The 144,179-nt window shown below is 36.2% G+C and overlaps 1 protein-coding gene and 1 pseudogene across 1 annotated transcript; one reads left to right on the top strand and one right to left on the bottom strand.

The window, feature by feature from the left end:
- Nucleotides 1–26,041: 26,041 nt before the first annotated feature.
- On the bottom strand, nucleotides 26,042–95,037 carry LOC149241554 (pathogenesis-related protein PR-1 pseudogene; annotated as a pseudogene).
- Nucleotides 95,038–141,834: 46,797 nt separating this feature from the next.
- LOC149241553 (uncharacterized) lies at nucleotides 141,835–143,346 on the top strand. The gene has a single exon (XM_089370587.1). It carries the CDS (start codon nucleotides 141,835–141,837, stop codon nucleotides 143,344–143,346), a length of 1,512 nt encoding a protein of 503 aa, XP_089226713.1.
- The last annotated feature ends 833 nt before the right edge of the window (nucleotides 143,347–144,179 follow it).

The following is a 144,179-nucleotide window of genomic DNA, read 5'->3' as shown; positions in this document are numbered from 1 at the left end:
ACTCCATTTCCAAATCCTAAGTATTCCGAAATACCTTTCCCTCATGATATTGATCATGTATTAATGATTCGTGAGCTTCCATCTTTGGAAAATGAAGAACCCTACCTCAAAGACATGTTTAGCAAAATGCGTCCTGATCGTATGCCTCGTTATGGTCTAGGATATTTGGAACAACTTGATGAGGTAATCCCTCGATCCATATTTGACAACTTTGTGCCTTCTGATTGTAAGTGTTAGGTCCCTATAATACTAGTGATTACCCCATTACTATTGTAGTTGTATCCCTTATTAATATTGTTGTGCCCCTATTATCCCCATATTGTTATTATTGTGCCCCATAGAATACCTCTATTGTTATTTTTGTGCCTTTATATTATTATTGTTAGGTTGGCTTGGTTATATTGTAACCCCTTAGACTCCTATATATAGAAAGCAGGTTTTGTCATTTGAAACATCCAAGAATTTTTCATTTGTGTAATGTAAAGGAGATTGCCCCCTCAAAGAGGCTGAATTGTAAGGCATTCATCTATCTTTTCTATCTTTTTGTGAGTTGGTTTCATAACATTAAGAAGATGTCAAAGCCAGAAATGCACAAGTTCTTTTTGGTTATGGAAGGATGTAGGAAGCATACAATTGATCATCAATGGATGAAAAATATGCTTAATTTGGATTTATACACTCATACTGAGGCTGAATGTTTTGACCTTACCACTCCATACCCAGAAAAAATCAGATTATCCCATGAATGGAAAACAAACATGCAAAAGAAATACATCTGGTTGTCTTTTTATGAATGGAAGAGGAAGCAAGAAATTACAGATGTACAAATGGTAGATGCTAAATCATCCTCAGGAAAACATTCTTGGACTGCCATAGATGGCAGTAAAATTGAAACTCTTACCACCTTCCCTCCTTACAAAGGCATTGTATTAGGAGAAGAATAGAACAATGTTAAAGCCATTCTGTTGGTCATAAAATATGACAATGCCCTTGGCATTGATAATAGGATAGAAAAATCTAGTGAATAGATAAACTGGACAAATATAGTAGGAAAAGGGCTAGAAATGAATTGTGCAAAGTCTATTGAAGTTAAAAAATATTTTGACAGTATACAAGTCTTTGTAAATAGTATTAACAGAACTCTGAATGATGTGAATTATTCCACTACCGTATTTCAAGGTTTTGTTAAAGAATCCTTAACAAGGATAGAAGATGTTGAAAGGAAAGTAGATATGGGAAAAAAATCTACTCAGAAATCTATTGAAGAACTCTCTGAAAAAATTGATAAACTTCATATAGCCCCTAAAGAAAAACCGATTCTTGTTTTTTCTCTATTTAAGAGATCTGTAAATATTCACTATCTTGTTAAGCATGTTGATAGATTTCCTTCTCTCTTCCCTAAAGAAATGGTCGAAGAAAAATCTAAGCCAATGACTATCTCCTCACTGTTTAAAGAAGTAGAGCAACCTGAAAGCTCAGAACCACATCTGGTCCCTATCTATGAGCCTCTCCAAAGTAAATATACCAGGTATCTAGCACCTGATCTAAGTGGAAAAGAGAAACTTCCAGAGACACATAACTTACATCTTGAATCACACAGAAAATGGAATATTGACAATCTGAGTGTTTCTTAGATTCGACAAATGATAGATCTTCTGTTTACAGAATACAATCTCACATTCCTAAGGGGAAAAAATGAAATAGAAGCTTGTGAAGGATGCTAGAGTGTGAAAGTCTAGAGGTTCATGTACGGGTTCGTGTAAAGGTTCATGTATTGATCACAGAGAAGAGACTCAATGAGAGCAAGCTTCGTGTCTAAAGCCCCTACAACAAATTTGTATTAGAGCCAGTAACATCTGGTTCATTACGGTTAGTAATCAAAATCTATAAGTCTCTAAAATGGATAATTCTTGAAGATTAGTCTCTTTCAGAGAGCTTGAAGCTAAAGAACAAGCTGAAGAAAACCCATTAAGAGATATGTTTGCTTCATCATCTAAAAGGGTTATAAATTCTGCAGAACATGAATATTTTGAATGTCAGCCTACACCTAAGTGGTGTCTGCCCAATATCTCCTCATTAGAAGTATATGCTGACTTATCTATGTTCCATCTTAAAGTTATAACTAGAATATCTATCAAAGAAAGTATTAGTCAAATACAAGAGAACTCAGATTTTGTACAAACACTTGCTCTTCCTAACACTAAGAATCTTCAAGTTGAAGCCAAAAGAACGGGAACCAAGTATTTGCATCTAGGGTGCATAAGGGTAGGGATCAATCCCTTAGTCCATAGAGGACTGAATACTTTTGTTCTAGTCAGAGTCAGAGATATGACACATAACAAGTATTCAGATTCATTGATAGGAGGGATGGTTTCTCCATTATAAAATGGACTAGTATACTTTGATTGCTATCCCAACTTTTCTATATATACATTTGATGAGAACATCAAGGATATTTTACAACTACAGATCCAAACAACAAGGTTTGATATGAAGAAAAAGAGAAATAATATTGCCATTCAAACTCATGGTTTTTTTATACACACAAATACCCTCTATCCTGCAGTTCTCCATGCTCCCATCAATGAATCCAAATCTAGTGTGGTTGTTCTAACAGATACCCAGAATGGAAAGTTATAACATTAGATTATTAAATGGGAGGACCTAAGTTTCCCAGAACATTGGGTTGTTGATAACCCAAAACCTGCAACAATGCAAAAGATTAATTCTGTTGATATACTAGAAGGACCATTGTTGGGTGTAGGAATTGTGCTAGGGAAAACTCCTCAACACTTAATTGTCATCCCAGGGGTTTCGTAAACTTAGAGACGAGGCAGAATGCTAGAAATGGTATGAACCTTTCCTATTTCTAATCCTACTTCTTAAGGGAAATGCTTTGCAGAATCAAATAGAAAACAATTGAAAAGGAAATTAACACCAAGGCAACTGGAGTGCTAGAATGCAAAAGACAATTTGCAATTAAATCAAGTAAAGAAATCCCACATGAAAAAAACAATCTTAAATGCTGGAATGGAATGATATATTCATCTTCAGATGGATGGTAAAACAGACTGACAAGTGGGCCCTTACAGAATCCTGTCTTCCTTCTTATCTTCCTCTCACACAAATAACATGTCCTTGCACTGTTGCAATCTACTTGCACTAGTGCAGGTATAGTATTTTTGTGTAAGAGTATATTTTACCTTCCCTACTGAAGACTTATGTCTGATTGAAGGTGCTCTAAGATTCAAGGCTTATATCACTCTGTTTCTATGTGAAGAGACTTGATCTTGCACTGAAACATAGTTCCCTTTACTCAGTTCCCAAATTACTTTTGAAAGCTGAAAGATGTGCTGGAAAAGAATTGCAACTCTAAATGAAATTCTGAATTAAATTATTTGTGAAAAAGGAAATGATTCAACACATTGACCTTTGTAGAGGAAATAAACATCATGAAATAAAAACTCTTTAAAAGAATCGAATAGTAGCCTAATTACTTTGCATGTGTTAATCAACATTAGTACTTTTCCCACCATGATGATATTCTTTGCAAGTATAATGTGGTAACTGCTTCCAAATATTTTAGAGATGAAATTTTAATACCAAAAGTAGTTACTCATTAATGATTCATTCGCTTGCGAAATAACTGAAAGTAAAATGCAGGTAAGTGATTAAATATTCACTGCAACGAATGACTAAACCAAGGTGCATGTAACAGTTTGCACTGGTGCAGGAAGGAGTTCCTTGCAAAATCCATTTGAAAATGAATTAAAACAGAATACAAGACTAAAGGAAATGCAAGAAAGATATTTCATAAGTAAAACAAGCACAACTACTCTTCAAACCACAGATCCATTTCACAAATAGGCTATAGAAGATATTTTAATTCAGAACTTAAATATTAACTATTAAACTATTACATCACACAACTGCAAAAGAAATAATGACACAGTCTTTCTGAATAATGAAGGCAAGGGTTAAACCAGTTGGGTTGGCTGGGCCCTAGCCAACCATCTTGTTCCCCTTCTAAGTAATGAAAGAGATCAACACTTCAAAGATACATCAAATATGAATTTAAATGGTGTGCATTCAAATCATAATCATTCCTTGTATTAATCGATTTGGAAAATTACATTATAGAGTAGTCCAACCCCAACATGAGGTGATAACCAGATTACATAAACCAAAATCATAGTCAATGGTTCGCTAGTTTCCTATCTATGGTCTACATCATAGATATCCTTTTTGTTCTAGGTTGTTTACACTAATTACAGGTAATTCTCATTCAGGCGTGTCGGCCGAACAGACTTAGAAAACCGAAATTACAACTTTGGCCAGTGGTTATAAATGTTCTTGGCCGTAACCTAACATTGGAGAAAAATCCTTGAATGTGTGCTACCTATTATCCTACTTCATTTCATCAGTAGTTAGACTCGGAGTTCAAGATTGAGATCTGTCCTCGTGGAAGATAGCTTCTCGAAAATCTCAGACAGTGGCGATGCAGGAATCTACCTGCACTAGTCAACTCATTCATCATTAATACTAAGTTCCATGATTACTCTAGGAAATCAATATGTGTAACAAGAAATATGTAAATAGGCACGAAATCTATATAAAAAGATTAATAAAGTGTTGTAATAAATCTTAATATAAAATATGAGCATGTGTAGGAAAAGGGTAACCGTCTTGTACTAGTGCAAGAAAGAAGGGTCTTTTATTAAGATAAAACAGAGGTTGATATCGATGGAAATGGGATAGAAAATAGGGCAATCTAGGATACCAACAACCATCATCTGTTGTAGTATCCTTTCCTAGAATATCTACAATAGATCATAAAAGAATCGATTTAGCTTGCAAAGCATAATCCATGTATATTGATCCACAAGTAGTAGATATTGCTAGTTCTTTTACACCATCTGTAAATTGCCCTCATATAGATCTATTTGAATACGCCCAGATGGTAAATTTTTCATCCCTACATGTCATTTTCCCAACCCACAATCAAAAGATAAATCTTAGTAGCCTTGCTAATTATGTCATACATCAGAACCACCATCCAAGGACAGGAGTATCTCCTCCTATAACTTCTTTCACTTCGTGTCTAAATCCTAAGTGTTCTGAAATACCTTTCCCTCATGATACTGATCATGTATTAGTGATTCATGAGCTTCCATCTTTGGAAAATGAAGGCCCTCGCCTCAAAGACATGTTTAGCAAAATGCGTCCTGTTGGTATGCCTCGCTATGGTCTAGGATATCTGGAACAAATTGATGAGATAATCCCTCAATCCAGATTTGACAACTTTGTCCCTTCTGATTGTAAGAAACCGTCAAAACCAGAAATGCACAAGTTATTTTCAGTTATGGAAGGATGTAGGAAGCATAAAATTTATCATCAATGGATAAAAAATATGCTTAATTGGGATTTATACACTCATCCTGAGGTTGAAAGTTTTGACCTTACCACTCCATACCCAGAAAAAATTAGATTATCCCATGAATGGAAAACATACATGCAAAAGAAAAATGTCTGGTTGTTTTATTATGAATGGAAGAGGAAGCAAGAAAATAAAAATGTACAAATGGCAGATGCTGAATCATTCTGAGCAAAACATTATTGGAATTTGATAGATGGTAGTAAAATTGAAACTCTCACCACCTTCCATCCTTACAAAGCCATTGTATTAGGAGAAGCAGAGAACAGTGCTAAAGCCATTACATTGGTCATAAAAGATGGCAGTGCCCTTGGCATTGATGGTAGGGTACAGAAAGCCAGTGAATAGATAAACGTGATGAATATAGAAGTTAAAGGGCTAGAAATGAATTTTGCAAAGTCTACTGAAGTTAAAAAAAAATTTGACAGTGTACAAGTGTCTGTAAATAGTATTAACAGAACTTTGAATGATGTGAACTATTCCACTACTATATTGAAAGGTTTTGTTAAATAATCCATAACAAGGATAGAAGATGTTGAAGGGAAATTAGACATGGGAAAACAATCTACTCAGAAATCTATTGAAGAACTGTCTGAAAATTTTGATAAACTTCATATAGCCCCTAAAGACAAACCGATTCCTGTTTTTCCTCTATTCAAGAGATTTGTAAATATTCAGCATCCTGTTAAGCCTGTTGACAGATTTCCTTCTCTCTTCCCTAAAGAAATGGTCGAAGAAAAATCTGAGCCAATGACTCTCTCCTCACTGTTTAAAGAAGTAGAGCAACTTGAAAGCTCAGAACCAAATCTGCTTCCTATCTATGAGCCTCTCCAAAGTCAATATACTAGCTATCCAGCACCTGATCTCAGTGGAAAAGGGAAACTTCCAGAAACACATAACTTCCATCCTGAATCACACAGAGAATGGAATATTTACAATCTGAGTGTTGCTTAGATTCGACAAATGATAGATCCTATGTTTACAGAATACAAGCTCATGTGCCTAAGGGGAAAAAATGAAATAGAAGCTTGTAAATCTATTTTTTAGTGCTTTACTGGAACTTTTTTGAGATGGTGGGAAATAGAGTCATCACCAACAATAGTGGAAAAAATGGAAAATGAGATATTAAAAGATGAAGCGGGAGATATCATTCATAATTTTGATGGAGATCCACAAAGAAATATGATTGCGGCACTAACTTCATTTGTTTTAGAACATTGGTGTGGAGGAGAAGTTGAACTTTCCAATAAGAATGAGATAATTATTATGAATATTAAATGTAATAAAATGTCTCATTATGAAGATTTTCATAGAGACTTGATTCAAAGAATATATGAGGTTAAAGATAGCAAAAATCTCTTGTGGAAAAAAATCTACTTAGCAACATTTCCTTCAAAATTTGTCGATTATCTAAGAAAACAAGATGCTTTTTAGTTGCCTTTTGAATCCTTTACTTGGGGGGAAATATATAGCATCATAACAAAAGTTCTGGTAAATTTATGCACTAGTATGAAAGTTAATAAATCTCCACAAAAGATGTCAAGATTACCAGACAACAAATCCATCTGTAACAAGTATGGTGTTACTATAGATGACTCCGTAGTAAAAAGAAGAAAAGCTAAAAAGAAGGCCAAGAAAGAAAAAAGACAAGAGTACAAAAAATATCACAGAGGAAAAGAAAAGGGACCAGGAAAGGATACTATAGATATGTGCCAAAAACACATTACTATGAACCCAAGGATATCCTTCTACAGACACATAAGAAAGATTAGTGGAATAAATTGATTTGTTCGCTCTGTAGCCAACTTGGACATACCTCCAATCGTTCTCCTTTATTAGAAGAATCAAAGAGAAACAGAGGAAAGAAATCCTTTGAAGATGCAAAGAAGAAAAGGACAGTAAAAACAGAAGGCATGGTGCCAACCCTGTGTTATAAATGTGTTTCTAAGATTCACAAATCTGAAAACTATCCAAACATCTAATTTAGAGAATAGATAAAAAAAGGACTACTCTGTTCAACATCTGAGTCCTATAAAAGTTCTTCTTCAGAATGTGTTGATGAAGAATTAAACATGTACATGAATTAATGTTACTGCACTGATTCAGACAATTGTCAGTGTGAATCAAGCATTGAATTAGAAATCTCATCCGATGAAGACCATGTTTCTCAGCCAAAGGAGAAAGTTCTCATGGCACAAACCATGGATGACGCAGAAACAAAGCTGCATGACCAGATCATAACATTGGGAGAAGGAGAGATCAAGGAAAAGTTTCTAGAAATGTTTCTAAGCACAATGCACAAAAATTAGAGGAGCAATAGCAAGACTGCCACTAAAACTGAACCAAAGTCATTATTCATCAATGCCTTATTTGAAAGAAATACAAGATCTTTCCAAAGAAGCCAACATAAATCTAAGACCAGATCCCTCACATTAGGAGAAGTCAGCCAAGAGATTCATCATCTCAAAAAAGAGATTGTCTCTGTAAAAGCACAGGTCTCTGAGTTAGAAAAAGGGAAGAAAATTGAGGATGCATATTATGAATACTACACTAACCCAAATATTGAAATATTTGGAGGAGAAAAGGATGATACTATAGCATTCATGGACATGAGAGTAATGACTATCCAGTCTCAACAACATCATGTTATGTTATCTATATAAATGGTGGAATGTTTTCCCTAAGAACAATTATTGACTCTAGGGCAGATGTCAATATTCTAAAATCAAAAATAGTACTTGCAAAGTACTGGGTAAAATCCTTTAGACAAGTGATTGGCTTAGAAAACAAAGATCTATTGTATGAAGTCCCTTAGGCCTCTATTTGATTTAAAGAGCATCGCATCAAAATAAATTTTTTTGTTGCAGACATTCCAGTTGACTGTATTTTGGGGAATGTATTTTTAGCAATTGTGGAGCCACATGGATCAACCATATTGAAATATTGCAAGGTTGGTTATTTTATATTTGTACCAAGCTAAGATGGAAAATTACAAACAGTCAAGTTACCCTTTGTCTCTACTCCCAAAGTGTCTACTATGGTACAAGCAATGCAGTCGATTGAAAAAGAGAAAAAATAAAATTGAAGAGCTCAAGGAGCTGAAGATCACCATAAACATAGGAGATTATCCTCAGACTCCTATAATTAAACAAAGGATCTCAACTCTAAGATCACATATAGAAAAATAATGTTGTGCTAAAGAACCAAATATGTTTTGGCATAGAAAACAACACTGTGTAGAATTGAGCTGCAAAGATAAGTATGAAGGGAAACCTTGCAAGAGTAGAGAAATACCTATGAACAAAGAATATAGAGATCTCTGTCAAAAAGAGATAGAAAGCCTCTTGGAAAGAAGATTGATTAAAGAATCCATCAGTCCTTGTAATTGCTATGCTTTTTATGTTAACAAACATTCAGAATAGTTAAGAGGTATCCCAAGGCTATTCGTAAACTATAAACCTCTGAATATTGTCCTCTCAGATGATACTTGCCCCATTCCTCACAAAGGAAATCTTTTATCAAGAATAGCAGAGGCTAAAGAATTTTCTAAACTTGATATGAAATCAAGATTTTGGTAGGAGGAAATTAAGGAAGAGGATAAGTTTAAGACTGCTTTCACTATCCCAGCAGACACTATGAATGGAACATCATGCCTTTCGGACTAAAGCATGCCCCCTCAAAATTCCAGAAGGTTATGGATAATATTTTCAAGCCATATTTTGATTGGTTACTAGTATACATTGATGATATAGTTATGTTTTCTAGAGACGTCCATGATCACTTTAAACATATCCAGAAATTTGTACAACTTGTCAAGACCAATGGATTGGTTCTTAGCAAGGAAAATATTGAATTATTTCAGACAAGTATCAAGTTTCTTGGCCATACAATTAAAGATGGGTAGATCACTCTACAAAAACATGCTCTCGAATTTGCTAATAAATTTCTAGATATTATCACTGACAAAACTCAATTACAGAGATTCTTGGGATGTTTAAACTATGTAAGAAGATTTTACAAATATTGCACCAAAGATAGATTATTACTCCACAGAAGATTGTAAAAACATCCAGAACCTTGGTCTCAGTCCCATACTGAAGCTGTCAGAAGAATTAAAATGAAGGTAAAAACTCTTCCTATTCTTCATATCGTTGATGAAGATTCTTTCAAAATTGTTGAAACATATGCCAACAATGAAGGGTGGGGTGGAATTTTGAAGCAAAAGAAAGAAGGAGAAGAACAAATAGTTCATTTTGTCTCAGGGACTTGGAGCCCACCTAAGAAAAACTATTATACAATAGAAAATGAGGTCAAAGTAGCATGGAACTGCATTGATAAATTTGATATCCACTTGATACACAAAAAGTTTCTCTTAAGAATATATGCCTCTGCACTAAAGAAAGTCCTTAGTAAAGCTATAGACGAAGCATGAGAAGCTAATTTTGCAAGGTGGCAAGCTTTATTTGCAAATTTTGACTTTGAAGTGGAACACATCAAAGGCGAATTGAATTGTCTGCTTGACTTCCTAAGCAGAGAATATTTAAATTAGAAAGACACTGGCATGGTGATAGTAATAGAGTGGGATGCTTCCCAACATACAAAGACTCTGAGAAGTATTTCTAGAACATAGAACTGGGAAGAATATTGTTCCTGATGGAAACCAACATGGAAGTTAAGAAACACAAAAGTGCTCGATGCAAATTTGTAACCTCCTTCAGATATTCAACACTTACTACTTGAAAGGAAAGTCTACCCCAAAGGTATAAAATGGATGCACGACATGGTGTATGACAGATGCATGATGGTCGAACATTTGGTTGAAGAATCCCTAAGCCAAAAATTTAGAGATGTCACTATGATCTCGGTAGAAGGAAGCAACCAGAGGAGAATCTTCAGCAAATATATTGCCATAAATCAGACCAGATGGTTGGGATGGTATGACATGCAAGAAATATGGCCATAGGGTAATCCAAGCACTATCTTCCCAGATAGCATTTATAACTTTTTAGACTACAAAACGTTGTGGTGGGACATCATGAATGTAGATGGAAAAAACGAAACTCACTACACAAGAGTAAAATTTGGGGCCACGGGGACCACACAAAGACAACGGCAAGGTGAATGGCTTCAACAATGGTGGAACAATTTCGGCCTCAACAAGACTACTATGAATCCTGTTTTCTTCCAGTGTGACTTTCAATATGAATGTGACACTTGTGGATTTTTAACTAAATGTTGGGATTCACCATGTAAAACATATTGAGGGTATATATCATAGCATGTAAGCATTAATGTGTGCATTACGGTAATTTATTTAATGTTTAAAACCTCATGTCCATACGATTTTATGTTAATACACTGTACCAAACCCATTAATAAACATCGACATTTACAATGGTTTTTCCATTTAATACTTATGTACATTTTATCACATTTTTCGAGGAGGTGACCTCTCTCCGCCTTATGGCATGTACGAGTCTGCATTATATTTGACATTTGTTTAAGCACCTAGCTAGCATGCAACCTCATGGCACCAGCTGTCAGGCCTTCCATTTTCTGGCTACCAAGCGGTATTACTCTATTTCATTGATGGAAGGGTTAAGATCTAGTGGTCGTCCTTGTTCTGATAGCTAAGACTATCCACCAGGAAGTTCGCTCTTCTTGCTTGGTCCGTTGTTCGTAGACCGCCCTTGAAACTTCACTCTGCAAACCCTAACCTGTTGAGGGTACATTCTAGTGAAAGGATCTTGTATCTATAGCTTCACTCCATAGTGAGTTCAACCAAAACATTCGACCCAATCATTGGAGCAGTCATACTCTACCAGATAACACCTGAAATTCGTCTTCCATCTGTAGGCATGGATTTCTCTTGTTTTAAGTTTATTCTCTTAAATAATATTTTTTTTCATGCTTCTATCCACAGGTAATTCGACTGTTATGCCCTCAGAATGCCTCTGGCACCGATGGAAATGGAACTCAGTCCCTCCATACAGGTAATGGATTTAACCTTTTTAATTTTTTACAATTACTTTGAATTGTTCTTTCGACACTGAGTTATCCCAACATTTGTGTGTAGGTTAGTCTGGAACCAATGGGCTTGGATGGCTTCTTCCAACTCCAACATCCCAGCATCAAGCAGAACCAGAATTCCCTTGTGGCTGAATGAAATGGTATGGAAACCTTTCTTAGGGATGGCATGCCCCTTGAATGAAATGCTAAATCAGATGATTTTCTTTTGCTTTTTATTTTACAGAAACCAATGTGGTTGTAATTAAGTATGGGTAAAACCCTTGTTACTGAAGGTCATTGTGTGTTTGTTTTGGAACGATTCTCGAAATAGTTCTTTCGAAATTGACACTAACCGAGGCTTGATTATCCACTAGGTTGTTTATTCCATAATACGAAATGTGTAAATTACTCTTTTACTATTAAATGATTTAGTTTGTCTCGTAATACCATTAATGCAGTGCTTACACTCAAAGAATATATTTACTTGTTCTACCTATATTGATTATAGAATTAGCAGGTGCTTATTTATCACTTGTATTGGAATTTGTTTAGAATCTGTTTTCCTGTGGACTACATAACAAAATTTATTATCTTACTTAGACTCTCTAGTGCAATAGGTCAAGGATGTATAATTGTTCTTAACCTTTCTATTAAGTATAAAAATTGTTTAGTATCTGTTTTCTTGTGGCCTACATAATAGAATTTATCGTCTTACTTAGACTCTAGTGCAGTACGTCAAGGATGTATAATTGTTCTTAACCTTTCTATTAAGTATAAAAATTATTAATCATTCAAAACTTCTTCCTGAGTGTCCCATTGGGACTGGCTGAGGAACAAATCTAGAATAGCACAGTCATTTTTTTATTCCTATCCTTTAACAATATTAAATCCTTAATCTAGTTTTGTTGTAATTTTGGAACGGAACGACTTCCCTTTACTTGATTGACTGAGTTGTTTTACCACTTCAATCTTTCATTTTTCTTTTCCTACTAGTCCGTAATGTATTAATCACTGCTACTCGATTTTTGGGTTGTATTTTAATTACAAACTCTACTCTTAGTAAATAGTGGAAATGATTCCTCTACCATAATATTGAGGAGACTATAGAGATAGTTGTTTAAACAACCATTCATTTTCCCTATTCACACATTTCTTCCCGTAGGACAATCTTTCTTACACCTTCAAGAAATCTTAATTTACATAGAATAATTTCTCCTATAATGTCCGATTTTATACAATCTTTTCTTGCTGCAATGTGGACTTTTTCAAGTAATTGTTTATTTACAAAGAAATATTTTCATTTACAGGGTAAAATTATTACATAGTTATTTATTTCTATTATACGAACATTTCGAAGAAATCTTTATTTACACAAAAGTAATTTCTTTTACAATGCAACGAGGTTATACATTCATTTACTTTTTGCAATATAAATTTATCTAGAAAGAATTTCCAGTAAATTGTAGTTTCACATGCTCAAGATGATCTTGTTTTCCTGTTAGAAAGTAGTTTTGGTAGCAGCAGGTTTCTTTTAAAAATTTCTAAGTGTGGTTTTAAGATAAACATCCTTTCTATTAGGAAACAATTTCAGTAGCACAACAGGTCTATATAGTTTCATTTTATCATATAAAAATCACGTCTTTCTACTGTTTTCCGTAACTGCATTTACTTCATCGTATCCCTAAAAGGTAATTATCTAATTGAAATGGAAATATTTAACAAACATAACTATAGGAATAATTTCTCATAACATATTTAATACAATAATCACTTAATTATAGACTATGCATTTGTTACTTATCTGTTGTTGGAAGATTGATTCTTTATAGATGAAACATCTCCACCCTTCCAATGAGAAATTAGCGATTATGTTCAATATTCTCCCCCCAAGCTCATTAATTCCTTCATAACAGTTTCTCAAGGCAGCAGTGAATTTTTTTTGGCCTCAGGATCCCATGTCCATCCTACAAACACTTCCTTCCAGTAGGGAAGCTAATCTCAAGAGGTTTTCCCACTGAACTCTCATTGAACTCCTGGAATCCCTTCCTCTTTTTCCAACCCCCTTCTCCTTCCCCTTTGCTCCCTTTTCTTGGAGGAAGAAGAGATGAGGGAATAACTATCTTTAACTGATAACTGTCTGGTGAAATGAGAGTTACCGAGTTTCATCCGTAATTCCTCAGATATTTCGTAAATATAGTGTAAATTTTCATAAACAACTTAATTACTAAATGTTACTAAAAATAACACAATAACTAATTGTCACTAGTTTACTTATCCATAATAGTAGAAATGTACAAAAAGTAAATCACAAGCCCGTGGATGTCACATCCCCCCTAGTAGAACACCATCTCTAGTGTTCATTCTTCCATCTGCTCTTGAAATAGTTTGGGATATGCCTCCTACATAAAATCTTTATCTTCCCAAGTGGCTTCTTCTTGGCTGAAGTGCTTCCATTGCACTTTAACGTGGATGATAGCTCACCTCCACAACTTTACTTATCTCTGATCGAGTATTCGTAGGGTCTTGACCATAAATTCTCCTTCTGGCTCAGCCTACCACAAGTACAATTGTCATATAATTGATACACTTATAAACTATTGTAACATATACATAGATGGCAAGAGTTTTTATTCATATATTTTTTTTATACCTGAAGATCTTGCCAATTCTTGATGTGCCTGAGATCATATACATACTTCTTTAAAAGAGAAGCATGAAATACCTTGTGAACTTGAATGTGACTGGGTAGGGCGAGTTGATATGAAACTGGTCCTACTCTGTCTAGAATTTGAAAAGGGCCACAGAACCGTGGAGCCAACTTGGCACATTTTCCCCATCTAAGAGTAATTCTCATTGGTTTAATTTGCATGTACACATGATCCCCTACTTGAAACTCTCAGTAGGTTCTTCTCCTATCGGCATAAGCTTTATGTTTATCCTATGCGACTTTCATATTTTGTTGAACCTTATTCACTATTCTCTCCATTTCTTCCAACATGTTCGGTCTTAATATCATTTTATTTTCGGGATTGTTCTAGTTTGTAGGGATGGTACACTTTCTCCCATAAAGTAATTCAAAAGGACTCATTTTCAGTGACTCGTGATAACCATTGTCGTAAGCAAACTCTACCAAGTGTAGGTACTCTTCCCATTTTTCGGGTTGTTGCATCACATACATACGTAACATGTCTTCTACCACTTGATTAACTCTTTGAGTTTGTCCATCGGTATGAGGGTGATAGGAAGTGTTGAAATGAATTTGTGTGCCTAACCTAGTAAATAATTTTTTCCAAAAAACATAGGTAAATTTAACATCCCGATCAGAGATTATGACTTGAGGGATTCAATGTAGCCTAAAAATCTCTTTCATAAATATATATGCTATTTGATATGTTTGGTATGTGGACTTGACCGATATAAAATGGGCGGTCTTGCTTAGTTTGTTTACCACAACCATAATTGAGTAATTTTGTCTTTTTGATCAAGGTAAACCTGTTATGAAATTTAAGGTTATGGTATCCCATTTCCATTCAAAAATGGGTAAGGGATGTAGTAACCCAAAAGGCTGTTGATGCTCAGCTTTAACTTGCTAGAATTCTAAGCATCTAGCCAAATATTCTGCAATATCTTTCCTCATACCAGGCCAGTAATAGTTTCTATTGATGGCAGAGAAAATATTTTGATAGTCTGGGTGGGCAGCATAGGGACTTCTTTGAAATTCATCTACTATAATTTACTTTATGGACAATAGATTAGGAACATATATACGATTTCTAAACATCAACAAATTTTCAAGGTTAATATTGCACCCTTTTTGCTCCACAAAACTCTGTGCATATTTTGCTTGTTGCCAAAGATAACCATATTTTGGGTCCTTCTGAGTTGCTTCCTTTATTTTCTCAGCAAAATTGAATTCTTCTTGACTAAATGAAATTTCATAGATATAATGCAATTTTCTACTTAACGTATCTACCACTCGATTCTCTTTTTCCTTTAAATGTTTGATTTCAAAATCAAATTCACTTAAGAATTCAGTCCATCGAGGTTGGCACGCATTCAAGGTAGGTTGATTGAAGAAACTCATTCGGCTGTTGTGGCCTGTTCTGAGTAAGAGTCTTTTTCCCAGCACATAGTGCCACCACACTTTTAAGGTGTGGACTATAGCAGTGAACTCTAAATCGTAAGCACAATATTTCTGCTCATGATCTTTTAAATTACGAGATTCATAAGAAATTACTTTATTGTTGTGCATTGAAACTCTGTCCACACCTTCTTTACATGCATTTGTACATACTACATAATCTTCCTCAGGGTATGCAATCTTCAACACTGGCGCGATGGTGAGAAAATGCTTCAATTTTTCAAAACTTTCTTGACAATCCCTAGTCCACTTAAAACTTGTTCCTTTTCTTTGCAAGGAAGTAATTGTATAAGAAACCTTAGAAAACCCCGTTATAAATCATGTATAGTAACCAGCAAGGCCCATAAAGGAGTGTATATCTACCACATTTATTGGAACAAGCCAATCCATGATGGTCTTGATTTTCTTTCGATCCATCGCTATGCTTTCAGAGGAAATAATATGTCTTAGATAGTCGATTTGATACTTGAAGAAATTACATTTGCTAAATTTTGCATATAGTTGGTTTTCTCTTAAGGTTTATAACACCACTTCAAGGTGTTCCTTATCCTCCTCCAAATTCCTAGAATACAACAGAATGTCATCAATAAAAATCAGAATGAATTTACCAAAGAAGGTGGGAAAATTCCATTTATCATACTCATAAATGTTGTTGGAGTGTTAGTGAGTCCAAATGGTAAAACTACGAACTCATAATGACCATAGTGTGTCTTGAACGTAGTTTTATATATGTATTCATCTTTAATTTAGATTTGATGATATCCTAATTGTAAATCAATTTTTGGAAATACCATCGCACCCTTAACTTGATCAAATAGGTCATCAATTCGAGGTAAGGGGTACTTATTCTTGATTGTTTAATTGTCTGAAATCTATGCATAACTACAAAGTACCATATTTATTCTTACGAATAAAATTGGGGCTCCCCAAGGGGATACACTGGGTCGAATATGACCCTTATCCAACAGCTCTTGAAGCTACATTTTTAATTATGTTAACTCAGGGACAATCATTCTATAATGGGATTTGGAAGCTAGGGCAGCTACAGGGACCAATTCTATTGTAAAATCAAGTTTTCTCTTGGGTGGTAACCAAGGAATATCTTCCAGGAATATTGTACCGCTGGTATTTTCTCCAAAGGTAACAGTTTATCTTTGGAGCTTGTGTACCCAACATGAACCACATAGATTTGACAGCCTTTATGCATGCAATGTGCTAGCTTATGTGATGTAATGGGACGTAACTTCTCTTCTTACACCCTAAATTTCTATTCTGTTGCCATCGTTGGACATTATCTTTATAATTTACTAAGGTCCATTGTCGTTCCAACCGGTGCATGGCTATTATTATATCATAGGAACCTAATGGTAGTACATTTAGATTTTTCCTAATCTGTTGTCGTGCCAATTCAATTCCACAGTCTTCTATTTTTGCATTAACTCTTCTTTTAGCTCTCGTGGCTAGTTGGACCAGCCACTGGTTTCTAAAATCTATACTTTTTAAATGGAAGAAAGAAATTATTCTTCAGCTAACATAGTTGAGTCTTGCACCCAGATCTATTAAAATGGAAACAAGGTGATTAGATATTTTACCTTCGAATTCCACCATCGACGATTGATATCCTTCCTAGCGATCTTCCAATTCCTCTTTAATCCGGGGTATGTTCCGCACCATATCACTAACAATAGAAGCATCTTGAACATTTTCAACTAGTTTTGCTCTCACTCTATGGGGGGAAGTTTTTATAGTAATGGGGTTCCCCACAACCCCACCACTGCAAAGGAGGTTCAGGAACCTGACCATATTTTAATTTTCTTGATCCTTTACTCTGTTTCACTTCATTCTGAGACCTATACCTCTGATGATTTCTATTAGCAGATCCATTTGGTCCCTTCTATCCTCAATATTTGGTACCAAAATTTTTCACATTTTTATTGACTGTAAATTTTTTTTGTCCTTTATTACTTATCCTTTTTTTATTACCTTTCATCCTTGTGCTTCATTTGATGATAACAAATCTGAGCCTTTTATACTACTTCATCCATCATTTTAGGGTTATCAAACTCCAATTTCTCTTTCATGTAAAAGGGTAAGTTGCTAATAAAGCGTTGGAATTTAGCTTTCTCTACACGGATATAGGGAACATATCTCAATAGTGAAGTGAAATTGGCTATGAACTCATCCATAGTTTGTGTTCCTAGTCTTATGTCATGAAAATCTTTTGCTTTATCGTCATAACACAGCTGAGTGAAATACCTGTCCTTAAAATACTTCTGGAATTGGTCCCATGTGACCTCATGCTCATTATTTTTTTTAACTATTTTGATTTCCTTCCACCACAGGGTGGCCTTGCCCTGTAATTGATAAATTGCTAACCTTGCTCTCAAATTGTCATCATATTCATATATCTGGAAGTATTTATTCATATTTATTAGCTAGACCTCTGCCATTTCTTCAGCCTCTCCATTATATACTGGTAGTTTGATCTTTGTGAAATCCCCTTAGAGCTCAGTTTTCTATATTTTTGTACCCTTCTTACCAAAAACATTATCATATTCTCCTTCATTACTAGTTTGTCCTCCCTCAGACTTTATAACGCCCTCCTCCCACATATACCCAAGAAAATGGCCATCCGGGGTAAACATGTGATGAGAGGCCACTATGATAAGATTCAAACTCCTTGGTGACTAAGGAAATGGAATCTATGGAACATCACACACAATCATCCAACATCATCCACATAACCTTCAAAAGATAGGTCAACCACTTAGAGTGCTTGTCCTTGGGTCCTACTACAGTTTGAGAAAACGTAGGGTAGGGTAACACTCCCTAGACACTGCCCAGGCAAGTTAGCTTCATGACTAACACTCCCCAGACACTTCCTAGACTAGTTAGTCTTAGAACTAATGCTAGCATTTAGGGATTTGAGTCACCCTTTTTGACCCAAAGCCCGAGACACTGCCCAGAATGCAATGATCATTTAGAATTGGTAAGGATACAAGGAAAGAAGGATGCAAAAGCAATAAGATGAACAAGATCATAACTAGACCCCTACTAGCCATGATAGGAATTTTTTCAAACATATGATCAACATGTAACCAATAGGTGTAAATAACATAATTAAGAGTGGGGGTCTCATACTTATCTGAGAATCACTATGAACCATTGTTTCCTCATGTCTTTTGCTTCCTTATCACTTATTTGGTCATAAATACAATATTCATTCAAACACAAGTAAAAACAAGTTGAGAGCCAAACATAACTGCTGCCATAAAATGCACATATAACCAACATAATAGGAACAAAAATACAATGGAAATAATCAACCATCAAAATCCATATATATATCACTACATTTGCACATGAAAATAAAAGGAATGAATTTCTAATTAATAAATCAAATGGACCAATTGGTGATGGGACTACCATGTTCCACCCGACCATAGATTGGCAGAGCCAAGTTTCTCTTCAGCCAATCATCCCCGTGCCATATTCCAAGCATGAATGTGGGACTCATAGAACACATTAAAAACACCAATCAATGTGGATGCCACCTGAGTTATCTGCCTACACTGTGAGGAATTTGAGTGTCTCTCAGTCTCTCAGGCTTTACCATGCATCCACAGTTTGATCCAGGGATCACTCAACCCTACATAGAGACATACTCTCCAGGATTTACCATGCATTCCATCCTGGAATCACTAGACTCAATAGAGAGAAAATTCACCTCTTAGCTTTGCCGTATATCCCACCATTTACCGACAAGGATTCCTAGGACCATTAAGGAACACAATTTTGCTTTACCGCAACCCAAAGTCTAGTTAAGGGGTTACTAGGTCACTGCCTTCATGCATCTGTAGTCTAGTTCAGGGACCACTACCACCATGTGTTTTTCAATTCGGAGATCCACCCCACTCAGCTTCATATCCTATCGGGCCATCCACCACAAAATGCATGAGATATCCCGTCTCATTAAATCTATCAGGAAATGGCAAGGCTAGGCTAAAAATACTATCACACCTAGAAAAATGCATGCCATGGTAGAAAAGTAACACATGCAATCCCATGCATGCCAAATATCGCAAGGAAAATAAAAATGCAAGTTGATACCTATAATGAAGCCAGTTGTAGCTGCTAGATCCTTCCTTTCCTTGCTTGACCTTTGCTTCCTCTTACCTTCTCTGCCTTTCTTGATCCAATGCCAAAGTGCTCCAAGGAAACTCTAAGTATTCAAGAGTATGAGAGACAAGGAGAATAATGAGAGAGCTCCAAAGTTAAATTGACCATGTCTTTCTCACTGATCCTCAGAAGCCTTTTTATTATTGAGGACTCTATTTTATTCATTTTCCATTATTTTCCTTCAATTTCCTCCTCATATGCAACCTATGGCCTTTCAGCTTCTGTTTCTCCCAATTTCCATTATTTTCATAAATAAATGTGCCAAAATACCTCTTTTGCCTCTTTAATGCCTTAGCCATTTCCCTTGCCAAATTCCTTAGCCATAAACAACCAAATGAACACACACTAGGATGTCTTGCCGACCATTGAGCTTTAATACATGTCCCATCATGCGTGGTATTTATATATTTTTACAAGGAATTTTTACCGGGGCTATTACAGAACCCTCCCCCTTAGGGGAACACTGTCCTCGGTGTTCAATGACACCTATAACCAACAAGACTGTTGAAAGCAAAACATCATGACAACATGACTAGATAAAAACCATATCACATATTGGAGCTTTATAACACAAATGATTATGGTATTTACAATAACCACATATACATATACACATATGCACATTTTCTCAACCAACAAATAAAATAATATGATGCCTACATCAGTAATAAGAGAATCCAAAGGCTCAAACCTCCACCCTCAAATTAATACCAGGATTCACCTCCTTCCCAGGAAGTCCAGAATCCACTGCAAAGTCAAATCTGCATCCAATGTCTAGCGCTATAATCCTGCACTACTTTTCCTCTCAGTGAATAGTTACCAACCCATTGTTCCAGGGCGCACTCGCAATGTGAATTTGACTCCATTTGGCAATGCTTATGATCAACACAAATCCATCTATGACCTTCCCTTCTCTGCTACACATTCCTTTGGGAAATCCTGTCACCCATTCCATACAGCCACTCACCTTTCAAGTTCCACTGGCACCCCCATCTCAGGCACTCCATCCCTTGGCAAGGCTTCCTCACATTAGAAGATTCAAAAACCAAGGCATGTACCTCCCTCAACACATCATACTAGTCGTAACATGCTCATGGCAATCAATAGACAATATTGGGTACCAGTGTTGCACAATGGTCCTATTCCTCAAGTGCTTTACCAGCATACTTCTACCTATTTCAATTCCTTTGTTGTTGTTGCTAATTCTTGCAGTCAATTTCAATTACCCAACTAGTCATTTCATGCATTCCTGTACCAAGCACATAACTTCCATTAGATTTTAAATAAATCAAAATTAATTCGCATCATACCTCATTGCTAGCTCATCAATAACGTATATTTTCAATCTTGTTCCCTTCCTATCATAATAAGTCAAACTAGCATATTTGACCAAATTAACATGTATAAAAAGATCACATCAGGTCAGCTCAAAACATAACCATGAAAATCATAAATGACATGTAACCATCATAAAACAGAATCATAGATCACATATAGTCATCATATATCATTATCATAAATCACATGCATAGTAAAACTGAAATAATCTATAGATACTTATCCTTTAATCAATCCTTAGGTTCTTCCTTTGTCTGTATCCCATATGCACTCTAGATCGGTTGCGACACCACACAAACACCCAGTGCCCTCTCCTCAACTGTAAGCTCATACTCATAGTGTGCATCATATGCATACAACCGCACCTGACACACGACACCATGCAATACATGCACCTACACCTAATGCAAAACCCATACAGCTACAATCAGTGTACAACATAGTGCATCCATATATACCTGATGTGCAATACCACCCAATAAATGTACATGTTATCTTTGCTACAGGTTGCTGATGTTCAAAGAGTAGCAGTGGGCTTAGTCCTTGCTTTTGCTAAAAGAAGGCTTCAGCTGGTCATTTTTTACCTTCCTCTCACTGTTTACACTCTCAACGCCCCGCTAACACCATTTCACCTCCAAAGCCCTATATAAGCCTATATTCCCTCCAGCCCTCGAGCGCGCAACTCAAACCATAACGTGATCTTGTCCATACGACCCTGCGCTTCCGCTGTCGATCGTCATCCTTTGTTCGCAGCCATTGATTGTCCTGATCCAATGGTCTCCGCCTTTCCCCCCGCACGATAAACCACGTTCAGTTCCCTGCCATCCGATCGTCTGTCATGTGATCTAATGGCATTTTCTCGTTCCACACCCACGAACCACCTATGAGTTAACCTGCGGGGAAAGCAGTTTCCTACCTGTCGCACCCGCCACACGTCGTAGTTCTACTAGATCACAAGCCCATGTACCAATACCACCTCACCTCCTAAGCAGTGTGGGGAATACCATTTACCGACTGCTCATACCTTCCCCTGCTTGCTATTTCCCGTGCACCTTTGCCGTCCAATTTTCATCGGATCTGTCTGCCCACGATCCAATGGCTCACGATTGTCTCCCCCTGCTTCCTCCTGATAGCCCCTATCGTGCTGTCTCCGTCGTTGATCTATGCAATCCGACAGTCTGCCTCGTTCCTCCGTTCACTCTGTCCCTCTGCCATTCTGTCCACGCCCACAGCCTGTCTCGTGCATCCAAAGGATGAAGGTGGCTAGCTACCTGTACAAGCACAGTCACTCTTCAATCACCACATTCAAGGGACAATATGGCCGAGGAAGGAAAGTACAAACCTCGAGCAGTTACAGGCATTTATTAGTTATGGAGCTTCTTTCATTCAACACTCCACCTGCTTGAGAAGGATAGAAGAATATCTCAAAAGGCCAATTTTATTCATTAAAGCTTGCAGTTTGTAGCAGAGACTCCATCAGAGAGTTAAGGTGGTTGGTGGTCCATTATGGTTCCTCCACGCATAACACAGCAGCAGATCTTTGTAATAAAACTCTATATATACCTAGAAGACAAATGTAATGAGAGTTGATGGTTGTAGTTTTGATGTAAGGTTCAACTTCTGGAGACTATAACTACTGTGATACTTGCAGCGTCTGGTCTTCATTTTCAGTGAATACAAGCTTCTTTTGCTATTAATTGCTCACTTTCCATTTCTACTCTATTCTAGGTTGTGCCTATTATGTATTTTCCATGTGCTCTTGATGTTTAGCATTTGAGGGGCTATCATTCCACCTCTGTGTTAGAATCTAGTATGCATCATTGAATATGCTATGCAGGTTTCTGTTTTCTTAGTGCCAGAGAGCTATCATCATGTATGTGCATTAGGAAATAGATTTGCAGACCTCTTTACTGGTTGCAGCTGGCCATCACATGGTCTTGTGCATCTATTGGTGTGGTTGGTATTCTCCATGTTTCACTTAATCCTCAAACTGTGAGTAATTGGTGGTCTAAAGCCTTATAGTCTGGGGGTGTTCGCCCATGTCTGGGGTTAAGAATAGTAGAAGTGGTTATCTGGCTTGAATATGCATCATTCCTTCCATTGATCCATTTCCAACATTTTGTTGAGTTTGTAATGTTCCTAAGCATCTCTGAGATACAACCTAGGAGAGTTTCTTGGGGTGATAACATTAATTCGTGCCATTGCCGGGGAGAGGAGATTGAAGCTCAGCCTCCCTGGGAGATGACACAGTTCTAGATTTTGATGATAGACAAGGTTTGAGCACATTTCTGGTTGTAATCATCTATCTGGAAACTCCACTGGAGGAAGACCAACCTTTGTCGACTCCACATTACAGCTCCGGCTAAGTTTGTGAGGCCTACACGAAGAAATCCTCAAGAATCACCATCTGAACTAGTGCCTAACCCTGAGAAGATTGTCAAATCGAAGAAGACATCACAAAAAGGAGCATCAGGATTAGGTAAGCTTTAAAAATCCCATGTATCTCTGCTAGTGAAGAAATCACCTTTCGAGATTCATAAAGCTCTTGTCCAGTCATTCCCCTTTTGGATCTCAGTCTAAAGAAGCATCCATGTTGTCCATCATTTTCCTCTATCTCTTTCATCCTTTTCATTGATCCACACCACTCAGTCTACCAATGTCATTTCATATACTCTAGTCATGGCAAGTCAGCAAGCTCTTGCAAAGATAGAAAGAATCGTTGCTGCTAGGTATGGATCCTTGGTCTTGCCTATTCCTTTAAATGCTATGCCTGTAGGAGATTATCAAGAATATATGCCTAAGTTTACTGGTACAGAAGGAGTAACAGATGAAGAGCATCTAGAGTCTTTTTATTGTTATGCTGATAACCTGGATATCTATGAAGAGGATGTGTGGATGAGGTTTTTTGTCCAAAGCCTAGAGGGAGAAGCTAGAAAATGGTTAAATGATTTAGCCCCTAGGTCCATAGCAGACATTGAGGCCTTAGGATGACATGTTCCTAAAACACTGGGGGGATAAGGAAGTTCTGCTCTATGATCATACTTAGTTTGGGAACTTACAGAGGGATGGGCTCTCATCATCCTTAGATCATAAGATCAACAAAATGGCCAGAACGATTGAGTCATTGGACTTTGAAGTTTCCAAGTTAAGAGTTGAGCAACATTCAGGAGAGGAGAAGTTGCAGATTCTACAAAAAAACAGAGATACAAATGAGCAAGGAGGGTGAAAACCTTTTTTCAGAATATAGTCATGGAAGAAGAGCAGCATAAAGAAGAGGAGGAGGTCCATGGTTTGGAAGACAAGGGTAGTGCCCCTTTCCTAACAAGAGCTACCTATGAGAGGTCATTATCTATAGGCACTACTCACTAGTTTGTTGTACCTGCAGAACAACAAGCTGATCAGCAGAAGTAGCTAGCGGCAGGTCCTACCATCCTCCAAGAATTCGAGCCTTAAACTAGCACAACTTCTAATGACTATGAAAATCTGCAAATTAGCCAACCTGCTTTTGTCCCCTGCCCAGTGATCAATAAGGGAGAGGAAAGCTCCCCATCATCTTTTGTCCCTTTGTCTGCTCAAGTGACAATCCCTCACAGTTGCCCACTAGGCACTGAGGCAGACCATAACTCAATGCCCAAGGCTGATATCGATCACCTCAGTCTTGATTTTCTGATTCCTGCCCAGGTGGCCTCCACACAGATTGAAAGGGTAGCTTGCTTGATGATAGAGGAAGAGGGTGCACAGTTTTGGGACTCCTTGGATGTGGGCTGTTCTAAGAAAAATGAAGGAGTAGATGATGTCTCTATGTCCCCCGCACAAAAATACAATGGTTCATCATTCATATTAGTTGTGCAGGCCACAGATGATAAAGACAAGTACACAACAACCATGGTTATTTAGCAGGTGTACAAAATCTCCCATGAAGAACATCCAAGGATGAGAATACACAGAGAGGGAATGAAATTTGATCCATATCTACCAGATAAGGTCAAATTCCCTAAACTCTTTGAGGTAGAGGATCAAATCAATCCAATTTTGCAGATCTATGATGAACGGGTTGAGAGGCAAAGAAACAGTTTTGATGGCCCATCAGATGGCCATTTTTTGAGGATTTATGTTTAAAGTTTTCAAGTCTTAATGACTGTAAGCATTTTCTTTATAGATTTTAGCGTAGACTTAACTTGACTCCATGCCCAATGGATACTAGGCAATGTTTTTAAGCTTATTTTGTATGAAGGCATTGGTCTGCAGTTCTTGAGACCTCACAGGGAGGATCTCATCCCCAGAAGGAGCTAGTGTTAGCTCTGCTATAGGTTGCTGATGTTCGAAGAGAAGCAGTGGGTTTAGTCCTTGGTTTTGCTAAAAGAAGGCTTCAGCTAGTCATTTTTTACCTTCTTCTCGCTGTTTACACTCTCAATGCCCCGCTATCTCCATTCACCTCCAAATACCTATATAAGCCTATATTCCCTCCAGCCCCCGAGTGCGTAACTCAAACCATAAAGTGATCTTGTCCATACAACCAATCGCTTCCGTTTCCGATCGTCCTCCTTTGTTTGTAGCCGTTGATCATCTCGATCCAACGATCTCCTCCTTCCCCCCCCACATGTTAAACCATGTTTAGTTCCCTGCCATCCGATCATCCGTCGCGTGATCCGACGACATTCGCTCGTTCCACACCCGCGAACTGCCCGTGCGTTAACCCGCGGGGAAAGCGGTTTCCCACCTATCACATTCGCCATGTGTCGCAGTTCTACAGGATCACAAGCCCATGTACGAATACCGCCCAACCCCGTAAGTGGTGTGAGGAATACCATTTATCGCCCACTCTTACCTTCCCCCGCTCGCTATTGCCTGTGCACCTTTGCTATCTGATTGTCATCAGATCTTCCCGCCTGCGATTCGATGACTCACGATTGTCTCTCCCTGCTTCCTTCCGCTAGCCCCTATCGCACTGTCTCCACTGTTGATCTGTGCAATCCGAAGGTCTGCCTCGTTCTTCCATTCACTCTATCCCTCCGCCATTCTATCCATGCCCACAGCCTATCCCGTGCATCCAAAGGACAAAGGTGGCCAGCTACCTGTACACGACACAGTCACTTTTCAACCACCACATTCAAGGGACAGTATCGCCAAGGAAGGAAAGTACAAACCTCGAGCAGTTACAGGCATTTATCAGTTATGGAGCTTCTTTCAGTCAACACTTCACGTGCTCGAGAAGGACAACAAAATATCTCAAAAGGCCAATTTTATTCATTAAAGCATGCAGTTTGTAGTAGAGACTCCATCGGAGAGTTAAGGTGGTTGGTGGTCCATTATGGCCCCTCTACGCATAACACAACAGCAAATCTTTGTAATCAAACTCTATATATACCCAGAAGATAGATGTAATGAGAGTTGATGGTTGTAGTTTTGATGTAAGGTTCAACTTCTGGAGACAGTAACTATTGTGATACTTGCAGCGTTTGGTCTTCATTTTTAGCTAATACAAGCTTCTTTTGTTGTTAATTGCTCACTTTCAATTTCTACTCTATTCTAGGTTGTGCTTGTTATGTATTTTTCATGTGCTCTTGATGTTTAGCATTAGAGGGGCTGTCATCCCACCTCTGTGTTAGAATCTAGTATGTATCATTGAGTATGCTATGTAGGTTTTTGTTTTCTTAGTGCCAGAGAGCTGTCATCCTGTCTGTGCATTAGGAAATAGATTTGCATACCTCTTTACTAGTTGCAGCTAGCCATCACATGGTCTTGTGCATCTGCTAGTGTGGTCAATATTCCCCATGTTTCACTTAATCATCAAACTGTGAGTAATTGGTGGTCTAAAGCCTTGTAGTCAGGGGGTGTTCACCCATGTCTGGGGTTAAGCATAGTAGAAGTGGTTATCTGGCTTGAATATGCATCATTCCTTCCATTAATCCATTTCCAACATTTTGTTGAGTTTGTAATGTTCCTGAGCATCTCTGAGATACAACCTAGGAGAGTTTCTTAGGGTGATAATAGTACCTACATAGAGTAAAACGCAAGGATACACATGCCACAATACCATGACTACATGATGCACATACATAATACTGCATGCCCATAACACAACATCAACGAGATGCAAAAAATACCACATGTACACTAGTACCATATGTATAACATGTACACAGTACCACCTATACACTGCACCACCTGCACAACATGTTCTCAACATCACATGTACTCGACATAGCCTACACAACGTGTACACAATGCTACATGTACAATACACCACTATACAACGTGTGCACAATAGCACATGTACACAGTACCACACGCACAATGTGTATGTGACACCATATGTACATAGCATCACATATGTGACATGTACACAACACCGCATGCTCATAGCACCCTATGTAAAACATGTACACGGAACCACATGCTCACAACACCACTTGTACAATCATCCACACAACACCATATGTACATAACACCATATGTACAACATGAATGTGGCACCACGTGTACATAGCACTACATATCCAGCATGTACATAGCATCATCTGTACTCAACACTGCATATTCAACATGCACAGAGCACCATATGCACACACGCCGCATATACATCATGAAGACAATACGATATGCATACAACACTCCATACGCAATATTCATACAACCCTATTTGTACCATCCTATACATAACATTGCATAAATAACATGTACAGATGCTATGTATACACAACACCACAAGTGAACACATCATAGATACAACATCTACAACATATACAACATATGCTCAACAATAGTACCACACATCCAAAAACACATTGTTGTTACTAAGAAACCTTACTTCTAGTGTCTTATCCATGCTCATCCTAGCATGCTGCAGACTATACTTCTTTCATATCCTAGGCATAATACAAGTATACAATACCTAATCATATCCACATGATACTGACCTCGTATATTTGTCATGACCACTCTTCCCAATTGATTCCTCGTAAGACCAAGAACCTCTTCATGTCATTCTCGTGCATAAGCAATCATTCCTCCACAAGAATGATCCCTGACAACCCCTATCAAACAATGACATACATACATACATACATACATACATACATACATACATACATATATAATCATTAGCATAAAACAATCATTACCTTGTTAGACAACGACATACATACATTCATGTATACATATATAAACATCATCATAATCATGATCATACCATAATTACCAAATAACATAAGGTCTAGGTTGAGAGACTTTCCTTTATTCATGCAACACATGCACAACATTGACAACAATAGTTCCCAACATAACCAAGGTATATGAAGCCTCAAAACCATTTACTTTACGTTTTCCTGTTACCTTTCTCATGACTACAGTACCACCATCCATTTATCGCAATGGACCCACCCATTCCAACCGACTGTCATAGCCTTACCTTCCATTGCACTTACTCATGCACCTAACTTCATATGAATCTTACATTTCCTTTTGGGTACTACACATCTCTCCCTGAGATCCATCAACTTTCCTCTTTCCCAACCAATTCCTGAGACTCCAAACACAAAAGACAATTCAAGAAACAAACAAGAAAAAGATCATGAAAACCAATGAAAAAAATACAACACCACAACCAAAGTGGCAAGGCCTTGCACCAAACAAGAACAAAAAATCAAGCTCAAAAGACCAAAAGCACAAGACTGACACCATGACTCAATCCCCATGGTTTTGAAGGAAAGCTCAACCTGAGCCATCTTCAAGATTTCATGGAAACCTGTCTTTCCATGCAACTTCCTGCATCATGCTACCATAAACACATATTTTCAAATGTATAATTAAGCATAATAATACACCAGTTACCTCATCTTATTATGCCAAGCATGCCTCTTGCAACTGAACACATTGACGCCATCTCTCAAGGCACTCCCATCCTTTAACAAATCCACCTGTAGCTAAAGACTAGCTAATATACTTGTCACTCACATGTTCATGAATATAGCACATGTCCACATAATATCAGACAAAACCAAGGTTAAGAAGACTTCCTATGTGAAAAGAACTCCTTTGTTTGAAATTAGGGTTTCCAAACATAACCAAAGGAATTCTTGCCCAGTTCCTTTCCTTTACCTTGTTACCTTTTTGGAATTGAGGCTTACTATGTGTTGTCACACCACCCAACTGTTAGTTATATAGACACATTAACTATTACCTTGTCATGCTAATACCAAGCATGTTACCGTACAACTGCTCACACATGTCAACCGCAGGTTCAAAATATCAAGACAATCATATCTATTAATTTGAAATCAACTTTACAAATAATCATATCATAATCCATAGTCATTAGACATAATGCTACAACTATCAACTACATTCAACTACATATCAACTATCTCAACACATATATGTTATTACAATCATCTTAAAACAAAATCTCCTTAACACATACTCATATTAGGAAATTCATTAATCATTCAACCACTTTCAAACATACAATGTTATATAAATCAATTTGGCACCAGATATGCGACATAAGAAAACCCATACCTTAATGTATATCAGGTAAGGCTATATTGCCTACACCATAAAGCTAGGTTAGCACATACAACTTCACAACCTATCAACTCAAACATAAATTATGATATCCATAATAGTGGCTAACTAACATGTTCACATCATAAGATCATAAGCATTTGTCGTTCATGCATAACAATCACATATGTATAATCAATCTAGACTAGTACAACACCATACCACAAATATGTCGGCTCATACCTAAATATTGCAACCATAACCATCTTAATAGGCCAAACCAGGTTAACACAATACATATAACATCAAGATATTGAATTCAATAAACATAACCATCACGCATATGACCAATCCAAATTACAACATCAAGATTTCAATGAAGTAGCCCTAATCATCAAGTTAATATCATATAATAATAATAATCTATATATCACGCTCATCAACAACATATAACCTAATCATCAGGTTAACTAATATAAAACAACAATAGAAATGCATGCAACTATAGGTTATTATCATTCTTGACTATCTTACTCATTTGCATATAACTACACTGATCAACTAACATCTATCATGAATGTAACCATAACATCAAAAGGCATGTACACAACCTAATGTATATGACCCTAATGCATATAGCAATCCTTAACCTACATACCTACATGCCAAACACACAAACTTGTATGACGACATGTCCTCGCGTCGAGGTCCAATGTTGCAACTTCACTTGATGATCTGCATCTCCTACTCTATCTTATCCAACATATTAGCATCATAACATCTAATAGCACTATGATGACCTAAATTTCTTATATTGACCCCACAAGGCATTTTTGACCTACTATGCATGCATAACTATAACCATGACCATACATGCATAACAACTACATATATGCACATAACACATGAGTACAAAACCATGTATACACCATTCTATCTAGAGTCCAGTCATCAATGCATGACCATATCAACTACACAAATCATGACCTCATGCATGACTACAACCATTACTCCATTGTACACATTTCCACATGCAACTAACAATATGCATAAGCAATGTCAAATCAACTACACCTACACATAAACACATGTAGTCAAACATAAGCAATCAAATCTTGTAATCGGCCTGCAAGATTGATACATGTAATCCAAAATATTCAAGAATTTAACCTAACATACAAGGATGTAAGTAGGTATCATGAAATCAACATGTAAGTGACATTTAATCCATACATAGTTAGTCACATACTCATGACCAATACATTTCACGAAATCAACATCAAATTCTCTATAACAACCATACTACAACCCTAGTAAATCATCAAGCCAACGCAACAAGCACATGAAATGCAAGTATAAGAGACACACATGCAACTGACATGCATGCATGATAACACGTTCAATCCATTCAGTCCAAGAGTTGAACCATGCTCTGTTACCACTTTATAACACCCTCCTCCCACATTTGCCCAAGCAAATGACCATCTAGGGTAAACATGCGACAAGAGGACACTATGATAAGATTCAACCTTATTGGTAACTTTAAGGAAATGGAATCTACGAAACATCACACACGGTCATCCAACATCATCCACATAACCTTCAGAAGATAGGTCAGCCACTCAGACTGTTTGTCCCTCGGTCCTACTGTTGTTTGAAAAAATTTAGAGTGGGGTAATGCTCCTTAGACACTACCCAGGTGAGTTAGTTTCATGTTTAACACTCCCCAGACACTGGCAAGGTGTTTTATAACACTCCCCAAACACTGCCCAGGCGAGTTAGTCTTAGAACTTATGCTAGCATTCGAGGATTTGAGCCACCTTTTTCTGCTCAGAGCTCGGGACACTGCCCAGAATGGAATGATCATTTAGAATTGGTAAGGATGCAAGAAAAGAAGGATGCTCAAGAAATAAGATGAACAAGATCATAACCATAGCTGTGCTACCCATGACAAGAATTTTGTTAAACATATCATCAACATGTAAGCTACAGGTGTAAACAAGAGAATTAAGAGTAGGGATCTCATACTAATTTGAGAATCACTATGAACCATTGTTTCCTCATGTCTTTTGCTACCTTATCACTTATTAGGTCATAAATACAATATCCATTCAAAAACACATAAAAACATGTTGAGAGCCAAACATAACTGCTGCCATAAAATGTACATATAACCAGCATAATAGGAACATAAATACAATGAACATATCAACAATCAAAATCCATATATATATATATATATATATATATATATATATATATCAGTACATTTGCACATGAAAATAAAGGTAATGAATTTCTAATTATTAAATGCAATGAACCAACCAGTGATGGGACTACCATGTTCCACTCGACCATAGATTGGGTGAGCCAAGCTTCTCTTTAGCCAATAATCCCCATGCCATATTCCAAGCATGAATGTGGGACTCATATAACACATCAAAAAAACCAATCATTTTGGATTCCACCTGAGTTATCCGCCTACACGTGAGGAATTTCAGTGCCTCCTAGTCTCTCAGGATTTACCATTCATCTGCAGTCTAATCTAGGGATCAGTCGGCCCTACACCGAGACATAATATCCAAGATTTAATGTGCATTCCATCCTGGAATCACTAGGCCCAATGGAGAGAATATCTAGATCTTGGCTTTAACATATATCCCACCATTCAATGGCAAGGATTTTTAGGCCCACCGAGGCACACAATCTAGCTGTACCACAACCCATAGTCCAGTTCAGGGGTTACTAGGCCAGTGCTTTCATGAATCCATCATCTAGTTCATGGATGACTTCCACCATGTGTTTTTCAATTCAGAGATCCACCCCACTCATCCTCGAACCCTATCCAGCCATCCCCCACAAAACGCATGAGAGGACCCATCTCATCAAAGCTATCAGGAAATGGCAAGGCTAGGCTGAAAATACTGTCACACTTGGAAAAAACATGCCATGGTAGAAATGAAATGCATGAAATCCCATGCATGCCAAATCTAGAAAGAAAAATACACATGCAAGTTGATACCTACAATGAGGCATGTTGTAGTTGCTTGATCTTGCATTTCCCTACTTGATCTTTGCTTCCTCTTGCCTTGTTTTCCTTTATTGCTCCAATGCCAAAGTGCTCCAAGAAAACTCTAAGTATCTAAGAGTATGAGAGAGAGAGAATAATGAGAGAGCTCTAAAGCTAAACTAACCATGTCTGTTGGAAATAATACTGAGAGGGGGGGGGGTGAATCAGTATTATCACATCAATAAAACTTTTTCATTTCCATATTCAGATTCATATATGCTACTTCCACAACTTCTTATGATTCAGTTAGTTGATCCTTAATGAGTGCATTAGAACATTATCAACCATATTAACAGTAAACAGGTGCAGTAAAATAGAACAGATCATCACACATAAGCCACACACATGAACACCATGATATAAGGTGGAAACCCAATGTGGGAGAAAACCACCTACTGCAAGTCATCTCAATCTTCTTCTTAATAAGAAAATCCTTTTACAATATTTTTGTACTGGTGCAGTCTTATACCGGTACGCAGGCTTCTACCTACAGAGAACTACAACCCTCTCTCGTTCTCCAGTCTTTCCTAGAAGGGAGCTACAACCCCCTTAGCTCTTGTACTAGCTAAGATAATAGTACGTAGGCACCGGCCTACAATCTTCTCTCCTCCAGGTACCACGTTTCATACATTTTCATACTGGATACTCCTGAAGCACAACACATAATCTGAAAGGCCATGTTTCATCCAATTTTCATACTAGACCCATTAATATCATTGAAGCACATAATCAATCAATCTTCTGAATCACCCAAACACTAGATCAATACATATACAAGGATAATATATGTGTTAGCACCCATATCTACTCCATCAGATCACATAAATATGAGCCATTATGATCCTGATCCAATATTAGTTCTCATCCATCAATACTGAAGCAAAACACAATCAACCAAACAAGATATGCAGAATATTCACACCTTTAAACTGTCATCAGAACCCATCAACAACCAGAACCACCTGTGACTTCAAATATCATAGCTCAAATTGTATACGCTACTACAATGAACCAAACCTACATACATACGCGCTTACACCAAAGCCAACTTGTGTACAGATCTATAAATATTCAAACATGACTTGCAGCGATTTCAAACTCAAGTTATACCCAGTTCATATCATTACAAGCATCAGTATATAGATCTAGAATAAGCATAATCAAATATATAGAGATAGTTCATTTCAAACCATTTGATCCCGATCTATCCTTGGATCTTGTTTTCCATCAACCGGTGAGATCCCTCTTTAGCTCAGATCCAGATCTGCACCATAACCCAATCACAGTATTCCAGATCTAGCACTTTATTAGATATTCAAATGATTCAGATGATGCTTTGCCAAATGATCTCCTTCCTCTTTTATAGCCTTAGTCCTTTCTCAATACCACAATCCAAAACCATAGGATCAAAAAAACTGTTGGACTAATACCATGAACCAACCATGAAAGCACGTGAGATCAACACTTTTGGATGCAATACCACGGACCAAAACCATAGGATCAAAAACTGTCAGACTAATACCATGAACCAACCATGAAAGTGCGTGAGATCAACACTTTTGGATGCAATACCACGGGCCAAAACCATAGGATCAAAAACTGTCGAACTAATACCATGAACCAACCATGAAAGTGCGTGAACTTTTCTCTTGCATGAAGGGAACTTTTCTCTGCATGAAAGTGCGTAAAATTTTCTCTACATGAAATAAACTTTTCTCTGCATAAAAGTGCGTGAACATTTCTCTACATGAAATAAACTCTTCTCTGCATAAAAGTGCGTGAACATTTCTCTACATGAAATAAACTTTTCTCTGCATAAAAGTGCGTGAAATTTTCTCTACATGGAATAAACTTTTCTCTGCATAAAAGTGTGTGAACTTTTCTCTACATGGAATAAACTTTTCTCTTCATAAAAGTGCGTGAACTTTTCTCTACATGGAATAAACTTTTCTCTGCATAAAAGTGCGTGAACTTTTCTCTACATGAAGGAAACTTTGTTGCACTATAATTTATCAATTAAATTTGCTGCACTATAATTTATCATTTGTGTGATTTGCCGTCAAGGACAACACTTGTCTCATAATGCCAACAATCTTCCCCTTTGGACTTGTCATAATGAGAATTGTCATCTGATATCTCTTCCGTGGATTCATCTAGATATATATAAGTGAGTTGATCTTCTATGAGTTGTTTGCCATCAAGTACAACACATGCATCATAATGCCAACAATCTCCCCCTTTGGACTTGATGGCAACAATACCAAATCACTCTCCCCCTTTGACATCAAGGGCAAAGGGCGAACCAAGATATTCTCTTTCCTAGAAAGGCATTCCGCTATTCATACTCCCCCTGAGTACCTGTTGAAATCTCTGAATGAGCTCCCCCTTTGTATATGGAAAGGTGTACCAATCTGTTCATGCTACATGCTGAAAGCTCTGCTCTTTCTGAATTGTGTTGTTCATGCTCCCCCTGACTGTAGGAAAGATCTGCAAAAGATGTTCTTCAAGACGAACCAAGACTTATACATCATGAAAGAGATAGAGACGTATTGCAACAATATTCAGACCAGCATCCATGATCTCCTTCATAATGCCAACAATGCATGATATGCTCCCCCTGTATGTAAGCAAGGTCTGCAAAAAGGTGTTCTACAAGAACATGACTCTATACATAATACGTGACCTTCCTAGCACCAAATACTCATACATACATCCATCTCCCAACCAAGTGGGGATATACCAGAAAATGACAACCAAGTACATTACATCATTCATCCCAAGCATAGTGGGGAAACCAACATAGGCTGTTACATGACCTTGATATGACTGAAATATTTCATCAAATGACTACAATAGATAGAGACACACTATTACATCATGAGTCTTGATATGACCTTTACATTGAATCATATACATGACATTTATAACAGAGACCAAACACCTAAATAAGATCATGATAAACATCAGCAACGACACTGAATGATCTACTCCATATCATTTGTCACCAGCAACTTGTATTAGTGCATGAATCATCAAGGTATGTCCGTATCAACTCATCCTTTTGAACAGAATTCTGTATATACAGAATCATTCTATCATATGTGAGAAACACCATAGCCATCCAGATCTGCATGGACCATGTATCATCAATTGGGAATATCAATCAACATATGTAACCCCAAGAATCATCTGAACAACTCATAACCATATCATAGCAAGATGAATCATTTATCCATATAAGCATCATCACCAAGGACTATTAACCATAATGCCAGCAATGCATTAAAAGCATATGCTCCCCCTAAACCTGTGCCATCTTGGTTACTGTCAGATCTGACCATTCCTATCAGCAAGAAGTATCAATACATCATCATTATCAAGTTAGAAACAAAACACTTCTAACCATCAAGTCATTTCCACACATCATCAACAAATTGTAACCATTATCAAACAACGCAAATAATAAACCGAATCATGATTGATCCTTTTCCTGAACCTGTCCCTACTGCCTTTCCTTAAACAATCATATACGTGACTATGCCATAACCAACTCGCGTATATACGTGACTTCTCTTTAAGAAACTTGCGTATGAGATTTAGGACACTGAAGTTTTACACTTCCAGCTCCCTCTAATTCTATTATGTCTGTATGTTGTGCTGTGCCGCCTCTTTTTGACTGTACTTCTTTCTTCTTCCACATCTTCAAGTGTGATGATGATGTTTTCTCCTTTTGGTATGGTGCCCATACTTTGTTCCTGCATTCCTTAGCTATATGTCTAAGCTTGTTACATGTGTAACATCTTACATGTCTCATATTTCTTTTATAGCAATCAACATCTCTATGACCAAACATATTCCAAGCAAAGCAATATCCATTAAAGTACCTTGAATGTGATGAGCTTTCTGCATGATGGTCTTGAACCCTTCTTCTTCTACATCTGGCTGCAACATGTCCAAGATTATGACATACATAACATTCAACATTATTCATAGGAGGAGTAAAAGATTTTCTTTGAAGAATTCCTTTCCTTGGTTGATGATGAGATTGACCTTTCATATCCTTATTGAGCATTTCAGATTTTGCAGTAGAGTCCCTTGTTTTACTTTGTGAACTAGATTCACCTTCAATAGATTCATGAAATCCAAGACCAGTTTTGATAGCAGGAGACCTTTGACTATTAAGAATATCATCCAAGACTTTAGTACTATCTTGAAATCGTAACAGTTTATCCTTTTCTTCTAATTTATCTTTTAGAATATTTACCTCAACTTGATGTTTCTCTTCCTTTTCAAGATACTGCTTCTTCACGTTTTCTTGAGCATTTCTTTCTTCTTCCAACTGACGTCTTAGTTCAAGAACTTCATTTTCATGAGCTTGGAGTAGTTCTTTATTCTGCTTCTTTGATTCTTCAAGATCTTCTTTTAGTGAGCGGATCGTGGCTTCAAGACTTTCATAGTAACTGGATCTATCTCTGAGTTTCTTGATGGTTGTGCTTCTTTCATTGACTTCATCTCTTAGTGATGTTACTTCATCCTGCAACTTTTGATATTTGTCCTTGAATAAATTCCTTACCTTGTTTCCTTCCTCTAGTTGAGCTTTTAGTTTGGCAGCTTCTTCTTTGAAGACACATTCCCTTTTGTTCAATAGATCTTTGTTGATCTCTGATTTTGTCTGAAAGACTTTTAAATTCTGCCTCTATTTGATATCTTTCTTGTTCACCCATAAGAGCATATTCAGTTGTTTCACTATCACTTTCATCTTTTCCAAATGGATAGATAGCTGGAACATCAGAGGATAGCAAATTCATACCTGATAGTTCATCTTCATTCTGAAATGATTCTGAATCTGATTCTGAATCTGAAGAGCTTCTTACACCTAATCCCCAATTGATTCTCCCACTGCCATAGTTCTTTTGAGATGTCTTCTTCTGCTTATGTGCTTTCTTCTTAAGCTTCTTTCCCATTGTTCCACGGATCTCCTTTAAGCGATCAAGCCTCTACCAAAGGACCTGCTCTGATACAAATTGTTGGAAATAATACTGAGAGGGGGGGGGGTGAATCAGTATTATCACATCAATAAAACTTTTTCATTTCCATATTCAGATTCATATATGCTACTTCCACAACTTCTTATGATTCAGTTAGTTGATCCTTAATGAGTGCATTAGAACATTATCAACCATATTAATAGTAAAGAGGTGCAGTAAAATAGAACAGATCATCACACATAAGCCACACACATGAACACCATGATATAAGGTGGAAACCCAATGTGGGAGAAAACCACCTGCTGCAAGTCATCTCAATCTTCTTCTTAATAAGAAAATCCTTTTACAATATTTCTGTACTGGTGCAGTCTTATACCAGTACGCAGGTTTCTACCTACAGAGAGCTACATCCCTCTCTCGTTCTCCAGTCTTTCCTGGAAGGGAGCTACAACCCCCTTAGCTCTTGTACTAGCTAAGATACTAGTACGTAGGCACCGGCCTACAATCTTCTCTCCTCCAGGTACCACGTTTCATACATTTTCATACTGGATACTCCTGAAGCACAACACATAATTTGAAAGGCCACGTTTCATGAAATTTTCATACTGGACCCATTAATATCATTGAAGCACATAATCAATCAATCTTCTGAATCACCCAAACACTAGATCAATACATATACAAGGATAATATATGTGTTAGGACCCAGATCTAGTCCATCAGATCACATAAATATGAGCCATTATGATCCTGATCCAATATTAGTTCTCATCCATCAATACTGAAGCAAAACACAATCAACCAAACAGGATATGCAGAATACTGACACCTTTAAACTGTCATCAGAACCCATCAACAACCAGAACCACCTGTGACTTCAAATATCATAGCTCAAATTGTATACACTACTACAATGAACCAAACCTGCATACATATGTGCTTACACCAAAGCCAACCCGTGTACAGATCTATAAATATTCAAACATGACTTACAACGATTTCAAACTCAAGTTATACCCAGTTCAGATCATTACAAACGTCAGTATACAGATCTAGAATAAGCATAATCAAATATATAGAGATAGTTCATTTCAAACCATTTGATCCCAATCTATCCTTAGATCTTGTTTTCCATCAACCGGTGAGATTCGTCTTTAGCTCAGATTCAGATCTACACCATAACCCAATCACAGTATTCCAGATCTAGCACTTTATTAGATATTCAAATGATTCAGATGATGCTTTGCCAAATGATCTCCTTCCTCTTTTATAGCCTTAGTCCTTTCTCAATACCACGGTCCAAAACCATAGGATCAAAAAACTGTTGGACTAATACCATGAACCAACCATGAAAGTGCGTGAGATCAACGCTTTTGGATGCAATACCACGGACCAAAACCATAGGATCAAAAACTGTCGGACTAATACCATGAACCAACCATGAAAGTGCGTGAGATCAACACTCTTGGATGCAATACCACGGGCCAAAACCATTGGATCAAAAACTGTCGAACTAATACCATGAACCAACCATGAAAGTGCGTGAACTTTTCTCTTACATGAAGGGAACTTTTCTCTGCATGAAAGTGCGTAAACTTTTCTCTACATGAAATAAACTTTTATCTGCATAAAAGTGCGTGAACATTTCTCTACATGAAATAAACTCTTCTCTGCATAAAAGTGCGTGAACTTTTCTCTACATGAAATAAACTCTTCTTTGCATAAAAGTGCGTGAACTTTTCTCTACATGAAATAAACTTTTCTCTGCATAAAAGTGCGCGAACTTTTCTCTACATGGAATAAACTTTTCTCTGCATAAAAGTGCGTGAACTTTTCTCTACATGGAATAAACTTTTCTCTGCATAAAAGTGCGTGAACGTTTCTCTACATGAAGGAAACTTTGTTGCACTATAATTTATCAATTAAATTTGCTGCACTATAATTTATCATTTGTGTGATTTGCTGTCAAGGACAACACTTGTCTCATAATGCCAACAATCTCCCCCTTTGGACTTGTCATACTGAGAATTGTCATCTGATATCTCTTCCGTAGATTCATCTTGATATATATAAGTGAGTTGATCTTCTATGAGTTGTTTGCCATCAAGTACAACACGTGCATCATAATGCCAACAATGTCTTGCCCACTGATCCTGATAAGCCTTTTAATTAATGAGGCCTCTATTTTCTTAATTTTTCATTATTTTCCTTCAATTTTCTCCTCACATGCAACATATGACCTTTCACCTTCCTTTTCTCAAAATTTCCATTATTTTCATAAATAAATGTGCCAAAATACATTTTATTGCCTCTTTAATACCTTAGCCATTACCTTTGCTAATTTCCTTAGCCATAAAAAACCAAATGAAGACACACTAGGATATCTTGCCCACCATTCAGCTTGGAATACGTGTCCCATCATCCATGGTATTTATATATTTTGAGAAGGAATTTTCACCAGGGTTATTACAAACTCCATGTGTTCTCCTGCTGTCTATGTCACTCAGTTCTATTTTCTTCATCCTGGTTGGGATTTTGATTTCTCTAATTCTACCTATCCGAAAGGATTTTCATAATCTTCTCTTGCTCCAAACGTAGTCTTTCATTATGAGCTTGCAAACTCTACATATTTGCTTGAAGCTATTGGACTGTTTTTAATAACACAGCATTTGTATTATGATTCACTTCACCCAACTATACACACAGCTCTGGGTTTTGGCCGGCAGTACCTCTAGAGAGGGTGGATCCTACTCCTTGACTCATCTTGCACTCGCTTCCTCTCTGTGTACCATATATTTTGTTATTCAATACTTAACCACCCAGGCCTCAGTGTAGTAACCTGAGGGCTTTGATACCAATTGTAACACATACAATAATTCACAAAAAAAAAAAAATTCTCATGGATCATATGATAATACAATATGATAACACTTCATCTATGCGATATTCGGAGTATATCGAATAACATGCAACCATTAATGTTTGTGCATTATGGTAATTTATTTAATGGTTAAAACCTCATGTCCATTACATTTTATGTTAATATGATGTACTAAATCCATTAATAAACGTCTAAATTTACAATGAATTTTCCATTTAATACTTATGTACATCCTATTCGGTTTTCCTAGGCGCTGACCTCCTTCCACGTTATGGCTTGTATGAGCTTGCATTGTATTTGACATTTGTTTAGGCACCTAGCTGGTCTCCAACCTAACGCTTCCAGCTACCAGTCCTTCCATTTTCCGGCTGCCAAGTGGTATTGCTCCATGCTGTTGATGAAAGGGTCAAGATTCGGTGGTCGTCCTTGCTCCGATAGCAAAGACTATCCCCCAAAAAAATTGTTCTTCGTGCTTGTTCAGTTGTGCATAAACCACCCTTGAAACTTTGCTCTACAAACCCTAACCTGCTGATGGTGCATTCTGGCAAATGGATCTCTTCTCTACAACTTCACTCCATAGTGAATTCAACCAAAACATTCGATGCAACCAGTGGAGCAGTCATACTCTGCCAGCTAATACCCGAATTTTGTCTTCCATCTGTAGGTATGGCTTGCTCTGTTAAGACGTTTTGATTGAGTTATGCTAGGGTTATAATTTCTTGTTTTAAATTTATTCACTTAACTAATACTTGTTTTCATGCTTCTATATGCAGGTAATTAGACTGTTACACCCCCAAAATACCTCTAGAGCCGACGGAAGTGGAACTTAGTCCCTCTAGAGAGGTAATGGGTTTAACCTTTTTTACTTCGAATTCTTCCTACATCTAAATTCAGACACTGAGTTATCCCAACATTTGTCTATAGGTTAGCTTGGAACTAATGGGATTGGATGGTCTCTAACAACTCCAACATCCTAGCTTCAAGCGAAACCAAAATTTCCTTGTGGGTGAATGGAATGGTATGGATACCTACCTTAGGGATGGCCTTCCCCATGAATGAAATGCTAAATTAGATGATTTTCTTTTGATTTTTATTTTAACGAAGCCCATGTGGTTGTGATTAAGTATGGGTAAAGCCCTTGTTGCCGAAGGTCGTGATGCATTTCTTTTGGAACAATTCTCTGGATTGTTCTTTGGAAATTGACACTAACTGAGGCTTGATTATCTGCTCGGTTATTTATTCTGTAATACGAAATGTGTAAATTACTCTTTACTGTTAAATGATTTAATTTTTCTTATAATACTATTAATGTAGTACTCACAACCAAAAAATAGCTTCATTTGTTTTGCCTATATTGATTATAGAATTATCAGTTGCTTATTTATCACTTGTATTGGGATTTGTTTAGTATATGTTTTCTTGTGGACTACATAACATAATTTATCATCTTACTTAGACTCTCTGGTGCAGTATGCCGAGGATATATAATTATTATTAACCTTTCTATTAAGTATAAAAATTATTAATCATTCCGAACTGCTTCCTTTGTGTCCCATTGGGACTGGCCAAGGAACAAATCTGAAATAGGGTAGTCGTTCTTTTATTCCTATCCTTTAACAATATTAAACCCTTAATCTAGTTCTGTTGTAATTTTGGGACGGAGTGAGTTCCCTTTACTCGATTGACAGAGTTGTTTTACCACTTCAATCTTTCCTTTTTCTTTTCTTACTTGTCCATAATGTATTCATCACTCCCACCCGATTTCTGGGTTGTATTCTAATTACAAACTTTACTCTTATTAAATAGTGGAAATGACTCCTCTACCATAATCCTGAGGAGACCATAGATCTAGTTGTTTAAAAAACCATTCATTTTCCCTATTCACACATTTCTTCCCATAGGACAATCTTGCTTACACCCTCAAGGAATCCCATACGACGAAAAGAATCTTAAATGTTGTAGTGAAATGATATGTTCATCTTTAGATGGATAGTAAAATAGTCTGACAAGTGGGCCCTTGCAGAATCCTATCTTCCTTTTGATCTTCCTCTCACACAAACAACCTGTCCTTGCACTGTTACAATCTGCTTGCGCTAGTGTAGGTACAATATTTCTGTGTAAGAGTATATTTGACCTTCCTTATCGAAGAATTATGTCTGAGTGAAGGTACTCTAAGCTTAAAGGCTTAGATCACTCTGTCTCTATGTCAAGAGACTTGCTCCTGCACCGAAACATAGTTCCCTTTACTCAGTTCCAAAATTACTTTCGAACGTTGAAAGATGTGCTAGAAAATAATTGCAACTATAAATGAAATTATGAAGTAAATTGTCTGTGAAAAAGGAAATGCTTCAACTCATTGAACTTTGCAGAGGAAATAAACTTCATGAAATAAAAGTTCTTTAAAAGAATCGAACAATAGCCTAATTACTTTGCATGTGTTAATCAACGTTGGTACTTTTTCCACAATGATGATATTCTTTGCAAGTATAATGTGGTAATTGCTTCCAGATCTTTTAGAGATGAAATTTTAATACCAAAAATAGTTACTCAATTAATGATTTATTCTCTTGCGAAATAACTGAAAGTAAAATGCGGGTAAGTGATTAAATGTTTGCTGCAACGAATGACTAAACCAAGGTGCAGGTAACAGTTTGCACTGGTGCAAGAAGGAGTTCCTTGCATAATCCATTTGAAAATGAATTAAAATAGAAAACAAGAGTAAAGGAAATGCGAGAAAGATATTTTATAAGTAAAATAAGCACAACTACTCTTCAAACCATGGATCCATTTCACACATAGGATATAGAAGATATTTTAATTCGGAACTTAAAGATTAATGATTAAACTATTACATCACACAACTGCAAAAGAAATAACTACACTGTCTTTCTGAATAACGAAAGTGAGAGGGGTAAACGAGTTGGGTTTGCTGGGCCGTAGTAACCAACTCATTCCGCTTCTAAGGAACGAAATAGATTAGCACTTCAAAGATACATCAAAGATGAGATAACCAAATTACATAAACCAAATTGATAGTCAATGGTTCACTAGCTTCCTATCTACGATCTACATCATAGATATAATTTCAGTTCTATGATGTTTACACTAATTACATGTAATTATCGTTCAGGCCTCTCGACCGAATAGACTTAAAAAACCAAAATTACAACTTTGGCTAGTGGTTATAAATGTGCTTGGCCGTAACTTAACTTTGGAGAAAAATCCCTGAATGCATGCCACCTATTATCCTACTTCCATTCATCAGTAGTTAGACTTACAGTCGAAGATTGAGATCCATCCTCGTGGATATCTCAGACAGTGGCGATGTAGGAATCTACCGGCACTAGTCAACTCATTCATCATTAATACTAAGTTCCATGATTACTCTAGGAAATCAATATGAGTTACAAGAAATATGTAAATAGGCACAAAATCTATATAAAAAGATTAATAAAGTGTTGTAATAAATATTAATATAAAATATGAGCATGTGCAAGAAAAGGGTAACCATCTTGTACTAGTGCAAGAAATAAGGGCCTTTTATTAAGATAAAACAGAGGTTGATATTGATGGAAATGGGATAGAAAATAGGGAAATCTAGGATACCAACAACCATCATCTGTTGTAATATCCTTTCCTAGAATATCTACAATATATCGCAGAAGAATAGATTTAGCTTGCAAAGCATCATCCATGTATATTGATCCACAAGTAGTAGATACTACTAGTTCCTTTACACCATCTGTAAATTACCCTCATATAGATCTATTTGAATATGCCCAAATTGTAAAATTTTCATCCCTGCAAGTCATTTTCCCAAGCCACAATCAAAAGATAAATCTTAGTAGCCTTGCTAATTATGTCATACATCAGAACCACCATCCAAGGACAGGAGTATCTCCTCCTACAATTTCTGTTACTTTGTGTCCAAATCCTAAGTGTTTTGAAATACCTTTCCCTCATGATACTGATCATGTATTAGTGATCCATGAGCTTCCAGATTTGGAAAATGAAGGCCGTCGCCTCAAAGACATGTTTAGCAAAATGTGTCTTGCTGGTATGCCTCGCTATGGTCTAAGATATATGGAACAACTTGATGAGATAATCCCTCAATCCATATTTGACAACGTTGAGCCTTCTGATTGTAAGAAGCCGTCAAAACTGGAAATGCACAAGTTCTTTTGGGTTATGGAAGGATGTAGGAAGCATATAATTGATCATCAATGGATGGAAAATATGCTTAATTGGGATTTATACACTCATCTTGAGGCTTAAAGTTTTGACCTTACCAGTCCATACCCAGAAAAAATCAAAGTATCCCATGAATGAAAAACATACATGCAAAAGAACAACGTCTGGTTGTCTTTTTATGAATGGAAGAGGAAGCAAGAAAACACAGATGTAGAAATGGCAGATGTTGAATCATTCTCAGCAAAACATTCTTGGACTTCGATAGATGGTAGTAAAATCGAAAATCCTACCACCTTCCCTCCTTACAAAGCCATTATATTAGGAGAAGCAGAGAACATTGCTAAATCCATTCCATTGGTCATAAAAGATGACAGTGCCCTTGGCATTGATGGTAGGATACAGAAAGTGAGTGAACAAATAAACTGCACAAATACAACAATTAAAGGGCTAGAAATGAATTGTGCAAAGTCTACTGAAGCTAAAAAAGATTTGATAGTATAAAAGTCTTTGTAAATAGTGTTAATAGAACTTTGAATGATATGAACTATTCCACTACTATATTGAAAGGTTTTTTTAAAGAATCCTTAACAAGAATAGAAGATGATGAAAGGAAAGTAGATATGGGAAAACAATCTACTCAAAAATCTATTGAAGAACTGTCTGAAAATTTTGATAAACTTCATATAGCCCCTAAAGACAAACAGATTCTTGTTTTTTCTCTATTCAAGAGATCTGTAAATATTCAGCATCCTGTTAAGCTTGTTGACAGATTTCCTTCTCTCTTACCTAAAGAAATGGCCAAAGAAAAATCTAAGCCAATGACTATCTCCTCATTGTTTAAATAATTAGAGCAACCTGAAATCTCAAAACCACTTATGTTCCCTTTCAATGGCCTCTTCAAAGTCAATATACCAGGTATCCAGCACCCAATCTTAGTGGAAAAGGTAAATTTCTAGAAACACATAACTTCCATCCTGAATCACACAGAGAATGTAATATTGACAATCTGAGTGTTGCTCAGATTCGACAAATGATAGATCTTATGTTTACATAATACAAGCTCATCTCCCTAAGGGGAAAAATGAAATAGAAGCTTGTAAATCTATCGTTTAGTGCTTTACTGGAACTTTGTTGAGATGGTGGGCAACAGAGTCATCACCAGCAATAGTGTCAGAAATGGAAAATGAGATCTTGAAAGATGAACCGGGAGATATCATTCATAATTTTGATGGAGATCCACAAAGCAATATGATTGGGGCACTAACTTCACTCATTTTAGAACATTGGTGTGGAGGAGAACTTGAACTTTCCAATAAGCATGAGATAATTCTCATGAATAGTAAATGTAATCAAATGTCTCATTATGAAGATTTTCATAGAGACTGGATTCAGAGAATATATGAGGTTAAAGATAGCAAAAATCTGTTGTGGAAACAAATCTACTTAGCAACATTAACTTCAAAATTTGTAGAATATCTAAGACAACGAGATGCTTTTCAGTTGCCTTTTAATCCTTTACTTGGGGAGAAATATACAACATCATAACAAAAGTTCTGGTAAATTTATGCACTAGTATGAAAGTTAATAAATCTTTGCAGAAGATGTCAAGATTTCCACACAGCAAATCCATCTGTAACAAGTATGGTCTTGCTATAGATGACCTCATAGTAAAAAGAAGAAGAGCTAAAAAGAAGGCCAAGAAAGAAAAAATACAAGAATAGAAAAAATATCCACGGAGGAAAAGAAAAGGGATGAAGAAAGGATACTATAGATATGTGCCAAAAACACATTACCATGAACCCAAGGATATCCATCTGCAGACACATAAGAATTTGTTGGCTCTGTGGCCAACCTAGAGATACCTCCAATCGCTGTCCTTTATCAGAAGAATCTAAGAGAAATAGAGGAAAGAAATCCTTTGAAGTTGAAAAGAAGAAAAGGATAGTAAAAATAGAAGGCATGTTGCCAACCCTATGTTAGAAATGTGGTTCTAAGAATCACAAATTAGAAAATTGTCCAAACATCTAATTCAGAGAACAAATACAACAACGACAACTTTGTTCAACATCTGAATCCTCTGAAAGTTCTTCTTCAGAATGATCTGAAGAAGAATTAAACATGCACATGAATGAATGTGACTGCACCAATTCAGACAATTGTCAGTGTGAATCAAGCACTAAATCAGAAATCTCATCAGATGAAGACCATGTTTCTCAGCCAAAGGAGAAATTTCTCATGGCACAAACAATGGACGATGCAGAAACAAAGCTACTTTCCCAGATCATAACATTGGGAGAGGAGAGATGACGGAAAAGTTACTATAAACGTTTCTAAGCACAATACACAGAAATTACGGGAGCATTAGCCATACTACCACTAAAACTGAACCAAAGGCATTATTCATCAATGCCTCATTTGAAAGAAATAAAGGATATTTCCAAAGAAGCCAATAGAAATCTAAGACTAGAGCCCTCACACTAGGAGAATTCAGCCAAGAGATTCATCATCTCAAAAAAGAGATTGTCTCTCTAAAAGCACAGGTCTCTGAGTTAGAAAAAGGGAAGAAAACTAATGATACCTATGATGAATAGTAAACTAACCCAAATATTGAAATATTTTAAGGAAAAAAGGATGATACTATAGGATTCACCGACATGAGAGTAATGGCTATCCAGTATCAGCAACATCATGTTATGATAGATATATGTATAAATGTTGAAAATTTTTCCCTAAGAACACTTATTGACTCCAAGGCAGATGTCAATATTCTGAACTCAAAAATAGTCCTTGGAAAGTACTGGGTAAAATCCTGTAGACAAGTGATTGGGTTAGGAAGCAAAGATCTACTGTATGAAGTCCCTTAGGCCTCTATTTGATGTAAAGAGCATTGCATCAAATTTAAAATTTTTGTTGCAGACATTCCTGTTGACTATATTTTGGGGAATGTATTTTTAGCAGCTGTGGAGCCACATGGATTAGGCAGATTGAAAAATAGCAAGGCTGGTTATTTTATATCTGTACCAAGCTCAGCTGGAAAATTACAAACAATCAAGTTACCCTTTCTCTCCACTCCCAGAGTGTCTACTATGGTACAAGCAATGCAACAGATCAAAAAAGAAAAAAAAAAATTAAGAGCTCAAGGAGCTAAAGATCACCATAAAGATAGGATATTATCTTCAGACTCCTATAATTAAACAAAGAATCTCAACTTTGAGATGACAGATAGAAAAAGAATGATGTGCTGAAGAACCAAATATGTTTGGGCATACAAAACAACATTGTGTAGAATTGCCCTACAAAGATATGTATGAATGGAAACCCTGCAAGAGTAGAGCAATCCATATGAACAAAGAATATATAGATCTCCTTAAAAAAGAGATAGAAAGCCTCCTCGAAAGAATATTGATTGGAGAATCCATCAGTCCTTGGAACTGCTATGGTTTTTATGTTAACAAACATTGATAACAGTTAAGAGGTATCCCAAGGTTGGTAATATACTATAAACCTCTAAATATTGTCCTCTTAGATGATACTTACCCCATTCCTCACAAAGGAAATCTTTTAGCAAGAATAGCAGGTGCTAAAGTATTTTCTAAATTTGATATGAAATTAGGATTTTGACAGGTGGCAATTAATGAAGATGATAAGTTTAAGACTGCTTTTAGTGTCCCAGCAAGACACTATGAATGGAATGTCATGCCTTTCGGACTAAAGCATGCCCCCTCCAAATTCCAGAAGGTTATGGATAATATTTTCAAGTCATATTTTGACTGGTTAATAGTATACATTGATGAAATACTTATATTTTCTAAAAACCTCCTAAACATATCCAGAAATTTGTACAAATTTTCAAAATAAATGGATTTGTTCTTAGCAAGAAAAATATTGAATTATTCCAGACAAATATCAAGTTTCTTGGCCATACAATTAAAGATGGGCAGATCACTCTGCAAAAACATGCTCTCAAATTTCCTGATAAATTTCCAGATATTATCACTGAAAAACTCAATTACAAAGGTTCTTGGGATGTTTAAAATATGTAAGAAGATTTTACAAAGATTGAACCAAGTATAGATCATTCTCAACAGAAGACTGCAAAAACATCTAGAACCATGGTCTCAGTCCCAAACTGAAGCTGTCAAAAGAATTAAAATGAAAGTAAAAACTCCTATTCTTCATATCGCTGATGAAGATTCTTTCAAAATTGTTGAAACATTTGCCAACAATGAAGGATGGGGAGGATTTTTGAAGAAAAATAAAGAAGGAGAAGAACAAATAGTTCAACTTGTCTTAGGGACTTCGAGCCCACCTAAGAAAAACTATTCTACTATAGAAAAATAGGTCAAAGCAGCATGGAACTGCATTGATAAATTTGATATCCACCTAATACACAAAAATTTTCTCTTAAGAACAGATGCCTCTACACTAAAGAAAGTCCTTAGTAAATATATAAAGAAAGAAAGATAAGCTAAGTTCGCAAGGTGGCAGGCTCTCTTTGCAAATTTTGACTTTGAAGTTGAACACATCAAAGGTAAAAAGAATTGTCTACCTGACTTCCTAAACAGAGAATATTTAAATTAGAAAGACACTGACATGGTGATAGTAATAGAATGGGACCCTTCCCAACATACGGAGACTTTAAGTATTTCTGAAACACAGAACTAGGAAGAATATGTTCCAAATGGAAACCAACATGGCAGCTAAGAAACACAAAAGTGCTAGATGCAAATTTGTAACCTCATTTAGATATTCAACACTTAGTACCTGAAAGGAAAGTGTACCCCAAAGGTAGCAAATGGATACACGACATGGTGTATCAAAGGAGTATGATGGCCGCACATTTGGTTGAAGAATCCCTAAGCCAAACTTTTAGAGATATCACTATGACCTGGGTAGAAGGAAGGAACTAGAGGAGAATCTTCAACAAACATCTTTCCATAAATCAGACCAGATGGCCAGGATGGTATGACATGCAAGAAATGTGACCACAGGGTAATCCAAGCATTATCTTCCTAGATAGCATTTACAATTTTTCAAACTACAAAAAGTTCTTATGGGACATCATGAATGTAGATGGAAAAAAACAAAACTCACTACACAAGAGTAAAATTTGGGACCATATGGACCACACAAAGACAACGGCAAGGTGAATGGCTTCAACAATGGTCGAATGATTTTGGCCTCAACAAGACTGCTATGGATCCTATTTTCTTCCAGCGTGACTTTCAATATGAATGTGACACTTGTGGATTTTTAACTGAATGTTGGCATTCTCCATGTAAAAGATATTTAGAGTATATCTCATAGCATGTAAGCATTAATGTGTGCATTATGGTAAATTATTTAATGGTTAAAACCTCATGTCCATACGATTTTAGAAAATCCATTAATAAACATCGACATTTACAATGAATTTTACATTTAATACTTATGTACATTTTACCATGTTTTTCAAGGAGTTGACCTCTCTCTGCCTTATGGCCTATATAAGCCTGCATTATATTTGACATTTGTTTAAGCACCTAGCTAGTTTGCAACCTAATGATGCCAGCTGCCAGGCCTTCCCTTTTCCGGCTGCCAAGTGGTATTGCTCTGTTTTGTTAATGGAAGGGTCGAGATCTGGTGGTTGTCCTTGTCTTAAGAGCTAAGACTATCCACCACGAAATTTACTCTTCGTTCTTGGTTAGTTTTTCGTAGACCACCCCTGAAACTTCAGTCTGCATACCCTAACTTGTTGAGGGTACGTTCTGGTGAATGGATCTCATCTCTATAGCTTCACTCCACAGTGATTTCAATTAAAACATTCAACCAAACCATTGTGGCAGTCATACTCTACTAGTTAACACCTCAATTTCATCTTCCATCTGCAGGCATGTCTTGCTCTGTTACAAAATTTTGATTTAGTTTTTCTAGGGTTATAATTTCTGGTTTTAAATATATTTGTTTAACTAATACTTGTTTTCATGCTTCTAGCCATAGGTAATTTGACTATTATTCCCTCAAAATGCCTCTGGCACTGACAGAGATGGAACTCAGTCCCTCCAGATAGGTAAAGGGTTAAACCTTTTTAAATTTTTGCAGTTACCTCAAATTGTTCTTACATCTATATTTCGGCACTGAGTTATCGCTAAATTTGTGTGTAGGTTAGTCTAGAACTAATGGGCTTGGATGGCTTCTTCCAACTCCAACATCCAGCATCAAGTGGAACCAGAAGTCCCTTGTGGGTGAATGGAATGGTATGGAAACCTTCCTTAGGGATGGCATGCCCCTCGAATGAAATGCTAAATCAGATGATTTTCTTTTGCTTTCTATTTTATGGAAACCCATGTGGCTCTAATTAAGTATGGGTAAAACCCTTGTTGCTAAAGGGCATGAAGTGTTTCTTTTGGGACGATTCTCAAGATAGTTCTTTGGAAATTGACACTAACTAAGGCTTGATTATCCGCTCGGTTGTTTATTTTGTAATACGAAATGTGTAAATTACTCTTTTATTGTTAAACGATTAGTTTGTCTCATAATACCATTAATGCAGTACTTACACTCAAAGAATATCTTGACTTATTCTACCTATATTGATTATAAAATTAGCAAGTGCTTATTTATCACTTGTATTGGAATTTGTTTAGTATCTGTTTTCTTGTGGACTACATAACATAATTTATCGTCTTACTTGGACTCTCTGGTGCAGTATGTCGAGGATGTATAATTGTTCTTAACCTTTATATTAAGTATAAAAATATTAATCATTCAGAATTGCTTCCTGGGTGTCCCATTGGGATCAACCAAGGAACAAATCTGGAATAGTGAAATCAATATTTCATTCCTATCCCTTAACAATATTAAACCCTTAATCTAGTTTTGTTGTAGTTTTGGAATGGAATGAGTTCCCTTTACTCGATTGGCTGAGTTTTTTTACCACTTTAATCTTTCATTTTTATTTTCTTACTAGTCCGTAATGTATTAATCACTCCTACCTGATTTCTAGGTTGTATTTTAATTACAAACTCTACTCTTAGTTAACAGTGGAAATGACTCCTCTACCATAATCTTGAGGAGACTATAGAGATATTTCTTTAAAAAACCATTCATTTTCCCTATTCACACATTTCTTCCCATAGGACAATCTTTCTTACACCTTCAAGAAATATTTATTTACACGGAATAATTTCTACTATAATATCCAATTTTATACAATCTTTTATTGCTGCAATGTGCACTTTTTCAAGTAATCGTTTATTTACAAAGAAATATTTTGTTTTACCAGGTAAAGTTTGTACATAGTTATTTATTTCTATTATACGAACATTCCCATGAAATCTTTATTTACACAGAAGTAATTTCTTTTACAATGCAATGATCTTATACATTCCTTCACTTTTTGCAATATAAATTTATCTAGAAAGAATTTCCAGTAAATTGTAGTTTCAAATGCTCAAGATGGTCTCTTTTTCCGGTTAGAAAGTAGTTTCGATAACAACATTTTTATTTTAAAAAGTTCTAAGTGTGGTTTTAAGATAATCATCCTTTCTATTAGGAAACAATTTTAGTAGCACAACAAGTCTATATAGTTTCATTTTCTCATAGAAAAATCACTTATTCCTACTATTTTCCTTAACTGCATTTACTTCATCGTATCCCTAAAAGGTAATTATCTAATTTAAATGCCAATATTTAACAAAAATAACTATAGGAAGAATTTCTCATAACATATTTAATGCCATAATCACTTAATTACAGACTATGCATTTGTTACATATCTGTTGTTGGAAGATCGATTCTTTATAGATGAAACCTCTCCACCCTTCCAATGAGAAATTGGCGATTATGTCCAATATTCTCCCCCCAAGCTCCTCAATTCCTTCAGAACAGTTTCTCAAGGTAGCAGTGAAATTGTTTCAGCCTCAGGACCCCAAGTCCAGCCTACAAACACTTCCTTCCAATAGGGAAGCTAATCTCAAGAGGTTTTCCCATTGAACTCTTGTTTAGCTCTAGGAATCCCTTCCTCTTTTTCCAACCCCCTTATCCTTCCCCTCTGCTCCCTTTTCTTGGAGGAAAAGGGGATGAGGGAATAACTACCTTTAATTGATAACTGTCTGGTGAAATGAGAGTTACCGAGGTTCATCTGTAATTCCTAAGATATTTCATAAAGACAGTGTAAATTTTCATAAACAACTTAATTACTAATTATTATTAACAATAACACAATAACTAATTGTGACTAGTTTACTTATCCGTAATAGTAGAAATGTTCAAAAAGTAAATCACAAGCCTGGGGATGTCACATCCCCCCCTTAGCAAAACACCATCGCTGGTGTTCATTCTTCCATCTGCTCCTGAAATAGTACAGGATATGCCTCCTACATAAAATCTTTATCTTCCCAAGTGGCTTCTTCTTGGATGAAGTGCTTCCATTGCACTTAAATTGGATGATAGCTCACCTCCACAACATTACTTATCTTTGATCGAGTATGCGCAGGGCCTTGAACATAAATTCTCCTTCTGGCTCGACCTGTCACAAGTACAATTGTCATATAATTGGTACACTTATAAACAAATGTAACATATACATAGATGTCAAGAGTTTTTATTTATATATTTTTCTATACTTGAAGACCTTGCCAATTTTTGATGTGCCTGGGATCATATACATACTTCTTTAAAAGAGAAACATGAAATACATTGTGAACCCGAATGTGACTGGGTAGGGCGAGTTGATATGCAACTAACTAGTCCTAGTTTGTCTAGAATTTGAAAAGGGCCACTGAACCATGGAGCCAACTTGGCACATTTTCCCCATCTAAGAGTAATTCTCTTTGGTTTAATTCACATGTATAAATGATCCCCTACTTGAAACTCCCACTAGGTTCTTCTCCTATCGGCATAATATTTTTTTTATCCTATGCAACTTTCATATTTTGCTGAACCTTCTTCACTTTTCTCTCCATTTCTTCCAGCATGTCCGGTCCTAATATCATTTTATTTTTAGGATTGTTCCAGTTTGTAGGGATGGTACACTTTATCCCATAAAGTACTTCAAAAGGACTCATTTTCAATGACTCGTGATAACCATTGTTTTAAGAAAACTCTACCAAGTGTAGGTACTCTTCCCATTTTTTTGGTTGTTGCATCACTTACATACGCAACATGTCTTCTACCACTTGATTAACTCTTTGAGTTTGTCCATCGGTTTGAGGGTGATAGGAAGCGCTGAAATGAATTCATGTGCCTAACCCAGTAAATAATGCTTTCCAAAAAGCATAGGTAAATTTAACATCCTGATCAGAGATTATGACTTGAGGCATTCAATGTAGCCTAAAAATCTCTTTCATAAATATATCTGCTATTTGAGATGTTTAGTATGTGGACTTGACCAGTATAAAATGGGAGATCTTGCTCGGATTGCTTACCACAACCATAATTCAGTCATTTTGTCTTTTTTATCGGGGTAAACCTGTTATGAAATCTAAGGTTATGGTATCCCATTTCCATTCAGGAATGGGTAAGGGATGCAGTAACCCAACAGGATGTTGATGCTCAGCTTTAACTTGCTGGAATTCTAAATATCTAGCCAAATAGTCTGCAATATCTTCCCTCATACCAAGCCAGTAATAGTTTTTCTTGATGGTAGAGAAAAGATTTTGATAGCCTGGGTGGGAAGCATAAGGACTTAATTGAAATTCATCTACTATAATTTACTTTATGGACAATTGATTAGGAACATATATACGATTTCTAAACATCAACAAATTCTCAAGGTTAATACTGCACCCTTTTTGCTCCGCATATCTCTGTGCATATTTAGCTTGTTGGAAAAGATAACCATATTTTGGGTCCTTCTGAGCTGCTTCCTTTATTTGCTCAGCAAAATTGAATTTTACTTGACTAAATGAAATTTCGTAGATATAATGCAGTTTCTACTTAACGCATCCACCACTTAGTACTCTTTTTCCTTTAAATGTTTGATTTCAAAATCAAATTCACTTAAGAATTCAGTCCATCGAGCTTGGCACACATTCAAGGTAGGTTGATTGAAGAAACTCATTGGGCTGCTGTGGTTTGTTCTAAGTAAAATCTTTTTCCCATCACATAGTGCCACCACACTTTTAAGGCGTAGACTATAGCAGTGAACTCTAAATTGTAAGCAGAATATTTATGCTCATGATCTTTTAACTTACGAGATTCGTAAGAAATTACTTTATCGTTGTGCATTAAAACTTCACCCACACCTTCTTTACATGCATCTGTACATACAAAATAATCTTCCTTAGGGTATGTAATCTTCAACACTGGCGTGTTGGTGAGAAAATGCTTCAATTTTTCAAAACTTTCTTGAGAGTCCCTAGTCCACGTAAAACTTGTTCCCTTTTTCTGCAAGGAAGTAATTGGATAAGAAACCTTAGAAAACCCCCTTATAAATTGCCTATAGTAACCAAAAAGACCCATAAAGGAGTGTATATCTACCACATTTGTTGGAACAAGCCAGTCCAGGATGGTCTTGATTTTCTCTCAATCCACTGTTATGCTTTCAGAGGAAATAATATGTCCTAGATATTGGATTTGATCCTTGAAGAAATCACATTTGCTTAATTTGGCGTATAGCTAGTTTTCTCTTAAGGTTTGTAACACCACTCGAAGGTGTTCTTTATGCTCCTCTAAACTCTTGGAATACACCAGAATGTCATCAATAAAAATCAGAACGAATTTGTAAAGGAAGGGGTGGAAAATTCCATTTATCATAGTCATAAATGTTGTTGGAGTGTTAGTGAGTCCAAATGGTAAAACTACAAACTCATAATGGCCATAGTGTGTCCTGAGCATAGTTTTATATATGTATTCATATTTAATTTAGATTTGATGATATCCTAATTGTAAATCAATTTTTGAAAATACCATCGCACGCTTAACTTGATCAAATAGGTCATCAATTCGAGGTAAGGGGTACTTATTCTTAATTGCTAAATTGTTTGAAATCTATGCATAACTTCAAATTACCATTTTTTTTCTTATGAATAAAATCAGGGCTCCCCAAGGGGATACAATGGGTCAAATATAACCCTTATCCAACAGCTCTTGAAGCTACATTTTTAATTATGTTAACTCAGGGAAACTCATTTTGTAAGGGGCTTTGGAAACTAATGTAGCTACAGGGACCAATTCTATGGTAAAATCAAGTTTTCTCTTGGGTGGTAACCCAGGAATATCTTCGAGGAAGACATCTTTAAATTCTTGTGCCACTGGTATTTTCTCAATAGCTAACAGTTTATCTTTAGAGCTTGTGTACCCCACTTGAACCATATAGATTTGACAGCCTTTATGCATGCATCGTGCTATCTGATGAGTTGTAATGGGACGTAACTTAACTTCTCTTATTACACCCTAAATTTCTATTCTGGTGCCATTGTTGGACATTATATTTACAATTTACTAAGGTCCATTGTCCTTCCAACCAGTCCATGCCTATTATTATATGATAGGAACCGAACGGTAGTACATTTATATTTTTCCTAATCTTCTGTCATTTCAATTCAATTCCACAGTCTTCTATTTTTTCATTAACTCTTCTTTTAGCTCCCGTGGCGAGTTGGACTAGCCACGGGTTTTTAAAATATATACTTTTTAAATGGTAGAAATCAACTATTCTATGGCTGACATAGCTAAGGCTTGCACCCGGATCTATTAAAATGGAAACAGGGTGATTGGATATTTTACCTTCGAATTCCACCATCGACGATTGATATTCTGCCTAGCGATCTTCCAATGTTTCTTTAATCTGGGGTATGTTCCGCACCATATCACCGATAATAGAAGCTTCTTGAACATTTTCAACTAGTTATGCTCTCACTCTATGGAGGAAAGTTTTTGTAGTAATGGAGTTCCCTACAACCCCAACACTGCAAAGGAGGTTTAAAAACCTGACCAGATTCTAACTTTCTTGATGCTTTACTCTGCGTCACTTCATTCTAAGGCCTATACCTCTACTAATTTCTGTTAGTAGATCCATTTGGTCCCTTTTGTCCTCGATATTTGGTACCAACATTTTCACATTTTTATTGACTGCAAAATTTTTCTGCCCTTTCTTACTTAGCCTTTTTTAATTACCTTTTCCCTTGTGCTTCATTTCATGATAACAAATATGAGCCTTTCAGACTACTTCATCCATCATTTTAGGGTTATCAAACTCCAATTTCTCTTTCATGTAAATGGGTAAGCTGCTAATAAAGCGTTCAACTTTAGCTTTCTCTTCACGAATATAGGGAACATATCTCAATAGTGAAGTGAACTTCACTATGAACTCATCCATAGTTTGTGTTACTAGTTTTAAGTCATGAAACTCTTTGGCTTTATCATCATAAAGTGGCTCAGTCAAATAACTATCCTTAAAATACTTCTGGAATTGGTCCGACGTGACCTCCTGCTCATTAACTTCTTTAATTTTTTTGATTTCCTCCCACCACAGGGTGGCCTTGCCTTGTAAACTGATAAATTGCTAACCTTGCTCTCAAATTGTCATCATATTCATATATATGTAAGTATTTATTCATATTGATTAGTCAAGCCTCTGCCACTTCTTCGGCCTCTCCATTATATACTGGTAGTTTGATGTTTTTGAACTCCCCTTAGAGCTCAGTTTTTTGTCTTTTTGTGCCCCTCTTACCGAAAACATTATCATATTCTACTTCATTACTAGTTCATCCACCTTCAGACTCTATAACACCCTCCTCCCACATATACGCAAGCAACTGGCCAGTCGGGGTAAACATGTGACGAGAGGGCACTATGATAAGATTCAACCTCCTTGGTGACTAAGGAAATCAAATCTACGGAACATCACATACAATCATCCAACATCATCCACATAATGTTCAGAAGATAGGTCAGCTACTCATACTGCCTATCCTTGGGTCCTACTACAGTTTTAGAAAATGTAGGCCAGGGTAATGCTCCCCAGACACTGCCCAAGCAAGTTAGTTTCAGGACTAATGCTCCCCAGACACTTCCCAGACTAGTTAGTCTCAGAACTAATGCTAGCATTCAGGGATTTGAGCCACCCTTTTCGACCCAAAGCTCGGGACACTACCCAGAATTGAATGATCATTTAGAATTGCTAAAGATACAAGGAAAGAAGGATTGAAAAGCAATAATATGAACAAGATCATAACTAGACCCCTACTAGCTATGACAAGAATTTTGTCAAACATATGATCAACATGTAACCAACAGGTGTAAATAACATAATTAAGAGTAAGGGTCTCATATTTATCTAAGAATCACTATGAACCATTGTTTCCTCATGTCTTTTGCTACCTTATCCCTTATTAGGTCATAAATACAATATCCATTCAAAAACAAGTAAAAACATGTCGAGAGCCAAACATAACTACTGCCATAAAATGTACATATAACCAACATAATAGGAACAAAAATACAACAGGCATATCAGCCATAAAAATCCATATATATATCACTACATTTGCACATGAAAATAAAGGGAATGAATTTCTAATTAATAAATCCAATGGACTAATTGGTGATGGGACTACCATGTTCCTCCTAACCATAGATTGGCTAAGCCAAGTTTCTCTTCAGCCAATCACCCCCGTGCCATATTCCAAGCATGAATGTGGGAATCACTCGACCCTACACCGAGACATACTCTCCCAGATTTACCGTGCATTCCATCCCGGAATCACTAGGCCCAGTGGAGAGAAAATTAAACTCTTGGCTTTTCCGTATATCCCACCATTCACTGGCAAGGATTCCTAGGCCCACCGAGGCACATAATCTGGATTTACCACAACCCACAGTCCAGTTAATGGGTTACTTGGCTACTGCCTTCGTGCATCTGCAATATTGTTCAAGGACCACTACCACCATGTGTTTTTCAATTCAGAGATCCACACCACTCAGCTTCAAATCCAATCGGGCCATCCCCCATAAGACTCATGAGAGAACCCATCTCATCAAATCTATCAGGAAATGGCAAGGCTAGGCTGAAAATATTGTCACACCTAGCAAAACACATGCCATGGTAGAAAAGAAACACATGTAATCCCACGCATACCAAATCTGACAAGGAAAATACACATGCAAGTTGATACATGTAATGAAGCCTGTTGTAGTTGCCTGTTCCTGCCTTTCCCTGGTTGATCTTTTCTTCCTCTTACGTTCTTTTCCTTTGTTGTTCCAATGCCAAAGTGCTCCAAGAAAGCTCTAAGTATTCAAGAGTATGAGAGACAGAGAGAATAATTAGAGAGTTCCAAAGCTCTAAATCAACTCTCTAAAGGGAATGTTCAAAGGGCAAGATAGCAGAGTAGAGTGTGGGTCTTTAGGCCAAAGGGGTGAAAATGTCTTAACCAGGGTGAGAGAGCAATTAAGAATTCTCAGGTCAGAATTGAAATGAGGAAAAAAGGGTAATCGGAAACAAAGGGCAATTAAGAATCCTTTGCTATATATGATAAAGAAACAACATAAACTAAGGAGAAACAAAGAATTCCTTAACTTAGATTATCAGTAGAAAACATGTATTTGCATAACTGTTGCAATAGAGTGTAATTAAACAAGTACTGAGATAATCCTTCCATTTATGGAATTCAGATTTAGGTAACCAATATGGAAAAACTTTAAGAGATAACAACAACGTGAGAAAATACTTCTCTACACTTCACTCTGCACATGAATCCTTTGAAATATTTGGTCTTTATTCATCAATCTAGCTTGCTCGCTCAGTTAATGCTCCAATGACTTTACAGTCTTTTGATCAATAATTCTATAGAAATGTCTAAGAATCCACCCTACATAGTTCGAATTGTGAAGTATTTATACTAAGGTTTTATTACAAATATCTGAACCTCACTTGAGATTTAATCCAGGAAATACAAATATCTTCTCGCAGGAAGATAGAGGCAGCTATTGAACTGATTTCATGATGTCCCATTTATTGTGGTATTATTAGCTATTACAGTTTGTTTTTATCTCTTTATGCTCTTTGATGTTTGAATCATCATGCCGAAGGCTTTATTTACTTCTAGCTTTCAACTGTACGCTCTGACTCTCATACTCTTTCACTCTAATGACCTGTCTTTATCCTTCACATTGTTTCTTCCTTTTACTGTACAATTTAACCTTTTACTATGTGTTTCAATAGTAAATTCTTTTGTTTTTCTGTGTATCAGTATCGGGAAGGGGATATTGATCAAGTCTCATAATGTTTCATCTTTTGTCTTCTAATTGCATCTTCGATTTGGTTCCTCTGTTTTGACTGTCACTGTTCTGTATCATTGTCCTCTTCTCAACTCTGTGTGTAATTGTCTTCATCCTCTGTTCCTTGTATAGTGATCTTCTTCATTTGAATAGTGTCTTTTAACAAGTTTCTGGTTGAGTCTTGGAGTAAACAAGTTCTGCGACTAGTATCAAAACTATTTATCTAAGCTTTGGTCTTCGGCTGATTATCTATAAAACTCAATAATCATAAGAAAACATCGAATGAATGGAAAGGCAGTTGATGAATTTATTTTCACAGGGATGCCTTGGAAAGGGGTCCTGACAGTGTTTTAGATGTAAATGGAGGTGGAGTAGCATCGTAGAGGTTCAGGGTGGTGCTGAAGGGTTTTTAATTTTTAACTGTGAAATGGGCGAAAGGCTTGGAAACATGGGTTTGCAATGTTTAAAGTCTTTAACGGGAAAATATTCGAATATTGCACGAAATTCATATTTACGAATCATAGGCAGTTTATCGAGTGAACACGGAGGTGGTTTTAAGGGTTATCGCACTGCTTTTGTGGCATGGGAAGTTTTTAGGAGGGGTCACCCGATCTACTTTAGAGTGTGACACGTAGCCATCAGGGGGTCAGGGAAAACCACCTTATCGGGTGGGTAAAGGTAGGCTATCAGGCTCGACCAATATGGCTTTGAACCGTTAGATGAGCGGGAAGTTGATCTAATGACAATCAAGTAGGGGAAACACGTGGGTTATAAAATCTTGGGTTTAGAAGGGGCCCAACACTTTGATCTTCAGTGGTATTGATTTATTTAGGAATTAATCATGGGTTTAAAATGATCGGGCTTGGTTTATTGAGCGAGTTTAACTCTTTGGGTAAAAGCTTGGGCATCGGGTGAGGTCAATACGGCTGTGCATCATTGGATTTGAGCGCGGATGATCGGACAGTGGTTGGGTCGATGAAGAAGGACAAGTGAAATGTACGGAGGCTTTAAGGGGGGCCTGAAGCTTTTAATCAGAAGCAATTTTGGGTTTATTTTGGGTTAATGGGGGGTTTATATGTTTTGTCAGGATATGGGTAATTCATATAGTTTTTATTAAAACTAAGGGTTAGGGTATTTTACATAGGGATTTAGTTATATACAGGGAAAGGGTTATATTGGGATTTATATAATAAAATTACGAATTAATATGAATTGCGATGGGCGGAAGAGGTTTTCCTAAGTTAAAAGGGTAAAGGTTTGTGTTTGCACACTTAGTTTTATACTTAGGATAAAAGGCTTTTTGTGGGTTTTTGAGCAGAAAGGGATTTATAAGGGGGGTTTTCACTTTTCTTAAGCAAATGGTGTTTAACCTTAGGAAAAGGGTTTTTCTTAGGGTGATGAATGGAAATGTATTTTATGAAGGGGAAATGATTTTATGAATGGGATTCTAGCACTTACATCCATAATTCATTAATCTGAGGGTTCGATCCCACCAAAAGTCAAAGAAATGCTCTGAGCCACTTTGACTTGTAGGATTAAAAGTACTTAGAACATACTTGTAGATAGGAAATTAGTAAGTATAGGGGAAAAGTGAATGAGGGGGAGTTAATCACATGAACTTGTAAACCTTTGTCTTTGCTTCCATACTTGACCATACATGTTGAAAGATGTGTATCTAAGCATGATGCATGTGTTTTTATCCAATTACCTTTGTAGTTTAGCAACCTTTCTTCTGCTTACCCATTTCTTACCTCTAACATATTTTCTTCATTTCTTTGGGTGCATTTAGGCTAGCAAACCCTTATTCATCTATTTTTCTTCTAAAATGTAATCTATCTAATTCTAAGCTTATATCATCCAAGGGCTCAGATTAAGCTTATGAGCTCCTTTTATTTTCTCTACCTAACTATGATCTACCAAGATTAAACTGTTTGGTCATATTTTATTCTCTAACTATAAACATAAAACTAAATGCATGGAATAACCAAGATTAAATAGTTCTATTACCATGGATTGTGGCATGAATAACAAGTTACACACAATCATTATTATGCATGAAAGTAAATAGTAGTGGCATTTAGACTTGCACACTTTTGTGGTCTTATTTTTTTCAGGGTTCATATATTTTCATTTTATTTTGGCCTTCTCTTATTCTCTTTTCCTTTGATTTTTCTTTTAGGAAATACCCTCTTTACATTTTTTTTTATAGTATGTAAAACATTTGCAGAAAGCAAAGGTATGTACAATATTACAAGGCTTAACCTTAGTCATTCAAAATTATGACCCTATTGGTATAGGAACCTAACACCTACATAGAGTACAACACAATGATACGCACGTCGCAATACCAAGACTACATGATGCATATAGATAATACCACATGCCCATAACACAACATCGATGACATGCACAAAATACCATACGTACACTAGTACCATATGTATAACATGTACATAGTACCACCTATACACTGTACCACCTGCACAACATGTTCTCAACATCACATGTACTCTGCCCCACCTATACAATGTGTACACAATGCTACATGTACAATACACCACTATACAACGTGTGCACAATAGCACATGTACACATTACCACACACACAATGTGTACGCGACACCATATGTAAATAACATCACATGTGTGACATGTACACAACATCGCATGCTCATAGCACCCTATGTAAAACATGTACATGACACCACATGCTCACACCACCACTTGTACAATCATGCACACAACACCATATGTACATCGTGCACGCAGCACCACATGTACATAGCACTACATATCCAACATGTACATAGCATCATATGTACACAACATTGTATATCCAACATGCACAGAGCACCATATGCACACACACCACATATACATCATGAAGACAGTACAATATGTATACAACACCCCATATGCAATATTCATACAACCCTATTTGTACCATCCTGTACATAACATTGCATAAATAACATGTACACGTGCTATGTATACACAACACCACAAGTGCACACATCATAGATGAAACATCTACAACATATCCAACATATGCTCAACAATACTACCACACATCAAAAAACACACTATTCTTACCAAGAAACCTTACTTCTAGTGTCTTATCCATGCTCATCCTAGCATGCCGCAGATCACACTGCTTTCTCTTTACTAATATATACATCAACATTACCTATCATAAGTTAAACATAGGCATAATACAAGTATACAATACCAAATCATATCCACATGATACTGACCTCGTATATTTGTCGTGACTACTCTTCCCAATTGATTCCTTATAAGACCAGGAACCTCTTCATGCCATTCTCCTACATAAGCAATCATTCCTCCACAAGAATGATCCCTGACAACCCCTCTCAGATAGTGACATAGATACATAGATACATACATACATATATAATCATTAGCATAAAAAAATAATCACCTTTTCAGACAACAACATACATACATTCATTTATACATATATAATCATCAGCATAATCATGATCATAACATAATTACCAGATAACATAAGGTCTATGTTGAGAGATTTTCCTTTATTCATGCAACACATGCACAACATTGAGAACAACATTTCCCAAAATAAACAAGGCATCTGAAGCCTCAAATACATTTACTTTACCTTTTCCTGTTACCTTTCTCATGACTATATGACCACCGTCCATTTATTGCAATGGACGCAACCATTCTGACCAACTGTCATAGCCTTACCTTTTGCTGCACTTACTCATGCACCTGGCTTCATATGAATCTTACATTACCTTTCGGGTACTACACAACTCTCCCCAATCTCCATCAACTTTCTTCTTTCCCAACCAATTCCCAAGGCTCCAAACACAAAAGGCAACTCAAGAAACAAACAAGAAAAAGATCATGAAAACCAATGACAACAATACAACACCACAACCAAAGTGGCAAGGCCTTGCACTAGACAAAAGCAACAAATCAAGCTCGAAAGACTGAAAGCACAAGACTGACACCATAACTCAATCCCCATGGCTCCCAAGGAAAGCTCAACTTGAGCCATCTTCAAGATTTCATGGAAACCTGTCTTTCCATGCAACTCCCTGCATCATACTACCATAAACTCATAATTTCAAATGTATAATTAAGAATAATAGTACACCAGTTACCTCATCTTATTGTGCTAAGAACACCTCTTGCAACTGAACACATTGACACCATCTCTCAAGGGACTTCCATCCTTCAACAAATCCACCTGTAGCTAAAGACTATCTAATATACTTGTCATGTACATGTTATGAATATAACACATATCCACATAATTTTAGACAAAACCAAGGTTAAGAAGACTTCCTATGTGAAAAGAACTCCTTCATTTGAAATTAGGGGTGCCAAACATAGCCAAAGGAATTCTTGCCCAGTTCCTTTCCTTTACCTTTTTACCTTGTTGGAATCGAGGCTTACTATGTGTTGTCACACCACCCAACTGTTAGTTATATTGACACATCAACTATTACCTTGTCATGTTAATAGAAATTATGTTACCCTGCAACTTCTCACACATGTCAACCACATGTTCAAAATATCAAGACAATCATATCTATTAATTTGAAATCAACTTTTACAAACAATCATATGATAATCCATAGTCAGCTCATAGTCATTAGACATAATGCTACAAATATCAACTACATTCAAGTACATATAAACTATCTCAACACATATATGTTATTACAATCATCTTAAAACAAAATCTCATTATGACATACGCATATAAAGCAATTCATCAATCATTCAACTGCTTGTAAACCTATCATGTTATATAAATAAATTAGGCACCAAACATACAACATAAGAAAACCCATACCTTAATGTATATCAGGGAAGGCTATATTGCCTATACCATAAAGCTAGGTTAGCACATACAACTTCACAACCTATCAACTCAAACATAAATGATGATATCCATAACAATGGCTAACTAACATGTTCACATCATAAGATCACAAACATTTGTCATTCATGCATAACAATCACATCTGTACAATCAATCTAGACTAGTACGACACCATATCACAAATATGTTGGCTCATACCTAAATATTGCAACCATAACCATCTTAATATGCCAGAACAGGTTAACACAATACATATAACATCAAGATATTCAATGCAATAAACATAACCATCACGCATATGACCAATCCAAATTACAACATCAAGATCTCAATGAAGTAGCCCTAATCATCAAGTTAATATCATATAATAATAATAATAATATATATATCACACTCATCAACAACATATAACCTAATCATCAGGTTACCTAATATAAAACAACAATATAAATGCATATAACTACAAGTTATTATCATTCTTGACTATCTTAGTCATGTGCATATAACTACATTAATCAACTAACATCTATCATGAATGTAAGCATAACTTCAAAAGGTGTGTACATAACCTAATGTATATAACCCTAATGCATATAACAATCCTTAACCTACATGCCTGCATGCCAAACACACAAACTTGTATGATGACATGTCCTCGCCTCGAGGTCCAATGTTACAAATTCACTTGATGATATGCATCTCCTACTCTATCTTATCCAACATATTAGAATTATAACATATAATAGCAATATGATGACCTAAATTTCCTATAATGACCCCACAAGGCATGTTTGACCTTCTATGCACGCACAACTATAACCATGACCATACATGCATAACAACTGCATATATGCATATAACACATGAGTACAAAATCATGTATACACCATTCTATCTAGAGTCCAGTCATCAATGCATGACCATATAAACTGAACAAACCATGACCTCATGCATGACTACAACCATTACTCCATTGTACACATTTCCACACATAACTAACAATATGCATAAGAAATCTCAAATCAACTACACCTACGCATAAACACATGTAGTCAAACATAAGCAATCAAATCTTGTAATCAGCCTGCATGATTGACACATGTAATCGAAAATATTCAATAATTTAACCTAACATACAAGGATGTAAGTAGGTATCATGAAATCAACATGTAAGCGACATTTAATCCATACATATTAGTCACACACTCATGACCAATACATTTCACAAAATCAACATCAAATTCTCCATAACAACCATACTAAAACCCTAATAAATCATCAAGCCAATGCAACAAGCACATGAAATGCAGGTATAAAAGACACACATGCAACTGAAATTCATGCATGATAACACATTAAACCCATTTAGTTTGAGAGTTGAACAATGCTCTAATACCACTTTGTAACACCCTCCTCCCACATTTACCGAAGAAAATGACCAGCCAAGGTAAACATGTGACAAGAGGCCACTATGATAAGATTCAACCTCATTGGTGACTTTAAGGAAATGGAATCTATGAAACATCACACATGGTCATCAAACATCATCCACATAACCTTTAGAAGACAGGTCAGGCACTCAGACTGCCTATCCCTCAATCCTACTGCTATTTGAAAAAACTTAGAGCGGGGTAACGCTCCCTAGACATTACCCAGGTGAGTTAGTTTCAGGTTTAACACTCCCCAGACACTGGAAAGGTGCTTTATAACACTCCCTAAACACTGACCAGGCGAGTTAGTTTGAGAACTTATGCTAGAATTACAGGATTTGAGCCACCTTTTTCCGCCTAGAGCTCGGGACACTACCTAGAATGGAATGATCATTTAGAATTAGTAAGGATACAAGAAAAGAATGATGTTAAAGCAATAAGATGAACAAGATCATAACCATACCCCTGCTACCGATGACAGGAATTTTGTCAAACATATCATCAACATGTAAGCTACAGGAGTAAATAAGAGAATTAAGAGTAGGGATCTCATACTTATTTGAGAATCACTATGAACCATTGTTTCCTCATGTATTTTGCTGCCTTATCACTTCTTAGGTCATAAATACAATATCCATTCAAACACAAATAAAAACATGCTGAGAGCCAAACACAATTGCTGCCATAAAATGTACATATAACCATCATAACAGGTACAAAAATACAATGGACATATCAACCATCAAAATCCTTATATATATATATATATATATATATATATATATATATATATATATATATATATATCAGTACATTTGAACATGAAGGTAAAGGGAATGAATTTCTAATTAATAAATGCAATGAACCAATTTGTGATGGGACTACCATGTTCCACTCGACCATAGATTGGCTGAGCCAAGTTTCTCTTCAGCCAATAATCCCATTCCATATTCCATGAATGAATGTGGGACTCACAGAAAACATCAAAAACACCAATCAATTTGGATGCCACCTGAGTTATCTACTTACACGTGAGGAATTTGAGTGCCTCCTAGTCTCTCAGGATTTACCGTTCACCCGTAGTCTAATCTAGGGATCACTTGGCCCTACACTGAGACATACTCTCCAGGATTTACCATTCATTCCATCCTAGAATCACTAGGCCCAACGGAGATAATATCCACCTCTTGGCTTTACCATGTATCCCTTCATTCACCGGCAAGGATTTCTAGGCCCACCGAGGCACACAATCTACTTGTACCGCAACCCACAGTCCAGTTCAGGGGTTACTAGGCCAGTGCCTTCATGAACCCATAGTCTGGTTTAGGGAGATCCACCCCACTCATCTTCGAATCCTATCCAACCATCCCCCACAAAACGCATGAGAGAACCCATCTCATCAAAGCTATTAGGAAATGGCAAGGCTACACTCAAAATAATGTCACATCTAGAAAAACACATGCCATGGTAGAAAAGAAACACATGAAATCCCATGCATGCCAAATCTAGCAAGAAAAATACACATTCAAGTTGATACCTGCAATGAAGCCTGTTGTAGCTGCTTGATCCTACATTTCCCTACTTGATCTTTTCTTCCTCTTGCTTTCTTTTCCTTTGTTTCTCCAATGCCAAAGTGCTCCAAGAAAACTCTAAGTATCCAATAGTATGAGAGAGAGAGAATAATGAGAGAGCACCAAAGCTAAACTGACCAAGTCTTGCTCGCCAATCCTCAGAAGCGTTTCTATTAATGAGGCCTCTATTTTCTTCATTTTCCATTATTTTCCTTCAATTTGCTCCTCACATGCAACATATGACTTTTCACCTTCCTTTTCTCACAATTTCCATTATTTTCATAAATACATGTGCCAAAATACATTTTTTTGCCTCTTTAATGCCTTAGCCATTACCTTTGCAAATTTCCTTAGCCATAAACAACCAAATGAACACACACTAGGATATCTTGCCGACCATTCAGCTTGGAATATGTGTCTTGTTGCCCATGGTATTTATATATTTTTAGAAGGAATTTTCACCATGGTTGTTACAGACTCCATGCATTCTCCTGCTGTCTATGTCACTTAGTTCTATTTTCTTCATCCTAGATGGGATTTGGATTTCTCTGATTCTCCCTATTCGAAAGAATTTTCGTAATCTTTTCTTGCTCCAAATGTAGTCTTTCATTATCAGCTCGCAAATTCTACATCTCTGCTTGAAGTTGTTGGACTGTTTCTAATAACACAGCATTTGAATTATGATTTGCTTCACCCAACTGTACCCACAACTCTAGGTTTTGGCCAACAATATCTCTAGAGAAGGTGGGTTCTACTCCTTGTCTCATCTTGCGCCTGCTTCCTCTATATGTACCATAATTATTTTGTTATTCAATGCTTAACCACTCAGGCCTCAGTGTAGTAACCCAAGGGCTCTGATACCAATTGTAACACATACAATAATTCACACACACACACACAAAAAAAAAAATCTCATGGATCATAAGGTAACACAATATGATAACATTTAATCGATGCGATATTCAGAGTATATCTCATAGCATGCAATCATTAATGTTTGTGCATTATGGTAATTTATTTAATGGTTAAAACATCATGTCCATAAGATTTTATGTTAATATGATCTACTAAATCCATTAATAAACATCAAAATTTACAATGAATTTTCTATTTAATACTTATGTACATTCTACCGGTTTTTTCCAGGACATGACCTCCTTCCACCTTATGGCTTGTACGAGCATACATTGTATTTGACATTTGTTTAAGCACCTAGCTGGTCTACGGCCTAATGCTTCTAGCTACTAGTCTTTCGCTTTTTCAGTTGCCAAGTGGTATTTCTCCGCACTGTTGATGAAAGGGTCAAGATCTGGTTGTCATCATTACTCCGATAGCTAAGACTATCCACCAAAGATGTTGCTCTTCGTGCTTGTTCAGTTGTTCGTAGACCACCCCTGGAACTTCGCTCTGCAAACCCTAAACTATTGAGGGTGCATTCTGGAAAATGGATCTTTTCTCTACATCTTCACTCCATAGTGAATTAGCCCAAAACATTCGACACAACCATTGGAACAGTCATACTCTTCAAGCTAATACCTGAATTTCATCTTCCATCTGTAGGTATGGCTTGCTTTGTTACAACATTTTGATTTAGTTATGCTAGGGTTATAATTTCTTGTTTTAAATTTATTCGTTGTTTTCATGCTTCTATATGCAGTTAGTTTGACTGTTATACCCTCAAAATGCCTTTAGAGCCGACAAAAATGGAACTCAGTCCCTCGAGATAGGTAATGTATTTAACCCTTTTTAATTCAAATTATTCTTACATCTAAATTCGGACACTGAGTTATCCCAACATTTGTGTGTAGGTTAGTCTGGAACTAATGGGATTGGATGGTCTCTTCCAACTCCAACATCCCAACATCAAGTGAAACCGAAATTCCCTTGTGGGTGAATGGAATGATATGGATACCTTCCTTATGGATGGCCTGCCCCTTGAATGAAATGCTAAATTAGATGATTTTCTTTAGATTTTTATTTTACGGAAACCCATGTGTTTGTGATTAAGTATGGGTAAACCCTTTTTGCCAAAGGTTGTGATGCATTTATTTTGGAATGATTCTCCGGATAGTTCTTTGGAAATTTACACTAATCGAGGCTTGATTATCAGCTCGATTATTTATTCTTTAATACAAAATGTGTAAATTACTCTTTACTGTTAAATGATCTAGTTTGTCTCATAATACTATTAATGAAGTACTTACAGTGAAAGAATAGCTTCATTTTTTCTCCCTATATTGATTATAGATTTAGCAGGTGCTTATTTATCACTTGTATTAGCATTTTTTTAGGATTTATTTTCTTGTGGAGTACATAAGATAATTTATCGTCTCAATTAGACTCTCTAGTGCAGTATGCCGAGGATGTACAATTGTTATTAACCTTTCTATTAAGTATAAAAATTATTAATCATTCAGAACTGCTTCCTTTGTGTCCCATTGCGGCTGGCCAAGGAAAAAATCTAGAATAGGGTAGTCGTTCTTTTATTCCTATCCTTTGACAATATTAAACCCTTAATCTAGTTTTGTTGTAATTTTGGAATGGAGTGAGTTCCCTTTACTCGACTGACGGAGTTGTTTTACCACATCAATATTTCCTTTTTCTTTTCTTACTAGTCCATAATGTATTCATCACTCCCACCCAATTTCTCGGTTGTATTCTAGTTAAAAACTTTACTCTTAGTAAATAGTGGAAATGACTCCTCTACCATAATCTTGAGGAGACTATAGAGCTAGTTGTTTAAATAACCATTCATTTTCCCTATTCACAAATTTCGTCCTGTAGGACAATCTTGCTTACATCCTCAAGAAATATTTATTTACACGGAGTAATTTCTCTTATAATATAAAATTTTATACAATCTTTGCTTGCTGCAGTGCACACTTTTCAAGTAATCTTTTATTTACGCGTAAATATTTTTTCAAGTAATCTTTTATTTACACAAATATTTTCTTTTATGAGGTAAATGTTGTACATGGTTCTTTACTTCATTATACGAAAATTTCCAAGAAAACTTTATTTCCATAGAAGTAATTTCTTTTACAATGCAACGAGTTTATACATTCTTTCACTTTCTGCAATATAAATTTATCCAAAAATAATTTCCAGTAAATTGTAGTTTCACATGCTCAAGAAAGTAGTTTTGATAGCAACAATTTTCTTTTAAAAAGTTTTGAGTGTGGTTTTAAGATAATCATCCTTTCTATCAAGAAACAGTTTCAGTAGCACAACAGGTCTATATAGTTTCATTTTCTCATAGAAAAATCACCTGTTTCTGTTGTTTTCCTTAACTGCATTTAATTCATCGTACCCCTAAAAGGTAATTATCTAATTTAAATGCAAATATTTAACAAACATAACTATAGGAATAATTTCTCATAACATATTTAATACCACAGTCACATAATTATAGACTATGCACTTGTTCCTTATTTTTTTTTGGAAGATCGATTCTTTATAGATGAAACCTCTCCACCCTTCCAATAAGAAATTCACAATTACGTCCAATATTCCCCCCCCCCCCCCCCCCAAGCTCCTCAATTCCTTCAGAACAGTTTCTCAAGGTAGCAGTGAATTTGTTTTGGCCCGAGGACCCCAAGTCTAGCCTACAAACACTTCCTTCTAGTAGGGAAGCTAATCTCAAGAGGTTTTCCCACTGAACTCCTGTTCAGCTCTAGGATTTTTTTCCTCTTTTTCCAACCCCCTTCTCCTTCCCCTCTCCTTCCTTTTCTTGGAGGAAGAGGAGATGAGGGAATAACTACCTTTAACTAATAATTGTCTGGTGAAATAAGAGTTACTAAAGTTCATAAGTAATTCCTTAGATCTTTCATAAAGACAGTGTAAATTTTCATAAACAACGTAATTACTAAATATTATTAAGAATAACACAATAACTAATTATCACTAGTTTACTTATCCGAAATAGTAAAAATGTCCAAAAATTAAATTACCCTGGGGACGTCAAATCAAATTCTCCATAACAACCATACTAAAACCCTAATAAATCATCAATCCAATGCAACAAGCACATGAAATGCAGGTATAAAAGACACACATGCAACTGAAATTCATGCATGATAACACATTCAACCCATTTAGTTTGAGAGTTGAACAATGCTCTCATACCACTTTGTAACACCCTCCTCCCACATTTACCGAAGCAAATGACCAGCCAGGGTAAACATGTGACAAGAGGCCACTATGATAAGATTCAACCTCATTGGTGACTTTAAGGAAATGGAATCTATGAAACATCACACATGGTCATCAAACATCATCCACATAACCTTTAGAAGACAGGTCAGGCACTCAGACTGCCTATCCCTCAATCCTACTGCTATTTGAAAAAACTTAGAGCGGGGTAACGCTCCCTAGACATTACCCAGGTGAGTTAGTTTCAGGTTTAACACTCCCCAGACACTGGAAAGGTGCTTTATAACACTCCCTAAACACTGACCGGGCGAGTTAGTCTTAGAACTTATGCTAGAATTACAGGATTTGAGCCACCTTTTTCCGCCTAGAGCTCGAGACACTACCTAGAATGGAATGATCATTTAGAATTAGTAAGGATACAAGAAAAGAAGGATGTTAAAGCAATAAGATGAACAAGATCATAACCATACCCCTGCTACCGATGACAGGAATTTTGTCAAACATATCATCAACATGTAAGCTACAGGAGTAAACAAGAGAATTAAGAGTAGGGATCTCATACTTATTTGAGAATCGCTATGAACCATTGTTTCCTCATGTATTTTGCTGCCTTATCACTTCTTAGGTCATAAATACTATATCCATTCAAACACAAATAAAAACATGCTGAGAGCCAAACATAATTGCTGCCATAAAATGTACATATAACGATCATAACAGGTACAAAAATACAATGGACATATCAACCATCAAAATCCTTATATATATATATATATATATATATATATATATATATATATATATATATATATATATATATATATATATATATATAGATATATATATCAGTACATTTGAACATGAAGATAAAGGGAATGAATTTCTAATTAATAAATGCAATGAACCAATTCGTGATGGGACTACCATGTTCCACTAGACCATAGATTGGCTGAGCCAAGTTTCTCTTCAGCCAATAATCCCATGCCAGATTCCAAGAATGAATGTGGGACTCACAGAAAACATCAAAAACACCAATGAATTTGGATGTCACCTGAGTTATCTACTTACACGTGAGGAATTTGAGTGCCTCCTAGTCTCTCAGGATTTACCATTCACCCGTAGTCTAATCTAGGGATCACTTGGCCCTACACTGAGACATACTCTCCAGTATTTATCGTTCATTCCATCCCAGAATCACTAGGCCCAACGGAGATAATATCCACCTCTTGGCTTTACCATATATCCCACCATTCACCGGCAAGGATTTCTAGGCCCACCGAGGCACACAATCTAGTTGTACCGCAACCCACAGTCCAGTTCAGGGGTTACTAGGCCAGTGCCTTCATGAATCCACAGTCTGGTTTAGGGATGACTACCATCATGTGTTTTTCAATTCGGAGATCCACCCCACTCATCTTCGAATCCTATCCAACCATCCCCCACAAAACGCATGAGAGAACCCATCTCATCAAAGCTATTAGGAAATGGCAAGGCTACGCTCAAAATAATGTCACATCTAGAAAAACACATGCCATGGTAGAAACGAAACACATGAAATCCCATGCATGCCAAATCTAGCAAGAAAAATACACATTCAAGTTGATACCTGCAATGAAGCCTGTTGTAGCTGCTTGATCCTACATTTCCCTACTTGATCTTTGCTTCCTCTTGCTTTCTTTTCCTTTGTTTCTTCAATGCCAAAGTGCTCCAAGAAAACTCTAAGTATCCAATAGTATGAGAGAGAGAGAATAATGAGAGAGCTCCAAAGCTAAACTGACCATGTCTTGCTCGCTGATCCTCAGAATCCTTTCTATTAATGAGGCCTCTATTTTCTTCATTTTCCATTATTTTCCTTCAATTTGCTCCTCACATGCAACATATGACTTTTCACCTTCCTTTTCTCACAATTTCCATTATTTTCATAAATAAATGTGCCAAAATACATTTTTTTACCTCTTTAATGCCTTAGCCATTACCTTTGCAAATTTCCTTAGCCATAAACAACCAAATGAACACACAATAGGATATCTTGCCGACCATTCAACTTCGAATATGTGTCTCGTTGCCCATGGTATTTATATATTTTTAGAAGGAATTTTCACCATGGTTGTTACAGACTCCATGCATTCTCCTGCTGTCTATGTCACTTAGTTCTATTTTCTTCATCCTAGATGGGATTTGGATTTCTCTGATTCTCCCTATTCGAAAGAATTTTCGTAATCTTTTCTTGCTCCAAATCTAGTCTTTCATTATCAGCTCGCAAATTCTGCATCTCTGCTTGAAGTTGTTGGACTGTTTCTAATAACACAGCATTTGAATTATGATTTGCTTCACCCAACTGTACCCACAACTCTAGGTTTTGGCCAACAATATCTCTAGAGAGGGTGGGTTCTACTCCTTGTCTCATCTTGCGCCTGCTTCCTCTCTATGTACCATAATTATTTTGCTATTCAATGCTTAACCACTCAGGCCTCAGTGTAGTAACCCAAGGGCTCTGATACCAATTGTAACACATACAATAATTCACACACACACACACAAAAAAAAAAAAAAATCTCATGGATCATAAGGTAACACAATATGATAACATTTAATCGATGCAATATTCAGAGTATATCTCATAGCATGCAATCCTTAATGTTCATGCATTATGGTAATTTATTTAATGGTTAAAACCTCATGTCCATAAGATTTTATGTTAATATGATCTACTAAATCCATTAATAAACATCAAAATTTACAATGAATTTTCTATTTAGTACTTATGTACATTCTACCGGTTTTTTCCAGGACATGACCTCCTTCCACCTTATGGCTTGTACGAGCATACATTGTATTTGACATTTGTTTAAGCACCTAGCTGGTCTACGGCCTAATGCTTCTAGCTACTAGTCTTTCGCTTTTTCAATTGCCAAGTGGTATTTCTCCGCGCTGTTGATGAAAGGGTCAAGATCTGGTTGTCATCATTACTCCGATAGCTAAGACTATCCACCAAAGATGTTGCTCTTCGTGCTTGTTCAGTTGTTCGTAGACCACCCCTGGAACTTCGCTCTGCAAACCCTAACCTATTGAGGGTGCATTCTGGAAAATGGATCTTTTCTCTACATCTTCACTCCACAGTGAATTAACCCAAAACATTCGACACAACCATTGGAACAGTCATACTCTTCAAGCTAATACCTGAATTTCATCTTCCATCTGTAGGTATGGCTTGCTTTGTTACAACATTTTGATTTAGTTATGCTAGGGTTATAATTTCTTGTTTTAAATTTATTCGTTGTTTTCATGCTTCTATATGCAGTTAATTTGACTGTTATACCCTCAAAATGCCTTTAGAGCCGACAAAAATGGAACTCAGTCCCTCGAGATAGGTAATGTGTTTAACCCTTTTTAATTCAAATTATTCTTACATCTAAATTCGGACACTGAGTTATCCCAACATTTGTGTGTAGGTTAGTCTGGAACTAATGGGATTGGATGGTCTCTTCCAACTCCAACATCCCAACATCAAGTGAAACCGAAATTCCCTTGTGGGTGAATGGAATGATATGGATACCTTCCTTAGGGATGGCCTGCCCCTTGAATGAAATGCTAAATCAGATGATTTTCTTTTGATTTTTATTTTACGGAAACCCATGTGTTTGTGATTAAGTATGGGTAAAACCCTTTTTGCCAAAGGTTGTGATGCATTTCTTTTGGAACGATTCTCCGAATAGTTCTTTGGAAATTTACACTAATCGAGGCTTGATTATCAGCTCAATTATTTATTCTGTAATACGAAATGTGTAAATTACTCTTTACTGTTAAATGATCTAGTTTGTCTCATAATACTATTAATGCAGTACTTACAGTGAAAGAATAGCTTCATTTTTTCTCCCTATATTGATTATAGATTTAGCAGGTGCTTATTTATCACTTGTATTAGCATTTTTTTAGGATTTGTTTTCTTGTGGAGTACATAACATAATTTATCGTCTTAATTAGACTCTCTAGTGCAGTATGCCGAGGATGTACAATTGTTATTAACCTTTCTATTAAGTATAAAAATTATTAATCATTCAGAACTGCTTCCTTTGTGTCCCATTGCGGCTGGCCAAGGAAAAAATCTAGAATAGGGTAGTCGTTCTTTTATTCCTATCCTTTGACAATATTAAACCCTTAATCTAGTTTTGTTGTAATTTTGGAATGGAGTGAGTTCCCTTTACTCGACTGACGGAGTTGTTTTACCACTTCAATATTTCCTTTTTCTTTTCTTACTAGTCCATAATGTATTCATCACTCCCACCCAATTTCTCGGTTGTATTCTAGTTAAAAACTTTACTCTTAGTAAATAGTGGAAATGACTCCTCTACCATAATCTTGAGGAGACTATAGAGCTAGTTGTTTAAATAACCATTCATTTTCCCTATTCACAAATTTCATCCTGTACGACAATCTTGCTTACATCCTCAAGAAATATTTATTTACATGGAGTAATTTCTCTTATAATATAAAATTTTGTACAATCTTTGCTTGCTGCAGTGCACACTTTTCAAGTAATCTTTTATTTACGGGTAAATATTTTTTCAAGTAATCTTTTATTTACACATAAATATTTTCTTTTATGAGGTAAAAGTTGTACATGGTTCTTTACTTCATTATACGAAAATTTCCAAGAAAACTTTATTTCCATAGAAGTAATTTCTTTTACAATGCAACGAGTTTATACATTCTTTCACTTTCTGCAATATAAATTTATCCAAAAATAATTTCCAGTAAATTGTAGTTTCACATGCTCATGAAAGTAGTTTTGATAGCAACAATTTTCTTTTAAAAAGTTTTGAGTGTGATTTTAAGATAATCATCCTTTCTATCAAGAAACAGTTTCAGTAGCACAACAGTTCTATATAGTTTCATTTTCTCATATAAAAATCACATGTTTCTACTGTTTTCCTTAACTGCATTTAATTCATCGTACCCCTAAAAGGTAATTATCTAATTTAAATGCAAATATTTAACAAACATAACTATAGGAATAATTTCTCATAACATATTTCATACCACAGTCACATAATTATAGACTATGCACTTGTTCCTTATTTGTTTTTGGAAGATCGATTCTTTATAGATGAAACCTCTCCACCCTTCCAATAAGAAATTCACAATTACGTCCAATATTCCCCCCCCCCCCCCCTCCAAGCTCCTCAACTCCTTCAGAACAGTTTCTCAAGGTAACAGTGAATTTGTTTTGGCCCGAGGACCCCAAGTCTAGCCTACAAACACTTCCTTCTAGTAGGGAAGCTAATCTCAAGAGGTTTTCCCACTGAACTCCTGTTCAGCTCTAGGATTTCGTTCCTCTTTTTCCAACCCCCTTCTCCTTCCCCTCTCCTTCCTTTTCTTGGAGGAAGAGGAGATGAGGGAATAACTACCTTTAACTAATAATTGTCTGGTGAAATAAGAGTTACTGAAGTTCATAAGTAATTCCTTAGATCTTTCACAAAGACAGTGTAAATTTTCATAAACAACGTAATTACTAAATATTATTAATAATAACAAAATAACTAATTATCACTAGTTTACTTATCCATAATAGTAAAAATGTCCAAAAATTAAATTACCCTGGGGACGTCACATTCAATCAAGAAAAAGATTGGAAAAATCACTTTCTCTTCAAATCCTCTGATAGATTCAAATATATTTTTAATAATATTTTCCTTAAATCATATAGTTGAAACTTGATATATATTATAAATTTTTACTACAAAATATATTAATAATTCTTAAATTATTATTACAGAGAAAAATATATTTATTATTGAAAACCCATGAAAATATGATTCAAGCACTATTACTACAATATTTTTTGAATTTTGTTTTGCCCAAATTCTGCCCATTTTTGGCTGTCGGGAAATTCGAAGGCTTCATGAAATTTGTTGAACGGAGGCTCTGACACCAAAATTTGTGCTTGTATTTGTAACCAAAATTGGCATGTGTCTTTGCAACTCAAAAGCCAGCAACAAATATAAAGACTAACATTAGGTATTAAATTAGTAGAGCTTGTATATGCTCACAATAGATAATTGCCCTGCCAAAATCTAACTATAGACATATATAAGGCTACTTATTTTTGGTGCTCAAAGGCCTGTTATCTTCTATAAATGATGACATACTAACATCCACTCAATGGTGTCTTAAATGCAAAGCATCTCCTTCAAACATGAAGATGAACTCTGCATCATAGAGAGAGATAAATGTGCTTCATAGTTTGTGAGCCATAGTCATGTCTCTTATTGTTTGTGCTACCATAATATGATTTTCTTTGCTCGGTGTGCACGGTATACTTGTACATTGGGCCAAAACTACTACCACCATTCTTGCTGACTACTATTTACAAAAAAAACTAGCTTTGAAATCTGTGAATTGACAGTTCTATAGTCAGCAAATGTGGCCACTAGTATTTGTTGTAATTCTAGGTTTGAGGTGTCTCACTTGTATTGGACTTCTTTGATGATATATAAATATTCAAAAGAGAGCTAGATTGCATATGGTTTGAGGTGTCTCATGTGTATTGGACTTCTTTGATGATCTAGAAATATTCAAAAGAGAGTTGGATTTCATATAGGGCATGGAATAATTCAATTATAATAGTATCTCATTGCTAGACCAACGTGAAGCTTGAACTAAGAAACCACAATTCCTATCATGCCATTTCAAAGTCAATCATTTGTTGGAATGTGTTAATGAGCTCAATTTGTCGTTTATGCAAAAGCCAACTAGGATGCAAGTTAAAAAAAGAAAATACGACTCTATATATTAATGATCAATGATGTGAGACATAAATCATATAAGCTTCACCTCACAACACAAGAATCTCCCACATATCATGGGCATATAGGACAAAACAAGCCAATATATATTGCACACTTCAACTTAATTCCAATCCATCTATTGGATTCCCTACACATTTTATCTGGTATAACATTGGGACAATCTCTAAATAATGGTCAGTTCTAGGTCCCATTCCCTCTTGGCTGACGTTCAAATTCTCTATTCAGAGCCCAGGTTTTCTCAAGCCTTTTTCTTGGTCTTTTTCATTGTTATAGATTTCAATTTCTTCAATTTCATCTGGAATCCTTTTCTTTCTTTAGGTAATATCCAATAAGATTCCTATTCCCTCTCTGGTTTCTTTCTATTTTCAATAAAATATTGGTACTTCCTTTGATTAATTTTCACCGCAAAAAGGGTTATCGTTAGCATCCCCCTATTTTGAGTGGTCATATTCTTTGGATAGTTCCAGCTTCATTAGCATCCCCACCTTCTAATGAGCTTCCAAGGAGTTCAATATTTTGTGAACTGAGACTATGCCATCAAGGATCTTGTGTCCTTCAATGAATCCTGTTTTCCCAGGGTTGATTATAATGTTCAGTAGTGGTTTTAGTTCGTGCACTATGATAGAATAGATGATCTTGTATAACACATTGCATAATTCCATTGGCTGATATCCACATGAATTGTCTTCTTCATGATATTTGAGAATCAGGGCCATGAATGTTGCATTAAGCTCGGATGAAATTTGTTGTATCTTGCAAGTTTCCTCCACTAGCGCCACAATGTTTGGCCCCATAAATAACCGGCAAGATTTACAAAATTTTGTCACATAATCATATTGTCCCAGAGATTTATTCTTAGGAATTTATTTAATTATGGATTATATTTCCTTTATTGAGACCAGTCACATTAAGCAGCATTTTTCTCTTTTATGATTATCTTGGAATTATTGCAATGATTTGATTGATGGTTTTTGTTCATTCCTGGTTCCCTTGCATCATGATATTCGAGAAATATGAGAGAATTCCATACTCCATGCCTTTATGATCTAATATCCTCTCTACTGAGCTAGCACAAAAGGAGAGAATGTTGTGGTGTCTATGATTAAGGATGGATTAGTGAAAGAATGTAGCATTTATTTCCCCTTATTTCAACCACTAGATGTGGGAATTTTGATGCCATAGTGTCTCTTCATGTTTATGTATTTTGTCAAGCTCATGAATAAATTCTCCTTATTCTATGGCTATATACTTTAATCTTTCTTCTATGGCTATATCCTTTGATCTTCCTTCTTTAATGATCTAATTCTATGATTCCTCCATTTTGGCCTATAGTTTCTTCTTTTCTTATATAATATCACAAAATTCCTCTTTTTTCCATGATTTGATTTTTAGTTTTAATTATTTAAGTTTCTTTTGTAATCTCCACATCCTGCTATTACCATAAAATTTTATTTCTCTCAACCATTATTCCGGTTTTCTCACAAACCCCATACTTCTCAACCAGAAACGTTCAAATATGAATGGGCATTTCTTTTTGCATTGCCTTCAAATAAATTTCTAGCCTGATGGGCCAATGATATAATAGGAATAACCATGGCTTCTAAGAAATCATCATAAAGGAGGATGTCCTATGTTACTAGAAAATGATCCATTCGACTTGTGATTTGGTGTTGCCCACCCCTGCAATTTTTCCAAGAGTGAATATCATTGAGTGTCTTGACATCCACTAGCCACAGATCCTGAATTATGTCATTGAACAAGGTAAAAGTTGGATCTAGTCTGTGAACCACTCCACTCTTCTTTGCCAGATCATGTATTGTATTAAAATCTCCACCAACTAACGAACTTGATTTATCTAATGAATCTTTGATTCTAGAAAGCTTCCTTAGAAAGCCTTATTTTTGGAGTAGGGTATGAGGACCGTATACTACTGTGAGGTTAATCCATGCATCCGAGCCTATACATCTAAATCAACCTATTAGATTGTTCATTGATCCTTACCAGTTATAGAAATCCACCCATATAGGATCCCAAACGATATCCAAACCTCCAGTTGCGCCACGGGCATCAATTGTGATAGTGAGACCATTTTTCCAATACTTAGCTAAGAATTTATCAAGCTTGTCGCTTGATAGTTTAATTTTTTTCAACAAAACAATCTTTAGGTTTTCTTTACTTATTTGCAATTTTAGGTGTCAGAGCTTACCTAGGTTTCTTAAGCCCTAATGTTCTAGGAGGTGATCTTCTTCAGTTAACTAATGAGGTGTGAGGGAACTAATTTATGAGTTGACTCATTTGCCTTGAATTCGGGAGGAACTACTTAGAAGTTTTGCGATCATACCTTCCTCATTCCACTAGTGCTAGTTCATATTGTGAGGAACTCTTTTGGCCATGTTCCTTACCAGTGAGGGCATGGTTTGGATCCCTGCCCCACTGGGATAATCTAATACACCATTGGTTGAATGGGTTCCATAAGTGGTCCACTTGGTTGGAAGGCATGTCATTCATATCCTCCTTTAACCAGACCCTAAAGAATTCAAGCATTTTGTTTCATCAAGATTGAGACAATATTGCTTCTCTTCTACTTCTAGGAGTTTTCTTGTTTGCACTAACACCTATTTAAATCTTGAATATTATTCCATATCCTCCAGAGTTTTCCATTTAGGATTGGTATTTCCTCCACCTGACATTGGTTGTGTTTCCTCCTTTATTTGAATAACCATTTGTGTGTCCTTTGGATCAATTGATTCGCTAGTCTCCATATTTCCAGGGGATGCAAATGATTTTTCCCCCAATAGTTGTTGAGCATTGCTAGGTTTTTATATTTATTGGACTTGTGTCACCATATCTTGAGGATGGTTCGAAGCTTGCAATATAGAACTAGGTTGAGGTACTAAAGTTAGACAACTAATCCTCAGGATTAAGCTTGGGTCAACTTGAGTAGTTATTGGAGTCTAAGAAGACCCGAAAGCTAATTTAAATGTTTCATGTATGTATTAATATGTATACATTGTACATCATTGATTGAGATAGTCATTTAATAAATAGTTTTTTTGGTTTTCAGTTTGATTGTCTTATAGTGGTATCAATTTGAGCCACAATTTTGTGTGGCCTTCTTTTGTGCTCATTGTTTTGGCTTGCCATGGTTTGTGTAAGAGGAAATCTGGGAAATGAAAAAAAATGTGATTAGTTCCATCCATAACTACTGTTGAGATCGTATAATAGATGTTGCGTATTGAAGGTGTGTACCAGATCATCATATGCCTAGTTCGGAGTTAACGTTTTTTCATAGCATGTTTATAATGATTTTTTTGGAGAATTCACACTAGGGTCATTAACATGTGGATGCAGATGAAGTAAATGAAGACAAATATATATAAAAGCTACACTAGTTTATATCTAGATGTAGACAATAATAATGGAGCAGAAGTGTGGTAGTTGGTCTGTAGTTTAGGCGCTAATATTTTGTTGGGGTTTTCTGTGAATTTCCACTAGGATTTGATCTACAGTGGGCCTCCCATCGTAGCGAAATTATATGACTTTATGCTATGGGACTCATCCCCTTGATTTCTAGCTTGGCGTATCTTCACCCTATGTCATTTCCTGGATATTTGAAGTGGAGTTTAATATAGTTGGATGGTGAAGAACAATAGTTTGTGTGTGTTTTACAAATGAATTATTTTGTAGAAATGATATGTTTTAATATACAGAAAGTGAAAAATGACTGAGTGGGACATACAGTGTTATGTTGTGGTAAATTTATTGTAAAATTGAGACTGATTATGCTACATTGACAAGATTTTGTGTGATTTAAGTTCTAGTATTTAGAATGCTTGAGGTTACAGTCATAGACTTATTGAAAAAATTTCACAAATTTTGATAGTGGCCTCCAAATTTTCTACACCATAAGCAACAAAACCCTCTCAGCTCTCAACAAAGACATTAATAATGAGTTCATATTGAGGATTGAAGCGTTTCAAGGTGAGACGCCAAGTTGGAATTTGCATGGATGGCTGTAGAAACAACCAGTAGTAACAATGTTTGTTTTTTATTTGAGAAGATAGATGCAGATCAGACTGACCATATTTTGGCACTTACTTGTTCAGACTGTTGTTAATGAAAATTAGATGGATATGTTTTCTTTGACGACCTTTTCTAGGTGAGTACCTCAAGTTTAGCTCCCACTTTGTGTTGCTAGGAGGGAGCCACATGTCATTGAATGAAAGTCAGAAAGGAAAGGCGCGAGCGTTTGACCAAAACAAATGAAAACACATGAATTCACAAAATTTCATGGAGTTGGAGTTGTAGAGAATTCAATGGAAATGATTATGAGCCGGCTAAAGGATTTGGCTGATAAGGCCCCTATTGTAATATATTGAAAATTGTTGAAGAAGAATTGTGAGCACTCTCTACTCTCTTTTGGACTTGGTGTTTCTATAGAATTCTAAGACAAATGTCCAGATGTGGTCCTCCTCTGCGCATTTAATTTATTTTTTTGCCTTTATGTGATTTGAAGAAATTGGAATTGGAAGAACACATTTTTTTCTTCAATTTCAGTAATAGAATATCAGGTAATGTGTTGAAGTACTATGTTTCGATGGTGCATGAGAAACTCTGCAAACCGTAACTCTTGGTGCTATTGTAGTTATGTTTTTTCTTTTGTTCTAAATAACATCTTAGACCTTAAATGTTCAAAATAGGTGCATGCTGTGAGTATCTTAGTGGTCATTAGATATTGTTGGCAATTACAGAATTTTGTTAGATATCATTGGAAATTGATATAATTTTATCTGATTTAGAAAGGTTGTTTGCCTGGATCAAGGGGCGTAGCATGTTATGAGAAGGTATTATGGTTGGAAAATTTTATATATTTATTTGGTATATTGAAGGTCACAAGTTCAAATCCTTGAAAAGATAATTTTAGAAGAATTTTTTGTGTTTTTTATCTCCAAATTTGTTAAAGTTGAAAAGTCAAAGTTTGAATTGAAGATTCGAAGTTAAATTTATGGTTTCAAAGTTTAATTAAAATTGTATCATCAATTTTGTAGATGGGTGCATGATCAGTTGTACCCAACACCTAGTTAAATCAACGTAAAATTGTTTGTATTGGATGCATTTTTAGTGGTAGCCGACACCCCCTTTTCAAAGTTGATTGCTAGAGAAAATGGCCAAACTCGATGATTTGTTACAGTTATTAAACAATTTAATGTCATCTACTATTCACAACTATGTCCAAGTCAGAAAGGACATGCTCTTTGACATCTATTCATGTTTGCAAAATGCTAAAAGAAAAATTGAATTCTGGGAGCTAGAGTTCGAGTTTTAGCGAGATGAACTACATGAATTACAAAAGATGAATTATGAACTTGTTCTTTTTCAGAACAATAGTTTGTTTGAGCCTGATCATCAGCAGAGAATGATTAGAAAAATGAAGTGATTTCAGTGGAAAATTTGGATGCATTTAGAAAGTCTTATATGAAACCTTTTATGAGACCATGGGAAGAAATTAAACACAATTAACATAGAACTTGTTTGGGTTATAACAAGGATATTCTAGATGTATATTTTCATATTTCATATCTTTTTAAACCTATACAATTCCAAAGTGCTGGATTTTTGGATGGTGTTGTTCCAGAACAAGTTGATCAATGCTAACAATGTTAAAGAGTTAGACATGTGAAAGATCAATGTTTTGATCTTCACCCATGTCAGCATTGTGGAAAGTGTAGTCACCATACAAATAGATGTTCCAAAAAGAATACTACTATAAAAGAGAAGCTAAATTTCAGATGGATTTTTTCTTGGGATTGGATGAAAACAACCAAGAAGATTTACAGGTCATACCGAAGAATATGTTCGAGAGTGATGACTAGCCTTGTAGTAATGAAGAATACTTCTCATCATATATCCGACAAGGCGAGAATTGTTGATAGTTTGCTATATGTTGAAGTTCGAGATGTCAAGTGAGCTTGAGCTAGAGTTGAGTTGATTGAGTTGTTTGTGAATGAGCACTTCCATATTTGGAATTGGTTGAGGAACTGCTGAAATAATTCCAAAATTTTTGGTCATCTTAAAACCACATTGTTTAATTGTTCTGAGAATTGTTATGAAGGTTCTAGACTTGGTGTTGGTTGAGACCTTGAGTTCTCCCATATTGGGTTGTGGTCATTCTTAAAGACCATTTCTCGAAAGACATTCAACTCTTGGTTGAGATGCATTTTTTGAGTTTTGAACTCTCATTCTTGGACTTTGTTACATCCCTTCAGATTAAGGGGGGAATGTTAGACAACTATCTTCGGTTAGTTTGAGTAGTTATTGGAGTCCAAGAAGACCCGAGAACTCATTTAACTATTTGTTGTATGCATTAATATGTACACATTGTACATCTTTGATTGAGATAATCATTTCACTGAGAGGCACATTCTACAACCCAGTATGATGTGTAAGCATGTCTGTTTATCATCAAATTTGAAATTTTTCTCATGTCGGCCAAAATAAAAAAATAAAAGTCTAAAAATAAAAACAATTTATTTATATTTTTATATAGTTATTCAAATTCAACGTATATGATAAAATAACTATTAAACACATAAGATAATTGTATTGTAATATTTTTTCATATACATTGAATTTTAATGGATCATAAATTTACCTACAACAAAAATTTAACACATTAAAATTCCAAATTTGGTAAATTTTTAAACATCTTTACTATTTACTAAAGTCAATATCATTTCATAAAATAAAATAAAAAGGTTATTTCAACACAAAGAATCGAAAACCTTGCTCCTAAATTTTTTAATATTTCTTTTAATTAAATATTTGTAAAATGAATCAAGGTAAACCATATCCTATGGATATATTAAATCCATAAAGACATAAATATTTCCAAATCAAAGTTATAATATTTGAATTTTTTTTTTTATCATGCTATATAAAAAATATCATTAAATCTAATATTAATATTAATATATTAAAATATTAATATTATAAATTTAATAAATTAGGGTTAACACAATATTAAATTTGTTATATTATAATATGTATTAATATGTCATGATATATATTAAATCTAGATATATATGGGAGGGAAGAACAAAGGCAAAGTGATAGAGGTGGAGAGATAGAGGGAATGAGAGAAAGGGAGATAAAGGGAGAGAGAGGAAGGATGAGAGAAGACTTGCGAGACATGAGGAGAGAGGCAAGAAGAGAGAGATAGGGAGAGGGAGAGATAGATATATATGTAGGAAGAAAACATGTATTTTTGGGGAGGGGGTAGGTGAGTTAGAGCGACAAGGAAGGAGAGATGGAGGGAGATATAGATATAGATGGAGGGGTGAGAGAGGGAAGAATAATTCTTGCACTGGATGCATTAATTTCAGTGTAAATGGTTATTTCTAATCCTATTTGATTTCTTACATTGAAGGAGATAAACTAAAGGACATGTGAGAGGAGGAATGAAGAGAGAGAGAAGCAGAGGAGTGAGAGAGGGAGAGAAGGGCAAGAGAGAAAGAGGGAGACAGAAAGATGGATGGGGGAGAGAGGGGGAGAGAGATAAGGATTGAGGGAGGGAGATAATGAGAGAAAGCGTGAGAGAGAGAGTGAGAGAGAGACAGAGAGACAGAGAGAGATGAGAGAAGAGAGAGGGAGAAAAAAGAGATGGATTTGAATGGGGAGAGAGGGAGGGAAGAAAAAATACATACAAAGAGAAAAGCTGAGGGAGAGAGAGGGGGTGAAAAGCAAGATATGGAGAGAGAGAGAGTGTGTGTGTCTATGGGGGTGAGATAGGGAGAAAAAGAAGGAGATTTGGAGCGAGATATAGATGGAGGGGGGAGAGAGGGAAGCATATTTATTGCACTAAACACATTGAATTCATGGTAGATGGTGATTTCTAATCCTATTTTATTGCTTGGACTAGATCCATTAATTTCAGTGTATGCTTATTTCTCATAATATTTGATTACTTGCACTAGTTGCATTGATTTCGGTGTAGATGTTGATTTCTAATCCTATTTGATTTCTTGCACTAGATGCATTGATTTCATTGTAGATGTTTTCTAATTCTATTTGATTTCTTTCACTAAATACATTGATTTCAGTGCAGATGTTGATTACTAATTCTATTTGATTGCTTGCACTATATGCATTAATTTCGATGTAGATGGTGATTTCTAATTCTATTTGATTGCTTCCACAAGATGCATTGATTTCAGTGTGGATTGTGATTTCTAATCCTAATTGATTGCTTGCACTAGATGCATTGATTTTAGTGTAGATGATGATTTCTAATCATATTTGACCGCTTTCACTAGATGTATTGGTTTTAGTGTAGATGTTGTTTTCTAATCGTATTTGATTGTTTGCACTAGATGCATTGTGAAATGTAGATTTTGATTTCTAATCCTATTTGATTGCTTGCATTAGATTCATTGATTTCAATGTAGATTTTTTTCTAATATTATTTTATTGTCTACATGAGATGCATTGATTGGAGTCTAGATGATTATTTATGATTTGTTGTACATTAACTTAAAGTGATTGTATTAGCAATCTGCATTGGTTTCAATGTAAACACAAAAAAACGATTGACAATTTGCATTGATTTTTGTGTTATAGTAATTCAGCTTATTAATATTGGAGAGCAAGAGAGACAATGTATGATGGTTATTACAATAGTTCGAGCTAAAGAATTGAATGGTTTACCATATGAAAAGATGGAAATGCTAACAAATAATTTAAATATTTTGTAAGTCTGACCACTCATTAAAAAAATCAAAATTACATTATTTCTTGAATTTTGCAAAACAAACTATAGATAAAAGAAAACCGTCAAAATATTTTGAAGGAAGTAAATTATTTCCAACATTAGCAATGAAACAAATGATTTCAAGTGTGATATTGATGCAATAAATTATTAAAACTACTCTTCATAATATATTTAGTAATACATGGAGGGAAACTATTAAGAATTATTAATTATCAAAAGTTGTGATACCTAAAATTAAATGAAATATATGTGCAGTATCAATGTTGCAAACTATTGACAAAATTGTCTCATTTCTTCATCACCAATTAATTACTGATAGACAATTACAGACACATATAGAAATATAACACAACAATTGTAACATTCACAAACATTTCCGTCCAAATCCAAACACATAAACACACAAACCACTCAAAGCATCCAAACATAGATGTACAAACCTTTCAAGGTAAACAACAAAAACAAAATTAAAGATGAGAATGATACAATCATGTCAAGCAAAGAAAACATAATGTAAATTTCAAAGTATGAATTTTACCTCAAACATATACATACTAATGATAATCTAAAAATGTGTTATTGTTACCCACAACTGAACCAGCCTAGATCCATCTAACTCTGGGTCTATCATGCACCGAGAGGGATCAAATCCCTCGAGGTGTGAACCTTTCCTCAAATTCCACACTCCAAAAAGAAGGCTTGCAATTTGATCCCTCTGGACGCATGATAAATCCGGATTTAAATAGATCTAAACTGGTTTAATATACAATTTATTTGATTTCTAGTTTGATTTTTTTACAACCAAAAGGTTCGACTGAGGTTTAGATCACTTTCCTTTCCTTTCTCCTACCTTCTCGAAACTATCTTCGTCTTTTTTTTTTCTTTTTTCTTTTTTCTTGTTCCTTCGCTATCCTAAGAAAGAGTTTTCGAATAAGTAGCCACATTCATGGCATCGTCTTTATTTGAAAGACACATGCTCGTAATCTAACGGATGTCTTTAGATTGAATCGTGATACTCCAGATCTATTGATTTTACGAGTGGCTGCGAGAGGTTCATGTGAATGCATATCCGGGCATATCCTACATGTCTCCTCCTTTTAGTGATTTATGAGATCTTGACCAACTAGAAATCTTGTGGTAGAAAGAATATGCAAACCCAAACTGGGGCTCCCATATATTGTTCTTTCTCTGGTAAGCATGCTCGCTGAGTCTTACGTGGGGTGGAGGTTGATTAAAGCCATGTGTTAAACTTCACGATTCTTTTCAATGATTCTTTCATGGTCTCTTTTCTAAATATCTAGTAAACAAGTGATATGGATTGTGTGAATCACGTGATTGCGGTGACACGCTATCAACCAAAGCAAACCATTTGATTCCAATATGACAGGTGGTAATATAGTTGATATTTTAAATTAAATATATTATTCTCTGATTTGAAACTCAAAAGGTTTGAATGCTTTTCATATATCATCCCTTGGATGATGTATTGAACCAGGAATATTCTCTTAAATCAAATAATGTCAGAGCATTTATTTGAAAATCAAAATTCCTTAAAAGCATCATTATTATATTATTTATATAATGATAATAAAAAAATATTATAAAAAATATAAAATTATTTAATATTTCCATTGAAAATACAAAAATTGCATATGAACTTGTACTCAGCGAGTCAGCACACAGTTGACTAAAGAAAGCAAAGGCATAGTCGATGTTTAAGTAGGGTCGTCTTAAACAAACACGCGAAACAAAAAAGAGACAAAAACCGTGGATTCACCGTGCGTGAGCGATCCAAGTCTCCTTAGGGCTGTGACAAGAACTCTCCAATTCATTTGACAAAACTTAATTGAAATGTATGCTTAAGAAAAACCGAAATTCCCAAAACTCATTGACACATCAAAAAAAAATTATTCAGATTATTCATCAATACAAATGGTGGAAATATCCAAAAATGCACACACGTTGCAAAATTTCTAATACGTAGATTTCAAGAAATTCAGATTGTCTCCTTTCCTTCAGGCCGCTTATGATCTGATGGTAGACTTATTGGCCTGTCGCTAATTATTGGTACCTTCGCACAGAACTACGTCAAGGTTACACAGACTACTATGGCTCCCTAAATTATTACTCAGAATGAGTATGACGCCCAGACAGATCTAATAAGGTTTCTCTCTGTAAGATTTTTGAGATACACAGATCTAGATCTGCAAAACAATAAACAAGCTTGCAAGAGAAGGAAGGAAGCGAGCAAGAATTGAGAAAAGAATGAAAAATTGATTCTACAATATTAGTTTTAGAATAAATACATAAAAGCAACTAAGTTAAGCTTAGTTGTACATGAAATAACTAAATCTAACTAAAGCTAGGTGTGATTTATCTTATGTTAATGTGTACATGTGCCACATGCAAGCAATAAGTTAACTGGAGCTAATCTAGGTGCATGTACACCGTCACAGCTAGTCTAAGTGCATGTACACCAACACCCCCCCTTAAGCATAACTTAGGTGAGTGTGATGCAAAATGAATGAGTCCCGGCAGCACGGCCATTTTAGGTACCCATATGCAATGCATAAAAAGGAGGAAAGAGGGAAAATCCAGTGGGAAGAAAACCCCCCCTCAAAATATAATGCAAAAGTAGAGAAAAGACAACTGCTAGGCAGTCGTGTCCTTCACCCCGAGACGATCTCGCAGGAATCGAAACTTCTGCTCAGTGAAAGTCTTGGTGAAGATGTCAGCAATCTGCTCGGAACTAGGACAGTACTGAAGATCGATGATCCCATCGTGAATGAGTTCTCTAATGAAGTGCATGTGGATCTCGATGTGTTTGGTATGCTGCCGCTGCACTGGATCTCTGCAAAACTTTAGCGTACTTTGATTATCGCACCAGATGACAGTTGGATGATGGACACTAATCCCAAGCTCAAATAGGAAATGTTGTAGCCAAATTGCCTGAATAGTGGCATTGACTGCTCCTCTATACTCGACCTCTGCTGATGATAAAGCAATGGCAACCTGCTTCTTACTTGACCAACAAATTGGGCCGATCCCAAACTAAGTACATAACCGGAAGTAGACTTGCAATCAATGGTGTCGCCAGCCCAGTCTGAATCTGTGAACCCGATGAGATTCAAAGAGCAATTGGCTGCATAATGAATCCCATAGGTGATTGTCCCCTGGACATATCGAAGGATGTGCTTTGCAGCATTCCAGTGTAACTCATGTGGCTCCTGCATGTATCTGGAAACTGCTCCGACAGCATAGGAGAGATCAGGACGGGAGTGAGTGAGATAAAGAAGACTTCCCACAAGCTCGCGATACAATGTTCAATCAACCAATGGTGTGTCTTTGCCATTCTCAAGCTTTATCCCTGATAAGAAAGGTGTGGCTGCTGGCTTACAGTCACTCATGTGAAATCGTGCCAAAAGATCTCTGGCATATTTTGGTTGAGAAATGGTAATGCCAGAATCATGCTGATGGATCTCTAGTCCAAGGAAGAAATTTAGCAAGCCCATGTCTATCATAGAAAACCGCTTATGCAATGCAGTTTTGATGTTAGTAATGACAGAAGTTGAACTACCCGTTATCAAAAGATCATCTACGTAGAGTACTATGATCAACAAGGAGTCAATTTTCTTCAGAAAATAAACATTGGAATCAGATTTGCAGCGTACAAAATTTTGAGATAACAAATAAGAATCCATCTTTGCATACCATGCTCTAGGTGCCTGCTTGAGGCCATAGAGAGACTTCTTTAGTTTGCATACCAGAGATGAATTCTGCATGTATCCCGGTGGCTGCTCCATGTAGATTTCCTCCTCGAGGTCACCATGAAGAAAGGCATTCTTCACATCCATATGATGCACCTCCCATCCTCTTGCTGCTGCAATGGAGAGAGCTAGCTGAATGGAATCCATTTTTGCCACTGGAGCAAAAGTCTCATCATAGTCAACACCATGTACTTGCTGAAAACCTTTTGCTACCAATCGTGCCTTATATTGACTAACTTGGCCATTTGATGCTTTCTTGGTCCAGTAAACCCACTTGCACCTCACAAGTTTACGATTGGAAGGTAGCGGAACCAAATCCCAAGTCTGGTTTTCAATGAGAGAGTTATATTCCTCATCCATGGCGGCTTCCCATTCAGGATGCCCATTTGCTTCTGCAAAAGTTTGTGGATCAGATCCATGCATCATATAAGCATGCATGGGCATGGATGTCTCCATAGCTAAGAGTGCTTGCAGATCTTCCTCAAACAGAGGGATAGAGGAAGGATCATCAAGGATATCACTCATGCTGTGCCATTTTTATGTTGAAGGTGGTCGAGAATCTTCCGAACTACATGCAGAAGTATGATCTTGATGTTCAACAACTGGTGGTCTAACAGGGGTCACAGGAAAAGACTCATCTTCATCAGAATGTTGGTCTGAAGTTTCATCAGCATACTCATCAATGAGTGGTGATGAAAATTTGGTAACAAGTTCATCTACTGGTGCATGCAAAATATCTTCGTCAAACTTTACACTCCTTTCCATAAAGGGCTCTTCAGTGTGGATATCAAGCAATCTGTACCCTTTGAATTCATCAGAATATCCAACAAACATGCATGCTTTGCTTTGAGGCTCCAAAGCCTTTCTCTTCTATGGAAGAATGCGGGCCCATGCTCGAGATCCCAAAATGCAGAAATGACTAACTTCAGGTTGCATGCCAGTCCAAGCCTGAAAAGGTGTTTTTCCAGTAACAGATTTATGAGGAGATCTGTTCTGGATGTATGAGGCACAATTAATAGCTTCGGCCCACAATTTCGATGGAAGAGATCTTGCATGCAACATGCAATTAGCCATCTCTTTCAAAGATCTATTTTTCCTTTCAGCCACGCCATTTTGCTGTGGAGTGTAAGGAACTGTATGCTGCAACTGTATGCTTGCTTCATCATAAAGATTCTTGATATCTTTGTTGACATATTCTGTCCCATTATCTGTGCGGAGTATTTTGATGCGTTTTCCAGACTGATTTTCTGCATGCGCTTTGAAAATCTTTAGATGTTGAAAAACTTCAGACTTGAGTTTCAAGAAGTAAACCCAAATGAATCTCGTGTAATCATCTATAAATGACAACACATATCTTGCTTTGCTCATTGAAAGCACCAGAAATGGACCCATGAGATCCCTGTGTACAAGTTCCAAAGGTGAAGAGGCTCTCCATGCATGCCCCTTCTCGAATTTTTCTTGTGGATGCTTTCCAAGAGCACATCCATTACAAACACCATCTGAAAATTCAATGGTTGGCAATCCTTTGACCATCCCTTGCTTACTAAGTTGTTGCATATATCTTAAATTCAAGTGCCCAAATCTCTCGTGCCAAATCCTACTTTCTTCATTTGCATGCGTAAGTAGCAAAATAGAATTTGATTGAGGAACAAAATCAAAATGTATACAGACGAGATTGATCATTTACCTTGCCAGATGCAATCTTCAAATTGGTTTGCATGTCATAAATGCTCATGGAATATGGGGTAAATTCCACTTTCCTTCCGCTGCCTGTGTGTGTCATCTGATACACTGAGAGAAGATTCACAGAAAGCCTTGGAATATGCAAGACATTTTCAAAACTTCCATCTTCGAATTGCACTCTTCCTTGTCCAGTTGCTGCAATTGCAGAATTATCCCCCATGAGAATGGGAGGACCTGAGTATGCTTGTAGAGAAGAAAAGGATTCCTTTGAAGAAGCCATATGATGTGAAGCTCCTGAATCGATGATCCATTCTTGTGGTGCAGAATGACAATCAAAGCATGCCCGTTAGCTCTTGGATCTGGTGCTTTTTCTCCAGACTTCTTCTTAGCATTCTCAGGAATGTGCTCTCCAAGATTGTGTTGCTGGAGTGTCTGCGGCATAAGATCTATAGTCTTCTTCATGCATGCAGATTCAGGATGAAAACCACGTTGGCAATAATTGCACATTGATTGCCCTTTCGTTCCTTTCCTTTCCTTTCCTTTGAGCCAGATGATCCATCAGGGGGTTTGGGATGTCCTCCCTTTCTTGGATCAGGATCCTTCTTCCCTTTTCCTTTCTGATGGTCTTTGGAATTTGCCTTTCCTTTTGCATGCACAGTAAGTGCATGCGCTTTGGAATTTTTAAGTGTGCCCATTTTGATGAGCTTATCTTGCTCATGCATCAAAGACTGAATAAAAGAATCCAGTGAGGGCATCTTCCAAGCTGCACCAGTTGCAGATCTAACTGTGTGGAATGTAGAGACGAATACTGCATACTCTGGACCAAGTTTTGATAAAATGGAAAGAATCAACTGATTTTCTTGCTTGGATTTGTTGATCCCACATCCTTTCAGCTGAACCAACAAGGCTTTATACCTTGTGAAAAAATCTTGAATGTTCTCAAAGTTTCTCTTATCTAATGAGTTTAACTCATTTTCGAGAATGTGACCTTGCATTTCATCCTGTTTTCCAAACAATCCTTCCAAAATTTTCCATACTTCATTTGGAGTTGAACATGACTCAACATGAAATAGCAGTTCCGGAGAAATAGATAAACATAGGATGCCGAAGGCCTCGTCCATGCGATTGAAATATCTTGTTTTTTCCATTGCCGATGTTGGTTCAACTTCCGTTTCCATGGTTATTCGAAATAAGCCTCTACTTCTGAGATGAAGTTGAATCTTTGGCTTCCATTCGAAATAATTATATGGAGTGAGAATTGCCGATTGTGGAAACTCCAATTTAGACTTCATTCTTTGTTGTTGCTTCAATCTTCTGAACCTGCAAATAAAATTGATTGTGCACTGATTACAAATCCCTGTGCTCTGATACCATGTAAGATTTATGAGATACACATATCTAGATCTGCAAAACAATAAACAACCTTGCAAAAGAAGGAAGGAAGCTAGCAAGAATTGAGAAAAGAATGAAAAATTGATTCTACACTCTCCAATGTAGTTTCCCGGTGGAAAGTAATTGCACGTCATGAAAATCTGACCGTTGTAGCAAACAACCCTTGCACAGCCCAGGCTTCTGGAGTTCTTCCACACTATCTGTGTGTAGTGGCCACACATCTCATCTCCGATGCACGAATTAGTTGTATAGTCGCAATACTTTTTCTCGCTCACCCAGGCAAAAACTGCATCGTAGGGCTGCCAATTCTTTCCACTTCCCCAGAATATGTTCTCCCCGTACGGACCATACGAATGCCTCAGTTCACAGTCACCGCGCCTCTGCTCTGCCCACCACTGTGCATAACCAGCAACATTCTCATCCCATACCAGTGGTGCCTCTCCGAGCTGAGCCCTGGTCTGGTTCTGAGGAACCAAAAACTGTTGGGCTAAACTGCTTTCGTATGCCGTTGTTTTGTTGAAACTGAAAACCTTGCGTGGTGGTGGAGGGTGCGGTTCTGCCGGCGGCCATGATGCATCCACAACAAAAGGAAGCAGCAGCAAGTAAAGTAGACTCATGCAGATGACAATATTTAAAGAGACTCTTCTCATCGTTATGTGCATCGTTCAGTCAATCTGCTGTCCCAATTCGAATGAAATGCACTGAAATGTTCAAGGTATGCAGGTACAGTTATAATACTATTAGAATCCTTGGAGATCTAGAATGTTGGTGGTGTCCGACAACTGAGCGAACCCAGAAAACTTCCATCCATGTTCGAACGTGGATAACCGTCGAAACGATTCCTGAATCTTTGTAGCCTTGTAGGTACTCTGTATTGAACCTACTCAGTAGATAATTAAATCAGGAAGTACAAATCGAAAACCAATAGCTCAAACCCAACGTGCACTACGTCCTTACACGACGAGGTTTGTTTGTCCCACCGGCCTTTGATTCGACGTTGAGGCTACCGTCCACATATAAATCAGAATAGAAGTCAATCACGAAATCGCTCGGCGTCTATTGAGAATAAAGTATCTTCCAAACAACCTTACACAAGTATAAAAATAATTTAATATATCAAAATAATTTAGATTCCTTCTTATACTTCTGATCCGAAAGCTACACTAACTTCCCAAAACGAAAAGTAATTACTTAAATTTGCATGTTTTTCTAAGAATGGTAGTTACGAAAGAATATAGTAATATGTACAAGTTTTGAAATAAAATATCTTCCGTCGTGGACTTATAGAGAACCTCAGTATACTATATTTCTCTCTATTCTAAATATTTTTATTCCAAAATGTACAATCACATTTATAAAATTATGATGTGTTTTTACAACAATATACATTTCCATATAAGCATGAGATGTAGGTTGATGAGGACTCTTCATCGGGTCATAAGTTGAAATCTCATTGGGATGAGTTGAGGATCTGAATTAATTTTTGGGGAATTAAGCTATCTTATGGAGCATCCAAGCTCAAATTTTATTGGAATTGGTTGAGGATGAGAGTCATCTTTTGGGGAATTAAACTATCCTATGGAGCATCCAAGCTTCACTTAGCGTCACACAATTGTCATGATAACATTCCACTAATATATAGATAATTGTTCCATTCAATGTTGGTTTGGCAAATAAAAATTCTTGTCATTATACCTGAAATGTAAAATTATAATTATAATTATATATGTCTCCGTATATGTGGGGAAGGGGGAAATAATTTTTTTTATTATATTTTATTTAAGCTAAAATATACATATTACAACAAAACTATAAAATTTACGATAATACTAAATTTTCGTAGAGAAATCTAACTAACATGAAAGTATTAAATATAAGTCTAGAAGGCTTCTCGATACAATCAATAAGAATTAAAAAGAAAACAAGTCATCAATAAATTAACCTCATTTATAAGCTTAGCACATCAAATGTCAAATTAAAATTATATGTGTGTGTTTGTGGAGATAATTTTGATTCATTATATTATATAAAATTAAAGTGGGGCAAGGATGGATAAATATCTATGGTCTTTCTCCACAACGAAAACTAGGGTTCAACCCTAGTTGGTTGCTTTCATTCTTTCCCCCTCTCAGGTCAACCTCCCTCTTCATTGGTGGCACCCCTTCTTTCTGCAAGATCAATTCTTCCATTTACTTCTGATGTTGTTCTTGGATTTCTTTCTCTATCCTTGTCCTCTCCTTTAGCTCTCATGGAAGCACAAAATCTCAAATCACTCTTTGCTTTTTGTAAAGGTATTATCTCTTTTAGAGATGTGGTAAACTCCGGATCTAGTTCTCTTCCTCCCATTGATGTGGTACATGAAGCCTCTACGACCACAATTCTGATGGGGGTCAAGCTATTAGTAATACATTGTGATTTTCGAAAAAAAAATTAGTTTGTAGATTCAATGGCCTCTGACCTTTCTTAGTTTACACTGATCAGTGGATCACAAGGAATGAGAAACCCCTTCTCTCTAATGAACTTAATATCTATCCTTCGGCTCGTGGTTGTTTGTGGTGATTTTCGAGGATTTAGAAGACATTAATGATATTTCCAATAATGGCTCCTAGTTTTAGGGTACCACGGGGCTTTTTATGTAGCCATGGTTCCCCTTCGATCCTCTTATAGCTTCAATTTCTTATGCTCAATTTTGGTCGAGGCTTCCAAATCTTCCCCTACAAATATAATGTGAAACAACATGAGTATTTTAGGTTTCTTTGCTATATGGAAACTATTAAAGTGGTTGATTCCCAAGTAGTGGACAAAAATGAAGAAAGTGACAGTTGTCATAGTTCTAACCTTCAAAAATTCCACAAGATTCCAGGGAGAATAATGGCCACCAAGAGATAATATGATTAGAGAAGGATGTTACACTACGTGGGAAGATAAGGGTAAGCATGGCTAGAGAAAAATATATGCTAAGGAAGGAAAAATGAAATATTTTCATATTTAAAAAAATCATAGGTAGTGAAAAAATGAGGTATACCTTAAAAATATGATGGTATTAAAAATATATTTGTGAAAGAAATAATTAAATACCACTAAGTCAAAACATTTAAGACATTAGAGAAGCTTGAGGCTCAAGGGGAGTTGTTATGGCCGCAACTTACTAGTTGGGAGGAACATGCTTGTTCCTATTATATTCCCAATAATATAGATAAACAAAAAAATTATTGTAGTTGGCTTTTTATTAGAATGGTCGTTTTGAGAATAAGATTCTAGTAACTACAATTTGGAATATAGGTGTTGTATTAGAAACAAATGAATATTAATACAAACACTAAGTATTTTTACGATTGCATGTGGTTGTTAAAAATAAATAAACCATGGATGTGTGTGGTTTTGATAGTAAAATAAATATAAGCACATATATTGTTTTATGGAAAATGAGGAATATAGGTGTTGTATTAGAAACAAATAAATATTAATACAAACACTAAGTATTTTTATGATTGCATGAAGTTGTTAAAAATAAATAAACCATGGATGTGTGTGGTTTTGATAGTAAAATAAATATAAGCATATATATTTATTTATGGAAAATGAAATGTAGAATAGGTTCTCTTTGTTATGATAAATAATGGAAAAATAAGAATGAATTCCTTCTTTATAACAATGTCTTGATATTTTTGCATAGGAAAAGTATTAGTATGGTTGTAATAGGAATAAAAAAAAGTATAAATGTGAAAATTATTTATCTTACTGGGAATTATCATATGCTCTTACTCGAAAAACCATGTAAGCTTAGTAATTTTTTGAGTTTATATGGAGAATTACAAAATCGTTTACCTCCATATTCCACCACTACCTTCTATAAGTTATAGGGACAAATATTCTACAACTATCTACCTATCTGGGTTACAAAGGAAGATATTCCACAACTACTTTGCATAAGTTACAAAGGAATATTTAGAGGATGCGTTATGCTGAAGATTCAAAAGAAAGAATTAGTAAAGGAATCCAAGACATTATGAAACACAAATAATTTCCAATAACAAATATAAATATATCGATGAATAGAACTCAACATGAAAATCTGAGATGAAATATGTTTCGAAAATAACAATGGAACCAAAATGATTTACAAGGGGAAAATGTATTTTAGAGTTCATTTGAAAGAAAAATCAAACCATATATACAAAAAGGGTCTGGAAATATTTTCTATCGACAAATTAATTCAGAATGTCTTAATACTCTAAAATGAGTTTCATAGCATACTCTAGAGTTAATTTGAGTACTATTTTTACAGTAAAGGGTACCAATTTAATATTGTAGAACCCTTGAAAAGATAATATCATTACTAAGTACAGTGTATGAAAATAAATAACTTATAAGATAAGTGATGTATGAAGCGATCGTGGCAACCCTTCAGTGATGTTATCCTCCACTATTTATATATAATTCAAATAGAGGAAGTGATATGAACGGGTATTCATACCTAAAGAAGAATATTTAGTGTATCCTTGAGAAACCATGAATTAGGTTATGAGAACATACGTGACACAATAGAAAGAAAAGATATTATTTGCATTGAATGCATATTCATATAAAAAAACAAAATAAATGAAAAACAAACCTTTGGATAGAAAGGATTTACATTAGAGAATTACCTAAAGGGTCGTTAATCGATTGTGGCTTTTGAATAATTTGTAGGGAAATTAGGAGTAGATAGAGTTTTAGAAAATATATGAGATCATAAGTTAAAACAAGAAGGCGGGGTTATACAGGGTTATACCCTTTACTTAAGAAAACAAAAAAATGAATGTCATAGAAGAAGATACAAAAAATCGCTAGGTAATCAAGAGGAAATATAAAGGAATGCTCAGGTACATTATCATTTTTAATACATGGTAGAATCTTCCAAGCCTAAGAAAATTGTCTCATCGATTTGATTTCTTCTTTCTTCAACAAGGGTTTTCTTCACTCCAAATCCTATGAATATTTTTTGGATTTCTAAGGTCATTTTCCACTGAAAGGCTTTGAGAGGGTACCTTGATAGAAATCCTTATTAAAATGAAAATTAACGACAAATAAATATACACATGTGATGGAAATGAAATTGATAAGGACATCGGACATGAGTTCAAATACATATGGTTTTGAGCCCACATTCTCTTTGAAAAGCCAAACAAGTACTAACCTTATGGAGGCTTTGAGCCAAGTATGCCAGAAACTAATGATAGGGACCATATCTAAGAAAACACCTCCTAGAAAAAACAATTAGTTTCAAAATTACTGCAAGAAAATGTTGTTTAGTAGAATAAATTTTAGTAACTAAGGAAATAATTGGAAAATTAAGAAAACATGTTGTTTAGTGTGAGGTTGTCAAGAGAAAGAGGTTCCTATAAAAATGAAAAAAAAATACCCTATTGAAATGATGTAAGTACACTATAAGAAGAAAAAATCCCTCAAGAAACCTTGAGAAATAAATTTACGGGAAAAGCCCTCTTTTGAAAGGGATAATCTAATAGTCGTCAAAACAAACAAATAAACCCAAAGTTCAAGTAACCAACCTAAGAATATGGAATATATTATGATAATCCTCATCGCTCCCCTTGAGAATTTATTCCCCCTACACAAGTCTAGACCAGAAAAACGTTTTTAGTTATATAGCACATGGTTGATAACTTGTAAGATGAGAATTTGTTAGTTTGAATTGAACACTTTGTCTAAGCCAATTATGTTGAAAACCTTGGAATTGGAAGTAATAGACTAACAGTTAAGGAAATAGATGATGATTTCTTGCTATATACTATTCAAATAATTTCCAGAGTGAGGAATAGAGCTAAATAACTTTAATATCTAAGGGAGAAAATTTTAGTGTTAAACCCTAGCTATCATTGCAAGAAGTTTAGTGTTCAAGGGAAGATAAAATTCCATACGGCTTGAACCAAAGGCATAGTCATGGTGTTGAGAAAGTACACCCTCCATAAACATAGAGCATTCACATTTACCAAATAAATAATAATTTGCAGAGTTGAAACCATAGTGGAAAGCCTAAATACATGGCTAAACACTAAGTGAAATGGAAAGACAAAGAGGGTAGTCATTCTGGCCAAATTACCCTATGAGAAATCATCATCATTGAAATCTTCTTCAAAATTAGGATGGTTTATCTTTCATAATGTCATGTGAGCTAGTAAATGTGGAGAGTTTCATGCTAGATAGATTGACAAGGGACCATACCCTATGAACTCCATGTGTGGGCTAAGAGTTATAAGGGAGGATACAGTCTCAAATGACCAAGTAAATATTGAAAACAATAATATAAGTGTGGAATTCTAGAAATATATGCATATCTTACTTATTATGGACCCTAAGGTTCAAAATCCATACCTTATTGCAACATCTTATTTATATATAAGTTATTTTCATAAGAGTTAGGAAAACAAACCATGATGAAAAATTGATTCTATAATAATATGGTCAAACGAAAATATACAATAACATGTAATATAATGGTTTTGAATGGATGTTTTTTTTTTCCCTATAAGTCTCGAGATTTAACTCAAGGTAGTACTAAAAAAAATAAAAAATAAATCATAAAAGTAATAGATTGATCTACATAACAAAAGAAAGGTTTGGTTAAGGAATATCTTTTTTATACTATGAAACAATAATATGTCAATGTGTAATTAGTAAGGGAAAAATGTAAATATTTTTGTGCATAAATAGGAGGTACATTATATCTCTACTACTTACCTTGCCTCTTTTTTCTCACTCCATCCGTTTTTTGAGCTCCTTCCATGGAGGGTTATGCATGGCTCACCTTAGTGAAGTTCTGCTAGGTCTTATCACAATCAACTTTCTCATCTCTAGTAGTTGAGATTCGGTTGCAATATTCTATGGTTTTTACATTGCTTATCTACGTTCCATCCATCCCTCTAGTTGGAAATTCTAGGCATGTTATATTCGTTTATAGACTCATCATCTTAGCATGTAAGTTAGAATACTAGGTTAGAAGCACAAGGAAACAACAATGTTGCCACTATCTCCTGCAAAATTCAAATGCTAGTAGAATTGCCTGGTTTGAAAATCTTAGGTTTGACGTAACAACCCTTGAGAATAAGTTTTTAAAAGACTTTTATGAGTTTAAATTGGAGATATGGTTGAAAAGGAAAAATATAAAAAGTAAATATTTCATTAGAATCTCAATATTTATTTTGTTAATAAAAAGAAAATATTTCATGGATTATTGTTTTTGGAAATATATTAGAGGCTATCATGTCAGATATTAAACTCCTAACTTCCATTAAAATAGTTGGAATCAGTTATGCCCAAGAATGGCCATAAAAGAAAGACAACAAAAGAGAAAAAAGATCCTCAATTCTTCCCACGGAGGGTACTATTGGCTAAGAAGACCACCAAAACAATACTTGACTATAGATAAATGTCATGGATTGAAGTTGTATTAAAGAGAATTGCGGGAGATAAAGGTACTCTGAACAAAAAGAAAGGTGCAAGTGGGAGAGAAAGACTAGACCTGAATCCATAATTAGAAAGACATTTCTTGGGTTAAGGGGATGGAAGTTGTGAAAGATTATTGAGTTTTTTCTTGATAGGAAGGATATTAGAGCTTGGGGAAACTACTAGAACTATAGTTCAATGGTTGGTAGGAACGTGGAAGCCTCTAATCTATTTCTAGGAATTATAGATAAGAATATGAGTATTTCTGAAATATGTATTAACTATGTATAGTATAAAGTTCATAACTACGAATGTATTACCCTGTTATGAATGTATGTTACCATTGTGTGTATTCATGTATTTGTGTGGTTAATACTATCAATGATCTCTATGGAAAATATATACATTTCTCTTTGTAAGGTTTTATGTAGGAGGACAAGGAGCTAGTGATTGAAGACTTGAAATAGGGTATCTTAAAATTTAAGCCTTAAATGACCTTTGACTGTAGAATTTTGAGTGAGGGAACCGTAATTAGGATCTCAACATTGATATATAATGTACAGGTGGATATGAAAATAGGGAAGCCAAAGAAAGTTGGATATATTAGATATTAATAAGAAAGTAATAAATAATTACATATGAATAATCAGTTTCAAATGGTTAGTGTATTTCACTTGTTTGTAATTTTGTATACATATCTAATTTGTAGAAAAGGGAAAGAATTATAGAAAAAAAAAATCAGCTGAATAAGATTACAATTGTAGCCAATGTTAGCATATTATAGGTTCTGGTTGAAAGGAGGAAAGCTCATCGACCAGCCAAGACATATAGTCCTTCACTATAATAATATTAAGGCTCTAAAAAAGACCTTAGTTAACCACCCATGAAATGAGTCTACCAAGCCATCCGACCTATAAAGTTGCTTTGAAATTGAAAGAAATAACTATACTTTATACACATATATGTATGCATAGTAACAAAAAACCTATTTTACATTGAAAAATTGGCATAGATATATTTCAAAGCATGTCAAAAGCATTTGCAAGAAATTCATTTTACGCATGTATAAAAAAAATAGAGGAAAAAATATATTCAACATTGTCATAAACCCATAGTCTTTACAATAATAATAATTAATAGCAGAGTAAAAGAACTAAACTAAGTATAGTCATTATATGAAAAAGGAATTATAACATTGCGGCCGTACAAGGTTCGATTGTAATCAAAATAAAAGATATATGAGATAACGCTATCGAAAATATAGGGGAAATCTCGATAAAAAAATTACAATGATTTAGGTTATAGATGTCAAGATTTTTTCCATGTATCTGAGCACCAACTGTAAGGAAAAGTACACAAATTAAATAGGAAAATCCCTAACTTGTTACGGTTTTCCATTTTATAACCCCTTGTAAAGTTATGCATCTCAATGAGACAAGGCCAAACACATGAATAATTGCCTCTAGACCTACATGAGGCACAAAAAAAGATGATTACCTGGAATATCCAGAGCGAAAATGAGTAACCCCACAAGGAAATGAAACTTACATGTGTTTTTTGAATGAAACCACAAATATGATCAAGTGGTAACTTGAAAGCATGAATACCCATAGTCATACTTTGGGTTGTGAATAAATCTAAACAAGAATAATTATCAAAGAAATTTCATTTCAAACTAGTGTCTTACCTTGGAGATGGTGAAGTGAAGATTTTCGTTCATGCAACGTTTTTAAAACAAGAGCAAGGTTTTCACTTTGTCAATATACTAAAACTATAGAGAGAAACCCTATTAGTGAAACCCTTCTCATAAATGATAAAAAAGAGTTTTGTTTTAAGTATTGGGTTTCTAGCCTAATAATTTTCTTGCCAAAAAGGTCAAGAAGGGATGTTGCGACAATAGTGACATAAAAGGTTTGTGTTTTCATGCCTAAATCACCAAAACAAAGCCACAATTTCTCAGAAAAGAATATAAACATAAAAATTAGAAGTCTAACCCTATCTCGTATCCACGCCTATAATTGTAACTAAGAGAATAAATAGAAAAAAAAAAATAACAAGGAAGTATAGGGTCAGTATGGGTCTGGTTCAAGAATCCTGCCTCTCTCGGTGGACATGGGATTTCTCCTCATAAAAAGACTCATGAAAATAAATATACTCATGAAAATCAATATACAGAGGAATCCTTGTAGATGCATGGTCATGCCTTCTTTTTTTCTTAGATTTATCTCATGTTCGTAGAGCTCTACTCTTGACCAAGTCCAAACACAAATGACATTGCAGCAAAGGAGTAGTGGGTAGATGGTTACACTCATAGTGCCATGAATCATCCATGATGTTGATTGTTTTTGGGATGAACACCACTATTGACAAGGGAAAATCATGTGGTTAGGGTTTGGTCTAGCATGCAGACTTCTACCATGTGGATCGATCACATGGACCATCTCCCATATAAACTTTGCATAAGAGTAATACACGACGAGGGAACTCCCACTATTTATTTGATTAAGAAAATTACATATATGTATATAACAACCCACAATATTATACTAAGGTAGATGAAGTAAGAATGAAATATTAGACTTAGAGTATAATTATCGTAAAGCCATCACAATAATATATGGTGCATGGTGATATATGTTGGAATAAGCAATTAATGAGGGGGTCAATTAGTAATTAATTTTTTAAAACTTTTAATCCCAATTCTTGTTTTGTCTTTTGACCTAGAAATTAGTCATGTGAACACTCAAAACTAAATAGATAAGCAACAAATTGAATAATTCACATGAGCACACATAATTAACATGAGAAACATACATATATGGACATAGATATTTAACATGGAAACCTGAAAGGGAAAAACCAAAAATTTGTTTGATATTATTATATAATCTTATCTCCTACTCAATTACATCAATTTGTTTATGGGAACACAATCACGGGAGGCTTCAACTACCTCCAAATTAGTAAGTCGAAAATTTCCGAGAGGCTCCAACCTCTTAAAAATGTCGGCCACAAATTGCTTCAGCTAATTGTCCTATTTTTGATGCACTTTTTAGAGTAATAATAGTGGCCTACTTTTATTACATAAAATCATAAATAACCTAAGTTGATGTCTCTTATAAATCCTTCCTCTATGCTCTATCCATACACTGAGCTGGCCCCTACTATGAACTATCAACTCTACTACAAAGCCTACTTTTCACTTCACCACCTCAACATAAGCACCCCTAAATTTTCACTCTACTAGTAGGTGCCACAACTCTACACTTTCTTCTCATCCCACATATAGTCAGCACATTCTAATCTCAAGCTACTCTCTTAAACAATCACACTCTCAAAACTTTTGTCACACTCTCTAACTCAATATTTCAGAGTTTGTGTTCCTCTCCTACACATAGAGTAGCCCACAAAACAACAACAACATCACACCCTCAACACTTTTGTCACACTCTCTAACTCAATATTTCAGATTTTGTGTTCCTCTCCTACACATAGAATGATGTAGTCTATCAACTCATCGTTCATCCCACAAGCGCTTCAGTATGGTTCACTCATATTCAATAAAGAACATGAGTATGGGCACTCTTCACCAAATCACATGGCACTGTAATAATCTCTAGATATGTGCTCTAGCTATGTTAGCATGATACCAGAGATTTTAGTTACACAACATTGCTCTCCTTTCTTATCGAATCATTTAATAAGGGTTAAAAGTGTTTTCTTAAGTTATATTATAATATATATATATTACATGGTAATTTTTGTTCCATATTTTGGCCAACCAAAGGAAATAAATTAAGTGTGGGATGGAGAAATAGAGGTAGTAAGAGCAGGAATATTTTTTCCTCTTTGCGTCATTGCTATTGCTAGATGCTCTATGAATTGGCCTCCCAAACCATTTCTACTATTCGATTTAAGATTGGATTACACATGAGTTATGGTCAGAGTATTATCAAATGCAACTTTGTTTGGTATGATGCCAAGATGAAGGAAATCACAGACTTTCAAGAAAAGGAGATGAGCTCTTTACAAGATATGATGAAGTTGAAGAGAGTTTCGATGAAATATGATACACGAGAATATTCTTAGAGGTATCTACACCAATGGGTTTGAGAATCCATCTACGATTCAATAGGGGAGGATAATGTTGTTTTGCAAGGGCGTTGATGTGGTATAGCAGGCCAAATCTGGAATGGGCAAGAAAGTAACATTTTGTTCTCGAAATCTATAGCAACTCGCCTATGGCTTGATGGGTTTTTTTCCCACCCAAGATCTTGGGAATCAAATCTAAATTGTCATGTGTGATCTCCTGGATTACTTTCATGTTAAAGTTCATGCCCGCGTAGTTAGAATTAGTGTTTATGGTGATCAAAATATACTCATGAGTGGATTTAATGTTGTTGTTGGAACCCCAAGCCATGTGTTTGACATGTTACACAAGAACTCTCTTTACCCTGATTACATCAAGATGTTTGTGTTCGATGAAGCCGCCAAAATTCTTTCCAGGGGTTTTAAGGACAGGATCTATGATTTTTTTTTCAAGAGCATGGAAGATTTCCTAAAGAGAAATAAATCATTGAGCGAGTTGGAAACATGGATCTGAATAGGAAAATATTGAACCTTTGAGAAAGAATAAGAAGAAGAAATTGAAGGAAAAAAAAGCAGGAAATAAAGGAGAAGAGACAACTAGAGAAACCCTCGGAAGTAGAAACCCCATAGGAAACCAAGAAACCTTAGGAGACCACAAAACTTGAGGAGACTGAAAATACCAATAAAAGTTGGACTGCTGTATCGGATTGGGGCACCAAAAATCATTTTCAATCTATGGATTGTTGGGAACATTCACCAAACATAAAATTTCTTGAACCTTTTACTAAAGGGAACCATTTTTTAGAAGATTCTTCGGCGAAAATCACATAGAGATACTTTTGTGATTGTCTAGAAATATAGTCGTTGGATATTCTGCCCTATCTATTTAATATGCAAAGTGAGATCTGTTCATTCAACTTGTCCTGAAGATGAACCACACTGGTTGGTTCGGAAGTGTCGACAAAAGTATCTCTATGTGATTTTCGCCAAAGAATATTTTCAAACTTGATATGGATCACAGAGGCCTAAATTCAATAAAAGGGACCATCTACATCTTGTAAATATCAATCTGCAACATAAGGTTGTTACGGCTTTCAAAGATTTTCTGACGAGGTGTTGGGAGTACAAGTCCTTGGAAGAGAATGATGAAGAAGTTGAAGAGGAAGATGATGATGAAGTAATGGCGATTGATGCGGCCTCTGTTCAAAGGGGCAATGCTATAAAGAAGGAAGTTGATGTACAGAAGTTTTTGATGAAGCTTTTTGAGGAGGACCAAAAGCTAAGGCAATTCTATGAATGGAATTGCAATTGTGGAGTGCCCAGTTTGTATTGTCATCGATGCAAGTCTCGAGAAGACGTTTCCGGATTGTGTGAATGTAATCCATCATTCTATGAAGATTTTTAAGACCAAGAAGAAGGTTTCACATTGGGGTTACGATGATTCGATTTGTTGTTTGTTGGGATGGAATGTAGATCTGTTGCCAAGCGGTGGGAAGTTGATTGAATCTCACCCTCGAAGGTGAATTACTCGCCCAGATGAGGAAGTGCAGGTGAGGTTTGCAATTTGTTTTTTTGTAGTACATTTCATGTTGTAGTTCATGTCATAGATACCAGGTTTGAAAATATTGGTAGGTTTTAGGATTTGGAAAAAGTAGTTTCAAAAAGATTGGGAATCTTGGCACATAGAAACTCGTGTATATCATTCATATATTAATGATATAATAATGAAATAGAATTATATGTTTATCTTATACTATAAATATTAATAACTTATTCTAATAATGAAATGAACCCAATGTTTTTCACTCATTACAACACTGAGCCCTAAGCATGCATCTTCAAAGTATTATTTTCTCGTAGATCGATTATTATTTAGTTGGTGCTTTTTTTAAAAATTCAAAGGTTTGTAATGGATTGGCCTTTCTGGCTTGTTTGAAAGGTTCATTCTTTTAATTCATGATTTAGTAGCGTGACATAAAATTATAACCATGAGGATTCCATAGGGAAGGAATTACCCATACTTTGAACAAAGAATCATTTTCTATTAATTTCCAGTGACAAAATGGTCTATAAGGATGTTTACTAAAGCATGATGCTCTAAATTATTTTATCTTGTAGATTGATGTTTAAGTTTTCCTCTTTTCCAAATTAGTTTTCCTAAATTTTACTCTAAAGATTCAAAGGTTGTCTGGATTGATCTATGTGGCTGGTAAGAGAGGATCAGCAAACCCATTAAGTATGCTTCAATTTGAAAGAAAAATTTTACATCCTTTTAAGACAATATATTGTAGATATCATAAAAATATGATCACAGGCATTCGAGAGGGTAGGAATTGCCTTGCCTCTCAACAAATCACATTTGTTTACAGAATTTTCTGAAATTGCACTAATCAAATTTGATTAAATTTGGTTAGCCCATTGATATGCTCATAATGGTGTTTGAATTTATAAGTGCCAACATAGATTGATTCTCGATTGAATTGATTGTTGACTAGTTTGAACGTAGGTCGATTCTCATGCTACCAAAAAAAAAAGCTATGTAGGTTCCATTTGCAGCAATGGTACCTCTAGGTAATTATGTACCAGTTTGGAGGCCAATAGTTGATTTTGATTGATTTGATAATTCCCTGAGATCTAGGCGGAGGGGTTTTTTTTTGTCTTCTTCCAAGATTTTGTATTTTGGTGGTTGCCCATATGCGATAAATGAGACAGATGGTTTAATCGATTGATTGCATTGTTATGTTTTATTTATAAATGCATAAGAATAAAATTGTCTTTAATGATTCATCTATTGATTACCTAAATTTGTTAAATTTGTTATTTTGGTTCTGCATGAACAATTCCCAAAGAAAGATGAAAAAGGCAAAGAGAATGAACCTATGGGAGAAAATGTTTCAGAGGATGCCATAGATAAAGTTGAAGATGACAAACCTACCTCAATCTAATCAATTAGTTTCTTCAACCAACAAATCCATAACTACTTATTTTGAAGTGTGTTGCTCTAGACAGGGCCTCTGAGCTTAGCAGTCTATAGATTATTCGTTGCTATGCCAATGAAAGTGGGGTTTCTAGATTTCATTCTAATCTACTTGATATGGTAAGTCTTCATACATGGCATCTAGCATATTAGTTTGGAAAAGCTCCAATGTAGAGGCTAGCACAAATCTTAACTTAAGTTTTTTCAAGATTTCTACTTTTATGTAATTTGTGAGTGAATTATGTTCATGTTCTCTCTAGTGGATTATAAATTTGATTTATATCCATATTATTTCAAAATTATTGAGAAACATAAAATTACTATAATGGACAATGGTAGGAATTTTCCAACTCCAACAATTGTCTATTTAGCTGCATGTTATTACATATATTTATGTATGAAATGTGGTATGTTATCAGGTTTGTGTGCAACATGTTGCATTGTAAAAAACATTATACTAGTTGATATACATGGAAAAAATAAATTAAACAACCCATCTCATAAAAATTAAAGAATGTTTTAGAAAAATCCTTATAATAATTGTAGGTCTCTCTAGGAGTGGAAAAGAGTGTATTTTTATTGAAAGTTTTACAATTATTTCACCCCTTTATGGGACTAATAGTAGGTTATGTAAGGGTAAGATTAAGAGAAAGTAATTTCTCAGACTTTTATGCAATGACTAGAGATACTATTAATATTCCAATATGTCAATTAGTAAACATAGGACATGCCAATTGCAATGTTATTTGGAGGTTATTTGACAAGTAGTTATTTTTTATTTTTTCTTGTTGTCTTTCTCTTATTTCCTCGCCTCATTTATATACTATTAGTACAAGTAACATACGATAGTAGGTTATGTAAGGGTAAGATTAAGAGAAAGTACTTTCTCAGACTTTTATGCAATGACTAGAGATACTAGTAATATTCCAATATGTCAATTAGTAAACATAGGACATGCCAATTGCAATGTTATTTGGAGATTATCTGACAAGTAGTTATTTGTTATTTTTTCTTGTTGTCTTTCTCTTATTTCCTCACCTAATTTATATACTATTAGTACAAGTAACATCTATAGGTTATCTGACAAGTATCTAGGATAGTTGTAGATAATTTGATATTTTTCTTGTTGTTTTCTTTTATTCCCTCACCTCATTTATTTGATATTAGTAAAAGTGATAGATATTGGAAAATTTCAAAATTGCGAAGAAAATTATAAATCAGTAACAAAGATTTTTTTTCATAAGTTTGTAGTCCTTTCTGCTATACTTATTTGTTTGGGTTAATGATGTCACAAGTGGGTTATTGGCTTGCTTCACTTTAGTTTCAAAAGATTATTTTCTTTTCTAATTTCATTTGGAAAAAAGTGTTTTATTACAAAAACATTACTCTAATCTATAATGCTCACACTATCTAAATTTGATTTTTCGGAGCTGAATTAAAATTACTTTTTCAAAGAGGTTGGTGTAACCTGACACGTTAAATCAATATCACATTATTTGACATTATCAGGATTACGCATCACAGTTTTTGAAATTGCTAAGATTAGAAGTAATGTGTGATAAAAATAATGACTATGCTAAGATAGAAGATGTGGACTGTAGGAGCTTTTCCAAATAATGTTCGGGAATCAAGAAAAAAAATAAACAAAAAAAAATTGAATTATCTCTAATGAATTAATATGCATGCACCTCCAACATCTATTTGTATTGAAAAAATGAATATATATAAGTTGTAAGAATGCATAAGTAGAGTGTTGCATCAGGGTGATCTTGTCCCTCTTGCTATCTCACGTTAAGTGCAGTCTGGATGGCTGTGTTATGGGAGGAGTCTTGGAAATGAAAATAAATGGTCTTGTTTGGGAGCATCAATCATGTTTGAGAATTTGTTCCCAAATCCCATGAATTGATAAATTTCTTCTCAAAATGTTCAAAAATTTGTTAATTCTTTGAAGAAAACATTTATTTGTTACATAATATTCTCAAAATTTCAGAGAATTCAATAAAGCAGCTTTTCAGGTGATGTGGTGTTCTACTTTATTAACCATGAATGCACATTAGCACCATACTTCAATTATGTTACCTTAAATTGAAGAACATTTCAATCAAGTTATTCATTCTTTGCATAAATGGAGGAAATGCTAACCAGGGGATGGTTTATAACTGGAAAAAATATACTACTTGAACCATTTTTAGTCAATGCTAGATCGATATCTTTTTTAAATTTCACTAAATGGTACACATATCTCCACTTACTGTGAAAAATACCCTAGATTTATGAATCTATAAATAGAAAACCTCTCGAAATCACAAACTACATGGAATCAAAATTTTGGACTTTGTGTATTCACAAAGAGACACATTTCATGGTTCTAGAAATTCAAAACAACAAATTGTATATCCTTAAATATGCATAAAACAATAATCTGGAGGTTATGCCAAGTGTAGTCACCTCAGTCACTCACACATAGATCTCTATCTCTCAAATGTTGTATTAGAAAGAAACATTTCAAAATTGAATAATGTATCACACTCCTACCCTACCTTTCTTTTATAAAATAAGAGAAGAGTACGGTTTATAAAAAAAAACTATCCCAATGGTGCACGTAAAGTAGAAATGAAATCATATTTTAATCCATGGTTAGGATAATACACCAAGATTTCTAAAAGGGAGAAGCTAGGTTAAATCCATAATTTCCTTGAGGTGTCGTGCATATTGTGCCCAAACTAACACTGAGAAAACACTTTAATGATATAATAGAAAAGGATGTACTTTTTCTACACTGGAAAACACTTCTATAAATAATCTCTTAAAAATAGAAAATTGATAAAGGTGGTACATGTATGTTCAAGTATGCATACACCTTGATCACAAAGCTTCCTATTGAATATTTGTGCACCTCATGCACACTACTACATAGGAATATAATGCGATTATTCTTCTGAGTAATAGATGAAGCTAACGCTTCTTTTTTTTCTAGGAAGGTGTTCTTGATCAAATTGAGTCTCACCCTCAACATTTTAAACTTCCATTTAGAAAAAATCTTAGTCAAAATGTTTGCCACCTATCCTTAAGGTCTGTGGAAAGCCTTCTTGTTGAAGATCATGTATCTATATGCTCCTTCATCCATATACCACCCTATACTAGAGACAATGTTAGTGGAAATACCTCTAAGACACAAAGTGTTGTATCAAATTTGGATTCTAACCCATCTGTTTTGGCAATCTTTGTAAGTTGATGTTATTGCTAACCCTTTGTCTTTATTAGTGAAGAACAACCATTATAAGACCATTTAAGATTCATGGGTCTTGACGAGTGATATTCCGAAATGAATCACTCTCATAGAACCTATGCATAAGAGCCTTGACTATGTTCACTCACATAAAACACATGTTTGCCTATTAACTCACATAAAACTTATGTAAAACTTGAACAAACTCGTATAAGACTCGTCCCTAGAAACAAATTTCGATTTTTTGTTTTGTGACATAAGGTGGACAGAAAGAGGAAATGTATTTTTATAAGTCTTATATGAGTCACCAAGTGAATAGCCAAACCAGTCTTATACTAATAGGAGTTGTGCAACATTGGTCTTTCATTTCTCGCATCACCACTATACACAAAGTGGCCTGACTTGTGGCACTTGAAACACTTATGTAACTTAAGCTTTTCTCTCCTAGTTTGAAGAAGTTGACTCCTTTTTCTATTTCCTCTCCTCGCGACTACCTAGGAGAGCTATATTTTGGATGTATCCTCCACGAATGAGTGTTATGTCTTAAGTCATTCTTCCCCTAGTTCAGAGGTCTTGAATCTTGATTCTTTTTCTTGTGACCTCGATTGTGGGGGGGGTGGGCAGGGGTATTTTCTTACTTCCTCTTCTTACCTTACAAATGAGGGTTAGTATTTTCATCTTTGAATCTTCTTTATTTTCCATGTGACCTCTATGGGGGACTCCTTTATTACTTCCATTTCTCACCTTGCCAATAAAAGCTAGGATTTTAATCTCCTCCACTTGGATGAAATCATTATAAAAATTTCAAAGGTGGCAAGGTTCTCAACAAGCATAGGAACCCCAAAAAGGAGGATTCTTAACAAGCATAGGAACCCTGAAAAAGAGGATCCCGTGATGTAACCCATATCCCTCTATTAATGGCTTCCATGGACTTTATTTCCTTCACACCCACTAATATTATGGCCTTTGTGTTTTTTCCATGTCTACTATCCAGTGGAAAATTATTATGTTTTTTGTATCCATTACATTGTCTCAATTTTAGAGCTTTGTGGCATTCTATCTACAAAACCTAGGGTTGTTTTTAGGGTTTTAGGATTTTCATCTATGGTGTCTCATATGGAAAAATCATTGAGGTTGTTATGTGTGTAGTTGGGTTCTACAATGAAGTGTTTGCATTGGAATTTTCTCTTTTCTATTCTCTACATAGGCAATTATTTTTAGGGCAAAGTTTTCATAGGTTAGCACTAATAAATATATTAGTTTTACTCAATTAGAAAGGCCTAAGTTGAATCTATAACCTCTTCCCTTTTAGTAAATTCCTACTTATATTTATAAATTGTTACATTGAATTTATATGTTTAATGTATGAAATCCAGTTAAAATAAGGATAGACTAGGAATTGATCCTAGAACCTATTCCCAGTACATGGTATACTTTATTGCCAAGCTAAATACCCTATTACATAATGAATATTGTGAATGGTTTTCTTCAACAAGTCCTTTTGGAGCCTCTTAGCTCAAAACTTCAAGCTGCTACCAGCCAATTTGTCCCATAGACAATCTAAGAATTGAACATAGGACCTGCCCCTAACCAACATACATCTCTGTCTTTGAGCTACATATCATTTTATTTATGCAAAAATTGGTTTGATATGGAGGCGTGGATTGTGATTTCCACCACAAATTATATGGAATGTCATAGATACATATTTCTCTAACACAACCATCCTTATTAAATTCGATAACCAAAGGTGGCTACGGTACTAATATGATTCCAATGTACAGTCATGGTGATGGGATATCAAGTTTTCCCTTTTATTTCCCTCATTTAGCATCGAATTGTTTATCCGACTAGAAATCATGAAATAATTTTGAGCACCACTTCAAAGAATACATTTAACCTCATATCCATGTTCAGTTATGGATTCACCTCACAGCTTATAGTAAATTAAAGGCAATATGTCACCTACAAAACATACATTTGCAATGATGAAAAAATAATGTGTCAATTGGCACATGCAGAAATCCAACAATACAACCAAGATATCAGAAATCTATACATCACCTAGACAATGTCCCTGATCAGAACTTCATGCTAAATCACACTAGCATGTGATGTCACATCACATTTCTAGCTTTGCATATTGACTATCGAAAATGCATAACACATTATTAAGCCTATGTAGTGCATCCCATTGCTCTATAATTTTATTAACCATAAGGATAGAGGGTATACAAGATATTGAAATTTGAAGAATAATGTGGTCGTGTTAAAAATCCATTGAAAATTTTTGTGGATGAATCCAACTGGATTTAGTTAAGGAGTATCCATAAAAAACACCTAAGAAAAGGTGCACTTGCAGCGCATTTGAGATCTGATTATATCCAATCTTAATAGTCTAAGGCTACAATTTAGTATCACTTATCAACCTTTCCCACCCCTAGAATTTAGATGAATAGTTAAATGTGACACTAGGGCTCAAGAAAATATATTCATATATAACACCAACATAACATTTGCTGCATAATGACTCCTTTTTGTTCTGTATATCAATCTTTGGATGATAAAAATTTAGTGCGTTAATCCATGAATAAGATAGGTTTTCTGCTACAAGTATTTTCTAAAGTAAATTTATTTACATGGTATTTTGGTTGGGGCATGAGAAATAGTCTCAACAATGTTTAGTTCTGATCATGTATAGTTTCAGTACCGATCATGCCTATTATACCGCTCATATTCATATGGTATTATTTTATGATGCATGAGATTTAAATTTTTTTTTATCCATAATAAATAATTGGAATTAGATTCTCCAATGTTGAGATTTTCTGTTTGTAATGAAATAGGAAAAATCTCAGCTGGTGACAACAATAGGAATTCAGGTCCTAGATTAACTCCAGGTTGTTGGGAGGGAGTTAATGCCTCCTATATTTGATGTGAGGGAATTAATGAGGCTGTTAGATTCTCTGGGCTATATAATAGGCAACCATTCGGATGTTTGCTAAGAGAGTGTGAGGATTTCTTGATGTAATCTCCAATTTGATTAATAAATTCCTGATGCCTATATTTGGTGGACGTAGCCCAGATTGGTTGGGTGAACCACGTTAAAAATTGTCTCCTATGTCCTTGATTGTTCTGCTGTGATAATTCTGTGTTTATTTAATTTTGCTATGCACCTAAACCAACAATTGGTATCAGAGCGCGTTGGAGGAGTTGCACAGTTGGAGGTGGAGCGCAGCTGAGCGCTGAGGGAGCGTGGTGCTGAAGGTTTTGTTGCTGCGTGTGCGCGCTGAGCACTGTAATATCTGCGCGTGGAGCAAGGGAGAGCGGACTTGTGTTGACCGGAGTGCTGGTGGACCAAGGCACTGGAGGCAATCCTGGTATTAAATGGTGCGTTGTTAACCTGGTATGTTAAGCAATTGCTGGTGCGCTGTTTTAATTGCGTGGAGCTTGAATTGTTTACGTTGCCTGATGCGTATTTTTTACATGACCGAATTGGATATCAACCCTTAATCTCAAGCATTTCTTTACTTCAAGTGAGCTTTATTTTACAAGAAACAAAGGAAGGCATGTTATGGAAACGTCAGTGTTCGAGAGCTCTGTCCAATCTTAGGTTGTCATGAAGATATTGTAATGCTCTATCGGTAGAACAAGCGTGTCTTCAAAAAATGTCAACCGAATGAACATCCTACTGCTTTAGATATAGATGTGGGGCTTTTCTGCATGTGATACGCTGTTGGAAATTAATGTAACAGGTTGCTAGGTCTTTATCGACAGAGAATTTTTTGTTTCAAGTTATATTACAGAAAGATGACGCAGCTTATCAGTGAAAAATCGAAAGCCCAAACCATTCTCAAGCCAATGGTATTGTCCCTGCGCGTGTTTGTTTTTTTTTTTAATGACCGAATGTCATAAGAAGCCCCTACGCAATGTGATTTGATAAAACCTGCGTGAATATATTCCAGTCTCTGCTATAAAACGCAGTGCCAGTTAGATTGTGGGAATTTTTTGTGTGCTGGGATATTGAAATTTTTTTTTAAAAAAGGGACGTATCTTATTTTTTTGAGATGTGTATATGGCAGAAAGTTTTTTTTTAAAAGAAAAGTAATATAAGTGCAAAGGGCAGTTTTTTTTTTAAGGCAAAGGAAGAAAGGTATAGGAAAATTTTTTTATTGCTGGTTGGATATTGGAGATTATTGTGTTTTTTTGTTGATACAAGATGGCCAAAACTCAAAGTGCCCGGTTTGAAATTGAGAAATTTAATGGCAAGAATAATTTTTAGATCTGGAAGGTGAAGATGCACGATCTGCTGGTTCAACAAGGAGTAGCGAAAGCACTGTTGGGGAAAAACAAAAGGCCTCCTTCCATGACGGAGGATGAATGGGATGAGATGGACGATAGAGCTCTGAGCGCAATTTGGTTATGTCTGGGGGACGATGTTCTATTCAACATTGTGTCAGAGAAATCTGCCGCAGGCTTGTGGTCGAAGCTTGAGAAGCTCTATATGACGAAATCTTTGACAAATCGGATTCTCCTGAAGCGGAAGCTTTACAGTTTGCGGATGAAAGAAGGTACCTCAATTGTTGATCACCTTAATGTTTTTAATACCTTGTTGGTGCAATTAAACAGTCTAGATGTGAAATTTGATTCAGAGGATAAGGCAATAACTCTATTATGTTCTTTGCCTGAATCCTGGGATCACTTTGTTACTTCCATAAGTTTTAGTACATCAGAAATTCTTGAGTTTGACGATGTTGTTGGAGCCTTGTTGGCTGAGGAGACGAGGAAGAGGTGGAATGCAGACACCTCTACATCAGAGGTAATGATGGCTAGAGGTCGCTCATGAGAGAGACACTCCGGGGGAAAGCATAGTGACTCTCGCTCAAAGTCCAAAGGAAAGAAGCCAAAGGTGAAGTGTTGGCATTGTGGCAAGGCTGGACATCTGAAAAAGGATTGCTGGAAGCGAAAGCAGGCTGCTAAAGAAGGTTCTTCGACAGAAAAGAAGGAAGCCAACACCACAGATACAGGTTCAGTATCCGGTTCAGGTATGAGTGATGAGGTATTGTCAGTTAATATTTCAAAACATGATCAACATTGGTTGTTAGATTCCGGGGCATCTAACCACATGTGTATTCATAAAGATTGGTTTAAAACATATAAATCAATTGATGATGGTGTTGTGTACATGGGTAATGATGTAACATGTAATATTGTTGGGATTGGAAGCATACAACTACAAATGTTTGATGGCACAACCAAAATATTAACTGATGTGAGGCATGTTCCAGATTTAAGGAAAAATTTGATTTCATTAGGAGCACTTGATTCAAATGGATATAAAACTGTAATTCAAGGTGGAGTTATGAAAATCTATAAAGGTATCTTACTAGTGATGAAAGCTAAGAAATTAGGAAATCTATTTCAGTTAGAAGGTAGAACTGGGTCAGATCATGTGTCTGTGTCTGAACATGATAGTAGTTCCATTCACTTATGGCATCAAAGATTGGGGCATATGAATGAAAGAGGATTGAAAATTTTGGCTGACCGAAAGTTACTTCCTAATCTAAGATCTGGAAAATTGGATTTCTGTAAACATTTTCTGTTTGGTAAACAAAGTAAACAAAAGTTTAAAACAGGCAAACATACTAGTAAAGGCATACTTGATTATATCCATTCATATGTTTGGGGTCCAGCCCCTACAGCGTCATATGGTGGCTCGTCGTATTTTGTGTCGTTTATTGATGACTTTTCTCGGAAAGTATGGGTCTACATGTTGAAAAAGAAGTTTGATGTTTTTACAGTTTTCAAGCAGTTTAAAGCATTGGTAGAAAACAACACTGGTAGAACTATAAAATGTTTAAGAACTGACAATGGTGGTGAGTTTTCCTCCAAGGAGTTTGACAGCTATTGCAAGGATGCAGGGATCAAGAGACATAAGACCACGGTTTATACTCCTCAGCAGAATGGAGTTGCTGAACGCATGAACAGGACTCTTCTAGAGAGAGCAAGGTGTATGCTGAGTAACGTCGGATTGCCGAAGGAGTTGTGGACAGAAGCAGTGGCAACAGCTTGTTATGTGATAAACCGATCTCCATCCACGGCGATAGGCTGCAAGGTTCCGCAAGAGGTATGGAAAGGACACCCTTGTGACTATTCTAAACTCAGAGTGTTTGGTTGTGATGCATATGCTCTAGTGCCTAAACATCAGCGAACTAAATTAGATCCGAAGTCGAAAAGGTATGTCTTTGTTGGGTATGGTGATGGAACAAAGGGATATAGATTGTGGGATCCTACTACCCGCAAAATCATCATCAACAGAGATGTAAAGTTTGATGAATCCTCTCTTGTACAGTTAGATGTAGATAGAAGATTGAAACAAGATGATGTATCTGATTTCCAGCATATTCAGTTTGACAGCATTTCTTCTGATAGTCATGATGACCATAGTTCAGATTCTAGTCATGAACAGGTTTCAGAATCAGATTATGAACAGGGTTCAGATGGAGGACATGAACAGGTCTCAGATGGCGATCATGAAGAAATTCCTACAGTGGATAGACAGCTAATTGTGGAAGCACCAGAAACATTCTTAAGGAGGTCTACAAGGATCAAACGCCCTCCGAAAAGGTATGATGATCATGTTACTTCAGTTGCTTTGATCGCTAATGATGATGAACCTTTGTGTTATCAGGAAGCTGTAGAAGGTTCAAATAGTGACAAATGGAAAGCAGCCATGAAGGAAGAAATGATGGCCTTAGGTAAGAATGGTACGTGGGATCTGGTTGAACTTCCCAAAGGTAGGAAAACTGTGGGATGCAAGTGGGTGTACAAGCTGAAACGGGGTGTGAATGATACGGAAGACAGGTACAAAGCGAGGCTCGTTGCAAAAGGGTTTTCTCAGAAAGCTGGCATAGACTTTCATGAGATATTTTCACCAGTGGTTAAAACTGTTTCAATTAGAATTGTGTTAGCATTAGTGGCTTTGTTTGATTTAGAGTTGCAGCAATTAGATGTTAAGACTGCATTTCTACATGGTGATTTAGATGAGGAAATATATATGGAACAACCGGAAGGGTTTGTTGAGCATCGCAATGAGAAATTTGTCTGCAGGCTCAAGAAGTCATTATATGGCCTGAAGCAGTCGCCTCGGCAGTGGTATAAGAAGTTTGATTCTTTCATGTTGAGTCAGAAATATGTAAGAAGTGAATATGATCATTGTGTTTACTTTAAGCAGTTAAATAATGGCATGTTCATTATCTTAGTGTTGTATGTTGATGATATGCTTTTAGCAAGCAAAAGCATTGAAGAAATCAACAGGTTGAAGACTCAGATGGCAAGGACGTTTGATATGAAAGATCTAGGAGCCGCAAGACAGATTTTGGGCATGGAGGTTTTAAGAGACAGGGGAAATGGTAAGCTGTGGCTATCACAACAGAAGTATGTTGAGAAAATACTTTTGAGGTTTGGTATGAATAATGTGAAGCCTGTGTCAGTCCCTTTAGCTTCCCATTTTAAGCTTTCTTCGAGTTTATGTCCTAATACAGATGAAGAAAAGGATTATATGTCTCGAATTCCTTATGCCAATGTAGTAGGATGTTTGATGTATGCGATGGTTTGTACTCGACCAGATATTTCACATGAAGTTGGGGTTGTCAGCAGGTACATGGCAAACCCGGGTAAAGAGCACTGGTCAGCAGTGAAATGGGTGCTTCGGTACTTGAGAGGCACAAGTAGTTATTGTATTTCTTACAATAAGAGTAGTGAATTTGTTTGCGGATATGTTGATTTCGATTTTGCAGGTGATTTGGATAAGAGAAGGTCAACTTCAGGGTACGTCTTTACTCTTGCAGGTGGAGCTATCAACTGGATGTCAAAGCTACAGAACATTGTTGCTTTGTCCACTACTGAAGCAGAATACATTGCTGCTACTCATGCTTGCAAAGAGGCGGTTTGGTTGAAAGGTTTGCTTGGTGAGTTTGGTAGGCAGAATACATTGCTGCTTCTCATGCTTGCAAAGAGGCGGTTTGGTTGAAAGGTTTGCTTGGTGAGTTTGGTAGGCAGAATACATTGCTGCTTCTCATGCTTGCAAAGAGGTGGTTTGGTTGAAAGGTTTGCTTGGTGAGTTTGGTAGGTTACAGGACAACATCAGGTTACTTTGTGATAGTCAAAGTGCAATATTTGGCTAAGAATCCAGCCTATCATAGCAAATCAAAGCATATTCCAATTAAGTACCATTTTTTAAGACAGGTTATCACTGAAAGGGGAGTTTCTCTTGAAAAGGTTCCTACAAAGGAGAACTGTGCAGACATGTTCACGAAACCAGTTTTTTTGGAGAAGCTACGCTAGTGTTTGGCTTATCTTGGCTTGCAGAAAAGATAAAATAATAATAACAGGGCATCAGGCGAATTGTTGTCAAGGTAGAGATTGTTGAGATTTTTTGTTTGTAATGAAATAGGAAAAATCTCAGCTGGTGACAACAATAGGAATTCAGGTCCTAGATTAACTCCAGGTTGTTGGGAGGGAGTTAATGCCTCCTATATTTGATGTGAGGGAATTAATGAGGCTGTTATATTCTCTGGGATATATAACAGGCAACCATTCAGATGTTTGCTAAGAGAGTGTGAGGATTTCTTGATGTAATCTCCAATTTGATTAATAAATTCCTGATGCCTATATTTGGTGGACGTAGCCCAGATTGGTTGGGTGAACCACGTTAAAAATTGTCTCCTATGTGCTTGATTGTTCTACTGTGATAATTCTGTGTTTATTTAATTTTGCTGTGCACCTGAACCAACATCCAACAAACCTCACTGGGTCTTTACACAGATATACAACCTTAAACCTGCACGATATGTTTCCAAGAATTTTTGCCCAGTGGTTAATATAAATTTACACTAATTGAAAGCGCAATGGCAGGATAGATTTATCCATTGCAGATTTTCAAAATCATTGACAATTATATGAGAAAGACGCGTAGAGTTAGAGGTAAAACAACTGTGAATCTGTTGAACGACCCGATATTGTTTTCCCTATAAACCACTTACAATCAATTGAGAACAGATGTATGGTGCAAATATTTTCAGGTGGCTCGACAGATTTATAGCCTCAAGAAAAGAACGGAACTGTGATGTTTGGACTGGTGGAAAACAATCATTATTTTCACAATTCCACGCAGTTTACCAGACCGGAATAAATCCGTATATTAATATTATAGTATACTTAAAGCTCTGAATGATGCCTTTCACAACGGACTAATGAGTTGCAAATAGCGTAAATGCAATCAAACACGATCATAAAAAGGTGGTATATAAGGTCAACTCTGGGACTTAGAGTCCATTTAAGGTCAACCTTGGAGATGACGTTGTTGATTTTGGAACTCTATAAGCAAATGTAGATTTTGGTGTAATTACAAATATAATGAGACATCAAATTTTGGTGTAATAAAAAATATACTGATAATCCTCCGATAAGATTTGACTATAGAAATTTTCATGGTTGATTCTTAAGTTGATTTATCATTTTTATTTAAAACAATTTATGTAACATGATAATTTATCCACTGTAAATTTTATTTTTTAACTCATTATTTAAGAAAAATAATCATATTATAATAATTCACACACGATAAACTTTTACTTTGTTAAAATATCTTATATTGTCAACATCTTCTTTTAAAGAAAATAATACAAAAACGTTTAATAGTCAAACCTAATTCTAAATCTATCAAAGAGAAAAGAAATTTTTTGTAACACAGAAAATAATTCTCACACACTAAAAGATTTAAATCTCATGGATCATAAGATAATACAATATGAAAAGTTACTAGAAACTTTTCTAAGCACAATGCACAAAAACCAAGGGAGCAATAGCAAGAGTGCCACTAAAACTGAACCAAAGGCATTATTCATCGATGCCTCATTTGAAAGAAATACAAGATCTCTCCAAAGAAGCCAACATAAATCTAAGACGAGAGCCCTCATATTAGGAGAAGTCAGCCAAGAGATTCATCGTCTCGAAAAAGAGATTGTCTCTCTAATTCACAAGGCTCCGAGTTACAAAAACGGAAGAAAACTAAGCATGCATACGATGAATACTACACTAACTAAAATTTTGAAATATTTGAAGGTAAAAAGGATGATACTATAGGATTCACCGACGTGAGAGTAATGGCTATCCAGTATAAGAAACATCTTGTTATGATAGATATCAGTATAAATGGTGAAATGTTTTCCCTAAGAACACTTATTGACTCCGAGACAGATGTCAATATTCTGAACTCAAAAATAGTCCCTGGAAAGTATTGGGTAAAATCCTTTAGACAAGTGATTGGGTTAGGAAACAAAGATCTATTGTATGAAGTCCCTCAAGCCTATATTTGCTTTAAAGAGCATTGCATCAAACTAAAATTTGCTGTTGTAGACATTCTTGTTGACTGTATTTTGGGGAATGTATTTTTAGCATCTATGGAGCCACATGGATTAGCCAGATTGAAAAATGCCAAGGTCGGTTATTTTATATCTGTACCAAGATTAGATGGAAAATTACAAATAATCAAGTTACCCTTTGTCTCTACTCCCATAGTGTCTACTATGGTACAAGAAATGCAACAAATTGAAAAATCAAAAGATAAATTGAAGCATTCAAGGGGCTAAAGACCACCATAAAAATAGGAGACTTTCTTCAGACTCCTATAATTAAACAAAGGTTCTCAACTTTGAGATCACAAATAGAAAAGGAATGTTGTGCTGAAGAACTAAATGCGTTTTGCCATCGAAAACAACACTATGCAGAATTTCCGTGCAATGATAAGTATGAAGGGAAACCCTGCAAGAGTAGGGCAATCCCTATGAACAAGGAATATAGAGATCTCTGTCCTCCTGGAAAGAAGATTTATTAGAGAATCTAACAGTGCTTGGAACTAGTATGGTTTTTATGTTAATAAACATTTAGAACAGTTAAGAGGTATCCCAAGACTGCTCATAAACAATAAACCTCTAAATACTGTGCTCTCAGATGATACTTATCCCATTCCTCACAAAGAAAATCTTTTAGAAAGAATAGCAAGGGCTATAGTATTTTCTAAATTTGATATGAAATCAGGATTTTGGCAAGTGGCAATTAATGAAGCTGATAAGTTTAAGACCACTTTTAGTGTCCGAAAAGGACACTATTAATGGAACGTCATGCTTTTTGGACTAAAGCATCCCCCCTCCAAATTCCAGAAGTTTATGGATAATATTTTCAAGCCATATTTTGATTGGTTACTAGTATACATTGATGATATACTTATGTTTTCTAAAATATTCCATGATCACTTTAAACATATCCATAAATTTGTACAACTTGTCAAAACCAATGGATTGGTTTTTAGCAAGAAAAACATTGAAATATTTCAAATAAGTATCAAGTTTCTTGGCCATACAAATAAAGATAGGTAGATCACTCTACAAAAACATGCGCTCGATTTTGTTGATAAATTTCTAGATATTATCACTAACAAAACTCAATTACAAAGATTCTTCGAATGTTTAAACTATGTAAGAATATTTTACAAAGATTGCACCAAAGATAGATCATTACTCAATAGAAGACGGTAAAAACATCTAGAACCTTGGTCTCAGGCCCACACTGAAACCACCAGAAGAATTAAAATGAAGGTAAAAGCTCTTTCTATTCTTCATATCGTTGATGAAGATTCTTTCAAAATTGTTGAAATAGATGCCAACAATGAAGGGCAGGGAGGAATTTTGAAGAAAAAGAAAGAAGGAGAAGAACAAATAGTTCAGTTTGTCTCAGGAACTTGGAGCCTGCCTGAGAGAAACTATTCTACTATAGAAAAAGAGGTCAAACCAGCATTGAACTATATTTATAAATTTGATATCCACATGATACACAAAAATCTTCTCTTAAGAACAGATGCCTCTGCACTAAAGCAAGTCCTTAGTAAAGCTATAAAGAAAGCAGGAGAAGATAATTTCGCAAGGTGATAGGCTCTATTTTCAAATTTCGACTTTGAAGTCGAACACAACAAAGCCAAAAAGAATTATCTTCCTGACTTCCTAAGTATAGAATATTTGAATCAGAAAGACATTTCCATGGTGATAGTAATAGAATGGGACCCTTCCCAACATACAGAGACTCTGAGAAGTATTTCTAAAACACAGAACTGGGAAGAATACCGTTCCAAATGGAAACCTACATGGCAGCTAAGAAACACAAAAGTGCATGATGCAAATTTGCAACCCCATTCAGATATTCAACACTTAGTACCTGAAAGGAAATTCTACCCCAAAGATAGAAAATGGATACACGACATGGTGTATCAGAGGAGTATGATGGCCACACATTTGGCTGAAGAATACCTAAGCCAAAATTTTAGAGATATCACTATGATCTGGATAGAAGCATCTAGAGGAGAATCTTCAACAAATATCTTGCCCTAAATTTGACTAGATGGTCAGGAGGGTACAACATGCCAGAAATGTGGCCACATGGTAATCCAAGCATTATCTTCTCGAATACCATTTAAAACTTTTCAGACTACAAAAAGTTGTGGTGGGACATCAGGAATGTAGATGGAAAAAATGAAACTCACTACACAAGAGTAAAATTTGGGGCCATAGGGACCACACAAAGACAATGACAAGGTGAATGGCTTCAACAATGGTGGAACGGTTTCGGCCTCAACAAGACTGCTATGGATCATTTTTTCCTCTAGCATGACTTTCAATATGTATGCGACACTTGTGGATTTTTAACTGAATGTTGGCATTCTCCATGTAAAGCTATTGCAAATGTCAATAATTATCAAGACAGTCAAATTATTCGTTATTTTATGAAAAGACACCATGAATGGTTAGTCATGACTAAGATTAAACACCAAATTATCTTAAGAAAGCCTATTATTGTACGAAGAATTTATACAAAGGCTTGAGATTCTTGTAGATATTCTCAGATAATATTTCCATGGGCCACACCCTTGGGGGACTAATGGTTCTAATGGGATTCTCCTTAAAGCTTCCATAGTGTAATAATGATGTCTAGTCATAAGGTTGAATGTGACCAGTTTTCTCATGGTCTTTTCTATTTAAAAGCATCCACTCTGTAAAGTTATTTACAGTACAATGTTTTTTGTGGGATTTGTTCAAATCTTCCACAGTGTAACCTACTACGTACTACGAAGAGTCTTCATTCACAAGACTTGAAGCACTTCTCCGACTTTTGGAGAGCTTTGAGCCACATCTCTTCGACTGATGAAAGATAGTACTAAATCTGTCTACCTAACTACCGGATGTTTGTCCACTCATTTTCCTATATAAGGAAGGAGTAAGGCTCATTCTGGGCAGTCAGAGTGTGAGTGTGGTTTTAGTTATGTTTTTGATTCTTTGAGTCCGAGGAGGAATTTCTTGCTTCCATATCTTTAGAGTCAGATCTGAGAAGTCTGTGCATCAGAGTGAGAGATCTAGTGAGAACCTAAAGTGGCTAGATTCTTAGGTTTTTGAAGTTTGTATGTTTTGATTATAATTCAAGTTCTAAGACAAAGTTTGTGAAAGGTTAGGAAGCCTTCAGATAGCTTCTTTCTTGACAAGTCGCAACATTTGATAAATGCCTGAACAGACTATCTGTGGAAAGGAGCTTCAAAATTTTTCTCTGAATTTGTAAAGAAACTTCTGCATAGATATATGAGTATCCATTTTCTGAGCATGATACATTCCGCTTGAGTACATTTATCATTTCTGCATGTGTTAAAACTATCTATTGAGATAGTATCTGTGAGACAAGAGGTTCTCTTAAGGTTCGTCGGAGGTTCATCGAGGTCTGAGGAACACCAATCTGTTAAAGGCAGGAGGCTGTGTGAAGAACGCTAGAGTGTTAAGTCCAGAGGATCATGTACATGTTCATGTATTGATCACAGAGAAGAGACTCAATGAGAGCAAGCTTCACATCTGAAGCCCATGCAGCAAATTGGTATCAGAGCCAGTAATGTCTTGTTCATTACAGTTAGTACTCAAAATCTATAAGTCTCTAAAATGGATAATTCTAGAAGATCAATCTCTTTCAGAGAGCTTGAAGCTAAAGAAAAAGCTGAAGAAAACCCATTAAGGGATATGTTTGCTTCATCATCTAAAAAGGTTATAAAGTCTACAGAACTTGAATATTTTTTAAAGTCTGCCTGAACCTAAGTGGTGGTTGCCTAGTATCTCCTTGTCAGAAGCATATGCTCACTTATCTATGTTCCATATTAAAGATGTAACTATAATATCTATCAGAGAAAGTATTAGTCAAATACAAGAGAACTCAAGTTATGTACAAACACTTTCTCTTATTGACACTAAGAAACTTCAGGCTGAAGCCAAAATACTGGGAACCAAATATTTGCATCTCGGGTGCATAAGGGTAGGGATCAATCCCTTAGTCCATAGAGGAATGAATGCTTTTGTTCTTGTCATAGTCAGAAATCTAACACATAACAAGTATTCAAATTTTATTGATAGGAGGAAGGGTTGCTCCATTATCAAATGGACCAATATACTTAGATTGTTATCCCAACATTTCTATATATACATTTGATGAGCACATCAAGGATATTTTACAACTACAGATTCAAACAATAGGGTTTGATATGAAGAAAAAGAGAAATAATATTTCCATTCAAACTCGTGGTTGTTTTAGACACACAAATGCCCTTTATCCTGCAGTTCTCCATGCTCCTAGCAAAGAATCCAAATCTAGTGTGGTTTTTCTAACAGATACCTAGAATCAAAAGTTAGAACATCAAATTATTAAATGGGGGGACCTAAGTTTCTCAAAACATTGGGTTGTTGATAACCCAAAACCTCCAACAATGCAAAAGACTACTTCTGTTGATATACAAGAAGTACCATTATCTATTGTAGTATCCTTTCCTAGAGGATCTACAATAGATTGCAGAGGAATTGATTTAGCTTGCAAAGCATCATCCATGTATATTGATCCACAAGTGGTAGATACTGCCAGCTTTTTTACACCATCTGTAAATTTCCCTCATATAGATCTATTTGAATATGTCTGGGTTGTAAATTTTTCATCGCTGCAAGTCATTTTCCCATGTTGTAATTGAAAGATAAATCTCAATAGCCTTGTTGATTCTATCATACATCAGAACCACCATCCAAGGACAGGAGTGTCTCCTCCTACAACGTCTGTCACTCCATTTCCGAATCCTAAGTATTCTGAAATACCTTTCCCTCATGATATTGATCATGTATTAATGATTCATGAGCTTCCATCTTTGGAAAATGAAGAACCCTACCTCAAAGACATGTTTAGCAAAATGTGTCCTGCTGGTATGCCTCGTTATGGTCTAGGATATTTGGAACAACTTGACGAGGTAATCCCTCAATCCATATTTGACAACTTTGTGCCTTCTGATTGTAAGTGTTAAGCCCCTATAATACTAGTGATTACCCCATTACTCTTGTAGTTGTATCCCTTATTAATATTGTTGTGCCCCTATTATCCCCATATTGTTATTATTGTGCCCCATAGAATCCCTCTATTGTTATTTTTGTGCCTTTATATTATTATTGTTAGGTCGGCTTGGTTATATTGTGACCCCTTAGACTCCTATATATAGAAAGGAGGTTTCGTCATTTGAAACATCCAAGAATTGTTCATTTGTGTAATGTAAAGGAGATTGCCCCCTCAAAGAGGCTGAATTGTAAGGCATTCATCTATCTTTTCTATCTTTTTGTGAGTTGGTTTCATAACAGTAAGAAGATGTCAAAGCCAGAAATGCACAAGTTCTTTTCGGTTATGGAAGGATGTAGGAAGCATACAATTGATGATCAATGGATGAAAAATATGCTTAATTGGGATTTATACACTCATCCTGAGGCTGAATGTTTTGACCTTACCACTCCATACCCAGAAAAAATCAGATTATCCCATGAATGGAAAACATACATGCAAAAGAAAAACATCTGGTTGTCTTTTTATGAATGGAAGAGGAATCAAGAAATTACAGATGTACAAATGGTAGATGCTAAATCATCCTCAGAAAAACATTCTTGGACTGCTATAGATGGTAGTAAAATTGAAACTATTACCACCTTCCCTCCTTACAAAGGAATTGTATTAGAAGAAGAAGAGAACAATGTTAAAGCCATTCTATTGGTCATAAAAGATGACAATGCCCTTGGCATTGATAATAGGATACAAAAATCCAGTGAATAGATAAACTGGAAAAATATAGTAGTTAAATGGCTAGAAATGAATTGTGCAAAGTCTATTGAAGTTAAAAAAGATTTTGACAGTATACAAGTCTTTGCAAATAGTATTAACAAAACTCTAAATGATGTGAACTATTCCACTACCACATTGTAAGGTTTTGTTAAAGAATCCTTAACAAGGATAAAAGATGTTGAAAGGAAAGTAGATATGGGAAAAAAATCTACTCGGAAATCTATTGAAGAATTGTCTGAAAAAATTGATAAACTTCATATAGCCCCTAAAGAAAAACCGATTCTTGTTTTTTCTCTATTTAAGAGATCTGTACATATTCACTATCTTGTTAAGCATGTTCATATATTTCCTTCTCTCTTCCCTAAAGAAATGGTCGAAGAAAAATCTTGGCCAATGACTATCTCCTCACTGTTTAAAGAAGTAGAGCAACTTGAAAGCTCAGAACCACATTTGGTCCCTATCTATGAGCCTCTCCAAAGTCAATATACCAGGTATCTAGCACCTTATCTCAGTGGAAAAGAGAAACTTCCAGAAACACATAACTTACATCTTGAATCACACAGAAAATGGAATATTGACAATCTGAGTGCTTCTCAGATTCAACAAATGATAGATCCTATGTTTATAGAATACAATCTCACGTTCCTAAGGGGAAAAACTGAAATAGAAGCTTGTGAAGGATGCTAGAGTGTGAAATTCCAGAGGTTCATGTACGGGTTCGTGTAAAGGTTCATGTATTGATCACAAAGAAGAGACTCAACGAGAGCAAGCTTCGTGTCTAAAGCCCCTACAACAAATTTGTATCAGAGCCAGTAACATCTGGTTCATTACGATTAGTAATCAAAATCTATAAGTCTCTAAAATGGATAATTCTTGAAGGTCGGTCTCTTTCAGAGAGCTTGAAGCTGAAGAACAAGCTGAAGAAAACCCAATAAGGGATATGTTTGCTTCATCATCTAAAAGGGTTATAAATTCTGCAGAACATGAATATTTTGAATGTCAGCTTGCACCTAAGTGGTGTTTTCCCAGTATCTCCTCATTGGAAGTATATACTAACTTATCTGTGTTCCATATAAAAGCTATAACTAGAATATCTATCAAAGAAAGTATTTGTCAAATACAAGAGATCTTAGATTTTGTACAAAAACTTTCTCTTCCTGACACTAAGAAACTTCAGGTTGAAGCCAAAAGAACGGGAACCAAATATTTGCATCTGGGGTGCATAAGGGTAGGGATCAATCCCTTAGTCCATAGAGGAATGAATACTTTTTTTATGGTCAGAGTCAGAGATATGACACATAACAAGTATTCAGATTCATTAATAAGAGGAATGGTTTCTCCATTATAAAATGGACTAGTATACTTTGATTGCTATCCCAACTTTTCTATATATACATTTGATGAGCACATCAAGGATATTTTACAACTACAGATCCAAACAACAAGGTTTGATATGAAGAAAAAGAGAAATAATATTGCCATTCAAACTCATGGTTTTTTTAGACACACAAATACCCTCTATCCTACAGTTCTCCATGCTCCCAGCAAAGAATCCAAATCTAGTGTGGTTGTTCTAACAGATACCCAGAATGAAAAGTTAGAACATTAGATTATTAAATGGGAGGACCTATGTTTCCCAGAACATTGGGTTGTTGATAACCCAAAACCTGCAAGAATGCAAAAGATTACTTCTTCTGATATACTAGAAGGACCATTGTTGGGTGCAGGAATTGTGCTGGAGAAAACTCCTCAACACTTAATTATCAACCCAGGGGTTTCGTAAACTTAGAGACGAGGCACAATGCCAGAAATGGTATGAACTTTTCCTATTTCTAATCCTACTTCTTAAGGGAAATGCTTTGCAGAATCAAATAGAAAACACTTGAAAAGGAAATTAGCACCAATGCAACTGTCGTGCTAGAATGTAAAAGACAATTTGCAATTAAATCAAGTAAAGAAATCCCACATGACAAAACAATATTAAATACTGTAATGGAATGATATATTCATCTTCAGATGGATGGTAAAACAGTCTGACAAGTGGGCCCTTACAGAGTCCTGTCTTCCTTCTTATCTTCCTCTCACACAAATAACATGTCCTTGCATTGTTGCAATCTACTTGCACTAGTGCAGGTACAGTATTTTTGTGTAAGAGTATATTTTACCTTCCTTACTGAAGACTTATGTCTGAGTGAAGGTGCTCTAAGATTCAAGGCTTATATCACTCTTTTTCTATGTGAACAGACTTGCTCCTACACTAAAACATAGTTCCCTTTACTCAGTTCCCAAATTACTTTCGAAAGCTGAAAGATGTGCTAGAAAAGAGTTGCAACTCTAAATTAAATTATGAATTAAAGTATTTGTGAAAAAGGAAATGCTTCAACACGTTGAACTTTGTAGAGGAAATAAACATCATGAAATAAAAACTCTTTAAAAGAATCGAACAGTAGCCTAATTATTTTGCATGTGTTAATCAACATTGGTACTTTTCCCACCATGATGATATTCTTTGCAAGTATAATGTGGTAACTGCTTCCAAATATTTTAGAGATGAAATTTTAATACCAAAAGTAGTTACTCAATTAATGATTCATTCGCTTGTGAAATAACTGAAAGTAAAATGCAGGTAAGTGATTAAATGTTCACTGCAACAAATAACTAAACCAAGGTGCATGTAATAGTTTGCATTGGTGCAGGAAGGAGTTCCTTGAAAAATCAATTTGAAAATGAATTAAAACAGAATACAAGAGTAAAGGAAATGTGAGAAAGATATTTCATAAGTAAAACAAGCGCAACTACTCTTCAAACCACAGATCCATTTCACAAATAGGCTATAGAGGATATTTTAATTCATAACTTAAATATTAAGTATTAAACTCATGGAAAATTTTAGGGGCTAATGTTCGCCGAGTGGGCTAATTTTCCATGATTTTTCCACAAAAAAGATTCGCCAATTTCCAATTTTATAAAAGACGATTCGCCCAACTTTTAGAATATAAAATTATTTTACCTTAAAAATCGCCAACATTATAGAGAGACTATATATAAAATAATTATAAATTTGATTAATTTTACAAATATATCAATAAACATTTATAATTTGCATATTAGGGATTAGTGAGATTCGCCAATGTTTTAAACTTGAAGAAAATTTTCCATCCTTAAAATTTTCCTTGATTAAACTATTACATCACACAGCTACAAAAGAAATAATGACACAGTCTTTCTGAATAATGAAAGCGAGGGTTAAACGACTGGGTTGGCTGGGCCCTAGCCAACCATCTCGTTCACCTTCTAAGGAATGAAAGAGATCAGCACTTCAAAGATACATCAAAGATGAATTCAAATGTTGTGCATGCAAATCATAATCGTTCCTTGTATTACTCAATTTGGAAAATTATAGAGTAGTCCAGCCCCAGAGTGAGGTGATAACCAGATTACATAAACCAAAATCATAGTCAATGGTTCGCCAACTTCCTATCTATGGTCTACATCATAGATATCCTTTTTGTTCTAGGTTGTTTACACTAATTACAAGTAATTCTCATTCAGGCGTCTTAGCCGAACAAACTTAGAAAACCAAAATTACAACTTTGGCTAGTGGTTATAAATGTTCTTGGCCGTAACCTAACATTGGAGAAATATCCTTGAATGTGTGCCACCTATTATCCTACTTCAGTTCATCAGTAGTTAGACTCAGAGTCGAAGATTGAGATCTGTCCTCGTGGAAGGTAGCTTCTTGTAAATCTCGGACAGTGACGATGTAGGAATCTACCTGCACTAGTCAACTGATTCATCATTAATACTAAGTTCCATGATTACTCTAGGAAATCAATATGAGTTACAAGAAATATGTAAATAGGCACAAAATCTATATAAAAAGATTAATAAATTATTATAAAAAATCTTAATATAAAATATGAGCATGTGTAGGAAAAGGGTAACCATCTTGTACTAGTGCAGGAAAGAAGGGTCTTTTATTAAGATAAAATAGAGGTTGATATTGATGGAAATGGGATAGAAAATAGGGCAATCTAGGATACCAACAACCATCATCTGTTGTAGTATCCTTTCCTAGAATATCTACAATAGATCGTAGAAGAATCGATTTAGCTTGCAAAGCATAATCCATGCATATTGATCCACAAGTAGTAGATACTGCTAGTTATTTTACACCATCTGTAAATTTCCCTCATATAGATCTATTTGAATACGCCCAGATGGTAAATTTTTCATCCCTACAAGTCATTTTCCCAACCCACAATCAAAAGATAAATATCAGTAGCCTTGCTAATTATGTCATACATCAAAACCACCATCCAAGGACAGGAGTATCTCCTCCTACAACTTCTTTCACTTCATGTCTAAATCCTAAGTATTCTGAAATACCTTTCTCTCATGATACTGATCATGTATTAGTGATTCATGAGCTTCCGTCTTTGGAAGATGAAGGCCCTCACCTCAAAGACATGTTTAGAAAAATGCATCTTGTTGGTATGCCTCGCTATGGTCTAGGATATCTGGAACAAATTGATGAGAAAATCCCTAAATCTAGATTTTACAACTTTGTCCCTTCTGATTGTAAGAAACTGTCAAAACTAGAAATGCACAAGTTATTTTCAGTTATGGAAGGATGTAGGAAGCATAAAATTGATCATCAATGGATAAAAAATATGCTTAATTGGGATTTATACACTCATCTTGAGGTTGAAGGTTTTGACCTTACCACTCCATACCTAGAAAAAATCAGATTATCCCATGAATGGAAAACATACATGCAAAAGAACAATGTCTGGTTGTTTTTTTATGAATGGAAGAGGAAGCAAGAAAATACAAATGTAAAAATGGCAGATGCTGAATCATTCTCAGCAAAACATTCTTGTACTTTGATAGATGGTAGTAAAATTGAAACTCCTACCACCTTCCATCCTTACAAAGCCATTGTATTAGGAGAAGCAGAGAACAGTGCTAAAGCCATTCCATTGGTCATAAAATATGGCAGTGTCCTTGGCATTGATGGTAGGGTATAGAAAGCTAGTGAATAGATAAACGTGATGAATACAGAAGTTAAAGGGCCATAAATGAATTGTGCAAAGTCTACTGAAGTTAAAAAATATTTTGACAGTGTACAAGTCTCTGTAAATAGTATTAACAGAACTTTGAATGATGTGAACTATTCCACTACTATATTGAAAGGTTTTGTTAAATAATCCATAACAAGGATAGAATATGTTGAAGGGAAAGTAGACATGGGAAAACAATCTACTCAGAAATCTATTGAAGAACTGTCTGAAAATTTTGATAAACTTCATATAGCCCCTAAAAACAAAATGATTCCTGTTTTTCCTCTATTCAAGAGATTTGTAAATATTCAGCATCCTGTTAAGCCTGTTGACAGATTTCCTTCTCTCTTCCCTAAAGAAATGGTTGAAGAAAAATCTAAGCCAATGACTCTCTCCTCACTATTTAAAGAAGTAGAGCAACCTGAAAGCTCAGAACCAAATCTTCTCCCTATCTATGAGCCTCTCCAAAGTCAATATACTAGGTATCTAGCACTTGATGTCTGTGGAAAAGGGAAACTTCTAGAAACACATAACTTCCATCCTGAATCACACAGAGAATGGAATATTGAAAATCTGAGTGTTGCTTAGATTCGACAAATGATAGATCTTATGTTTACAGAATACAATCTCATGTTCCTAAGGGGAAAAAATGAAATAGAAGCTTGTAAATCTATTTTTTAGTGCTTTACTGGAACTTTGTTGAGATGGTGGGAAATAGAGTCATCACCAGCAATAGTGGCAAAAATGGAAAATGAGATATTGAAAGATGAAGCGGGAGATATCATTCATAATTTTGATGGAGATCCACAAAGAAATATGATTGGGGCACTAACTTCATTCATTTTAGAACATTGGTGTGGAGGAGAACTTGAACTTTCCAATAAGCATGAGATAATTCTTATGAATATTAAATGTAATAAAATGTCTCATTATGAAGATTTTCATAGAGACTTGATTCAAAGAATATATGAGGTTAAAGATAGCAAAAATCTCTTGTGGAAACAAATCTACTTAGCAACATTTCCTTCAAAATTTGTCGATTATCTAAGACAACAAGATGCTTTTTAGTTTCCTTTTAAATCCTTTACTTGGGGGGAAATATATAGCATCATAGCAAACGTTCTAGTAAATTTATGCACTAGTATGAAAGTTAATAAATCTCCACAAAAGATGTCAAGATTACCAGAAAACAAATCCATCTGTAACAAGTATGGTCTTGCTATAGATGACTCCGTAGTAAAAAGAAGAAAAGCTAAAAAGAAGGCCAAGAAAGAAAAAAGACAAGAGTACAGAAAATATCACAGAGGAAAAGAAAAGGGACCAAGAAAGGATAGTATAGATATGTGCCAAAAACACATTACTATGAACCCAAGGATATCCATCTGCAGACACATAAGAAAGATCGGTGGAATAAATTGATTTGTTGGCTCTATAGCCAACTTGGACATACCTCCGATCATTCTCCTTTATCAGAAGAATCTAAGAGAAACAGAGGAAAGAAATCCTTTGAAGATGCAAAGAAGAAAAGGACAATAAAAACAGAAGGCATGGTGCCAACCTTGTGTTATAAATGTGTTTCTAAGATTCAAAAATCTGAAAACTATCCAAACATATAATTTAGAGAATAGATACAACAAGGACTACTATGTTCAACATTTGAGTCCTCTAAAAGTTCTTCTTTAGAATGCGTTGATGAAGAATTAAACATGTACATGAATGAATGTTACTGAACTGATTCAGACAATTGTCAGTGTGAATCAAGCATTGAATCAAAAATCTCATCTAATGAAGACCATGTTTCTCAGCCAAGGGAGAAAGTTCTCATGGTACAAAACATGGACGATGCAGAAACAAAGCTGCATGCTCAGATCATAACATTGGGAGAAGGAGAGATCAAGGAAAAGTTTCTAGAAATATTTCTAAGCACAATGCACAAAAATTAGAGGAGCAATAGCAAGACTGCCACTAAAACTGAACCAAAGTCATTATTCATCAATGCCTCATTTGAAAGAAATACAAGATCTTTCCAAAGAAGCCAACATAAGTCTAAGACCAGATCCCTCACATTAGGAGAAGTCAGCCAAGAGATTCATCATCTCAAAAAAGAGATTGTCTCTGTAAAAGCACAGGTCTCTGAGTTAGAAAAAGGGAAGAAAACTGAGGATGCATATTATGAATACTACACTAACCCAAATATTGAAATATTTGAAGGAGAAAAGGATGATACTATAGCATTCACCGACATGAGAGTAATGGCTATCCAGTCTCAGCAACATCATGTTATGTTATCTATATAAATGGTGGAATGTTTTCCCTAAGAACACTTATTGACTCTAGGGTAGATGTCAATATTCTGAACTCAAAAATAGTACCTGCAAAGTACTGGGTAAAATCCTTTAGACAAGTGATTGGGTTAGAAAACAAAGATCTATTGTATGAATTCCCTTAAGCCTCTATTTGATTTGAAGAGCATTGTATCAAATTAATTTTTTTTGTTGCAGACATTCTAGTTGACTGTATTTTGGGGAATGTATTTTTAGGAGTTGTGGAGCCACATGGATCAACCAGATTGAAAAATAGCAAGGTTGGTTATTTTATATATGTACCAAGCTGAGATGGAAAATTACAAACACTCAAGTTACCCTTTGTCTCTATTCCCAGAGTGTCTACTATGGTACAAGCAATGCAGCAGATTGAAAAAGAGAAAAAATAAAATTAAAGAGCTCAAGGAGCTAAAGATCACCATAAAGATAGGAGATTCTCCTCATACTCCTATAATTAAACAAAGGATCTCAACTCTAAGGTCACATATAGAAAAAGAATGCTGTGCTAAAGAACCAAATGTGTTTTGGCATAGAAAACAACATTGTGTAGAATTGAGCTGCAAAGATAAGTATGAAGGGAAACCCTGCAAGAGCAGAGCAATACCTATGAACAAAGAATATAGAGATCTCTGTCAAAAAGAGATAGAAAGCCTCCTGGAAAGAATATTGATTAAAGAATCCATCAGTCCTTGGAATTGCTATGCTTTTTATGTTAACAAACATTCAGAATAGTTAAGAGGTATCCAAAGGCTATTCGTAAACTATAAACCTCTGAATATTGTCCTCTCAGATGATACTTTCCCCATTCCTCACAAAGGAAATCTTTTATCAAGAATAGCAGGGGCTAAAGTATTTTCTAAATTTGATATGAAATCAGGATTTTGGTAGGTGTAAATTAAGGAAGATGATAAGTTTAAGACTGCTTTCACTGTCCCAACAGGACACTATGAATGGAATGTCATGCCTTTCGGACTAAAGCATGCCCCCTCCAAATTCCAGAAGGTTATGTATAATATGTTCAAGCCATATTTTGATTGGTTACTAGTATACATTGATGCTATAGTTATATTTTCTACAGACGTCCATGATCACTTTAAAAATATCCAGAAATTTGTACAACTTGTTAAGACCAATCGATTGGTTCTTAGCAAGAAAATATTGAATTATTTCAGACAAGTATCAAGTTTCTTAGCCATACAATTAAAGATGGGTAGATCACTCTACAAAAACATGCTCTCAAATTTTCTAATAAATTTCCAGATATTATCACTGACAAAACTCAATTACAGATATTCTTGGGATGTTTAAACTATGTAAGAAGAGTTTACAAATATTGCACCAAAGATAGATTATTACTCCATAGAAGATTGCAAAAACATCCAAAACCTTGGTCTCAGTCCCATACTGAAGCTGTCAAAAGAACTAAAATGAAGGTAAAAACTCTTCCTATTCTTCATATCGTTGATGAAGATTCTTTCAAAATTGTTGAAACATATGCCAACAATGAAGTGTGGGGTGGGGAAGAAGATGGATTTTCTCATAGCTCTGATGGCGCGCACGTGAAGGTCTCGGCTAAGGGTTTCACTGGGATTGACTGCAGCACCGTCGCGGCTAGGGTTTCTACAGGTATTGCCCTCAGCATCACCGTCGCGGTCACTGCTCTGGGACACTCTAGCATCGACTCCACCATTGGTTTCTCCACCCGTCGCTTTCGGTTACCGTTCAGGAGACAGTTATGGCCGACAATATGGAGCTAGAGGCGGTGGACTACTCGGAGGAACCTTCACCGGACAAGGTTATATTCGGTAACCCTAGTTTCGCTGCTAGCTCTCAGACCGCACCTTCTACATCAGCGGCTGCACCGGATCTGCCTCAGTACCCGCCCACCGTCTCGCTGCCCGGTCACTGCCCATCTCAGTCTATTGCAGGTACGAACCCTATCGACTCCCCGAATTTTGAGGTACCCCCGCTCTCGCCGGGCTCACTCCATTTTCTGGCTACACACACTCCCCCTTCGCCCTCATTTGATCCGCTCTCCTACCCACTCCTTTCGGCGCCATCACCCATCCCGCCGGTACCCTCTGCTGCAATACCATCATCTTCGGGAGCCCGCCCTTCCGGCTGCTTTGAAACACCTGCCGTTAAAGTCAAGCCCACAAAACCCTCTTCTCTGGAGGGTATTTCAAATCCCTTGGTGGACCACCCGTCGGCACCTCGCACCAGCAAGAAAAAGACCAAGTGCATCAAGGCTACGTCTAAGGACATCACTATCAGGTTCGACGAATCCACGACTCTGAGCGACCTCATGGACATGGCTAACACAGTACTGGTAGGGCATGTCCGGGGTAGGGCATACTCGGCGAAATGGCTCACACAATGGGTGAAGGAAATATGGGGTGGTGTTCTATTCGACCTTCCTGTGGTCCATGTCCTCCCCAGAGGATGGTTTTCCCTTCATTTCTCTAAGGAAAGTCACACAAATCTGGTTCTGGCCAGATACTGGCATATTGAGATGGCCCCGGTCCTCCTCAAAAGATGGAGCCCCCTTTTTGATCCAGAACGCGAACAGATCGGAGCCGGACCGATATGGGTGCGCCTGCCTGGCCTCCCACTGCAGTTTTGGGCTGAAGAAGTCTTCATTAGGATCGGGAATGCTCTGGGTACCTACCTGGATTATGATCGCACATTTGTTGAATCAAGGAACCGAACCCTAGCGCGAATACTGGTTCATTTAGACACCCGTGATGGACTTGAAGAACAGATCACACTACAGTGGGGAAGATGTATCAGGGTGCAGATCCTTGATTATGAAGGAGTCCCCTTCCGTTGTAGGCGATGTCACAAAGTTGGGCACCTCATCAAAGATTGTCCACTCATCAAGAAAGCAGAGGAATCTCCGAGGATTACACCGGCTCCATCCAGAACGGCATCTCCTATTACTTCTCGACCTACCTCTTCGGGACTGCCCCCAGCGACAACCTCACCTGCGGTCGATCCTGGACTGCGGCAACCCTCTCCGCCAAGGACCAGGGCTCGCTCGGCAGCTGAAGCTGGTACGGTCTCGGGTACTCCTACACTCCCTATACTTTCTTCTTTTGATGTTATGAATGAATGTGGCTCCACCTTTCAGACCTCCATGGTTCATTGTGCATTAACATCCCCCCCCTCATTTGCACCACAGAACCTACAACTACCCCTTCCTCCCCCCTGGCTAGTTCCCCCCAATCGCCCTCGGAACCCTCCCCTCCTCATACATATTTCCTCCGCTCCAGATCTCATGCCAAAGAGCCGCCCATCAGACCTTCGGGCCTGGGCATTGCGGTGCCAGAGGTTGGGACCTTGCCTACCAGGGGTAGAAAATCTCATCTTTCCAAGGCTATTAAGCAAGCAGGGGCAGAGGTTGTATCAGGTCGTCAATCCACCATTGACGGGGTCCTTAGAGCAGGACACACCCCGAGAGGTGTTCCCCCATGAAGTGCCTATCCTTCAATTGCAGAGGATTGGCTAGTTCCTCCAAGAAACTAGCCATGAAGCGGCTCATAGAATCTGATCCTATTGATATTATCATGCTTCAAGAGACCCTCTGTTCTGCAGATCAGATTACTCGAGCCATGCAAGCCATGACTCCTGGCTGGACCTACACTGCCCTCGATGCTGTCGGCCGTTCTGGTGGTCTGGCCATTGGAGTTAACCCACGCTCTATTAAAGTGGAATCGTCTTGGGGGGGATTAGGATATCTGGGGCTTGACATATTCTCTGCTGAACTAGGCATGAACCTCCGCATAGTCAATGTATATGCCCCCTGCAACCAGAGAGAATCGTACTGGCAGAAACTTCTACATCTTACCATTATGAGCGAAGACCGGGTTGTTATCGGAGGAGACCTTAATTTCTCTTTGGGTTTCAGGGAGTCATGGGGATCGGCGGCACAAATTGACTCCATTACTGACTTCATGACCAGTCTACTTGATCAATCAAACTTTGTGGATATCCCCATGCAGAAAATACTTCCCACTTGGAGGAACAGGCGGGTGGGGGACGCTGCACTAGCCCGTAGACTTGACAGATTCCTTATGAAGGATGCTCTTCTTCAGCGACTGCAACATTACAAACAATGGGTTGGCTCGGGAGGATGGTTGGATCACTCACCAATATACCTGGAGATTCAGGGTCCCTTCAAGAAGCCCAAAGCACCTTTCAAATTTAATCATACTTGGCTGAAGGACCCATCATATATCAAGATGATAACTGATTACTGGTCCTCTCACCCTATCAATGGATCAGAATCACTTGCTAAAGGATTCTGCAGAAATCTCTCGGATATTAAGCATCTATCTATTGTCTGGGCAAAGGAGAAACAGGCTCGAGACACCGCTCAACTAACCCATATAGAAGCTGAATTATGCTCTCTTACCGATGAAAGGGGGTTGGGTTTCATCACAGCAGCAGACAAATGCAGGCTGATTGAATTGGAGAATCAAAAAGCTAAGATTCTCAAAGAGAGAGAGGAATCCATAAGATTAAGGAGTAGGGCATTATGGATACAAGCTGGGGATGATAACACGAAGTTCTTCCATAGCTTCGCCAAGGGCAGGAAAGTATCAAATACTATCTGGAAGCTCCCCACACCAGAAGGAGAAATGGCAGACTCTTTCAACAAGCTCGCTCACCTGGGCATCTCCCACTTCAGGGACCTCTACAAGTGTCCCCGTGAAGTTAATCTACCTGATATCATCAATGTGGCAAATCACTTCCCGAGATTTGTTGAGGAAGAGGATGTGGAGGCTCTAAATGATCCGGTTACGATAGGGGAGCTTGAAGGAGTATTGAAGTGGTTCAAAAAAGATAAGAGCCCTGGCCCGGATGGATGGACCATTGAATTTTATTTAGCCTTCTATGATGTTCTGGGGCAGGACCTTCTGAGTGTGGTGGAGGAGAGCAGAACTACGGGATCCATCTACCATGCCATCAATTCTACCTTCATTGCTCTCATTCCTAAAACTGATGCCCCTGAATCCTTTGATGACTACAGGCCTATCTCTTTGTGCAATTGCCTCTACAAAATCATTTCTAAGACTATTGCCAATCGTCTCAGACCAATCCTCTCCAGGTCCATTGCCCCACAACAATTTGCTTTCCTTGAATCTAGACAGATTCATGAGGCCATAGGCCTGGCTCAAGAAGCTATACACTCTATATGGTCCAAGCACCTAAAAGGTATCCTCCTCAAAATTGATCTCTCAAAAGCATTTGACAGGGTCAGCTGGCTCTATATCAAAATGATCCTAATCCACCTGGGATTTCCTCACTCCTACATCTCATGGATCATGGCCTGTATCTCCTCCCCTACTTTCAGTATTCTCATAAATGGATCGGCCTCACCCTTTTTTCATTCCGAAAGGGGCCTGAGACAGGGTTGCCCCCTCTCTCCTCTGCTCTTCTTGCTGGTCATGGAAGGCCTAAGTCGTCTCATAGACTCTGCAAAGAGATCTGGAGATGTTCGGGGCCTTCGCATATCCGATTTATGTTTCCTCACACATCTGCTCTTCGTGGACGATGTACTTATCCTACTTGATGGCAGTGTTCGAGACTCTAGGTCATTTTCAAAGATCCTTCTACTTTTTTCTGCTGCTACGGGTATGCTTCCAAATCAGACAAAATCCTCTATCACTTGCTCCCGCACTTCGGTACAGGAATCCCAGCTAGCTCTTCAGGTATTTCCCTATAATGTTCTCCCCCTGGATAGAGGACTCAAATATTTGGGATTCAGACTAAAACCTACCTGTCAAAGAATTGCTGATTGGGTGTGGTTGGTCGCTAAATTGGAAAAAAGACTCACTGGCTGGAGCTTCAGATACCTATCAAGGGCTGGCAGATTGGTACTCATTAAGTCCGTCTTAGAGGCTACCCCGGTCTTCTGGATGGCACTTGCGTGGATACCGAGGAATATTCTGGGCTGATTGAAACAACTGTGCAATCGATACCTCTGGAATGGAAATCATGACAAAAGAATATTTGCATGGATAAGCTGGAAGAAAATCACCTTGCCCAAAAAATGGGGTGGCTGGGGTCTCAAAGACCTACCCGACTTCGCTATGGCTCTTGCTGCTAAGATGGGTTGGTCGCTACTAACCAGTCAAAACCTATGGGCTCAAGTATCCTATCACAAATACATTTGGCCTCAGAGTATTTTGGATTGGGCTAGATTACCATCCTGGACAACGAAGGGATGTTCATCAATATGGAAGGCTCTGATTCACTCCCTTCCCCTCATCCGAGATAATCTAGTCTGGAGAATAAATGATGGAACGCTGGGCAGGATTGGCCTGGATCCATGGATTGATAGTGGGGGCAGACACATCCTCAACAGAGAACTCATTTCATTTCTACATGACCGTGACATCCGGAATTTTGCACATATTGCTGATCAACAGCGTACAGACATTTTCACACAAGCATGGAAATCGGCTCAACAACTTGACCTTCCTCCTCAGTGGCATCAGGAATGGCGTGATTATGTTCTTGCATTAAACGAATCCCATATTCGCATTAAACAAGGACCGGACGAACTTGTTTGGTGTAAGGCGGACAATGGTATCTACGCACCTAAGATTGGGTACAGCGCTCTTATTATACACAGAAAACCTGAACCATCTCCGTCGTGGTGGCGTGACATTTGGAAGCTGAATGCCCCCCCACGCACCAGACTATTTTTCTGGTGTGTCCTCAAAGATATTATTCCCACGGGCGAACATCTTACTCACAGATCCATCTACGGACCATCCTGGTGTTCTTTCTGCAAAGCGGCATCTGAGACTTCGGTCCACCTTTTCCTACTTTGCCCAGCCATTCGCGCTCTATGGAATAACATCTCCTCTCATATTGGCTTTACTGGGAACTGGAGTGGGGATGACATTACTTGTGCGTGGTCAGCCTGGAATCGCTGCCACCCGGGCTCCAAGCTGCTTAACCTTCCCCTCGTGGCAACCTGGCATATTTGGTTAGCGCGGAATCGATATATATTCGAAGAACAGGCTATGTGTTGGCCCCGAACAGAAGCAAACATCATTGCCGCGTATCAAGAACTACCTGACCCCCCTCCCTCTCGAACCAGGACGATTCAGCCACAGCCCATTATCGATAAATCGACTCCTTGGGCCTTTTTCGACGGGGCTGCAAATCAAACTGGCTGTGGGGGTGGATTTGTGCTGCATATAAATGAACACCATAGATTCTTTGTGAAAATGGGATTCGGCAGAGGATCAAATAATTATGCAGAGCTCTTGGCCATTCGAAATCTAATGCATTACTCTTTGACACATCAGTATACAAATCTTAATATTTTCGGGGACTCAAAGACTGTTGTTAATTGGATCAATAATGCCACTATATGTCATACACACACACTCAACAATATATTATATGATGCACATACACTCAAGGCAGCATTTAATCATTTCTCCTGTCTTCACATATACAGAGAACATAACAGCGAGGCTGACAAATTATCCAAGGAGGCCGCGATACTTCCCAGAGGAGAATGGCTAATTGTGGAGCAGCAAGGGACTGAAGAATACAGATATTTCCACAGGCCGTACATAGATTAGAGAGAACAGCGGGACAATAGTCCCGGTAGCCGGCAGTAATATAGTTTTTGGTCTTTGTTGAAAACTGTACATAGATATGGATATCATACTTTTGCAAATAGATCCTGCGTGATCTCGAACAGGCTATACAGCCAGACTTATATATGACCTATCTCATATTTTTGTTTATACTCTGATAAATCACCCTGCGTGGTGGATTTTGTATGAACACTACAGCATATGCAAACTGCATCTACTATATGTAATTTTCTTAATATAATGGAAATTACGGATTTTTCCAGTGGAAAAAAATGAAGTGTGGGGTGGAATTTTGAAGCAAAATAAAGAAGGAGAAGAACAAATAGTTCAGTTTGTCTCAGGGACTTGGAGCTCACCTAAGAAAAACTATTCTACTATAGAAAAAGAGGTCAAAGCAGCATGGAACTGCATTGATAAATTTGATATCCACTTGATACAAAAAAAGTTTCTCTTAAGAATAGATGCCTTTGCACTAAAGAAAGTCCTTAGTAAAGCTATAAAGAAAGCAAGATAAGCTAAGTTCGCAAGGTGGCAAGCTTTATTTGCAAATTTTGACTTTGAAGTCGAACACATCAAAGGTGAATTGAATTGTCTGCCTGACTTCCTAAGCAGAGAATATTTAAATTAGAAAGACACTGGCATGGTGATAGTAATAGAGTGGGACGCTTCCCAACATACAAAGTCTCTAATAAGTATTTCTGGAACATAGAACTGGGAAGAATATTGTTCCAGATGGAAACCAACATGGAAGTTAAGAAACACAAAAGTGCTCGATGCAAATTTGTAACCTCCTTCAAATATTCAACACTTACTAC

Source organism: Pinus tabuliformis, chromosome 8 (genome assembly GCF_031772625.1).
Source record: "Pinus tabuliformis cultivar Carrire ecotype Pingquan chromosome 8, CPIR1, whole genome shotgun sequence".
Classification (NCBI taxonomy): domain Eukaryota; kingdom Viridiplantae; phylum Streptophyta; class Pinopsida; order Pinales; family Pinaceae; genus Pinus; species Pinus tabuliformis.
This window is presented reverse-complemented; position numbering and strand designations above follow the sequence as displayed.

Coding starts and splice junctions, on each gene's coding strand:
- LOC149241553 (XM_089370587.1), top strand. CDS start 141,835: ATGGCTCTTGCTGCTAAGATGGGTTGGTCGCTACTAACCAGTCAAAAC.